The sequence below is a fragment of the Canis aureus genome, chromosome 6 (assembly GCF_053574225.1).
Source record: "Canis aureus isolate CA01 chromosome 6, VMU_Caureus_v.1.0, whole genome shotgun sequence".
Taxonomy (NCBI): Eukaryota; Metazoa; Chordata; class Mammalia; order Carnivora; family Canidae; genus Canis; species Canis aureus.
The window spans coordinates 42,077,609-42,198,283 of NC_135616.1; the positions used below are offsets into that span (position 1 = coordinate 42,077,609).

The 120,675-nt window shown below is 51.6% G+C and overlaps 4 protein-coding genes and 2 long non-coding RNA genes across 9 annotated transcripts; 3 read left to right on the plus strand and 3 right to left on the minus strand.

Moving 5' to 3' along the window:
• The first annotated feature begins 16,943 nt into the window (after positions 1 to 16,943).
• Positions 16,944 to 27,844, plus strand: SRP9 (signal recognition particle 9). The gene is made up of 3 exons (XM_077901298.1): positions 16,944 to 17,139; positions 21,948 to 22,016; positions 25,616 to 27,844. Exons 1-3 carry the CDS (start codon positions 17,068 to 17,070, stop codon positions 25,733 to 25,735), a joined length of 261 nt encoding a protein of 86 aa, XP_077757424.1. The 5' UTR covers positions 16,944 to 17,067; the 3' UTR covers positions 25,736 to 27,844.
• Positions 27,845 to 40,702: 12,858 nt separating this feature from the next.
• EPHX1 (epoxide hydrolase 1) lies at positions 40,703 to 73,329 on the plus strand. Its single transcript, XM_077901302.1, has 9 exons — positions 40,703 to 40,860; positions 54,466 to 54,653; positions 56,906 to 57,086; positions 66,175 to 66,402; positions 66,920 to 67,049; positions 67,495 to 67,700; positions 68,500 to 68,608; positions 72,257 to 72,382; positions 72,882 to 73,329. Exons 2-9 carry the CDS (start codon positions 54,471 to 54,473, stop codon positions 73,081 to 73,083), a joined length of 1,365 nt encoding a protein of 454 aa, XP_077757428.1. The 5' UTR covers positions 40,703 to 40,860; positions 54,466 to 54,470; the 3' UTR covers positions 73,084 to 73,329.
• On the minus strand, positions 73,303 to 100,644 carry TMEM63A (transmembrane protein 63A). Of its 3 annotated transcripts, none has more exons than XM_077901299.1 (23): positions 100,487 to 100,644; positions 96,040 to 96,239; positions 93,717 to 93,796; positions 92,232 to 92,298; positions 91,343 to 91,380; positions 89,202 to 89,344; positions 88,094 to 88,145; positions 87,589 to 87,697; positions 86,854 to 86,924; positions 84,772 to 84,852; positions 84,411 to 84,534; positions 84,186 to 84,319; positions 82,879 to 83,016; positions 81,594 to 81,747; positions 79,197 to 79,303; positions 79,034 to 79,120; positions 78,350 to 78,412; positions 77,809 to 77,971; positions 77,444 to 77,549; positions 76,470 to 76,637; positions 75,770 to 75,885; positions 75,394 to 75,453; positions 73,303 to 74,833 (listed from the first exon to the last, which is right to left on the minus strand). In XM_077901299.1, the coding sequence occupies exons 1-23, from the start codon at positions 100,575 to 100,577 to the stop codon at positions 74,660 to 74,662; spliced, it is 2,526 nt and encodes an 841-aa protein (XP_077757425.1). In that variant the 5' UTR covers positions 100,578 to 100,644; the 3' UTR covers positions 73,303 to 74,659. The 3 variants fall into 3 exon arrangements, with proteins under 3 accessions (XP_077757425.1, XP_077757426.1, XP_077757427.1); XM_077901300.1 differs by lacking the exon at positions 100,487 to 100,644 and adding an exon at positions 97,960 to 98,544; XM_077901301.1 differs by lacking the exon at positions 100,487 to 100,644 and having other exon boundaries at positions 95,973 to 96,112.
• LOC144315952 (uncharacterized) lies at positions 91,582 to 100,342 on the plus strand. 2 transcript variants are annotated; one of them, XR_013381689.1, is made up of 6 exons: positions 91,582 to 94,197; positions 95,876 to 95,954; positions 97,525 to 97,586; positions 97,767 to 97,985; positions 98,356 to 98,877; positions 99,476 to 100,342. It is a non-coding gene; the product is annotated as an uncharacterized LOC144315952 (long non-coding RNA). The 2 variants fall into 2 exon arrangements; XR_013381688.1 differs by having other exon boundaries at positions 98,356 to 100,342.
• Positions 100,645 to 102,640: 1,996 nt separating the features above from the next.
• On the minus strand, positions 102,641 to 104,868 carry LOC144316547 (left-right determination factor 1-like). The gene is made up of 4 exons (XM_077902564.1): positions 104,777 to 104,868; positions 104,483 to 104,674; positions 104,022 to 104,264; positions 102,641 to 103,738 (listed from the first exon to the last, which is right to left on the minus strand). Exons 1-4 carry the CDS (start codon positions 104,866 to 104,868, stop codon positions 103,375 to 103,377), a joined length of 891 nt encoding a protein of 296 aa, XP_077758690.1. The 3' UTR covers positions 102,641 to 103,374.
• Positions 104,869 to 106,285: 1,417 nt separating this feature from the next.
• On the minus strand, positions 106,286 to 108,743 carry LOC144315181 (uncharacterized). The gene is made up of 2 exons (XR_013380942.1): positions 107,846 to 108,743; positions 106,286 to 106,692 (listed from the first exon to the last, which is right to left on the minus strand). It is a non-coding gene; the product is annotated as an uncharacterized LOC144315181 (long non-coding RNA).
• Between the last annotated feature and the right edge of the window lie 11,932 nt (positions 108,744 to 120,675).

Sequence of the window (120,675 nt, forward strand, 5' to 3'; positions counted from 1 at the left end):
ATACACATTTTAAAAAATAAAAACAATGGACATATCTTAATCAAAAAATACTTTATTGCTTCAAAATGCTAACCATTACCTGAGCTTTCAGTGTGTTGCAATCTTTTTGCTGCTGGAGGATCTTGCCTCCATGTTGGTGGTTGCTGAGGATGGTGGGCGCCTGAAGCTTGGGGTGGCTGTGGTAACTTCTTAAAATAAGACAACAATGATGTTTGCCTCATCGATGGACTCTTCCTTTCATGAAGGATTTCTCTGTAGCATGTGATGCTGTGTGATAGCATCGGAAGCATGATAGAATTTCTTCTAGAACTGGAGTCCATCCTGTCAACTCAGTTTCTGGAATATTCTAAATCCTTTACTGTCATTTCAACGATCTCTATGGCATCCTCACCAGGAGTAGATCCCATGTCAAGAAACCACTTTCTTAAAAAAAAGAAAAGAAAAGAGAAAAGAGAAGAAAAGAAAAGAAGAGAAAAGAAAAGAAGAGAAGAGAAAAGAAAAGAAAAGAAAAGAAAAGAAAAGAAAAGAAAAGAAAAGAAAAGAAAAGAAAAGGAAAGAAAAAGAAAGAAAGAAAGAAACCACTTTCTTTGCTCATCTGTTCAGGTTTTATCATGAGATTTCAGCCAGTCAGTACCATCCCTTGGCTCCACTTCCAATTCTAGTTCTCCTGCCCTTTCCACCCCATCTGCTGTGACTTCCTCCCCTAACGTCTTGATCTTGTCAATTTGTAAACAGCACAATATCCGTGAAGCACAAAGAGAGGTATGCCTGATAATAAATACCCAGTACCTACTACTCAGATATTCAAATATTACTCTTTCCATGTATTTACTCAGATTCTTTCTCAAACATTTCTCCCTAAAGAAAAAACAAACATAATAGATAAAACTGAGGTCATTCCCATTCCCTGCTCTCCTTCCCTAGAGATAAGCTCTATCTTCCTATTGCTCTGTGGCCCTTCTAATTATTATTATACTCTTGGGCAGCCCGGGTGGCTCAGAGGTTTAGTGCCGCCTTCGGCCCGGGGCGTGATTCTGGAGACCTGGGATCAAGGCCCACGTCGGGCTCCCTGCATGGAGCCTGCTTCTCCCTCTGCCGGTGTCTCTGCCCCGCTCTCTCTCTGTCTCTCATGAATAAATAAATAAAATCTTCAAAAAAATAATAATTATTATTATTGTACTCTTATGATATAGAGACTCAAAAATATTATGTAGTAATTTTAAATTGTTTATAAACACGGTATAATAACATACATATCCCTTTGCAATTTTCTTTTCATTCAGTATTCATATTGTTTTGGAAATTCACCCATAATTATACATACATATTAATATATATTTAACTTCTACATAGTATGTGCTTATGTGAATAGGTCATTAATTATTTCTCCATCTTTTTTTTTAAGATTTTATTTATTTATTCATGAGAGACACAGAGAGAGAAAGAGAGGCAGAGACACAAGCAGGGCTCCATGTAGGGAGCCCAATGTGGGACTCGATCCCAGGTCTCCAGGATCACATGCTGGGTGGAAGGCAGTGCTAAACTGCTAAGCCACCCAGGCTGCCCCAATTATTTCTTCATCTTAGGGAGTTTCAGCTATTATGAAGAACACAGTAATGAGCATCTAATGAGTGATCCAATTCTGTGCTGTATATCAACCCAAGACTTATTTATTTAATCTCTACACACAACGTGGGGCTCAAACTCACAACTCCAAGATCAAGAGTCACATGCTCTTCCAACTGAGCTGGCCAGGTGCCCCTGCCCCGGACTTTTTTTGGGAAATATAAACTCAGAAGTCAACTCCTGGGTGGTAGGATGTACATGTTTCCAGCAGACATTGCCAAATTGCTTTCTGACTTTATGTCTTAAACTCTACATCTCCCCCAACACTTGATATTGCTAAACTCTCAAACGCTTGCCAATCTTACAGGCATAACTATCCTTATTTTCTACTTTGCATTTTCTTGATCACCTGGGAGGGTAGACATTGGCCATTCAAATTTCTCTTTCTGAGAAAGAAATTGGTTTATTTATTTTTTTCCTGTTTTGGGCGAGGAGGAGGAGCTGTGGGAGAAAGAAAATCTTAACTAGGCTCCATGTTGAGCCCGGAGCCCAGTGTGGGAGCTCGATCTCAGAACCCTGAGATCATAACCTGAGCCAAAATTAAGAGTCAGATACTTAACTAACTGAGCCACCCAGATGCCCCTAAAATTGCTTTTTTTAAATCTATGCCTTTTTTCCTATGTGGTTGGTAGGGTTTTTTTTTTTTTTTTTTTAACTGATTCGTGGGAGTTCTTTATATATTTTGGGTAGAAATTCCTTGTCAGTTACACGTGTTCTAAATATCTCCTGCTCGTCTGTGGCTTGTTTTTTTAACATGATTCAGTGTCTTTAATTTTTCTTTTAATTATGAAAATGTTCAATCAACGACACAAGTTGAGAAAACAGTAAAATGAAATCATATTATCCATTACCCAGCCTCAAATGTTGAAAGGCTTGCATTCTTTCTCTTTTTTCTTCCTATATTTCTGCTAACATATTTTTTTTTATTATTTTTTAAAGATTTTATTTTTAAGTAATCTCTACACCCCACATGGCGCTCAAACTCACAACCCCGAGATTGAAAGCCACATGTTCCTCGAAATGGAGAATGCCTGACCCAGCTGGCCGGGTACCCCACTGTTCCTGTGGGTTTTTTTTTTTTTTTAAGATTTTATTTATTCATTCATGAGAAACACACACACACAGAGGCAGAGACACAGGGAGAGGGAGGAGCAGGTTCCATACAGGGAGCCCGATACAGGACTCGATCCCTGGGCTCCGGGATCATGCCCTGGGCCAAAGGCAGATGCTCAACCTCTGAGCCACCCAGGTGTCCCAACACTTCCTTCTTCATATCACCTACCACATAGTGATTTTGGATGCCTGGAAGTTTGTCATTGGACTTTAATTTTTCTGCTGTCAGAACATATGTCCCATGGCCTGGCCTAGGATGACAACAGTTGTCCTTCTAGGTGAGGATGACCCGGGTGACTCCATCTCTGAGCCATCTGGGGCTCCTTCCTATACCTGGGGGGGCACACAGTGGCCACTTGCATCATTATTTCTCTGACATTTCCATTAGAAACTAGCCATGGACCTCAGAGAGGGGATCTGCCTGCTGTTAGAACATTCCCATGCCTGCCAGGGAGGCTGGTGTGAGCTCACACGAAACTCTTCATACCTCAGGGGAGAGGGAAGCCAGAGAAGCCAGTGAGAGTCCGCTCGCTCTGCGGGGTGGGCTGTGTTTTCAGAATGAAGAAAACAGATGTTTATTGCGGGGGCAGGGGAGAGGGCTTCTCAGATTTGTGTGTTCTGTGATTCCCTTCACTCAGAGGAAGTCCATGGATTTCTCCCTCAACTGCTTAACACAGCAAAAGACCCCAAATCATTCAAGTGCCTTTGGATAAGACACCAGTGAGGTAATGTCTGGTTTTTGTTAAATATCCCAAATAGATTACTCACTCCTACTAGATAAAAGGTAAAGACAATATCGTGTTATAAACACAAATCCTGCGGAAAACAGGGCCCCCACTGGGCCCGGACTGGGGAGCCCCAGGGCTGTCTGAAGCCCACAGGTACAGTGTCTTGGCAGGAAAACTGGTCAGCTCCGTGACCTTTGCAAACTTTTGCCCTAGGATCCCAGGCCATGGAGGAGAGGCGGGATGCTGGTGTCCAACAGGGCCTCATCTCTGAGTGCAGGGGAGGATGTGCTAGTCTCCAGAGCCAGAGTCACTCCCCAGAGGCTGCAGACAGCAACTCTTACCCTCTATGCCTTTGATTCTGGTCCCAGGAACAATTCCATTTAAAAAGCACTTTGCAGTTTACAGAGAATTTCCACATGCATTGTTTCAACTCCCAAGAACTTTGCAGGAAGAGTAGAGAACAGTGAGGCTCAGAAGGTTCAAGGACTAGGCAGGACCTCCAAACAGGGGGAGTGTGGACCCCAAGGCCACGGAGGTTTCTCTGTACCCCTTGAGGGGGGTTAGAGGCCTGGGAGAGGCTGATCACTTTCTGGCCCCAGGGGTGGGAGTGGACCTGCCTTCATGCCCCTGTGCCACCCCCAGACCCCCTCTTCTGTCCATAGCTCCCCAGGGCTGGGCTGGCCAGACCAGCTGTTCTGCAAGGAGACTAAACAAGTGCCAGGGAAATGGACTGACTTCCCCCAGGGTTCTCTCCTACCACCCAGTCAACCCACACACTCTCTGACTCTCTGTGTCAGGGTCCCTGAAATGTCATTTAACAACGTCCTGGCAGCCGTGGGGCAGCGGATGGTAATCCTGTTAGCCTTAGTTGGTCACCCAAATAGGCTCTGCAGCAGACTTCCTCCTCCCCCACGCTGTTGCCAGGACTGCTGGCCTGGAATCTTGGTGGCAAGCTCCAGATCCAGGCAAGAAGCTCCTCTGGGACATGCGAAGGCAGCTGGGGAGGGTGAGCAAACACCAAACTGCCCCTAGGGCCACCACACCCTGCATGAACCCTCCTGCCCCAGCCCCGCATCCACCTGGCTGCTCCGCAGAAGCCCTGCTGGCCACGCAGATGGGATGGCAGGCGCTGGAAGCTGCTCTTGGAGTTTGCCCCACCTATCTGAGCCCCTCGGCCCTGACACTCCACCCCTACGAGCTCCACAGGGCAGACCCTCCTTTGAGGAAATCACCAGCCTCCCATAGGGGCAAAAGGCTTTAGTAATCTGGACCTAAATAGCATGGAAATGTGGTGAATCCCTCGGAGACAGAGCAGCACGCCAGTGGCACCTGCTAGCATGAAGGCCAGACCAGAAGGCCTGCCTCCCATCACCCCTGCTCTGTGGACTGTGGCCAGGGGCGTAGGGCAGAGCAAAGTCACAGTCACCCTGGGGGTTGCACTTCACAAGGGACAATGTGATTTGTTTATTTATTTTTTAAGATTTTATTTATTTATTAATGAGAGACTTAGAGAGAGGCAGAGACACAGGCAGGGGGAGAAGCATGCCCCATGCAGGAAGCCTGATGCAGGACTCGATCCCGGGTCTCCAGGATCACGCCCTGGGCCGAAGGCGGCACCAAACCGCTGAGCCACCCGGGCTGCCCATGTGATTTGTTTAATATAAAATACACATGACATACGTTCTCTGTCTCTATCCTCAGAATAAAATGGCGTCTGGAACACAGTAGACGCAAATGTTGGCTTCTCTTCCTGTCTCCCAATGAGGTTGGAAGGGAAGATATGATCCCCACTTTACAAAGAAACAAGCTGAGGCCACAGCTGTTCAGGAGTAAGTATGCACAGTAGTGGACTGACACTCAGACATGGCTCTGCTGGCTGCACTCGTCCAGCCCCAGGACCCTGGACGCCTCTCAAGCCCTCCGTCCCACCTGTCCTTCCAAACCTCTCAGCCTCTCAAGCCTTCTGACCGACCGTCCTCACTGCTCCTGGCCCGGTTCTGGGCACTTGGGATCTGTTACGTAGCCGGATCCTTGCGAAGCGTGAAGGAAGGTAGCCTATTCTCCTGATCCTACACAGGAGGAGGCGGATTCTGTGGGGGGCCGGTGATTTCTCCGAACAGCACAGGGGCAGGTGCCAGGGCCGTCTGGCTGCCTGGTCCAGCTGGGGGCCTGAGAGCCCACCTGCCTCCGGCACTAGCCAGTGAGTCCCTCAAAGGTGCCACCTGACTTTATGCTTATTTCCCAAGCCCAAAGCACTGTGTCGAGCACTGGGTAGATGCTCAATATCTCTCTACTAAGCGCCCAGACAGCTGGGGAGGAAGGAGGCCATAGGCAGGCTGATCCTGCTGAACCTAGAGTCTCCAGCTCTTCTGGGCAGGAACTATGTTCTCTGCTTTTCCCAAGACCCTGAACAGCCACAAAACAATCCATCCTCTGGGGTCCCGAGATGGCACCAGGGTGGAACCATCAGTTGAGCGTCCAGGTCTTGGTTTCAGCTCAGGTCGTGATCTCAGGGCCATGAGATTGAGCCCCACGTCAGGCTCCAGGCTCAGCACAGAGTCTGCTTGGGATTCTCTCCCCTTCTCCCTCTGTTCCTCCCACTCATGCTCTCAGTCTCCAAAATAACTAAGTAAATCTTAAAAAACAAAAAAACAACAACAGTCCATCATCTGATGGACTCTGAGTAACGAGCTCCTCTGAAGGCAGTGCCAGCTCTGCAGACCCAACAGGGAGCTCCCGGCACCCCAGGCTGAGTCCTGACCTCGGCCCCCGGACAACACCTCTGCGTCTGGCCCCAGGATCAATAGACTCCCCATACAAGCTGGAAATCTGACTCACAGCTTCTGTGCTGATGTGCTGAGGTGGAATCAAATGGTGAGGACTTCCCAGAACGTCCTGGTGAATCAGCTGCTCAGGTTGGGACAAATCCAGAACGTGTGCCCACAGAGACAGCAAGTTGCACACTGAGATCTAACACGAGCCATCTGGTCTGGAGGGACGGGGGCCTGGAAACCACCCTGAGAGCAAGCTTCTCTGGGGAAAACGATGATTCAGCTCTGCCCAGAAACCAAAGCCTTCGCCACAGTCCCCGCACAAGCTCTTCTCAGAGGGGCCAGAGCTGGGGAACTCCAGCTGAGGACCCTCAGCTTCGAAGTTCTAGGTCACCTGGTCCCAGGCTTGGTGAGGACACGGGTGAGCACGGCCCAGGGAGCAGAAACCGCCATGGCTGTGCTGGGGGCAGCGTGGGGCACAGAGAAGCGAACCACAGACAGACAGATGTGCCAGGACGTGGCAGGACGCCTGGCCAGCCAGCCCAGCATGTTCCCCTCAGCCTGGGACAGCTCAGCCTCGGTCCTGGGGAACAACTGCTCCCCTCCGTCCTTTGTTCCCTGTTCCCCTCAAGGCCACAGTCACTGGTGCCTGTAAGAAAGCAAAAAGCAAACCAATTACCAGGTCTAATTATCTCCCTTCAGCCTCCTCCTGGCAGCGGCTGCCAAGGCTCTTGCCAAAACTCTGCTTCACCAACACCCTGATCCAAAAACCCCCAAGTCAGCGGGAGAAGGCTCTGCCGGCCCAGAGCAGCTGCAAGGTTTCCCGACACCAAGGCAGGCCATAGGGGTTCAAGGCCAGCTTCAAGGCAGCTCTCTCCCTGGAGCCCTGGGAGAGGTGGTGGGCCTGGCCCCTGGGACCATGGCAGAAAGTGACACAGTGGCCATCGATTGCCACTTATCCTACCTGCACTCTGTACCCCAGGATGTTAGGAGGCTCTTAAAGGCCTGTTTGTGCTTGCAGCCAGAGCTCCATGGTCAGGGCTTACCTAGGGCTGCCCCTGGGCCTCCAAGATGGGCCAGGGCTCTCAAGGGGACACTGGGAAGCCCTGTGAGCATGGTACCATGGCCCAGCCACCTCCCCTTGCACTTCCACAGCAGCTGTCCCACCTCTGCACGGGTGAGCCTGAGACCCATCAGTCTCTTCTTGCCCAGAACAGATGGGAGCTCACCCCTAGAGGATACCCCACACTGAGGTGCCCTCTGATTGGCAGATGAGTCAACCTCCAAACCCCGTGGCCTCAGGAGTTCTGTGGGTCTTGTGAGAGCAGAGAGCGAGGGAGCAGGGAAGAAGGTGGCCATCCCCTCAGCCCCCAGCCTGGCAGCCCAGGGAACCAGGATCAGGTGCATGTTGCCAGGCAGTTATGACACCAGAGAAGGAGTGAGAGTGATTTGGGGCCACTGCTCAGAGAACAGGGGATGCCCTGTGGTTGTATGCAGAGAGCTCTAGGGTACCTGCCGGTTCCATGCAGGTACCATCCTGGAGGGAGGGAGTGCCTGCCAGCAGCCTGCGTGGTTTCAAACCCCAACGGAAAGAGGGAGGCTGTGCCCAGGAGGTGCTGATCACTTGTCCCCAGAAGAAAGGAGGTCTAAAAGGCAAGATGGACATGTTTCCCAGCCCTGGCCCCATGCATGCAATGGCTCATCCATCTCAACACACATGCCTGAGATGTCTCTGGAGAGGCAGAAATCCCCCCTAGTCAGTGATTAAGAAAGAATGTTTCCTAAAAACTGTGGTGGGGGTTAATCATTCCATATGTCATCCTGCTGGTCATTGGCAAGTATGGACTCTGCAGGACTCTGAGTATTTGGTTACAAAGGTAAGTGCCTGGGCACCTTGGTGGCTCAGTGGTCAGTCAGGGCATGATCCCGGGTTCCTGGGATCAAGTCCCACATCTGGCTCCCCACAGGGAGCCTTCTTCTCCCTCTGCCTGTGTCTCTACCTCTTTCTGTGTGTCTCTCATGAATAAATAAAATCTTTTAAAAAAACAAAACAACAACAACAACAACAAAAAACAAAGGTCAGTGCCTGCCCCTAGCTCCTGCATCCTGAAGACAGACCATAAGGGTCAGCAGAGCTTAACAGGAGCCTGAGTGACCGGACACACCTGCCTTGCAACTCGTCACACATGGGGACACAAAATTCCCCACCTTGGCCCACTTTCCTCCTTGGCAGCAGCTGGAAGGCTGTATGGGGTGGGAAGCAGGAGAGCGTCTAAGGAGGAGCAGGGCTGTGCTGGAGTGAGGAGGTGGGGGACTGTGGGACAACGCTCCAGGGTCTGAGTACAGTCATGACTTCCCCTGGGCCCGGGCTTATCTTCTCCACCCCGTGCTCTGGCCTCAGTGGGTGTCCCTTTCTCTCTCCATTGCTGCAGTGAAGACTGGGTTTACATGTGCTCCACTTCCCGCAGCCCCACACAAAGCTCCTCTAAAAAAAGACAGCCTTCAGGGGCGTCTGGGTGGCTCAGTGGGTGTAGTATCTGCCTTTGGCTCAGGTCATGATCTCAGGGTCCTGGGATCGAGTCCCAGGTCAGGCTCCCTGCTCAGTGGGAGCTTCTCCCTCTCCTCCTGCTTGTGCTCTCTCACTACCTCTGTCTCTCTCAAATAAATAAATAAAATCTTTTAAAAAAATAAAAAAGACACAGTCTTTTTAAGGGTGGGGTGGGAGGAATGAGAGCACATTGCCCATGAGGTCTCCAGGGCCACTGCCCCCTTTTAGCACTCTCTCTCCCAAGTGGCCGTGTGGGGCATCTCTGCTACTAAGCTCATGGAACTCCAGGCATCCCCCCCCCCCCCCGCCAGGGAAGGCTGCACCTGATCCCCAAAATCTTGTCTCTATGCCTTTGTTCACACCCTCTGCATCCAAAAGCCTGGCCATTCTGCTTATCACCATCTGACCTTTGTCCTCAAAACCTAGCACCCCTGTGCAGCTTTTCCTGATTCCCACCCACAGGAAACCTGTGCCTTACCAGCTCAGCAGAATTATGACTTGATTGTAAACGCTGCTTATTATAGCTTAGCCCTGTGCCCAGACGCTGCTGTTCCTGTGCTGGGCCAACCCCCACCACTCCTCTCATGAAACCCAGATGAGTACCAAGTAGGCTCTCAGGACATGTGGATTGAGGGGACTGAATGACAGGACAGACACCGCAGCTGGGATCAATCAGGAGCCTGCAGTCACCACTGCCTGGGCCACCCAGAGGGTTTCCAAAGCACAGCCCGCCGCTGAGTGGAGATGTCATCTGATTTATTAATTAATGCAAACAGTTCATCCAAATGCTCCAGGGCATGGTTAGGGAAAAAATCCAGAACATTTAAAAAATGATAAAAATAGCATTTACCAGCCTAGAAATAAGTGCCCGTCCTTTCTTTCCAGGGCCGTCCCCTCCTGCCCCCCGAGTCCCCCACCAGCTGGTTGTCCTCTTTCCCCACTGGCACTTCTTTGGTGATTAACAGAACTCCTGCCAGTGCTAACTGGGTTAATGCAGTGGCTCTCCTGCAGCCCAGCCCAGCACACGGGCTGTCTTCCCTATACCTGCCTCTCATCTGTTCCAGGCTCACTACTCTGCAACAACCATCCCCATTGTCGCCCACATCTGGGACTTTGGGGTTTCAAGTGAATCTCCCTAAGGCAGAGAACAGAAGATGCTGCTATTTGGGTTTGTCTGGCGGACAATGAAGCCATTCTCTGGGGCCTGTGGGCAGTGCAAGGGAACCTGAGCAGTGATGGGACCCAGGCCAGGGAGGGGAGCACACAGGGGTAAAATCCTGACCTTTCCTTCCCGGCTACTGGGGTTTACATTTCATTTCAATCAATTTCAGATGCAACTGGCAAGCCAGGAGCTTAGGGATCTTGGGGCACCTCCCAGCCTTAAAACAGCCAGCAGCAGGGCTTGGGCAGATCTGACCTGGCCTGCCCCAGCTGCCTCCAGAGAAGGAAACACTGGGGGTGGTCTTTGATCAGAACCTGTTCCTTCTCAACACACGTGGGGTGGGGGGGAAGCTTTTCTCCCTGTTCATGAGATGTTTTCATTCTGCTTAAATCTGCTTCACCCAAAAGAGATCATGACCTGCCCCAGAGCACCTGGCTGGCTCAGTGTAGAGCCTGCTACTATTGATCTCAGGGTAGTAAGTTCAAGCCCCACGTTGGGCGTGGAGCTACTTGAGGAGGCGGGTGGGGGGGAGGCGTCAGGATCATTACCTACCCTACGTACGCGCAACGTCAGCATTCTCAGAGCGGCATGTACCTGGGGCGCCTAGAGACAGCCTCCAGGAGCTCTGAGCTCACCTGGGGAATGCCTTTACCCTCGGGGGAGCTTCTGTGGCTTCTGAGCACCCCTTCAGCCTGGCTCCTAGGAAGGAGCGTTGTCTCTTAGGGTAACTTCTTGCTCTACCTTTGTCCCTCCCAGCCGCAAGGCAATCCTACTGTCCCCGGGGGCAGCTCCAGGGCTTCAGGCCACAGGCTGGGGTGGTTGGGGTGTGCCGGAGGTGGGTCCCTGGGGCAGCCCTGGGCTACCCCCTCGGACACACCAGGGAGACCTGGTGGCCTTTTATACAGTCTCACCTTATAGGGTTTGGTCTTGAGCTCTGGCCGAGCCCGCCCCATGCACCTGGGAGGGAGGGAATGCTTAGATCTGCCCCACTCCCCAGCGTGCCAGGCACCCGTGATCATGGATGCTCCATAAACGCTCATTCAGCTTTGCCTTCAGCTTTGTCATCTTGCCTCACCCCTGTGCCCTCTGCTCTCGGTAGCCTGGAAGCTTCCTGCACCCGGCTTTGCTGTCACGGCAGCCCCGGAATGGTGCTCAATAAGTCATTAATGAATTGAACTGGGTTGGAGGTTCCTGGCAAACAAGCAAGCTCTCAGGCGGTCTCCAGAAAGGAAGCGTTATTTGAACAAAATGTAACCAAAGGTACAGCGGCTTCCCTGGCTAAGCTGGGCAGAAGGCTGGCTCCCCAGGGACCAGATCCTTCGGGGGCAGCGCCCTGGACTTTCTGCACACCACTGCCCCCCGCTGGACGCTGGGCCCACGCTGCTGGGGCCACATCCGTCTGTCGGTCAGTAGCAGGCCGCCCTGGGTCTCCTTCCTTCCCCACTCTGGACACAGCCACCCGACCAACCGGTTTCTCGGTTGGCTCCTCTTACCCTATTTGTTTCGCTTTGACTCCACGTAACCCAGGAAGGTACTGGAGGAACAGCAGCTGCTTTGACTCCTGGCACATAGTGGCTTCCACGAACACCGCCTGAAAACCAACATAACAACCCACAGCCTCTGGCAAGCTGCGGCGTCAAGGACTGTTACTGATTATTAACCTCAGAATCCCTTGTAGGACCTACACCTGCTTGTGAACTAGAACCCCCTAGGGTGCTGACCATGTTTGGAAGTCACCCCAGGAAACAAGAAGGCTTCAAGCAGGACAGTTCAGTTGGTCATTTCTATCTTAAAAACAATAAAACCTTTCTCCTTTGGGGGAAGATCAAGGTAAAGGGAAGTCCACACATGCTCTGCCAGATTCGTGGGTTACACTGCTCTCTCCTCCCCCGTGACACGCTTCCTATCTCCGGTGACAGGGATTCATGGATTTGCCTTATTATTTCTGCCCTGACCTCATTCACTTAAAGGACTTCGCCCAGCACACGACTGGCCCATAGAAGGTCTGTAAGGCACAGGTACTGAATTCCTGGTGGTCAAACCCAGGATAGGAGTGGCTTAATTTGCAAAGAGCAATAGTAAAATAGGCAAAAAAGAAGGCATCACAAGCATCACTCATAAATTGCTATGGTTTGCTGAGAAGTTACGTTCATCTCCCCAAGTGGAACTTGGGTTAGCCAAGGGCCTGACAGGCATTGATACAAGAGTCAGGCTCAGGGAGGAGGGCAGAGCTGAGCAGAAATCCGGGACTGGGTGCGTATGGCCCAGGAAGAACCATAGAGGGTGAGCTCCATCTGGTGCCTCTGGCCCACTGCTGGCGGAGCTGGGGGCGCTGGGGACCAGCAGAGAGCCAGAGCCGTAAGGCCCCAAGGGGAGAAGGCAGGCAAGGGAGAAGGAGGTCAGAAAAGCCAGCGGCTGGGGAGGTTTTAAGACGGCAGGGTGGCTGGCCAGTGCCTTAAGTGCAGCTGAATAATCTAGTCAAGGGATTGAGAGTTGCCTGTGAGAAGGGCAACGTGAAGGTCAGTGGGGACCCAGCTCAGGGGATCAATGGAAGTGCGATGCTGGGAATCCCGAAGACAGGACAGTGATCAAGGAGGCAAAGGCTTTTGGTTTCCACCTTGTGCCCAGGCTCCCTTCCATGGGTCCAGCTCCCCTCTTACTACTGGTTACAATTTCTAAAAATCAAAATTAATCATACCTCTTCCTATTGTGTTTAACACCTGCTGGCTTGCCACTGGCTGCCCAATGAAGAGCAAAGTCCTGTGCCAGTCAGTCTGTGGAGTATAATTTATTCTTAGATTTGGTGTCTTTCTTTCTTTCTTTCTTTCTTTCTTTCTTTCTTTCTTTCTTTCTTTCTTTCTTTCTTTCTTTCTTTTCTTTCTTTTCTTTCTTTCTTTTCTTTCTTTCTTTTCTTTCTTTCTTTTCTTTTCTTCTTTTTCTTTCTTTTTTTAAGATTTTGGGTTTTTGGAGTTTGTTATCTTTATTTTTAAGATTGTATTTATTTATTCATGAAAGACACAGAGAGAGTCAGAGACATAGGCAGAGGGAGAAGCAGGCTCCCTTCAGGGAGGCCTAGATGCGGAACTTGATCCCAGGATCCCGGGATCACGACCTGAGCTGAAGGCAGATGCTCAACCACTGAGCCACTCAGGAGCCCCAAGATTTTGGTTTTTAAGTAATCTCTACTCCCATCCATGAGATCAAGAATCTCATGTGCTACAGGCTAAGCTGGCCAGGCACCCCTCAAACTTGGTTTCTTCATCAGCTAGAGAGGACAGTCGCACAGATCCATAATCCCTTGTCCAGAATCCTTGAAGCCACATGTGTTTGGGAATCCACAGCTTGTTGGATTACACAAAGGGAATATGGCACGCTTGCCATGCACCATGTGATGCCACAAGCAGAGACCGGGCTCCACCCTGTCCTCAAACACACCAGGTAGGACAATTAAAAACTCCAAACAACCTTCTAAGAGGTCAACTTTTTTACCAATGGAGTTACTAAGATACTTTTGTTTGTCGGAGCTTTTCAGATTTTCAGAATTGTGATAAGGGCTGGAGAACTGCCCTCACAGGGTTGTTTTAATGCCCAGATGGGATCCATGGGTGTGAAAATGAAGCCAAGTACAATTAATAAGGGGCACTCTCAGATAGCCTTTCCCAAGCCATGTCTCTACAGCTGGAAAACAACCTGCTTTAGAGAATGCATTGAGTGTAGTGGGGGGGACACTGGAATGTTCCAGGGCAGTTCCCCTCACACCATCCTGGTTTCTCTGTCTTCAGGGGCTGGAGCTGCGCCAAGCTCAGGGATGCAGGAACCCCCAGTGCTGGGCACCCTCACCAATGAAATCCCTGATCCACTGTCCCCTCCTCCCAAAGCTATGGTCTCTAGGAGGCAAGGACTGGATCTGCCTTACACTTGCCCAAGGTAGACATTTGACATACATTATGTCCCTCATTGTGACAGAAGGCAAAGGTGTCATTGTCTCAAGTTCTACCGTCTTCACCTCCAGGCAAAAACCCCTCCTCCCAGAGGGTCATTCTTCCTGACCCTGCCCTCTCTGCCCCTCATTGCTGCTCTCCCACCCCATTCTCAATACCCAAGTCCCTGGCCCCTAGTCATCTTCTTCATCCCATCCTCTTTCTTATTGGTGACATTCATTAAGTATGGATAATTCAGCCTCACCAGGAACTACTGCTCCTCTGAAATCTCATCCATCTGTAACTTCAGCTCCTCTTTCCTAGTATCCAACCTCCAGATGTCCTTGACACCTTGGTCCCTGAACCTCTCTCTTTCTCTCTTTTTTTTTTTTTTTTTTTTTAGAGCAGGCTTCTTGCAAGGAACCTGATGCGGGACTCGATCCTCAGATCCTGGGATCATGCCCTGAGCCAAAGGCAGATGCTCAACCACTGAGCCAACCAGGCATCCCTGAAACTCTCTTTTGAACCAGTTAAATACCCACCAACCTAGCCTAGATCCTGTGATTTATCACTTCAATCATGCTCTTGCCAGTACCTTCAACATTGCTGTCCACTTGTCTTCCTGTCTCATGCACACTGCAAATCCCTACTTTGTGTCATTTCCACTGCAAGAGCCAGACTTCTGGATGGTAATGGAAAGAGATCCCAAAATGTGCAGATTAGGGCTCTTCCAGGAGTATGATCTCCACCTGGGCCTTCAGCTCTTTTGGACATACTGGGTTTCTGGTCTGCTTCCTTACTCATTTCTCATGACGGCTTTTCCAAATCTTCTCAGGGCTCCAAATAAATGCTTGCCCTCCTGTGTAGATACTCACCTACATGTCACTCAGCTTTTCCTCCTCCCCATTGCCCCCAGGACAGTGGGGGGCCTCCACCCGTTCATGCACCTGTATCTCTTGTCCTCCCTTTCGTGTTCTCCCTTAGATCTTGTTCTCCTCTTCCCTTGTATTGATAAGCCCTCACATCTCTTAGGATTCCTTCTTTGAAAGTCACAAACAGGCACAAACTCATTCCATCTTAAAAAATAACACTCGGGATCCCTGGGTGGCGCAGCGGTTTAGCGCCTGCCTTTGGCCCAGGGCACGATCCTGGAGACTTGGGATGGAATCCCACGTCGGGCTCCTGGTGCATGGAGCCTGCTTCTCCCTCTGCCTGTGTCTCTGCCTCTCTCTCTCTCTCTCTCTTTCTCTGTGTGTGTGTGTGTGTGTGACTGTCATAAATAAATAAATAAAAATAAAAATAAAAAATAACACTCTTCCAGGGTACCTGGGTGGCTCAGTTGGTTAAACGTTTGAATTTTGACCTCAGCTCAGGTCCTGAGTTTAAGCCCTTGGCTGGACTCCACGCTGGGCATGGACCTACAAAAAAAATAAATATAAATAAAATAAGAAAAATAATACTCTTTCTTTAGTAATGTCTTCAGGCCACGTTCTGATCTCTTCTGCGTATTGTTGGGGGTCTGTTCAGACGCGTGTAAAGCAGCTGCCTCCACTTCTCCGCCTCTTCCGGTCAATTCCACCCAGACCCCAGTGTGGCTGAGGCTCCTCTGGCCGAGGTTACCAATGAGTGCAATCAATCGACTCCTTTCCGTGTACTTGTGCCCCATCTGCCACCTGAGATCAGGCTGGTTCCTCCCTCCTTAGAACCTGTGCCTGTCGCAGACCCTCCCGGCCTCCTTTTATCTCACAAGTTCTCCTCTGCCTCTTGCAGGCTCTGCTCCCTCTCTCTCACCCTGTGTTCGTGTGGCTGTTCCCTGGAGGAGGGATCCATGACGCCCTATTTCACACCCCTGCTGGAGTTTCAGTTGGAGACATCCAGCTTGGCTACCAGACGGCTCCACCCGCATGGTCTTCCCCAGCCTCCCCCAGCCTCTTGTTTTCTCTTCCCTGTGCCAGCCAGTGGCACCAGCCTCCATTGGTCTGGGCCAATGACTCAGCAGGCCCATCCCCAAGTCTGCATGCACCTGTCCACTCCCCGGCTAGGGCCCGAACTCAGATCCCTGGCACCCCTGCCTCTATTACTGGAGGAGCATCTCAAGAGGCCTCCCTGCCTTTGGGTTCGCACTGTAGTTGGGGGTGGGTGTGCAGCCGGAGCCCCATAAAATGTAGCGGACAGGAACAACTAATCTAGTGTGCAGAAAGCAGACCAGTGACGGCCTGGGGGGAGGGGGGCTGCAGGGGGGAGTGGGGAGCGGTTGAATACAAAGTAGCACGATGGGACTTTCTGGACTTCCCATCCTGACTGTGGTCCTGGGCGTGTTGCCTTGTGACCCGTGTGTATACGTATAGCCTAGGCAGAGTGCATCACACTATATGTTTTTTTTTGTTTTAAGATTTTATTTATTCATTCATGAGAGACACACAGAGGCAGAGACAGGCAGAGGGGAAGCAGGCCCCCTGCGGGGAGCTGCATCGGGACTGGATCGCGCCCGCCCGAGCGAGCGGAGGGCAGACGCTCAGCCGCTGAGCCACCCAGATGCCCCCGGGCTGCAGGTTTAAAGCCGGTGTGTTTCACCGTATGTAAGATACCCCTCCATCCACCTGACGAAGGCCAGGTGCTCCTCCACGTCCCCCGCTGCCTGCAGAGCCAAGCGCAGGTAAGGACGGGACCTCCTCCCGGCTTCCTCTCCCCCTCCCCTAGCGCCCACCCCCGGCGTCCACCCGAGGTCTGGAACACAGCGGCCGCGCCCCGGCCCCGCGCGCCCGCGCCTCCTCGGGGTCCATCGCACACACTTCCCCGCTGCGCGCCTGCGTCCGCGTCTCCCCTTCTCGGCCAGGCCGCGGGCGGACAGGCGCCGCGTGGGGGCCGCGGGAACCCCGGCCTGACCACTCAGTCCCGCCCTCGCTCCTCCGGTGCGGACGGGGGCGCTGTCCGCACCTCCCCCCCACCCCCGGCTCCCTGCTCTCGACTTCTCCCGCGAGCTCCCAGAGCCGCCGGCTTGGGGCTCCGCCCCTCCCGGCAGCATCCCTCCTTTCCATTGGGCGAGGCCGGGCCGGGCTGTCCAATGGGACGAGGCGTTGGTGCGAGGCGGCGCCGCCATCTTGGGCCGCTGGGCCCCCCGCATCGGTCTCTGGCCGCCCGAGGTAGGTGGTAGGTGGGCCGGGCCGCGCCCCCTGCCTGCGTCCGCTGCGGACCCACGATGCCGCAGTACCAGACCTGGGAGGAGTTCAGCCGCGCGGCCGAGAAACTCTACCTCGCCGACCCTATGAAGGTGCGTCCCCGCGGGGCCGCTGGCTCGCCCCGGGTCAGGATGTCTTCCCTGCGGTCCGCGCGGCCGCCAGCCGCTGCAGCCCGCCGGGAGGTGCGGGGGGTGAGCCCAGCCCGACCCCGCCGGGCGTCGTGGTATCCACGGGCTCCTCCCCGAGGCTCGGGAGGGGTCTCGGCGGGTCCCCCGGGGCGCCCCGGGCCGCCTTCCCCGCCCCCAAGCCCCGAGCTTCCGTGGTGCTGCGGGTGGTTTACGTGTCTCTGCCGGCCGGCTCCTCCCCCTGCGGCGGCGGCCTCCAGACCCCCCCTCGCCCCTCGCGCCCCGGACTGCCTTGAAGGCCGCCCCAGCTCGGAGGCGTGCACACCCCTTAGACCCGAGGGCCTTTCTCAGTCGGAGGTCAGTGCTTCGAGTATACGAGCGTGTTTGCACCCTCTTCTCAGGGAAATGCCCCGACACAGAAGCGTAGGGGCCCATTCGCAGCCCCCGCAGAAGTTGCCACGAGTAGATGCCTGAGCTCCTTCCTAAAGGGCCCCCCAGAAGCCCCAGTGACGGGGACTGCAGCGTTCAGACCTCGATTTCTCTTCCTCTCCGGTTTTCACTTATCTTGGTGTCAGATCCACAGACGGTTTAAAATAGCTCCTCGCCAGTCAAGAAAAAAGAAAAAAAAAAAAAAAAAGTCTTGGTATGTTTTTAGACCTAGATGAGTAACAAGAAGCCCTGAAACAGTGTTTATCCGTTCTTTACAATAAAATGATGTAACAGTTGCAGATGATGAAATGAGTTAGGTTATTTTTGAAATGGGGTATTTTGTGTGTGACACGGTTTCTGGCTCTCCGGTTGGGTCGACACCACCACCACCACCACCACCACCCCCCTTGTTTGTAGGGACATGTGTCTATCCACACAAGCAGCGCACCCTGAAAACGATACAGGATTTTTGTCCAGAAGTACGCCCACAGTACACAGAATGTTTGAAACCCTGACATCAAGAGCAGTCCTGCTTTAAGAATGTGGTAGGAAGGTGAACACAAGGTGGGCTATGAACAGAGCCAGTCTGGAAGGGGCAGGATGGGGAGCTTCTCAGTCAGCTCTTCACCCCACCGAGAAGTCCAGGGCTCAGAAACTTTGCTGGGTTTCAGCTCTGATTTTTAGATGGGGAAGGGGAGGAATGAGGAGAGGACCTTGGCAGCAGTGTCCTGGAGTGCCTTGTATGTGACAGGCACTTTGCATGACACATCCTTACGGGTATGATTTATGTGAGCAGTCAAGACAGTGTCTGGAGGTAGACTGATGGACAGTCTTTGATGCCTTAACTGGATTGCCTCATCTAAGAGAGAAAGCTAATACTTGAACCCAGTTCTCTAAACCCCAAGTCTGTGCTGTCTCTGCTAGTCCACACAGCCAGAACAATAGGAGACTCAGAACCTGTTTTACAGGATTCTCTGTCTTCTATGCCGCCCTCCTGGGCTGTCAAGTGTACCTGTCACCCCTTACCATTCTCTCTCACATTGCTTCATTGAAGGTGGCGTTACTGCTGGACCACGTTACAACCTCTCAGTCCATCTGCCTTTTTAATCCCTCCTCCATTCGTGCCACAACTGTCAAAAACAGAAATGGAATTCCTTCCGTTTCCTACTTAAATGCTGGTTTCCCGTTGATTGCCGGGTAAAGCGCAGACTCCCAGTCCACAGTGTGACCCTCTCCAGCCTCTCTGGCTTTGTCCTCCCACCCCATCCAGCATCCTCAGAATTTAGGTCTTCATTCACACTGCTGCTTCACCTCTGTCCTACCCTCTTCCCTGAAGCATGCATGTTGCAACAGCCACCCTTTGTGAAGCCTTTTAACACGTCCCCTTCCCCCAACTTAAATCACTGTTTTCTCTTTGAGCATTTCACCTGTATATCCCCCTATAAAAGGACTTCATTCATGCTGTCTTGTGTTTGGTTACTTTGGTTGGTTGAGTTCAAAGTTCCTAAGAGAGCAAGAATCTTGATTGCTTTCTCTCTGTGGCATCTGATCTGGTAACTTAGATGCCCCTCAGTCACAAAATAGGTGCTCTGATAGTACCGTGGAGGTTTTAACTCTGACTTCTCATGAAGCCAACCAGCGTTTTTCTAACTGAGAGTTAAAACTTTACATAGTTGTTAGGCTTAGTACATTTTAAAGTTTCTTTTTGTTTTTGGAGAACTGAATTTTTTAAAACACATAGAATTGATTTAAATAGCCCAATATATATAATCAGGTATCTACAGATAATCTAATTATTGTAATTTGTGTAAGTGCTTGGTGAGTTCCCTTTTCTCCTTCATCAAAACACATCTCAGAGTGCTGTGCCTTCTCCCACCTCCACCCCTCCAATCCCAGGGGAGCAGAGACATGGGAAAAGCTGAAGTGACAGCTCTTCACAGCCCTGTTCCTTTAGTTTCCAGAATTGTCTTGAGGCTTCTGTTTTTACATCATAACCATTTAAAAATTAGGTTCCTATTTTGGCTTGTAGATACAGGCACTTTTTTAAACAGCCAGTTAAACAAGAGTTATTTATATTGGTCAGCAAAAAAACGGACTCCACCGCAGTACGCTATTTTGAATCTGTCATTTAAAAAAATAAAAATGGGGGATCCCTGGGTGGCGCAGCAGTTTGGCGCCTGCCTTTGGCCCAGGGCGCGATCCTGGAGTCCTGGGATCGAATCCCACGTTGGGCTCCCGGTGCACGGAGCCTGCTTCTCCCTCTGCCTGTGTCTCTGCCTCCCTCTCTCTCTCTCTCTCTCTCTCTCTCTGTGTGTGTGACTATCATAAATAAATAAATAAAAATTTTTTAAATTAGAAAAAAATAAAATAAAAAAATAAAAATGATGTTCCGAGAAGTTGTAAACTATTGGGAGATGTTTTCTTCCAAATCAGTCATTTTCTTGGCCACTGAACTGTAGAATGCCAGATAACAAAAGGTATCATGTCGCATGCTGTTCAATATAGGAATTATTTTGGGAAAGTTATTGGTGGAGACTTCTTTTCAAGACAAAATTCTGCCTTTCTGTTGAAATGCATTGTGTTGTGCCATCACGATAAAGATGTGATTTTGCTGAATGCTTGAGTCCGAATTCACCTCCTGAGGGCCATGGGGAGGGGACGGCATGAACTATAACTGCAGCAGTACTTCCTGCAACATGGACTTGGACCTACAGAGCCTTGTCTGCTGTTTTCCCCCTACTTTTCCTATCATTTCTCTTGTCTGGGTTGTGGGTGTTGTAGGAAGGAAAAACTTTCTTCTTCCCTCTTAGGTATAACAGCTGGGGCCCTGCATATTAAACTGACAACAGATTAACAAGACAGAAAATCCAACATGTATGCAGTAGGCATGGAGTTGACAAAGTCTTTGACTTGAGGAGGCAGCTATAATTGGGGCCTATATACCACGTAAACAGGGGTGATAATGCATGGAAAAGAGGGTGGACTAAGGAAAGAAATAAGTTTAGGGCTTCTGTGGAGGGGAGTAAATTGTAGGAAGGTGATTAGTAAGGATTGTTACGCAGATGAAGAGCCCTCCTTTTCCTCCTAAGGGGAGTAAAGCACCTTTACTGTTAGAAAACAAAGGTTAACGTAGCCCTGCTTTTAGACAGAAAGGGCAGAGAGCTAATTGTTCTCCTCTCAAAATAGTCCTTATGCCAAAATTACATGTTTGAGGAGGCATGTTGTGATCCCCTTCAATATATAGATGGTCCCCAACTTGCATGGACCTTCGTTTTTTTGACTTTTGGTACTAAAAAACCATATAAATTCAGTAGAAATCGTACTGTGAGTTTGAATTTTGATCTTTTCTTGGGCTAGTGATATACGGACAACACTGTCGTCATGGTGGCCACAGCCAGTAGTGGACTACAGCTCTCCATCAGCCAGGCAATCACAAGGGTAAACAACTGATAGACTTACAGCTATTCTGTGCCCACACAGGCATTCTGTTTTTCATTTTCAGTATGGTATTCAACAAATTACATGAGACATTCAACATTTAGTATCAAATAGGCTTGTGTTAGATAATTTTGTTCACCTCTAGGCTAATGTAAGTGTTTGGAGCATGTTTAAGGTAGGCTAGACTATAATGTTTGGTAAAGTATGTGTATTAAATGTATTTTTGGCTTAACGATATTCTTCTTTTAAGATTTTATTTTTAATCTCTATACCCAACATGGGGCTCAAACTTAGAACCTGGAGATCAAGAGTGGCATGCTGTACAGACTGAGCTGGCCACACACCTGTGATAATTTCAATTTATGATACTTTCAACTGACAGTGGTTTTATTGGGGCATAACCCATTGTAAGTTGAGGAAGATCTGTATATTCTTCAGGGGGGCGGGGAGAAAGGGAGAGAGAGAACCCCAAGCAGGCTCCACACCCAGCATGGAGCCTAACACAGCTCCCCGAGATCATGACCGGAGCCAAAATCAAGAGTTAGATACTTAACCAGCTGAGCCACCAGACGCCTCAAGATCTGGGTATTCTTAATGCCAAACCACCCTAAGAGTCTCATGGACATTCCCTGAATATGGATGTGTTTCAGGAATTTTCAGTATATCTCTTCAAACGTTGCAAATAAATATCTAACTTTCTAATAAGTCTTTTTAAGAAATTATAGCAATAGGATGAACCAAAATACTGTTTTGTATCTCATTTCAATAATGGTGATTACAGTAAAGATGCCTTTAGATGTTTTGGCTGTTAATTCTGAAAGGATCCTTTTTAGCATACCCGAAGACTAAATTATTTATGAGAAATGCTTTCTGACGTCATTTTTTCTAAATATGTATTTTTATTTCAGGCACGTGTGGTTCTCAAATATAGGCATTCTGATGGGAGTTTGTGTATTAAAGTAACAGATGATTTAGTTGTAAGTATACATTTTTATTTGTTGCATACTTCCAGATTTGTTTGAGTTAATCGTTTGAGATTATTTACATAGAATTTATGGCGATTACCCATTAGAATGTTTATTTTGCATTTCATTCCAAAGTCAAAAACCTCATTCTAGAAGCCACTTTCATGGACTCGGGGAAATAACTTACTTTGTTGATGCAGTATGTCAAGTGTAACCTAATCACTTTCTTCAGATCTTAAGCAAAGGAGCATAGACTAAAAGTGGACATGGTATAGAGGGCTCCTTGTGAGCATAGGGGGAGGAAATGATGGCTTTGTGTAGTGCCTTCCCTCCTCCCTAGCTGCACAGTCTCATCAATTCCAAGACCCTCTGCCACCTGATGGCTATATGTAGCAGTTGTCCACTGAACTACTCTTGCTGAGAGCCGCTAATTTCCAAACCTGATAGTCTCATCGGTTCACATCTTATTGGACTTCTTGCTGCTTCTGATACAGAAAACCACTCTGGTGGGAATTATTTTGGCATCTGTGGCTCCATTTTGTCTTATTTTTCTGTTTCTGTCTTATTACTCTTTGCTGATAAATACTGGTTTCTTCAGGATTCTGTCCTGGGTTATCTTTTCCTACTGCTTCTGGAGGCACCCATTCAGTCATGGAGCACAGGGCTGCCTGATTCTAGGTCTGTCTCCAGATTTGTACATTTGGCTCACGTTTTTCTTCTGACTTCCTGACTAGCTCTCTGCTAGGCCTCCTTTACCTTGGTGCCGCTCACAAGCAGCCTGTCTGGAATGGGACTCCTTGTCTCTGCTCCAACTGCTGCTTCCTGTTAACTCTCCCGTTCTTGTGTCCCTGGCCCTTGGACAAGCTTGAAGAGCTTGTATTTTGATCCTTGACATGCTCCAGGTGCTCTCCAAGCATGTGGGAACTACTGGCTCGATCACCCTTGTCTCAGTTCCTGTCATGGTCACTCTATCTTTGCTGTGGCTCCCTGAAGTTGAGGGTGTCACTCTCACCTGGCTCCTCTGCTAGACCAGTCTCCCGAATGTGTCCCTGCTGTCCAGTTGTCCAGAGGGATCAACTCTGGGAGAGTTGAGAGAGGGAGAGTTGATCCAGTTGCCCAGAGGGATTTCTGAACATGCACATTTGGTGGTTATAACCCTGCTTGCTTAGTGGCTCCTCATCACTCACGATGTCACTGCAGCCTCCCATCCCCTCCATCGTCTGTCACATGTTGCTGTGGGACTCCTGAGACGAGGTGGGTTGTCCTAGACCTCTGCTGGTCCCTTTCTCTTACTGTGGCACTGAATCCCACTGCTGGCCTAGGTGGCGAGATGGGGACTGACTTTTCAAAACCCATCTAGAAGGATTTCTTCATCTCTTGCTTTTCTTTTGGCTCTTTTTGTGCTGTATCACCATTGTTTTATCAAGTGTGTCTTTTTAGTAGTAGATTGTGAGTTTCGGGACACTAGGGTGCAGAAAGACGTTTCCAGTGACTAGCATGGTGTCCTGACCCGGAGAGCACTTATAAACAGGCTCGTAATAGATTAATTCTCTAAAAATTTCATAGTGATTAAAAATCCCTATCTGTCTCTGGTCGTATGTTAGATTTTATATATTTGTGTTCAAGGTTCCATTGTGAGGTTGCATAAATTCAGACTTTTAATGATTACCATGTCTTCCAGGGACCAATTAAATTTGAAGTAACTGAAAATATGAAGAATGAAGAGAACCTTGAGCTGTAGTGTGCTAGACCTAGAGTGAAGAGACTTGAATCTTAATTTAGCCATTACCAGCGTTTCGGCCTTGGAAAAGTTCAGGCCAAAAGTTTGGCTTTATGGGCCTCAGTCCCTTATGTAAAGTGCCATAGTGGTAGTCTGCTTCCCTGATTGGGGTGTGGGTAGTAAACCACACAGGTGAAAGTACCTGCCTCTTAGTACATCCACACATGTGTGCTTGATCCTGGAGCCTTCACATTGAGGATCGTCCCAGTTGTGAGGGGCACACAGAGCGTAGGTATATCTGCTGAGGAGAAGTTGGCATGTCCTGTTATAAAATAGGAAAAAGTGCAGAACTGATTTTGATACAAAAGGCTTTATCTCAAAATGATGACTTTGCATCTGGTAACGATAAAACATAATTAAGGATACAGGGATGACAGTAGTGCCAAGAACTTTGTCACATTGATGATTCCTGTGACAAAATCGAAATATGAAAAATGCCTTCTGTTTTCTTTCTTTCTTTTTTTTTTGTTTTGTTTTGTTTTGTTTTGTTTTCTTTCTTAAAACTACTGGAATTAAAAAAAAAAAAAAAACTACTGGAATTGGTCCCTATTTGGAGGGGGCTAAAACACAAAACCATCCTCCTAAATAGTAAACATATGAACCAACTCCCAATGGTAAAACACTATTTTCTAATAACTCTTGAAAAGTGTGTACACTTCCCTTGCTAATTTGTTTTAACTATTAAGTCCTTCAGAAACTCAGTCTTAGGCTACATTTATTATAATCACCATGTGGCTTTGACTTTTTTATAATCCTATTTATGCATCATTTCTTCTAATCCCATAACTGATGTATAATATTGTATATGAATCTGAAATTTTTTCTGTCAAACTGCAGTGACAATGTAGATAGATCCTCCCACAGCAGGTGTACTGAAATTGAAATGATAGAAATTATTATGGCCTCTTTACAAGATTGTTACACAAATTTCCGCAATATATGGATAACGATTTTGAGTGATTTTTAAAGGCAAAATGAGTTCAGACCAGTCAGGGATGATAAGATTGAATTATAAATTACTTAAGTTGATGAATATTATTGTAGGATCATTCATTCCCTATAAGACTCATGTGAAGCCTTAAAATGGGCTAAAGAAAAATGGACATTTTATTACAAAATGAGGGAAAGAGTTGCCAGCTTAAATTTGATATTTTTGAAGACTCTAGAAGAACAAATAGTTTTTGAGAAACCATAAGCAGATCTTAAGTATCTATCGGAGAGTTTAACTTATAGCAAGGAAGAATTTGGTCTGGATTAAAAATTGTGTAAGCCTTTGGAAAATCAAGGTTGGACAGATTTATCTGGTTTAATTTAGATCATGACCAGCTGTGAGCAAGGGATGCTGGATTCTTTTTTTTTCTTAAATTACCATTACTACCCCTGCCCCATTTCCCAATTTAACGAGTAGGGAAAGCTATCCTAATATTGGTATGCTTTTCCCAGTTGAATTAACTCAATTTAAAACCCAGTTTAACTCAGATAATCATGACCAGATCCCAGGGAGAAAATAATCTGATTCTAAGCCTTGAATTCTCATCAGATCCACAGCAGGACTTGGCATATTACTTAATTGGTCATTTTTGAGGAGCTTCTATTAGAGTTCATTTAGTTTTTTGCTTACAGCAGTGGAGTTGGAAATACTATAAGATACTAAAGAAACGCGATTGCTGGGGGCTTAGAAACTTGAGTGTTAACTGCCTTAGTATGACCTCTAGAGGGAATAGAGCAAAACACAGTAGGAAGAACTCTATTTGTACCCAATCCTACATTTGCTACGTTGTTGATAATCTAGTTTTACACAGTTAATGTGTACTTTTAAATTTTCTGACAGTGTTTGGTGTATAGAACAGACCAAGCCCAAGATGTAAAGAAGATTGAGAAATTCCACAGTCAACTAATGCGACTCATGGTAGCCAAGGAATCCCGCAGTGTTGCCATGGAAACGGACTGACGGGTTTGAAATGAAGATCCTTCATGTTCTTAGGAAGTAAATATCTTTTGAATCAGAAAAAGTGTTGGGAAAGAAAATATGTAACTAAGTGGGCTCTTCAGAAGTGGGGAGATCATTTTTTGTACTTTGTTTTTTAATGTTTACTTTAGAGAGCTAGGAACGTACATGCTTTCAGGTAGAAAGCCTTTATTTTTGGAAATTCAGTAAAAGGCAGTTCTTAAATTTAGTTAATCTGTCTTTAAAAGAAAATTAAATTTAACCATTTTGCTGGATTGTTGTATTTCTTTTGGAGCATAAAATTTGTGCTATTGATGACCAACAAACATAAAATATGGTAATTGGAATTACCTGTGCACAGCAGTGTACCTATGTATAATATAGTAATGTAGTCTCAGTTCTATCTAAAAGTAATCATGGAAATGAGTATGCTTTACCTAAAACTTTTCCAAACTTAAACTGTATTTTTGAATGTAAGGAATTTGTAGTATTGTTAGCTTGTTGAGCAGGGACTTGCTTTAAATCTAGTTTCCAGTGCTCAAAAACAACTGCATTTACTTGAAGTGCATGAACAGATGATCACTAGTGGACTGAACCACCATATTACGCAAGTATTTGCTGCAGATTTCCCATCTATATTTTCTCAGAAGGGCTAAAGATTATTTGAACTGTTAAATCTTTGCATATGTCTGTGCCACTCCTGCCTGTTTCTCCCTGTACTTAACCAAGGTGTTGAACATGACTGTCACAACTGTTATTTTTTCCATTAAGCCAGAAGGATATCATTTGATATTTATCGTATAATTGTAACCTCAGTTTTACCATCTCAATGTAATGTTCACATGTTGCTTCCTACATTAAAATATTTTTTGTTAGGACTTTGTCGTGTTGAGCAACATTTTAACCTGGACAATTCTATCAGCCATATGAAATTTTGCATGTTTCAGAGAAGTCAGTGAGTAAAATATTATATGAATATACATTGTTTCTCTTGAAGTGTATAACTTCTCGAGAATTAATGATTTTTTTGACTGAGATTTACTGTATTCATTTAATGTAAGATGAGCCTGATGAGCCTGATTTTGTTGTTGGTACTTTTTATTATTACATGACTTTCTCTTAAGATGTCTGTTGATTGCAAGGTGGTTTTCTTGATTAAGAAAAGTAACATCAGGGGCGCCTGGGTGGCTCAGTGGCTGAGTGTCTGCCTTTGGCTCAGGTCATGATCCCAGGGTCCTGAGATCAAGTCCTGCATCAGAATCCCCGCAGGGAGCGTGCTTCTCCCTCTGCCTATGTCTCTGCTTCTCTCTGTCCCACATACATACATACATACATACATACATAAATAAAACTAAATAAAATACGTAAATAAGTAACATCAAATAGTAAAGGAGGTTTGGGGATTGGGGTGAATTAATGGGCTCACCGGAGGATTTTTTGACCTTCTTTGTTCTCATTTACACCTTCTGCTTTTTAACACTACTTTATTTATTAAAATAACCTGAAAGGAAGGGCCTGGGATTTGGGTTCCTTGAGTCCTTGTAGCTTACAGCAGAGAGAGGAGAGCAGAAGTTGCAAGCAGGCAGCCTGGGCTACAGTCTTGACTGGCCTGCTTCCCAACTGTGGTCTTATGCTTCTCTAAGCCTCTGCTTCCTTCTCTGGAAATTGGGCCGACAGCAGGATTCCTAGGACATGAGGAGGATCAAATGGTAGAACCTATTGTAAGCCCTTGGTACAGTACTTGAAACACTGTAATGCTCAGTAGATGGTAGCCGCTAGAAGTAGTCATTTTATTTTTCAGGGCAAAAAGTATGGCTGGCTCTTAAGGTTTATTTCATAATTTCCATTGAAGGATTATTTAGAGGTAGCATTTTCTGCCTTTTCTGCTGAGAGCTGTGTCTATTATTAAATGCCATTTTTGGCAGTTGGGAAGCAAAACAAAACTGCCCCCATAGAGAATGTTCTTACTGGGGAGAAACAGAAATCCTTAAATATAAAACTTGCGTTTATTTGTGTCTGTACATATTAAGAGAATTAATTGGTAAATGTATCAAATTTCTTAAAGACCATATAAATAATAAAACATCAACTCATCATATATTCTGAAAATTACAGTGCTGTATACTCAAATTTTTTTTTTTTTTTGTAATCATGAAGTATTTCTTGACACCATAATCACACTTAGCTGGGTTAATTTTTAGCAAACATGTTAGAAATATATTTGATCAAACACTGCTGACTAAGGTAATCCATATGAAGTCACTGTAGTAATTGGGATTCTGGGTATCGCAGTTAAAATTTCATTTTGTTTTTCTCTTCTAAAGACCCACTCTCCTTGGAGCACAGAGTTCATTAAATAAACATTGCTATTTGGCTACATATACTCTCTACTGTAAAGGATTGGATTCTCCCTCTTGGGGTACCTAGTCTGCCAACTTTCTGTCTTAAAAATATAAAGTCTCAGGGCGCCTTGTGGGGACGCTCAGTTGGTTAAGCATCTGACTCTTGATTTCAGCTGAGCTCATGATCTCAGGGTCATGAAATCAAGCCTGTGGGGGCGTGGAGCCTGCTTAAGATACTCCCACTCTCTCTCTCCCTGTGCTCCTCTCCTTCCTCATTCATACTCATTCTCTCTCTCCCAAAATGTGTGTTTGTGTGAATAATATATTAATAATATATATTAATAATATATTAATAATATATATTATTATTCACACACAAAATCTTTCTCACCCACAGCCCTAAGTCATTGATTAGAGGCAGTGTTGGCAACATTTTATAGTTGATACTTTGTTACCCTTAGAAAAACTAACATTAACAATTGTATGATGGTAATAGTCTTCAGAGTGTTCTAAAACTAATTCAAAATGAGTGAAATGTGAAATTAATTGCCCAAGAATGGTTAAAGGTCCTATCTTTTCTTCTTGCTGAAAATAAAACTGAAAACCAAATCCCTACATTTATTGCACTCCTTCTGCTCATCTTAATAAAAAATGCCTTGTGGTAATTGCAGTATCATCATATTTAGTCTTACTTCTCTTTAAACACAGGGAAGATGTTCTTTTGCTACTGCAGTTGAAATCTATGATGATGCAAGAAGAGAATTAAAATCTTTCATACCATTTCCTTACATTAAAAGCATTAGTTGGGGGAGCACCTGACTGGCTCAGTGGGAGAAGCTCTTGGTCTCAGGGTCATGAGTTTGAGGCCCATGTTGGGTGTAGAGAATAAACTTTAAAAAGCACTAGTTGGACTGGTTCCCGATAAGGTGGAGCAAGCTCATGCCACCATGACTCTTTCACCAAATACAGTTGTGAGCGCATGAAGCAGCTGTGTGAGGACTCTGAAAGAAAACAGCAGGTGGATTAGGAAGAAGATGAGACTTGGAAGTACCATTGAACCAGTGATAATTCACCATTTTCCCCCTCTGGTATCCCCCAGCCCAAATTCAGCACCCTGGAAGGATGATGGATATGAATGCTGGGGTGCAGACAGGCCACAAGCCCTCTCCGTCTGGTTCAAGGAGTACAAGGGGATCTTCTAATATACCCAAGAGAGTGCAGAAGTCCTTTGTATTGCTTCCTTATTCTTTTGTGTTCTCTTACACTGCCCCCCATCCCACCCCAGCAATCCCATGCTGGTGACAGCATCCACTACTGGCAGTGGGAACCTGCGGGAGCCAAAACTTGGGGAGATGACCCTTCCTCTTCCGTACAGCTTTGTCTCCAAGAGGGTATAACCAATTCCCATTGCATTTTTCTCTCTGCCCTCCATCCAGTTGGCCCTGGATGCAGACACTGTGGCAAAAGTGACTAGAGATAGAAGGAATCAAAGTACCAGAGAGATCACAGGGAGGAAAGAACTCAGAAAGTGACTTCATTAAGTTGTTTATGTACCTCTGGGTCCACTGCTAAGCTCTATGTATGTGTGGATCTGATCCTTTTCAGCAGACCAAAGACTAATAGACCACCACCCAAATCCCGGGCCAGTAACTGGGAGGCATTCACATGTGATAGATCCAAAAAGCACTGTATTGATTTTGAAAGTTGAACTGACATCCCAAATGGCACTCTGAAGGCTATGATTCCAGTGTCAGTTTAGCTTTCAAAATCTTTATCTGTGGGGTCCTCCTTTCAGTGAACAAACACAGGTGGAGGGACTCGCCTAGTTGGTAGAATGTATAAAAAATAAAATTGATCTTAAAAAGAAAAAAAAAAAAAACCTTTATCTGATCTCACACACCTGAAACTTATGTAATGTTTTATGTCAGTTTTGCCGGAATTTTTTTTTTTTTAATAATAGACCTTTGCCTATAAGCTAATCAGGTTGACTGCCTGCTGAAGCAGAAACTCAGTATTTTCCATAGGATTTAAACAAGACTTAGAGTTTAATGACAGTGTTCAAAATGTCAGGGATACAATCCAGAATTAGCTGGCATACCAGGAAATGGGGAAAATCTCAATTCATAGAAAAAGACAATCAGGAGATCCCAGCACTGAAATATCAGATGTTGGAATTATCTGACAGAGACTTTAAAGCAACTCTTATAAAAGTGAACCAGCAAGTAACCAAGAACATTTGTAGACCATGAAGAAATAATCTGCAAAGAAAAAAGTTATAGTACAAAATGGAGATTTTAGAACAGAAATACACAGTAATCAAAATTTTAAACTCCCTGAATAGTCTATTATAATGGAGGAAACCGTGAACTTGATGATAAACCAAGAGAATTTAATCAAGATCAGAGGAAAAGTTCAGGAAACAACAAAGCAAAACCATGAGCAGAGCTTCAGAGATCTGCCAGACAATAATAGGTCTAACATTTGTGCCATCAGAATCCCAGAAGAAGAGGAGAAAACATGATGCTGGAAAAGGGTGTTTGAAGAAATACTGGCTAGACACTTCCCAATTTGGTGAAAAACTTAAACCTGTGGATTCAGGAAACTCCAAGATACCCACACCCCACACAATCATAATGAAAACTGGACAATACTCTTGAAAGTAACCAGGCATGGAGCCTGCTTCTCCCCCTGCCTATGTCTCTGTCTATCCATGTGTCTCATGAATAAATAAAATATTTAAAAAAAATAAAAATTGTGCATACATCTGTCCACACAAAGACTTGTACATGAATTTTTTAAAAAAGATATTCTAAAAAAAAAAAAAGATATTCTTAGGGTGCCTGGGTGGCTGAGTCGGTGAAGCGTCTGTCTTCAGCTCAGGTCATGTTCTCAGAGTCCTAGGTTTGAGCCCCATATCAGGCTCCCCACTCAGCACGGAGTCTGCTGCTCCCTCTGACCCACCTCCATTCATGCGCGGTCTCTCTTTCTCTCTCTCTCTCTCAAATAAAATCTTAAAAAACAAATAGTATTTACCCCATAGGGTTGTTATGAAGATTAAGTGAATTAATATTTGGGGAGCACTTAAAACGGTGCCTGGCACAGTAATCTCTGTGTGTTCATTATGTTTAAAAAATAGGAGTTCTCAGAATCTGTGGGTGGCTCAGCCGTGTTGCCTTCGGCCTGGGGCATGGTCCCAGAGTCCTGGGCTTCCTGCATGGAGCCTGCTTCTCTCTCTGCCTATGTCTCTGCCTGTCTCTGTGTCTTTCATGAATAAATAAAATCTTTAAAAAAAAAGGGGGGGTCCTCTATGTGTTCAGAATGTCCTTTGTAATGTGTGTTGCAAGCGTTTTCGCCAACCTTTTTCTGTGGGAGATTTGGTTCCTTGGCAACCAGTTCCTTTCCTGTGGCTGCCATCTCAAGTTACCACAAGTTTGGTGGCTGAGAACAACACGAATCTATCCTCTTACAGCATCAGAAGTCCTGAACAGGTCTTCAAGAGCTGCTGTGAAGGTTCAGTAGGGTAGGGGTTGTTCCTTCTGGAGCCTCCAAGGGAGAATGGGTTTCTCTGCCTTGCCCAGCCCCCGGGGGCTATCCGGCTCATGGCTGGCTCATGGCTCTACGTTTCATCACCTTCCCCACCCCATCACTTCTGCCTCTCTGACCTCCTTGCCTCCCTCTTGTAAAGACCCTTGTGACCATGTTTAGTGCCCCCCACATAGCCCAGGATCCTGTCTCCATGTCAATCCCATCTGCAAAGTCTCTTGCGACATAAGGCAGCAAATTCACAGATGCTGGGGGTTAGGGCGTGGATATCTTCGGGGGAACCATCACTCAGCCTGCTACAGATACCTTTTGTCAGACACAAGTTTCAGATTGGGATGAGAGCCAGTCTCCTACTCCACTCCTTAAGGATCGGGTCTAACATCACTCTTCTTGGCACCCCTGCACCCATGACTCACAAGCCTGTGAGGCCACCCAGGGCCAGTAAGGGATGGGAGCTCTCACTCCGCTTTTCACCCCCTGGGTGGACCAGCTCTGAGACTCATTTTAGAAAGCTTAGAAGGCTCCACAGAAGGCAGCACCAGCTGCCCAGAGCAGTGGTCAAGTTGAAAATACATCCTCATGGGGCTCCTAGGTGGCACAGTCTGTCCAACTCTTGATTTCAGCTCAGGTCGTGATCTCAGGGTTGTGGGATCGAGCCCCACGTCACCTATTCAGTGGAGAGTCTGCTTGAGATTCTTCCTCTGCACCCCACCCCCAGGAAAAAAAAAAAAAACACATCCTCATATCTTCTTTTCCTCCTTTACATTTTTACCTCCTGTCCCTAGAATGACATCCCAAATAAGCTACTTACATGCAAGCCCTTGTTTTACACTCTGCTTTCAGGGAGCCTAGATTAGAACAACAACAATGAAAAGCTCTTGGAAATTAAGAACATGCTAGCTGAAATGAAAACACAAAAATGTGAAGGGAAAAAAATACAGAAATATCTCAGAAATTGGAGCCAAAAAGAAAAAAAAGCGAGAGAGGATAATTTCTTATCAGTTCAAGATTTGGATAACAGGAATTTCAGAAAAAGGAAATTTGAAGAAGCAGAAATCATCAATAAGATGATTTAAGAAATGTTTGCAGAATTAAAGGATATGAGCCCTCCTGGTGCCTAGAGTAGCACGTGAAAGTAAACCAAGCATCAAAGCCAATGATGCTGGAATTTCAGAACCGTGCAGGTAAAGAGAAGATCCTTTAAGCTTTCAAAGGGAAAATGAGGTTCTTTAAAACCTAAGGTTGGAGAATCAGAATGGCTTTGTACTTGAGTGGCCTGGATGGCTCAGTCAGAAGAGTGTGCGACTCTTGGTCTTGGGGTCCTGAGTTCAAGCTCCATGTTGGGCGTAGAGATTACTTAAATAAATAAACATGAAAAGAAGAATAGCTTTGGGCATGTCCGTGGCAGTCCTAGAAACCAGGAGATCATGGCCACAGCCTTCAAACTTCTGAAGGACAATGATTTCCATTCTGGAATTTTGCATTAATAATGGGAAGTGCTTGGGATCCCTGGGTGGCGCAGCGGTTTGGCACCTGCCTTTGGCGCAGGGCGTGATCCTGGAGACCCGGGATCGAATCCCGCGTCGGGCTCCCGGTGCATGGAACCTCCTTCTCCCTCTGCCTGTGTCTCTGCCTCTCTCTTTCTCTCTCTCTGTGTGACTATCATAAATTTATTTATTTTTTTTTGACTATCATAAATTTTTAAAAAAAAGAAAAAATTTTAAAAAAATGGGAAGTGCTGAATGTAGATGTTTGCCAGACACACTTAGATTATGTTTTACTGAGGTAACAATCTCCCCAATCTTAGTACCTTGAAAAAGTTTATATTTTGCTTAAATTAGAGGTAGCTGTGGCCCACCATCCTGCTCCTGCTCCAAAGTCTTGATTCCAGGTAGAGGAGGAAAGAGCAGAATCTCACAACAGCTCTTAAAGCCTCTGCTGAGATGTCACGTCGTGATCTATTGATCAAAGCAAGCACCACATCCCCACCTGATGTCAGTGACCTGGGGAATTCGTATCTGCAGGGAAGTCCTGGGATAACCAAGCAAAGGGCAGGTGATGTGCACCATATCTCAAAACTCTACAAGAAGCTGTCAGGGATGCATTCCTCTAAAACAAAGGAGTGAGCTATGGAAGAGGAGATGTGGGGTACAGGAAGCAGATGCCTAATAGGAGAGCCCTGAAAGGATCCCCAGGGTGGAGGTGGTGCACCAGGTGTGGAGCCACCACATGAGGCAGGTCAGAGTCTCCGCAGACACTAAAAAAAAAAAAGAAAAAAATGGAAGGAAATCCAATGTGAATGAATTTACTATTACTAGGAAGAGCTGTACATAACCATTGGGGGTTGGTGTTGAAGTAGGGGCCTGGTACGCAGGAAATTATGCGAAATTCAAAAATACTAATTAGTTGGATGCCTGGGTGGCTCAGCGGTTTAGCGCCTGCCTTCGGCCCAGGGCGTGATCCTATTAGTCCTGAGATCAAGTCCCACATTGGGCTTCCTGCATGGGGCCTGCTTCTCCCTCTGCCTATGTCTCTGCCTATGTCTCTGCCTCTCTCTCTGTCTCTCTCTCTCTCTTTCATGAATAAATAAAACCTTTTTAAAAAATACTAATTAGGGGAAACATGTTAAACAGGGAAAAAAAAAAGAAAATTAATAGTAGTTATATAGATCAGCACTGAAGTGCTTCCTAACAATGAAAACAGTGAATAATGCCACCACTAAACTTATTTGGGGGATTTGGGGAAGGATGGGAGTCCATGGGGAGAGGTCAGTTGAAGAAAGAGCTAATTTCCGTGTCTGTTGAGGTCTTCTACCTACGGTGCCTGAGATGTGAGTGAAAAAGAAAGAAATAATAAATATACAAATATAAAAAGTCATCCACTAGACGGGTTCAACCTGGTTTTCATTTTCACTCTTTCAGGAGAATGGGCGCCAGGGGTGCAATGGGAAAAAGGGCAGAAACTGCTATTGTCTGAACACCCCACAGACCCAGCTGATGCTTCAAAGAATTGATTAAAACAGAGGTTTAGGGACGCCTGGGTGGCTCAGTGGTTGGGCACCTGCCTTTGGTTCAGGTCTGATCTCAGGATGCGGGATCGAGTCCCACATCAGACTCCCTGCGAGGAGCCTGCTTCTCCCTCTGCCTATGTCTCTGCCTCTCTCTGTCTGTGTCTATCATGAATAAATAAATAAATCTAAAAAAAAAAACAACACAGAGGCTTAATAACAGTCCCTTATTTGTTCCAAATGGGAACAGAATTATGTTCACAGTGAAATAAGGCATGGAAAAGATTCGGTGTCCCATGCAGACATGCAGAGGGCCAGAGAGCCTTTCCTGCCTTTGAACTTTGCGCACTTGTTAACCTTTCCTTCCTTCTGTTGACCTCTGATCTGTGTGCAGTTGTATCGTTGATCCTTGCTCTTGAAGTCCTGAGAACAGGGCACAGTCAGAGAACCCGGGACACCTAGGAGAAAGTGGTGTTGGGGAGTCAGTGTGAAATCATTTGGAAGAACTTTGGGGATAGGTGAGTAATGATCTATCCATCCTCCTTTCTGTGGACTTGAGGAAAATGCTTTGAAGCTCAATGAACTGCATCTTTCTTCTTTGCATTCTTTATAAATGTGAAATCTTTTTTTATAAATGTGAAATCTTTTTTTATAAATGTGAAACCTATAGAAAACCTCAGATTATTTTCTATGAGTAGTAACTCAGTACATTGGATATATTATATGTTATTTTGTCATTCCTGATATCCCCAACAGATATCTTTGCAAATTATCTTGTGTATTGAACAGGAGCGAGTTTCCAGAAACTGGGGATTCTGCTTGCATTTTATTTATTGGTTGGTTCGTTGGTAGCATCATATGCTGCCAGATGACTGGTAAATATACTTGACTATAAAAATGATGAGGGGAATCCCTGGGTGGCTCAGCGATTTAGCGCCGCCTTCAGCCTAGGGCGTGATCCTGGAGACCCGGGATCGAGTCCCACATCGGGCTCCCTGCATGGAGCCTGCTTCTCCCTCTGCCTGTGTCTCTGCCTCTCTCTCTTTCTCTCTGTGTGTCTTTCATGAATAAATAAATAAAATCTTTTAAAAAAATAAAAATAAAAATGATGAGAAAATGCAGATATGAAAGTACTTTATATAATTAATATTCTTACAAAAGTCTCTCTTGAGCGTTTTGGTATCCCCTGTTTTGGTCCCCCTAGAGCCTGTTTGGTATCCCCACCCTCACATCTTCAAAGTCCCATTGGATTTATAATCTGTTCGTCTTGCCGTAATGAGTAGTGGGCACTATGCCCTTTTCAGAATCTAGTTGTCATAAGATGCATGCAGGGTCTTATGCAATCAGTAAGCTCTCGATTGGTGTCTGGTAAAGGAATTTATTGGTAAGTATGGGGAGTGTCCAGATAGCAGATTGGACAGGGCAAGGAGTCCCGTGGTGAATAAGAGCAAAGGAAAAGCTTGAGGTGAGGAGAGAAAGAGGAAGTGATCCGAGCCTGGGATTTGCAAAAGCACAAGACATGCTTTTGAATCTAAAGGAAGAAGCAATGAATGCCGGGGATCCAATGACCTCAGAAAACAGTACTTTCTTATGTTTTATTTTTTTATTTTTTTTAGAAAACAGTATTTTAAAGTTAATTTTTATTTTTATTTATTTTTTAAAAGATTATTAACTTGAGAGAAAAAGAGAGATAATGAGAGAGAGCAGGAGGAGGGGGAGAGGGAGAGGGAGAAGCAGACTCCCCAGCTGAGCAGGGAGCCCAACGTGGGGCCCCATCTCAGGACCCTGAGATCATGACCTGAGCCGAAGGCAGACACTCAACCGACTGAGCTACCCAGGTACCTCATCATCTATCTCTTTGATTTGCATTCTATTTTTCTGGGAGAATTCCTCAAATTCCATGCTCTGACTTTTCCATTAAAAACTTTATTTCAAGGGCATCTGGGTGGCTCAGTCAGTGAGATGGGGAACCAGCATCTTTGTTTTGAGGCCCCCAGATGTCCTTATCTGTGGCTGTTTCCTTGGGGAACTGCTCATTTATTTCAGAGACTGGTCCTCCACTTCCTGCCCTGGGATTGTCACCTGGAGGCAGTGTCCTGTGACCCCACAGCAGGAGGGGGCCTCGGAGGGACTCGAAGTTCCAGGCAAAGACTTTCACTCAATCCTATTGTCTTCCATCAGGTACTTCACCCTGTCCTCCAAGTGCCGAGTGCCAAGGTAGGCAGATCAGAGGGCTTGGAGTGAGAATGAGGAACAGGGGATATAACTTCGTCTACACACTTTAATCCTGAGGTGTTTTTCCCCCAATTTTTTTTATTGCAGTAGAAACACATACAACAAAATTTGCCATCTAAACCATCTTTATTTTTTATTTTATTTTTTAAAAGATTTTATTTGTTTATTTATTTATTTGTTTATTTATTTATTTATTTATTTATTTATTTATTTATTCATTCATGACAGACACACAGAGAGAGGCAGAGACACAGGCCAAGGGAAATACAGGCTCCATGCAGGGAGCCCAAGGTGGGACTCAATCCCAAGACTCCAGGATCATGCCCTGAGCTGAAGACAGACACTCAACTGCTGCCACCCAGGCATCCCTCATCTTTAAAGATTTATTTATTTATCTTAGAGAACAGGAGTGCAGGGGGGAGGGGCAGAGAGAGAGAGAGAAAGGCTCTCAAGCAGACTCCCCGCTGAGCACAGAGCCCCACGCAGGGCTCGATCTCACCACCCCAAGATCATGATCTGAGCCGAAACCAAGAGTCAGTTGCTTAACTGACTGAGCCACCCAGGCTTCCCTAATCATTTTTAAGTGTACAAATAAGTGATTTTAGGTTGATTCATATTGTTGTACAACCATCACCACCATCCACCTGCAGAATGCTTTTCATCTTGCGGAACTGAAGCTCTCTACTCGTTAAGAAATAAAGTGCTGTGATTGAGTCTATGCCTTGCATTCTCACCCAGCAGGGACACTCAGGGTGTACAGAGGATCCCTACTCCCCTCATCCACCCACATCCCTGTCTTCGGAGGCTCTTGATGCCTTTGGCTCCTAAGACTTTGCAGGGCTGTAAGGTAGGGGTTGGCAAACATTTCCTGTAAGGGGCCAAGTAATACATTTTTTAGGCTTTATGGGTAACTGCTCATCTCTGCTATTGTAGCAGGAAAGCAGCCATAGACAATATGCAAACAAGCGCAACCTTGCTTTGGTAAAACTTGATTTACAAAAGTAAGTTGTGGGTCAGATTTGGCTCCTGGGCCATAGTTTGCTGATCCCTGCAGGTCTAGAGCAAGAACACACCCACTTCTAGTGGCAGGAAGGTTTTCAGCTTTATTCACTTTGCTGAATCAATCACCCTACTTTCCACCTTGCAAAACCTAACGTTTCTCCTCTGCTGTTACCTTTTCTCGTGTTCACTTTGTCCCTGTGGAATATATAGTTTTTTAAAAATCCCTCTGTAGTTATTTTCATGTTGTTCTCGGTAACTGAGATGTTTGTTTGATCCACAATTTTTTAAAAGATTGTTTGATTAGAGAGAGTGAGTGTAGGTGGGGGGCACACAGGGAGAGGCAGAGGGAGAGAGTCTTAAGCAGACTCCTTCTGAGTGCAGAGCCTGACATTCTGGTCTTGATCTTATGACCCTGAGATCACAACCTGAGCCCAAACCAAGAGTTGGTAGCTTAACCAACTGAGTCACCCAGGTACCCCTAATTCACAAATTTTTAAGCTTTTTATTTCAAAATAATTCCAAGCTTACAATGAAGTTGTTATAAGCATAATATAAAGAGCTCCCAAATACTCTTTACCCAGTTAGTAATTAGTATTTTGCAACATCCTTTTTGTGTTTTTTTTTAAGATTTTATTTATTTATTCATGACAGACACAGAGAAAGAGAGAGGCAGAGACACAGGCAGAGGGGGAAGCAGGCTCCATGCAAGGAGCCTGACGTGAGACTCGATCCTGGGACTCCAGGATCACACCCCGGGCTGAAGGCCACGCTAAACTTCTGGGCCACCGGGGCTGCCCCACATTTCCTTTTAAATTCCCGATAGATAGATAGATAGATAGATAGATAGATAGATAGAACCATTTCAGACCTTGTATTCTATTACTCCTTAAATACTTCAGTGTATGTTTTCCAAGATCAGGTATATTAACTTAGAAAAAAAATCAATTCTCAAAATCAAGATATTTAATATGTGTAATCTATTCTTTAATCTATAGACCAGATATCCCCAATAAATCCTTTCTAGAACTCTTCCCAGCCCAGATAGAGCATTGCAGTTGTTTTTCACTACTCCTTGGCCTCTTTCAATGAGAAACAGTTTCTAAAAAAAAAAAAAGAAAAAAAAAAAAGAAACAGTTTCTCAGCCTTGTTTTCTGTTTCATGACATTGACATTGTTTTGACACTGACGTCTTCGGAGATAAGGGCCATTGGTTTCTAGAATGTTACTTTATTTGGGTTTTGGCTGATGTTTCCTCATGCCTGTATTTTTTACATAAAGAATGTTATTTCCTTTGTTGTGAATCAGGAACTGATCTACAATTTTTATTTAAAATCATTCCCTCCCCCGAATTATTTTTCATTCTACCTTATGTCCCTGGAAACTCTCCAGAATTTTATACAGGGGAACATCATTTGTTCTGATTTTTAAAAATATATAAAATATTCTAGAGATCACATTATACCCACTCTTTTGCTCCATAAACCTTTGGGTGGCTTTTGACCAAAAGCAGTAGAAATCTGACTATCTAAACTTTGCCCTGCCAAGTTGGACTCTGTAGTGTATTTATTTACCAACGGCATATATACAGATTGTACTTTGAAATATCTTGCACGAACTTAGATTTCATATTCTAATGTTGCATGGATGGTGTAACCAAGGAGCAAGATGTTAGGATACATGGGTGAGCCTTGAGTTTACAATCTCACTGTAGTTATTTTATATAAAAATACCAGCTTTGGGCAGCCCGGGTGGCTCAGCGGTTTGGCGCCGCCTTCAGCCTGGGGCGTGATCCTGGAGACCCGGGATCGAGTCCCACGTCGGGCTCCCTGCATGGAGCCTGCTTCTCCCTCTGCCTGTGTCTCTGCCTCTCTCTCTCTCTCTCTGGGTGTCTTTCATGAATAAATAAATAAAATCTTAAAAAAGAAATACCAGCTTTACCGAAATGTAATTCACATACTATAAAACCCACCCTCCCAAAGTGCACAGATCAATAGTTTTCAGTATATTTCAGACTTGTGGCAATGCGGCCATCACCAGGATCTAATTTTAAAATGTTTTCATCATCACTGCAGTTTTAAGAATAACGGCAAAGTTGAGTCCCTTGGCGAAATGGCCAGAGCTTCTGTCGGAAAGATTCAGGGGAAGGATGGGGAGGAATGTGACAGAGAGTAAGTTGTTTTTTTTTTTTTTAAATTAAAAAAATTTTTTTTCTCAGAGAGCAAGTTTTGAAAGAGTACAGAGATGCCCGGGGAGGCGGGGAGGGGTGGGGGGTGTAGATTCCAGGGGCAGGAGCACAGCACCCGGGAGGAGCGAGGCCTCCGGTCCAGGGCTTGCTCCCCGAGCACAGGCCGGAGCACAGGCCCGGGGGCGGCGATGAGTCGCACCCGCGGCCCGGCAGCAGCCTGTCTCCCCGCAGGGCAGAGTCCCGGGCCGGGTGAGCGCCGGGCTGGAGGCCCAGGGCGCCGGGCGCGGGGCTAGGGGCTGCAGGGGCGCGGAGAGGGAAGGAGGGCCTCGGGCGGGCGGAGTCTGGGATGGGCGCCCCGGGCCGGGTCGGGGGAGCCCCGGCGCAGCCCTTCCGAGTGGGCGCCGCAGACCCCGGGCCTCGCGGGGAAGACCGCGTCCACCGCTGTGTGCGCCCGAAGCTTCCCAGGACGCCCGGCCCCAACGCCTGCAGGGGCAGGGGCGGTGCGTGCAGGGGAGGAAGCGGGAAGGACGCGGCCCAGGGACCGCCCCGGGCCCCTCCGCACGCGCGGCTGGAGGCTGCGCCCGGCCCTCGGCCCCCCTCTGCGCGCCCTCTCCCCAGCAGGGGCCGCTAACGGGGGCGGGGCGGGGCCGCACCGCGCCCTCCCGAGGCCGGGGTTCGACCCCGGACCGCCCCTCGGGGGCCGAGCCTGGGCGGGGTCAGCGCGGGGCGGCCCGAGCCTGCAGAGCGAGAGGCCGAGGCACCGAAGGAGAGCGCGCCCGCCGCCGCCGGAGCCTGGGGGCCTGGGAGCCGACCGCGTAAGGGGGCGCGAGGGCACGGGCTGGGGGCGCGGTGGCGAGGGGCCAACGGGGGCCGGGGGGCTGGGGGCGCGGGCGGCGCTGGACTTGCAGGCAGGCGACTCGCTCACGTCCCCGGGGCCGCAGCTGCGCGGGGACCAAGGTCCAGGAGCGCCCACGCCTGGCACCCCCCCCCCCCCCGGGGCTGCAGGTGCGCGCGGCTCCAGGAAGAGGCCTGGGCAGGCCCTGCGAGCGCGCTCGGGCCGCGGGGTGCAGGTCCCCAGGCCCGCCCTCCCGGAGAGTATCGCTTCCAGGGCGCGTGGAGCCCCGAGCCCCGCAGTGAAATGCGCCTGTGTCACCGAAGTCCTGAAAGCCGTGTCCAGGCTTGCGGTTGGGGCCTGCTTCTCGGCCCTCGTGCCCGCCGCGCGTTCCCGCCGCGGCCCTCGCTGTTGTCCCGGGAGGCAAGGCCTGCCCGCCTCGCAGCTGGGGCGGGGGCGGGGGGAATCTCGGTCTGGGGTCCGAGTTCCCCGCGGAGCTTCTGGCCGCTCCCGGAGCCTTGGCGGTGGGGAGAGGGGACCGCGGCTCCCGCGACTCTGCGGTCCCAAGTTTGGCTTCTCTCTCTAAGCCTGTCCCCCCATCCTCCCCGCGGGGCAAAGCTCAGGCTCCGCACAGCCTGCCCCGATTGGGCGCACAGCCCGCTTCCTGCCTCGGCTGCTCTGCACCCCGAGCTCTGCACCCCCGGCTCTGCACCCCGGGCTCTGCACCCCGGGCTCTACACCTCGAGTGCTGCACCCCCAGCTCTGCACCCCTGGCTCTACACCTCGAGCGCTGCACCCCCAGCTCTGCACCCCGGGCTCTGCACCCCGAGCTCTGCACCCCCAGCTCTGCACCCCGGGCTCTGCACCCCGAGCTCTGCACCGCAGGCTCTACACCCCGAGCGCTGCACCCCCAGCTCTGCACCCCGAGCTCTGCACCCCGGGGCTCCACACCCCGAGCGCTGCACCCCCAACTCTGCACCCCGGGCTCTGCATTCCCCGCTCTGTACACGAGCCCCGCGCCCCGGCTGGAGGCGGAACTGCCGGGGCCTGTGCACTTGAGGTCTGCGAGCAGTTCAGCGCCTCTGCTCAGATTTATGAGCTCCTGTGGGAAGTTGTTGGGGACGTTGGCTAGAGTCTCTGAGGCGCCCTGCAGCCTCTTCTGATGCAGCATCATTGAAAATAAACATTCTCAGGAAGCTGCCTGGCTCCAGAAAGTAAAACTGTCTTCTGGTATGAAGGCAGTTGTGGCTTCCCTCAGGGAGTCAGGGCCTCAGGGCCTGGCCCCTTTGGGTCTGAGGAGCAAAAAATTCTAGGATTGATCAGCAACGTTTCCACACCTGGGAGGGCCATGTGAGGATGGCTTTTTTCCTCCGTCCTTGGTGGGGGTGGTGCGGAGGGCTCAGCGGGGATTATGCCCTCTGCAAGCTTACAGGTTTGTGGGGAGAGAGGTAGACAGTGAAATAAACTGGTAAAACGTAAAATATGTTGGAGGAAGATGTGTGCCATGGTGTAAAGCCCCAGAGAGAGAAAGAGAGTATCTGGTGAAACAGAAGCCTGGTGATGTTTGAATAATCCCAACCAGTTAGGAGTGGCACATTGCCACCGGGGGTGACTATGCACCAAGAGTGGAAAATTGCCATGGGGGGTGACTATGCACTAGGCTGAGGAAAGAGCAAGAGCAAAGGCCCTGTGGCAGGAGCATTCCTGGTGCAGATGAACTTTATGTCTGTTTGCTGAGTGTCAGCCTAGCTGCCACCAGTGCTTTTGGTGTGAGTGACCTCCTGCATAAACTATACTGGCCCAGCATGAGAGCCAGAGGACTCTAAACTTTCTGCCACCTTCCCCCACCCCCCAACCCAGTTCCAGAAAAGAAAAGACCTCCACCATCGCGCAGTCAGTAACTGCTCAGCAGGGCAGCCAGAGGGAACCTCAATAGCATCTGCTCCAGCCCATGTGCCCTCGTATCCCTTGAGCACTCTGGCTGGTACAGGCTTACAGGTGCAGGGTGATCCCTGGAAGTGACTGAATGCCCTGGGGCAGAGAGGCCATTAGAGAAAGGGCACCCACCATTGCAGGAAGCAGAGTGCCTTCCCCAGGACCCCCTTGCCGTGTCCTGGTTCATGTCTGATGCACGCACTGGAGCTCACAGGGAGCCCTGGCCATGGATGGAAGAGCTCAGCATGCCCCAGGCTTAGTAGCCGCTCCCCTGGCACCCTGACTCTTCTCTTCCAGCATCCTGGCTCAGGCCCAGACCCGAGAAGGCACAGGTGGCCCAGACTCCGTTTCTCCGTTCTTGCGTGGAAGTGCCCAGAGATGTGGAGCACAGCCTGGCTCACAGAATAAGAGAGGGCTGGGTGTGAGCCAGATACCCGAGGACACCTTCTCGGGGCTGGAGCATGCACAGTTAGATTGGGCCTGTGTTGGTATGCGGGGCCCCTAGGGCCTCATGCCCAAAGCCCACCTCAAAGGATCCTAGACCCGATCATTAGGGATTCCTTCCTTTGAGGTTACACAGTGATGTGAAAGCACACCTAGCATAGAAGGAAGAGGGGACTCGTGCCCTAGCCATGTCATCGGTATGTCCCCTCCCTGGACCTCGTCCATAAAATGAGGTTGGGCTGTTCAAGCTGCAAGTCTCCTGGTGGCTCTACTGTGTGACAACTGTGTGGTGAAGAAGTCCAAATGGATCCTCAGGAAAGGAAACACATAGGTGGGGAGCAGTCCATATTGGCGGGGCCTGCGTGGGCCCTGCAGCCTGTGCCAGATCCACTGAGACCGCTTCAATGGGAGTGAAGACCACAGCCCAAGGCTGTGGGGCAAAGCCTCGCACAGAAGGCAGGGGCTCAGGATTGGGACAGAGGTGTCCATGCCCAGCCAGCTGGCCTCCTGGGGTCACTGTTGGGGTGCTGGTAGGTGTCCTTGGGCTCGGCTCTGCACTTAAGGAGCAGAGGCTCCAGGTGCTCAGGGGGTGAGACTGGAGGTGCAGTGGGTCTCCCCCAAGCAGTTCCCCAGGAGAGGATGCCGCCCCCTGCCTTCCCTAAGGAGGGAGCAGCACTGTGTCCAGGACCCCCGCTCTGCCAAGGAGAGCACTGCGCTGTCCCATCCTTGCTTACATAACTAAACACACAATGATTGTGCAAACGCAGTTCAAACTGGTGTTTCTACTTTCATCAGTGTGTTTACCTTCCTTAGGGAGGTCAAATTGACCCTTCCTCACCTTCTGGAGTCCAGCCGAGGACTTCCTACTTAGTCTCTCTGAGCTTTATTGTTGATCGTCTTTTTTTTTGTTTTGTTTTGTTTATTCATGAGACACACAGAGAGAGGGACAGAGACACAGGCAGAGAAAGAAGCAGAATCCTTGTGGGGAGCCCGATGCAGAACCCGATCCCAGGACCCCAGGATCACGCCCTGAGCTGAAGGCAGATGCTCAACCACTGAGCCCCCCAGGCGTCCCTGATCATCTCTTTAAAACAGAGAACTACCCCTTACTTCTCCAGGTCACTGTGGTATATGAGATGATGTGTTTAAAGAGTCTTCCCACCCTGTGTCACACCTAAAGCACACTGTGGGGCCCAGACAGACTGACCGACAGGATGGGGGCCACATGTCCTCGCCCTGGGCTCATTGGGGGGCTTCAGGCAGCTCCCTCCTGGCCCAGGAGACTGTGAGGGCATCAGGAAGCTGGTGACCAGGAGCAGGGGGCCTGAAGGCCTCCCCATCAGGGTGTCCCTGGCAAGCACACCTGGGATATGGCTTTCCCTGTGCAGTGTGTGGCCTCTGCTGCACTGAGGGTGACATTCCAGAGTATTCCTCTTCCTGTTAGGGCTAGAGAGACTTGGGCCTTTGGGAAACCAGGAGAAACACTCTGCTTCCAGTGCCAGGCCCCAGGTGAGTCTGCATAGTGACAGGCGCAGCTCCAGGAGGTTTGACTCTCTTACCACGTCTTTGGGGGAAAATGGATGTACTTTCCCGCCTTCCTGGGGTTTTATTTTGCCTATGGCAAGACCTACCGGCTGGACCTCACTGTTGCTGCAAGGAGGCAGGAGCGGGCAGGCCCAGCCACCCTGTGCAGGCAGAGAGACCATGTCCTTGCCTGGCCTGGCGCCTGCCTCCCTCCCTCCTGGCTGCGCTGTCCTCCAGGACCTTCCATTGAACTCCAGAAGTATTTTTAGCCTTTTGCAACTTTTTATTACTTTCTGCTACCCGGACATTGCCACAAGCAAACTAACCCCCACCAAAATAGCAGCAGCCCAGAACTTTCCTCAATACCCTGACCCTCATCCTCAGGGCCACCCTCCACGCCCTCCACGGAGCACAGGGGCCCTATCACCACATTCCAGAGGAGAAGCCGGCTTAGGTTACAGCCGAGGCCCTGCCAACAACTCTATCCCTGACACACCATTGAGGAAGCTTCCAGACCAGGCAGCAGAGCTGGAGGCAAGGGAGGGGCCGAGTGTGGACGTGCTGGGGAGGAGACAGGGTGTGCGCATCACAGCAAGCCGGGCCCACTGCTCTGTCCTCCGGAGCAGGGGTCTTCTCTACTCCCAGGGAGGTGCCAGTGTTGAAACCCCAGGCAGGGTCAGGCTCTGCCCCCCGCAGGCAGTGAACTCTGCCCTGCTGTTTCTCTTGTAATTTAAAACCCATGGAAAACCGTAAGGGTCTCATGTGGCAGATGGGGAACTGAAACAGGGCCTCAAGTGACACCAGGCGGGGCCCATGAGCCCCAGTGTGGGGATGCGCCCCCCCTCCCCTGCATTATTCATTATTCATGCCATTCAGGCCTGAGTGGGGGGGCTGTGTAGATGAGTCTACAGTGGCCTCCGCTCGGGAGGCTAAGTGTGTGCAAGTGCACGGGGGTCAGCCAGCCCCGCCAGGGTTCCTCCCTTCCACTACCAACAGCCCCCCAAAGTCTGCCTTCCCCCTTACTCCCCGGGAACCCCCTGCCGTACCCTCCTCCCAGGACCACCCCTCAGCTTCCTGTCCTGGCCCACGGAGCACTTAGCCTTGGCCTGTGTCCCTCTCTCCCACCCGTCGTGTTCTGAGGACTGAAAACCCCTAAGTGATTGCCCGTATGGGTGCACCCCCCTTCACCTGATGGAATGCTTTGAATCCCCCCAGTTCGGTGAGGCCTGGAGAAGTGAGGTTCTCCTTTCCCTGGGGTCCTGGCTCCAGGTTGTTCTCCCAGGTTTCGCTCTGGGTCTTGCAGAGAGGTGAACACGGCCTGATCCCGGGGCAGGCGCATGGGCATGTTGCTCGGCCCCGTGGGCCCCAGGGGGCCGGGGGCAACATCTGTGGGGCAGAGGCTATGCCGTCAGCCAGTGTCCTCCCCTCCAGGGCTTTCCCACTCCGTGGGGCCAACTGCAGCCCGGATTGGGCAGAGGGTAGGCGGTCTGGGCTGCAGCGAGCAGGGCCTGGGGATTTCGGGAACTTCGGGAAGCCCCTGGGCTTGGGTGGCCGTCAGCCATGTGTCAGCAATGTGTTGGCGGCAGGAACATTCCCATTCCTTGCTGCCTTGGCAGGCTGGCCCTGGCATGGAAGGGAAACCATCTGTTTCGATGTTCCTCTGGCCATCCTCCGGAGTGGAGTGGCGAGACGGGGAGGGCAGCCAAGGGCCCGGGCCTGGGGGAGCATGCGGCCACCGCGCCCACCGTGCTGTCTGGCCAGGCATCAGAAAGGCTCGTGGTGCCACTGTTTTCCCCGCGCTCTGCCCTGGAGTTCCCTGTCCCTGTTCCCGAGGTCCTCCCTCTCCTGTGAGTCTGTCAGGCCACTTGGGAGCACCTCCTGATCGTGAGGTTCTCGCCCACCGGCCTGGGTGTGTCGGGGGGTCTCTGAGGGCAGGCTGACAGATACCCCATTGCATTCTCCAGGGTCTTGAGTCTGATCTTCACCTTTTTAAATCCAGACCCTGGTATGTGCAGTCCACCTGGCATACTGGCGGTCCACTCTTGCTTCTGGGAGAAATCTGCCTTAACACCCCCTGCCACCCCCCGAACCCTCTCCCTGCATCTTACGGCCAGTGTCTACAGAGTAGTCTGAGAAGTAGGTTATATATAACTCCTCTGGGAGAATTCAGACGTATTTTTGTTCAAAAGTTCTAGGGGCGCCTGGGTGGCTCAGTGAGTGAAGCATCTGCCCTTGGCTCGGGTCATGATCTCAGGGTCCTGGGATCAAGCCCCACATGGGGCTCCCTGCTCACTGGGGAGTCTGCCTCTCCCTCTCCCTCTCCCTCTCCCTTTCCTGCTCCCCCTGCTTGTGCTCTCTCTCTGTCAAATAAGTAAATAAAATCTTTTTTAAAAGTTCTAATAATTTTCAACACTGTCATTCGAAGAATACTTAAATTCATTCACTCGACAATACATTCTGAGCATCCAGGACGTGCCAGATGGTGGGGACCAGAGGGCGGCCAAGGCAGACGTGGTCTCTACCCTCAAGGAGCTTCCTTCCAGCGGGGGTGGCGTATACTGTAGAATGTCGAACAGATGAGCTGAGCTAGGGATGAGAGGCACTCCGTGCTGAGATAGGTCAGGGCAGGCTGCTGGGAAATGGACGCTTGGTTTGAAATTGGAAGGATGAGCAGGAGTTAGGAAGCTGAGGAGTGGGAAGAGATCTGCATGCTGAGGGACAGGTTTCAGCAAAGCCCCGAGGAAGGAGGGAGCGTCATAGGCCCAAAGGATGCCAAGAAGGTGGGGCTGGGCTCAGAGAGGACGAGGGGGTGGGGGGCAGCTCAGACCCTATAGACCTTGAAGGGTGAGCTGGTGTCACTCCATTCCAAAGGCAACAGGAAGTTATCCTAGGATTCTTTTTTTTTTTTTTTAAGATTTCATTTATTTATTCATGAGAGAGGCAGAGACATAGGCAGAGGGAGAAGCAGACTCCATGCAGGGAGACCAATGTGGGACTCGATCTCAAGACTCCAGGACCACGCACTAGGCTGAAGGCAGATGTTCAACCACTGAGACACCCAGGCACCCCTATCCTAGGATTCTAACAAGGGACATGAGGTGGTCAGGTGGATTTCCAGAATAGCACTGTGGCTGCAGAGTGTGTGGGAGGGGGGCAAGAGCACGTGTGACAGAAGTGGACAGGGGCCCTGCTTGGCTCCAGGGGAAGCAGTGTTGGAGGTGGATCTGAGATTATCTCGGACGTGGAGCTGCTGGACTTGCCAGTAGGGTGGATCCACATGAGTGGGGTGTAGGAGGGGGTTCAAGGATGTCTCCTGGCTTTTGGTTTGGCATTCGGGAGGTGGGCAGTCTCCACTACTGGGTGAGCTGGAACCCCAGAAAAAGACAAAGGTTTAGGGGGAGAAGATTGCGGAGCAGCTGCAGATGCAGCAGAGGAGGGTTTGAGATATTCGGGAGCAGGTGGGTGGGCAGGTGGGCGTTGGGGTCCCAGTTAGACCCGGGCAGGTGGCAGTGGGAGCCACGTGGACAGAAAGGATGGCCCCATGTGGACACAGTTCTCTGGCCACCTGATCAGCTTTGTTTACCCATTTATTTCACATTCCCACCTGCCACTGGCCCTCAGAGGCCCACGGGCCGTCAGGTTCTTGGCCACGAGGAAATCACACAGTGGGATCCCAGCCGCGTGAGCAGGTCTTGTGTGGCTCTGGTGTCAAGAGGGTGTCTGACTCACTGTTGAAGTTGAGTCACAGGGCAGACTGTCACCTTCATGGTTTGTCATGTAAGAGATGTATGATTATGTTGTTTTTGAGTAGATAGTACATGCATTTGGTAAAAGATGTTTTTTTTTCAAGATATAAAAGCTTATTCAGTGCTAGACTGTTCCCTCGTGGGGCCCCTGGGTGGCTCAGTCGGTTAAGCATCTGGCTCTTGATTTTGGCTCTGGTCATATCAAGGTCATGGGATTGAGCCCTGTGTGGGGCTCTGTGCTGAACACAGTCTGCTGAAGATTCTTTCTCCCTCTCCCTCTGCTCCTCCCTGCTTGCGCGCCCTCTCACTCTCTCTCAAATAAATAAACAAAATCTTAAAAAAGCAAAAAAGATTGTTCCCTTGTGTTGGGCATCCAAGTGAACTGCCACTGTCCACAGCTTGTGTTTTTGGTCCATGCAGGTGCACCGTTTAGTATGCCTGCTGTTCTCACTTAACTATCAGGGAGATCTTGACCAAGGCAGATAGTTTTTATACTTTTAGATAAAGAGACAATAAATTTGTGAGGAATTGAGAGGATAAAGAAGACGGGTGTTTTTGAGCAACGGGGAATCCTAATCAGAATGTAGACCAAGGCTAGAAGATGAGACACACATCATCGGCTTTCTGGGCCCTCAGGTCCACATCTCTGGCGGTGCAGGTATCTTTTTCCTTCTTCTAACAGGAAGGGCATTTTTCACATGGGAGTTTTGTTTCCTGCTTTCGGGTGGGGGGGGGGCAGAGAAGGGTCTGAGACTCGAAGCACCTCCTGTCTCGTAAGTGACTTTTATTTAAAATAGTCACTGTGCCGAAGGGGCGCATCTGGGGTGGCCTGCCCTAGATTGGATCGATAAACCCGTCTCTTATTTCCATCCCCAGCTGGTGGACATTCAGGTTGTTTGCAGTCTTCCTTCTTACCAGGAGGGAATATCTGCAGCAAATCCTCCTGAGCATATGACAGTTTCTGTAAATGCAAGTTCAGTGCTCTGGAGAAAGGAACTCCAGCCCGGAGGAGCTGGGTCAGAGGCCACATGAGTTTTACATTTTTTTTTAAAGATTTTATTTATTCATGAGAGACACAGAGAGAGAGATAGAGAGACAGAGACACAGGCAGAGGGAGAAGCAGGCTCCATGCAGGGAGCCCGACGTGGGACTCAATCTAGGGTCTCCAGGATCACGCCCTGGGCTACAGGCGGCGCTAAACCGCTGAGCCACCCGGGTTGCCCTCAGTTCTCTCTTTTTAAAAATATTTTATTTATTTATTCTTGAGAGACACACACAGAAAGGCAGAGACACAGGCAGAGGGAGAAGCAGGCTCCCTGCAGGGAACTTGATGTGAGACTCCATCCCAGGACCCCAGGATCATGACCTGAACTGAAGGCAGACGCTCAGCCACTGAGTCACCGAGGTGCCCCTTTTATGTTCAGTTCTAAGGTCACCATGTTACTCAGTGAACTGCTTCATGCTAAACTGATCCCTGATTTTTTCCCCCTAGTTTCATGAGTATGTGCCCAGAACTTGACCTCAGTGTAGAATTTAGAGAATTCAACTCTGCACGACCTCATTTCTTATCTGAGTTGTCAGGGTCCCTCTGAGCAGTCTCCTGTAACTAAATGACCATCGTCCTCCAGTGATTATGCTAAAAAGAAAGAAATGATGCTGGTTTACAACAAAAACTACATTCTCCTTACAAGGCAGGCTAATCGTTTTTTAGGAAGGGTAGCCTGATTCCAAGGATGAAATGCTTTCAATCAGAGGCCTTCCCCCCTCTGCCCCCTGCCCCGTGGCTCTCCCAGCAGAGCATTTGGTCTGTGTTCTGGGGAGGTGCATTACAAACTGAACAACACAGAACAACGGAATTGGATGGAATAGGGCATCGGAGCTTTCGGAGCTCACCGCCCTGGCTGTGGTGTCAGAAGCCCACACCACGAAGCAGGCACGCTGGCCCTGGAGAGCATTACTTCTGATGTTTTCACAGTAGCTCCCAAACGTCCACATTTTGAAGGAGGTAGAGTATTTTCTACACCAGCAGGAGCTGACTGCGGGAGCCTCATGACAGACGGAAATAGACAGGCATCTCCTGCCCAGGAACATGTGTTGCAGGATGCTGATAGCCAGGGGTATCCATCACGATACCATCTTCCTCCCAAGTCACGTCCGTGGGGAGCAGATACTCCCAGACCACAGGTGTTCATGCCGTGCATGCACCAAGCAAGTCTCGCAGCCTGTTGTGCACATGGGCTGCAGCATGGCTCTAGGGTCTCTTCCAGCCTGAAGATTCCACACAGTAAGACAGGACTTAGGGGGAAGGGAAGGCACACACTGGCAGAGCACCTGCTTTGAGCCAGCGCTTTTATCCTCATCTTACAGACAAGGCCACAGACGCTCCGAATGGTTTCCTGCTAAGTGGCGGCACTGGGATTCCAACCACTGGAAACAGCAGAGGCTCCCTTTTTGTAAACTCCCAAGATGTTCCAGTTCTTAAAGTCATGGTAGTTAGACTTCAGGGGTCCCCTGGAATGGGGGTTCTCCAGGAAAACCAGGCTGGGCCCTTGAATGGTAACACCATGCTTCCCCAAACCCACAAGGGGTTTGCATGTTACTTGGTGTGCAGTGGGGCTGGAAGATAGTGTGTCACCCACCAGGGGACCCAGTGATCAGTCTGTTCTCCTGCGCGCAACCCCCTTCCCAGAAATCAGTCTACCTGTGACTTCTGAGTCAGGAGGTCTTGCTTAGTAGAGAGAGCCCAGGCGGGTTGCCACAGCTGGGGACAGCGTGCAGGCTCGGGAGGCCCATGACTGTGGACACCCCAGGCTCCTAACAGGGTTCCTGCAGCGACGACTCCATGCACCTGCCCAAGCCATGACCTTCACGTCTCTTCCCCAGGCTGCGTACAGACCTATCCTTTCTGTACATTGTAATCTCTGTGTAGCTTTCAAAAATGTGAGTGCTGCACCCCGGCTTTCACCACCAGAGGAAAACATCTGTGTTTCATTACAGATTATAGTTTTGCTTGACCTCTATATAAAGGGACTCGTGCAACGTGTGCTCTTCTGTGTCTGGCTACTTTGGCTTGGCCCTGTCTGCGGGGTCACACGTCGTGTGTACAGCGTAGACCGTTCGTCCTCTGGCATGGCGTGCCACCGTGATGACACCAGTCTGTGACGGGTGGTGCGTAGGTCGTTTCTCGTCTGAGGGTTCCATGGATAGAGCTGCTGTGAACGTTCTGGTTTATGGCTTTGGGCAAACACGTGGGCATGTTTAGGTTGGGTCTATACCTACGGGTGCATTGCAGAGGCATAGACTTTGTGAATGTCCAGTTCTAGTAGACTCTACTGGTTTTCCAGAGAGATTGTAGGAAATTGTCCTGCTGGATTTTGATTTATCCTGGTTTCTCTCTAGGAATTGCCTCCCTTACGGTTTTGATGGTGTGCTCCACGTACACCTGCCACTGAAGAGGGAATGTCTGACTTGAGTCTCTGGGTAGCAGGATTGAGGCCCTGCCTCCAGGCCTCCCTGCATCAAGGGTGTGGCTGCACTGCTCTGAGTGCCTCTGTGCAGAGCATGCTGCATGTGGCGAAGGGGGCTGGGCACAAGAAATAGATTGCATTCTAGGTAGAGGAGGGAAAAGTAGGGAGAGACACCTGCAGGGCACAGTGCTCCGAGGCACAGAAATGGGGCCCAGCTTCCTGCTGAGTTAGCTCCCAGAACCACCTGCCCAGCACCCCCCACCCCCACCCCCACCCCCGCCACAGGCCCGGCAGCGAACGTTCTGGCAAAGGCCAAGAGCTGCATCAATAAGCCCAGCAACCTGGAGCAGAGTCATGTGGTCTGCCTAAGGCCCAGGTGCTCTATGGCAGGACAGGTGAGGCTCTATCAGTACTCAGCTCTAGGTCTTCCTGGCCACCTTTTTTAATGTTTTTTAAGGTTTAATTTTTGAGTCATCTCTCCACCCAACATGGGGTTTGAACTCACGACCCTGAGATCAAGAGTTGTAAGCTCCAAAGGACTGAGCCAACCAGGTGCTTCCTGGCCACTTTTTTTTTTCTTTTTAACAAACAAGGTACAATAAGGTTTTTTGTTTTTGTTTTTGTTTTTTAAAGATTTTATTTATTTATCTGAGAAAGAGAGAGAGAGCAACACAAGCAGGGGGAGAGGCAGAGGGAGAGGGAGAAGCAGGTTCCCTGCTGAGCAGGGAGTCCGACTTGGGGCTCAATCCCAGGACCTTGAGATCATGACTTGAGCTGAAGGCAGATGCTTCACCAGTGGAGCTACCCAGGTGCCCCCACAGTGAGGATTTAGGGCTGAATTAGTGCCCCTTCCAGGGGCACACAGTTCCATGTACAGATGACTCTTGCCTGAGTAACCAGGCACAGGGAGCCGAGGGGGTCTGGGCAGGCTGTTGTTCGAGCTGGGGCTGCTGGTCAGGCTGTCTGCTTTCCAACCTGCCTCCTCCATTTACGGGCCCTCCCGGCTTGGACATGCTGCTCAGCCCTCACTTCCTCATCTGTAAAATGGGACCGTTAAGATAACTAGATGAGCCAAATGACATGGGGTGCTCAGAGCAGAGCCCTGAGGAAGCTTCCCCACACACTGCCTGTTCCCTTCCCAGGCAGTGAGCCCACACACACACTGCCTGTCACCCTCCCAGACAGCGAGCAGACACCACATCGGGGAGGCGCACACCGCCGCCCCTGCGTCCCTGGGGTGAGGGCAGCAAGGGGCATGCCATCTCTCAGCGCTGCAATAAGGGCAGGGAGCTTGGAGAGTTCTAGGCGCCCTCAGACCAGGACTTCAAGTACCAGCCCACTGGTGACCCCGTTTAGGAGGGCTTCTGGGCAAGAGGGAACCTCAGGGCAAGCAGGATCGGGAAGCTCCTAGGAATGTGCCAGGCAGGTCTACAGATACAGGAAGCGGATTCGTGGTTGCCTTGGGCTGGGCTGCAGTGGGGGCAGTACGGGGCTGAGATCTAAGGAGTCTCTCTTTGTGGTGGAATGTTCTAAAATTGTGCTTACGGCCACACAGAACTGTGAAGGTGCTAGGAACCACCAGATTGTACACTTCAGGCAGGTGAATTGTATGGCACATGAATTCTGTCTCCTAAAGCTATTTTAAAATTACAGCTGCGATGTGTGGCCGTCTTCCGGCCACCTCACACTCCGCCTGCCTCCTGACCGTGGGAGCCTGCTTGTCCCTGGTGTGCGTGGGGACAGGTCCCTGGCAGAGACAGCAGGGGGCAGAGCTCCGGAGTCCAGCGCTGGGTGGTTGGAGGGGGGGCACTCAAGAGGGTGGAGAGAAGCTTCCAGAGCTGGAGGTGCCTTAGAGGAACCCACGGCTGCAGAAGTACAGCCCCTGCGCCCAACACTCATATTTTTCTAGTTGGAAGGATGAATTTCATAGCTCAGTGTGGTTGTAGATGACTCTTGTCTTTTTTCTCTCCTTTTCCAATTCTTCCAGATGCTTACATTCTTTTTCTTAGGCCAGAAATATGTGAAGTTAGGGTGCCTGGGAGGCTCAGTTGGTTAGGGGTCGGACTCTTGGTCTCAGCTCAGGTCCTGATCTCAGGGTCGTGAGTTCGAGCCCCACCTTGGACTCCATGCCCAGCGTGGTGCTTACTTTAAAAAAAAAAAAAAAAAAAAAAAGAATGAGAGACACCTGGGTGGCTCAGTGGCTGAGCATCTGCCTTCAGCTCAGGGCATAATCCTGGGGTCCTAGGATCAAGGCCCTAATCGGGCTCCCCATAGGGAGCCTGCTTCTCCCTCTGCCTATGTCTCTGCCTCTCTCTGTGTCTTTCATGAATAAATAAATAAAATCTTGGGTAAAAAAATAAAGTACCCGAAGTCAGGGACTAGATGGGAGAGCAGGTGGGGACAGGCGTCCAGGCCAGGGTCAGGGCCTGCCTGGGGGTCTCTGCAGCTGATGGACATGCCTCTCTCTTGCAGGAATCATGTGGCTGGAAATTATCCTTGCCTTGCTGCTGGGCTTCGTCATCTACTGGTTCGTCTCCCGGGACAAGGAGGAGACGTTGCCGCTGGGAGATGGCTGGTGGGGACCTGGGGCAAGGCCCACAGCCACGGAGGATGAGAGCGTCCGCCCCTTCAAGGTGGAGACTTCCGAGGAGGAGATAGAGGTAGGGTGCCGTCTGTAGGCGGGACTGAGCAGCGTGGAGGGCAGAGAAGCCCCGCCCGTGGGTCCTGAGGCTGGGGGGACCTGCCCAGGGATGGGTCTCCCTCTGCTCTTCTCCCGCCGGGCAGTACACAGAGGCTGACCCACGCCACCTGCCCATCCCCTCTGCTCCCTCCTCCCCTGCCTCCTCCTTCCCCCCTGCTCATGGGTCGGCAGCGCCCAGGTGAGAGGGGGTGCCAGCTGGCCCCTGGCACGTGCATCAAAGCTCATGGAAAGCAGTTGCTTCCTTCTCCTTTGGGCCCCTCTGAAACCCTCAGAGTAGGCTTGCAGGACAAAGCCAGCAGGTTTTCATCAGGACCCGGGCGGAGGTTCTTCCTGAGTAACAAGCTAGGCCATGGGAACATCAAATGCTCAGGTACAGAGAAGCTACCCCGGACCAGCACTGATTACGCTCCTGCTGTGGTGCCGGTGCTCATGGTCACATCCAATCCCTGTAGTGAGGACTGTTGTTCCTCTTTCCAGATGCAGAAATTGAAGCTCAGAGGGTAAAGCAGTTTAGGCCAGGGACCGAGATGAGAAGCAGGATTTGAACTCGGATCTGTCCAACTCCAGTGCTTATGTCCCTCCACCACACACTGGAGTCTGGGTGGGGGGGTGGTATCCAGTGGGATGGGCTGCAGGGCCAGGAGGGTGAGTGGGACCTAGGACGTCCCCACCCGTTCTTCCTCTCCTTCTGTGCGTATCGGAACACCTGCTGTATACAGGTGCGTGCTGGGTGCCGGGAGAAGAGCAGAGAGCAAATAACTCACAGTCCCATAGCCCAGAGAAGGAATGGGCATGGAGGAAGGGTAACTGAGGGATTCATAGGCATAGATGCCATAAAATGTGCCAACAAAAAGTGAGATTTCTGCAAAAAGCAGAAATCGGGCTGCACCTGAGAGAGAAACCAGGCTGAGGCCCCTTGGGTAGGATAGATGATGCCTTGCTATTCAGGAGGCTGGGCCCTGAGGATGTTGCCATCCTTGGGTTCTCAGACTCAGTCTAAAACATCCCAGTCTGGGTGCCTGGAGTGCTTGGGAGGACACTGGCTACAGGTGACACCCGGGAGGCCCCATGAGCCCATACAGACGTCCCGGTCCTGGCTGGTCTTCTCCCCTGATGCTCGCCCAGGGGGCTTGCGCCTTCTCTCCTGGTCTGTCCTTCTGATTCGAGCTGAGTTATAGGGTTTTCCTCAGTGCAAACCACAACCCGGGACAAATCCGTCCTACCACCTGTTTCTACAGCCCCCAGGCTGAGAATAGTTTTTACATCTTTAAATGGCTGAAAATAATCAAAAAAAAGGACTGTCTCGTGACATGTGAAAATCACACAGCATGCAGATTTCAGTGTCCGTAAATAAAGTTTTATTGGAACCCAGCCGTGTCCATTTGTCCATGTCTGGTCTGTGGCTGCTTCCATGCTACAAGGACAGAGTAGACCAGAGGCAGCTTGAAAAACCTAAAATAGTTACTGTCTGGCCTCTTACAGAAACGGCTTGCTGGTCCCTACCACGCATAAGACTCAATAAATTAAAAATGTGTATTGTTCATATGTTTAAAAACAGAAGGAGAAGTAAAGGTGAAGTCAAAAGGGGCGAACAGGGCAGCCCGGGTGGCTCACCAGTTTAGTGCTGCCTTCAGCTCGTGGCATGATCTTGGAGACCCAGGATCGAGTCCCACATCGGGCTCCCTGCATGGAGCCTGCTTCTCCCTCTGCCTGTGTCTCTGCCTCTCTTTGTCTCTGTGTCTCTCATGAATAAATAAAATCTTTTTTTTTTTTAAAAAGGGAGGAGAACATAAGGGTGCCTGGGTGGCTCAGTTGGTTTAAATAGCCGACTCTTAGTTTCAGCTATGTCATGATCTTAGGGTCGTGGGATCGAGTCCCTCGTGGGGCTCCATGCTCAGCACAGAGTCTGCTCAGGATTATCTCTCCCTCTGCCCTACCCCCCCCCCATTGCACACATGCACACTCTCTCTCAAATAAAGAAATTGTTTTAGAAAGTGAGGAACATAGTCTTTCGGAACAGCCACTGTTGTGGGAAACATGGAGGTTCCTTCTGGGGTAAACCCGACCACCCAGGGTGCACGTCTGCAGACCAGCAGCCTCCTCACCCTCCCGAGGGACATAGCTTTGCCTCTTCTGTCTCACTGTCTTGTGGCTGCAGGGTTTGCTCTGTCTTCTGGAACCAAACCTGCTTTGCCCTGCGTTTTGCTCCAGGACTTGCATCAGAGGATCGACAGGGTCCGTTTGACTCCACCTCTGGAGGATGGGCGCTTCCATTATGGCTTCAACTCCAAGTATCTGAAGAAAATCCTTTCCTACTGGCGGAATGAGTTTGACTGGAGAAAGCAGGTGGAGATTCTCAACAGGTACCCTCACTTCAAGACTAAGATCGAAGGTATGTTCACAGCACCAGCTGCCGGGGGAGGTATGTCACAGGAGTAGCCTTGGCAGGTGCCCATGTGACTCAGACCTAACTTAGAATCCAAATACTGGTCCTCAAGAGGTATTTACAGGGTCACCTCTGGAGCAGAAAGAGACAGAATCCCAACAAATCCAATGGACCTTAGAGCAAGACAGGAAAACGTATAAATAGTTTAAAAGCCAAAGAAATGCAGAATCTGGTCCAGTGATGGGACAGCCTTTGAGGGGAGGGAGCGGAGGCGTGGGCCTGCCGTGGCACGGGTCAGCTCCAGCCCTGGGGGGGGGGGCGCGGTGAGGTCTGCTGAGGGTTGCTCAAGGGATATGTCGGGATCTGAAGAAGTATTGCCCTTTCTGTCGGCAGCTCTGTAGCCCGTGTCCGTCTGTGTGGTAGGTTGTTCCGCACCTGGGAGGGCTTCACCTGGGAGGGCAGGGACCTCCCAGATTGTCTTGGCAAGGCAACCTCAAGATCATTTGGGGTGAGGTCACAGTTCCCTCAGTGGAAAAGCATTTCCCCCCTTTTGAGAAATAATTGACATCCCTCACGGTGTAAGTCTGAGGCGTAGAGCGCGGTGGGTTGATTTATAGTCGTTGTGAAACCATCACCGCGGCGGGTCCTGCTCACACCCAGCTTCTCGTGCAGACACAGGACAAAGAGAGAAAAAACTTTCATCCTTGCGGTGAGAACTCAGGATCGACTCTTAACTTTCGTGTGCGCCCCACAGCAGTGTCCGCTACGTGACCCCCCAGTGCCTGCGACCCTCGCACCTGGGGTTTGCACCTCCTGACCCCCTCCCTCCGGCTCCCCCCCCACCCCCGCCTCTGGTAACCGCATGTCTCATCTCTTATCCTGAGTTCACTTTTAGTTTTTGTTTTAGATTCCAGGTACCCGTGAGATCCTGTAGTATTTGTCTCTCTCTGTCGGGCTTACTTCACTTAGTGCAATGAAGGCTTTATGTTTGCACGGTGGTAGGATTTCCTCGTTTTTTAATGGCTGAATAATATTCCATTGTACACATTCGTACCACAATGTCCTTCTCCGTTCATCCATCCGTAGACACTGGTTGCTTCCGTGTCTTGGCTGCTGTGAGTAATGCTGCAGTGAACATGGGGTGCAGATACCTTTTTGAATTAGTGTGTTCGTTTTTATATATATATTCCCTAAATTGGAATGCTGGACCATATGGCCATTCTATTTTTCATTTTTGAGGAACCTCCATACTGTTTTCCACAGTGGCTGCGCCCATTTACAATCCCACCAACAGTGCAAGAGGGTTCCCCTTTCTCTGCATCCTCATCCACACCTGTTGTTTCCTGTGTCATTAATTTTAGCCATTCTGACAGGTGTGAGGTGGGATCTCACTGTGGCTTGGAATTGCATTTCCCTGATGCTAAGTGATGATGAGCATCTTTCCATGTCTGTTGGCCATCTGGATGGCCATCATGTGTGTTGGAGAAGCATCTATTCTGGTCCTTTGCCCATTTTAATTGGGTGGTTTTTCTGCTACAGAGTTGTATAAGTTCTTTCTGTATTTTGGAGATGAACCCCTTATCAAACGTAAGGATTGCACATATTTTCTCCCATCCCACAGGCTGTCTTTTCACTTTGTGGATGGTCTCCTTTGCTGTGCAGAGGCTTTTTTAGTTTGATGTTGGTCCACTTATTTATTTTTTTACTTTGATGCTTGAGCTTTAGGTGTCAAGTGTTTGAGTGTTCTTGGCTCCCTTGTCAAAGTTTAGTTGACCATATATGCCTGGATTGGTTTCCAGGCTCTCAGTTCTGCTCCATTGATCTGTTTGTCTCTTGGGAAAGCATATGTTAACCCCAGAAATATTTAGAATAAAACAGAAATGCTGGGGTGCCTGGCTGGCTCAGTCGGTGGAGCATGCAACTTGATCTCAGGGTTGTGGGTTCAAGCCCCACATTGGGTGTAGAGATTACTTAAAAATAAAATCTTTAAAAGTAATAATAAAGTAAAATAATAAAATCTTTATAAACACATAGAAATGTTTAGGAAAATCAAGTTCATAGTGTTACTGAGCCTGGGTGGCTCAATCAATGTAGCAGCTGTCTTTGGCCCAGGTCATGACCTCAGGGTCCTGGGATCGAGTCCCAGTTGCAGGGGTGGGGGAGGTCCCTGCTTTTCCCTCTGCCTCTGCCCCTGCAAATAAATAAATAAAATCTTTTTTTATGTATTTATTTTCTATTATAGTAAAATATACATAACAGAATGTTGACCATTTGACTGTTGTCATATGCAATACCCCAGAAAAGTGACAGTAAGCACATTTATATCATTATGCAGCCATCACCACCATCCATCTTCAGAACTTTCTTATTTTGCAAAACTGAAACTGCATCCCTGTTAAACAATAAGCCCTCATTTCTCCCCTCTCCCTCACCTCTGAAAATCATTCTACTTTTGCACTCTGTGAATTTAAGTATGAATTTTGTACCTAAGTACTTCCTATGAGTGGAATCATTCAATATTTGTCCTCTGCCTGGCTTATTGCACTCAGCATAATGTCCTCAAATTTCATTTGTTTTGTAGCAAGTGTCAGATTTCCCTTTCTTTTTAAGGCTTTCATAGTATTCCATTACATGGATAGACCACAGTTTGTTCATGCATTCACCCGTCCATGAATGGGCTGCCTCTACATTTGGCTATTGTGAATAATGCTGCCAGGCATGTGGGTGCACAAGTATCTGCTCATGTGTCTGCTTTCTGTGCTTTGGAGGAATGCCCAGAAGTGGAATTGCTGGGTCAAATAGTAATTTTGTGTTTAGCTCTTTGAGGAACTGCCATACTATTTTCCATATTTTACTATTTTTGCACGATTTTAAATCTCCACCAGTAATGTACAAGACTGCTAGGTTTTATTAAAGTTTGTTTTAGTTATTTTAGAGAGGGAGAGAGAGTACAAATGAGAGGGGCAGAGGGAGAGGAAATCTCAAGCAGACTCCATGCTGAGTGCAGAGCCTGATGTGGGGGCTCGATCCCACAACTCTGAGATCACGACCTGAGATGAAACCGAGAATCAGACGCTCAACTGATTGGGCCACCCCGACACCCCCAGACTGTCAATTTTTCCATGTCCTTACCAACACTTGTTATATCCTTTTTTTTTTTTTTTTTTTACTTTTATTTGTGTTTAATTTATGCAGAATTTACTCCCAGGCCATAAGCTTTTGTTTCTTCAGCTTCTTCTGGGATGTCTTTGTCTTCTGTGCAGCCTCCTCTGCTGGTTTAGGAACAATTTTGTCTTTCCTGTCAGGACCGTCTCCATGACGCGGGGAGAGCTTATGCAATGGGTTAGTCTGACCATGAGTCCTAAGAGTTCTGCACCACATCTTGGGGATTTTGCTCACCTGGATGTTCTCTGGCCAGATAATCTACATCTAAACCCTTCAGATCAGCATTACTCTCTCTGTTTTTAAGTACATGAGGTAAAATTCTAGCACTCTTCTTGGGGCCCCGAGCCTGTGTCCAATATGGGCACACCTGCCAAGTCCAACGTCACAGCGATAGCGTGGCACATGCTGCTTCTGCAAAGCGACACCCCTCATGTACCTGGTGGCTTTTCAGGTATGCCTGTCCTTGCTAGTCTGCGCAGTCTCACCTGTGTTTAAGTGAACACTAAGATCTGAAACTCTTGATTTGCATGACTTTTCTGGGTCAAGTGGATAGCAAACCATCTTCAGAGATCACATCCGGCTGTTTCCGGGAAGAGCAACACTTGTGACATTAGCCATCCTGATGGGTGCACTGCAGCGTCTCATTGTGGTTCTGATGCACGATTGTCTGATGATTTATGAGACTGAGCATCTTTTCTTGCACTGCCAGCCATTTGTATATCTTCTTTAGCAAAATGTTCAAGTCCTTTGCCCATTTTTGAAGAGATAGTTGGGTTTTTGTTGTTGCTGGATTTGGGGCTTTCTCTTGTTCTGCCTATCAGTCCCATATGAGCTGTGGGATTTGCAAATATTTGCTCATGTCCTGTGGGTTGTCATACTATTTAGTGGTTCATGTTAAGGAAACTGCATTTTTGGAATTTTAAATATTCGTAATGTTCAAGACAATTTGGCCTTTTCAAGTAATGGACTTTTTTAAGATTTTATTTATTCATGAGAGACACACAGAGAGAGAAGCAGAGACACAGGTAGAGGGAGAAGCAGACTCCCTGCGGGGAGCCCGATACGGGACTCGATCCTGGAACCCCAGGATCACACCCTGGGCTGAAAGCAGATGATCAACCACTGAGCCACCCAGGAGTCCCCCAAGTAATGGACTTTTGAGTTATAACTGAGAGTGTGTAACTGAGTAATGGATTCAGATTTTACGTGAAAATCTTCTTGAGTTTACATGAAGTGTTGGAAGATTTAGGCTTTACCACAGTCATAAATTTATTAAAATTCTTAAATTCAAAGTATGTGGAAGATGTATCAGTCAGATCAACTAAAGTTCTTAAAAAGGAAATTGAAATTATACCATGTTTAAAGGAGTGTCATTAAGCAAGTTTAGAAATGCAAACATTCATTAATCAAAGGCCTCTGGAGAATAACTCTCAACACTGCTTAGATTAATAAATATACAGGGGACGCCTGGGTGCCTCAGTGGTTGAGCGTCTGCCTTTGACTCAGGGCCTGGTCCCGGATTCCCGGGATTGAGTCCTGCATCCGCTTCCTTGTATGGAACCTGCTTCTTCTCCCTCCGCCTGTGTCTCTCTTTCTGTATCTCTTATGAGTAAATAAATAAAATCTTTAAAAATAATAATAATAAATATACATGAGCACCTGGCTGGCTCAGTTGGTGGAGCATGTGATTCTTGATCTCAGGGTGGTGAGTCCGAGCCCCACATTGGATGTAGCAAGTACTTAAAAATAAAATCTTAAAAAAAGAAAATAAAAATAAAAATAAAAATAAAAAAATAAAATAAAATAAAATAAAATAAAAATAAAATCTTTTAAAAAGAATAATAACATTTTAGCAATATAGAGAGGATAATATTTGTAAGTTGAACTCAGAGGCCTAATATAGAGCTAGGTTTCTAAATTTGTAACTAATGAGATGAGGACTAATTTTAAACATAAAGCAGTTGTTGCTGTGCCCTTCAGGGACTTTGATATCTTCGTCATGAGCCTCACAAGAGAATCTGAGCCACTTCATCCAAGCCAAAGTACATATAGATCTTTGTATGAAATTTCCAAAGGTTGCCTTTCGCATCCCTGGTGCCACATTGCCTGGTTTCCTCATCTTGATTCAGATCACTCTGTTGCTGCATCTCTTCACTGGTCGTCTATTAGAGGCTGACAGACAGGGTACCTCCTGCATCCAGGCGTTTTGGGTGCAGAGAACAGGGTCCCTGCCTTCTTTCAGGGGTGATGCTTACCTTTACAGTACAGGGTGAGGGGTTCTGGAAGGGAGGCGGCTCTGGGAGCTTCATGAGCCCCACTGCCACCTGGAAATGTAATGGAAGGCTTCCTGGAGGAGGTGGCATCTAAGCTAAGACTTAAAGGATAAATAGGAGTTTGCCACTAATGTGAGGAAGGTAGTCCAAGAGGAGGAACCAGCACCTCCAAACATCCAGCGGCAAGAAACCCTAGGGGGCTATTCCCTTCCTGGAGGCTGCAGGCTCAAGAGGCCTTACCCCCTGGACCATCTTGGGTTCCCCAGGGCATCACAGTGAAGAACAGTGCAGATGCTCCAAAGGGGGCGACTTGGGGCATTGAGTCGTGCCAGAGGGCTGCGACCGACCCCATGTGCAGTTCAGCTCCCTCCCCAGGGTGGCGGTCCCAATTCAGAGCTGGGCGTGCAACACCCTGCAGCATGCTGCAGACCATAGATCTGCCTGGAAACAGGGGCGGGTGAGGTTGAGGGGACTTGCTTCCTCCTCCAAGGGAAACCCCCATATTTAGGAAGTATGGGCTTTTAACATTTTTTTTTTCATTTCTAAAATTCAAATATTTAAAACTCAAAACGTCTATAAGGAAGCAGTGAAAAGGCAATCTCTATCTCAACCCTTCCCCCAGCCAGCATTTCCCACCCCAGGACAGCTTCTGGTTCCCTCGCACGCACGCTTCCAGGCATCGCTGTGCACACTAGCACCTGTGCATCTGTGTGGAATTCCCTCAGATGACAGTGTGACCATTTGGATTGGAAATCATATCACATTGTGCAGTGTGTCCCAAAGGAGGTAAGGATATCTTCTGAAATGAACTTCAAACCAGGAGTAAATATAGCAACATAGAAGGACATGTTCCAAAATAGAATGTATGTAGAGTTCTGGTTTTGTTCGAAGAAGGTTATAATCTGTGACTGTTTTTTAAGAAGTCTGAGCTGCGGGGCACCTGAGTGGCTCAGGCCATTAAACATCTGACTCTTGGTTTCAGCACAGGTCAGGATCTCAGGGTCGTGGGATCGAGCCCCATGTCAGGTTCCATGCTCAGCTCAGAGTCTGGTTGGGATTCTCTCTCCCTCTCCCCCTCGACACCCCCTGTCTCTAAAATAAATAAATAAACCTTAAAAAAAAAAAAAAGTCTGAACTGTCCCAATCCAGAGGAGTCTAAGGAGACATGAAGGCAACATGAGGTCCTGGAACACAAACAGGATGTTAGGTAAAATTTAAGGACATCTGAGCTGTATTCACCGTCTGTGGACAGTGGTGTTATTCAGCCGTTGCAGAGAAGGAAACCCTGCCCGAGGGGACATCATGGATGAACCTGGAGGACATTCTGCAGAGTGAAATAAGCCAGTCACAGGAAGACAAATTCTGCATGATCCCGCCTGTGGAGGGATCCCAAATTGCCAAGCTCATAGAAGCAGAGGGGGCTGAGTGGGGGCCAGGACGGGGGAGATGAAGAGACGGGGAGATGCTCGGTAAGGGGTATAGAGTCTCAGTTTTGCCAGATGCCTAAGTTCTAGAAACATCCTGGGCCGCCGCGTGCCCGCTGTTGATAGCACACTTAACAGTTTGTGAGGACGGAGATCTCCTATTAAATATTCTTACTACCATAAAAATAAAAATGTTTTTAAAACTAAGGAAATCTGAAGAAATTACGGACTTTAATGGAGTCATTAACGCATCAGTACTGGTTCATTCCTTGTAACAAATGTACCGGAATAACGTAAGCCGTTAATGACAGGGAAGCTGGGTGTGGGTTCGTGGGAACTTCCTGTACTGTCCTCACTCTTTTTCTATAAATCTGAAATTGTTCCAGAATAAAGGCGCCTGGCTGGCTCCATCAGTGGAGCACAGGCCTTTTTTTTTTTTTTTAAGTAGCTCCACCCTGAGATCACGACCTGAGCAAAACCGGGAGTCAATCACTTAACCCGCTGAGCCACCCAGGTGCCCTGAACATTCTAGTCTTGACCTTGGGGTCATGAGTTCAAACCCCACGTTGGGCATCAGGATTATTTTTTTTTAATTATTCCAAAATAACAGATTTATTTTTAAAATTCTGGAAAGAGAACACAATGTTCTCTTCATGTGCTTTTTCCCCCTTTTGATTTATCTGTTTTCCATTTCTTATGGTAAACATATGTTATTTATGTAATGAATTCACAACTGACCAGAACATTAGCTAGTCAAGGTGCAGGGCTCCAGGCGCTCTCTGGGCCACCTACCTGCCTGGGAACAGACTGCCCTCAGAGGGGCTCTGGAGTGCCTGGAACCCACTTGCCCACCCTTGGCTTGGATGTGTTCCAAGGGTCCAGCACTCGACTCAACCTTGAAAACGTTTCTCCACTTTAAAAAATTATGCATTGAATTTACATCCCTTATAGAAAAATTAGGAGATCCAGAAGTGCCTGGGTGGTTCAGTGGGTTAAGCATCTGCCTTTAGCTTGGGTCATGATCTTGGGTCCTGGGATCGAGTCCTGCATTTGGGCTCTCTGTTCCACAGGGAGTCTGCTTCTCCCTCTCCCTCTGCCCCTCCTCCCTGCTGGTATGTGTACTCTCTCTCTCAAATAAATTAATAAAATCTTTTTTCAAAAAATTAGGAGGGGACACCTGGGTGGCTTAGCAGTTGAGTGCCTGCCTTCGGCTCAGGGTGTGATCCTGGAGACCCAGGATGGAGTCCCACATCGGGCTCCCTGCATGGAGCCTGCTTCTCTCTCTGCCTGTGTCTCTGCCTCTCTCTCTGTGTCTCTCATGAATAAATAAATAAAATCTTTAAAAACTTAAAAATTAAAAAAATTAGGAGGGACAGAAAGAGTAAAAAAATAAATTAACACTTGAAATTGTCTTGCTCAGAGACAACTTTATATATATTTGTAGTTTATCCTTCCAAATTTAAAATTTTATATACATATGAGTTCATATACTTACCTATCCATACATATACATACACATACAGTTCATGTACACACGGTGTATAAATATGCACACATAGGACTGCTTTCAAAAATTAGATATTTGTCTTGGTAATTTGCTTTGACCACTTTGAACTGTTTTATATGTTAAATGAATACATATTTGCACTGTCATATTAAACAGGTGTATTGTATTACAGTGTAAACTATAATCTGTTTCAGCCTCTAATGCTACAATATACAGGTTTTTTTCCCCTACTCCTTTTTTTTAAAGGTTTTTTTTTTTTTTAGTTTTAAGTGACCTTGACACCCAGCGTGGGGACCCCGAGATCAGGAGTCGCATGCTCTACGGGCTGAGCCAGCCAGGCACCCCACCCCCCTGTCTTTATTAAGCAGCATTTGCCAAGTGCCACCATGAGCCACGAAGTGTTCTGGGCTCTGGGAACTTGGCAGTGCGTGAACAGCCCGGCCCTGGCCTCACAGGGCTCATGATCTGCTGGGTAGGGGGCATGGCAGCAGTCTGTCCCCTGCAGGGCACCTGTGAAGGTCAGGAGGGGCACCTGTGCAGCTGGAGCATGGGGTGGGTGCACAGCCAGCCTGGGTGGCCGCTGCCATGGGGCCCCGGGGGCGTGGCACCTGCTGGCCGAGCTCTGGAGGGAGCACAGCCTGGGTGGACACGCTGAGGGCCGGGGCTGCAGCCTCCTCGGCTCTGGGGTCCTCTCCACCCTGGGCTGCCTGTGCTCTGTCCCCCAGGGCTGGACATCCACTTCATCCACGTGAAGCCCCCCCAGCTGCCGTCCAGCAGCACCCCAAAGCCCTTGCTGATGGTACACGGCTGGCCCGGCTCCTTCTACGAGTTCTATAAGATCATCCCGCTCCTGACTGACCCCAAGAACCATGGGCTGAGCGACGAGCATGTTTTTGAAGTTATCTGCCCTTCCATTCCTGGCTACAGCTTCTCGGAGGCATCCTCCAAAAAAGGTAGGGAGGCGGGGGGGGGGGGGCTGGTGGGGGCCAGGTCTTCACGCAGGCGGGCATGGGGCTGGGACGGCTCCCTTCGGATGGCCCGTGCACCTGCCCAGGCCCTGCCGTGTGCAGTGGGTGAGGGGCGGGCAGGGCCGCGGCCCTGAGCAGCCAATGCTAGCCCGGGCGCCTGGACTCTCGCGCCCTCAGGAGCTCCCCGCACGGCAGCAGGTCCACGTCTGGGCCAGCAAGGCCCACCAAGCCCCGCAGGGAGTACAAGCCCACAGAACCTCACCGGTGCTGGCCGAAGCCCGTGCACCCTCACTGCTTGGCCGTCCACGCACTGCCCCTCTCTCCACACCGCCTGCTGGGCCCTGGGTCGCGCTCCCAGGGGCCCTAAGATGCCTCCTCCCCCACTGTGAGCTGCTGTCACCCCAGCATGGGGCAAGGGGGCCAGTGAGGAATTCCATAGGAGCCCGAGAGGGCCCCAGGAGTGACATCTCTGTGACTCTCTTCTCTTTCCCCTTCAAACCAGGCTTGAATTCAGTGGCCACTGCCAGGATCTTTTATAAACTGATGCTGCGGCTCGGCTTCCAGGAGTTCTACATTCAGGGTGGGGACTGGGGGTCCCTGATCTGTACCAACATGGCCCAGATGGTACCCAGGTGAGGGTCACTCTTGGGCATGTGAGACGGCCATCTGTGCAGGGCCACAGGGTCTGCCCGGACGTGCCATCTGAGCTACAGCGCATCCTGTGGGCCTAGAGGAGAGGAGGAAAGGTCCCCCATCCCCCGCTGTGCTTGGGGCACCTTGACGTGCATTCCCTCTCTATTTGCTATCACATGGAGCTGGGGACTCTGGGCCAGGTGCACAGGCAGAGAGGCCCAGCCAGACGAGGAAAAAGTCAGACAGTAGACCTTTTTGGTGGCCCATGTCCTGGAAGAGACCAGAACTTTCTGGAAGCTGTATTATCCTTCCCAACCCCCTCCTCCATGTCCAGTGGCCACTCCAGAGGGACAGATTCCCAAAGGGGCCAGGGCAGGCGTCTCAGCCCCATGGCCTCCCCCAGCCCTGATGCCAGCCTCACCTGGACCCTCTGTCTGCCCTCAGCCACGTGAAAGGTCTGCACTTGAACATGGCTCTGATGTTAGGTCCCTACATCCTGACTCTGTTATTGGGACGGCGTATCTTGAGTCTTCTCGGCTACACCCAGAGGGATCTGGAGCTGCTGTACCCCTTCAAGGAGAAGGTTTTCTACAGCCTGATGAGGGAGAGCGGCTACATGCACATCCAGTGCACCAAGCCTGACACTGTGGGTGAGCACGCACTCAGGACACTGCAGCCTCCTCCCGGGAGGTGCCCACACCCTTCCATGTACCCAGCCAGGCGCCAGCCAGGGGCCCTCACTTGCCTCAGCAATGCTGCTCACAGGGTGAAAACCTCCCGGGAGGGACCGAACTCTGTTTCTCGCGGCATTTCTGGGCATAGGTCAGCCAGTGCATGGCCGGAACATTCCAGACGCCTGCGTGAGCTGATTCAGTGGGCACCATGCCCTGGTCCCCTGACCCCTGCGCCCTGAGCTTGAGTCGGGGAGGGAACTTGGGGGCCCAGCAGCTCCAGGACTGGGGGGCTGGAGGGCATCAATATTCATTTGTAACTGTTCCCCTAATTTGGACTTTCAGGTTCTTTCTTACCTTTCACTAATCTGAGTGTATAAACTTAAAACCCCACCTCTTAAAAAAAGTTTATTTATTTATGTAAGTAACCTCTACACTCATTGTGGGGCTTAAACTCAACAATTCCAAGATCAAGAGTCGTATGCTCTTGATCTCAAGCCAGCCAGGTGCCCCCAAACACCACTTTTTTAAAAACAGCATTCATACATATTTCTTATCGGGGTCCCCCGAAGCTCCCCATGCAATGGATGGATCCCCCAGAAGCAGTGGGGGCAGTACCCCCACTTTTTCCCAGATGGGAGTTCCAAGGCCGAGGGTTATGTAGATGGGGGGTGCACGAGCATCCCAGGAGTTAGGGCAGAGCTGCATCACCCCATGACCTGGCGGCCTGCTCACTGGTCCCAGGCCTGAGTTCCTCCCTTACTTCTCCCCACACCAGGCTGTGCTCTGAATGACTCTCCTGTGGGCCTGGCTGCCTATATCCTGGAGAAGTTTTCCACCTGGACCAACCCAGAGTTCCGAGACCTGGAGAATGGAGGCCTGGACAGGTGAGACCCTACCTGCCAACCACCTGCTCAGGTCCCAGCAGCCATGGCCAGCACGTCCACCTCCTTCCCAATGCCCCTCAAGCCCTCACCTGGTGAACACAGCCCCAGCTCCTCCAGATGAGGCCGCGGAGGCACGGGGAAGTCTAGCCATTCGCTCCAAGCCTCACAGTGCAGTGGTCAAGAATAGGAAGCAGGGCTTCAGAATGTCTATGCTCCATTTGCTAAACAGCCCCCTTCTGGGATCAGTGGGTCCAAGGGGAGCAGCCGGGGCTTCCTCCTCCCGTACCCGGGAGAGCCAGGCTTGTGGCCACCTGGATGTGTGCCCTGGGGAAGCCAGCCGTGGAGGCAGCTGAGGGGAGCCTTGGAGGCCGTGGCCTCTTTAGCATGTGATTCCCAGGCCTCTGGCCCAACTCAGGCTCCAGGAGGTCGGCCCTGACCCAGCTTCTCCAGCATCCATCCCCTTCTTCATTGCTCTGGGGACACCCAGGGCACCAGACGCAGTGCTGGGGTAGGAGGAGGGAGAGATGGGGCTGGCTCCCACCTCGGAGATAGGGACCGTGTGTAGGTTGTGCTCTAGGCCCCACTCCTAGAATGGGGCCCGGTATGCAGCAGGCACTCGACAGATACATACTAGAGGTGAGCTCGGAAAGGCTGTGGGAGTCCCGAGAAAGGAGGATTTGCTCTGTCTAAGGGGCAGGGAGGGGAAATGACTGGGAGAATCAATTAGGCCTGGGCCTTGAAGGATGGGTAGGAGTTTGCCGGTGGAAAGGGTAGAAGAGAATGCAGGCAGAGAGGAAAGCAGAAGTGAAGGCTGGAGTGGTAGACAAGTGAGGTGCCCTTGGAAAGGCTGACTTTGCCGAGGCGTGGAGCAGGTGCACGGGGCCAAACTGTGAGCCCACTCACAAGCCCTCACCCTGGGATCTGTTCCTGCCCCACACTGGGCAGGACCCAGGGGCAACAGGGATCCATCAGCAGCTCCTTGGCAAGGGGTGGCCCTGCTCCTTGCCCACAGTCCCTGCAGCCAAGGCTCGAGGCCCCCACTGATCCCCCCAGCCCTGGGCCTGGGGTTCCTGCACTGCTGCCTGGCCCCCTGCCCACACACACCAAAGCTTTGAGCAGGGCACAGCCGTGCTCAGCTCTGTAGTCTAGAAAGATCACTGAATGCTTGGGCAGAAATGGGTGCTGTGGTCCTTTTCAAGCTTTGACCAGAGCCAAGGGGGAGATGGGAGCCCTTGGCCACCTCGCTGAAAGTCAGTTCCCAGTTCCCAAGTTAAATGTTGATTCTGACCATTCACTTCTCATTGACTGGATTCCATCCTGTCACCACAGTAACATTTAAAAGGAAGTTCATCTTTCTCTCCTCCTGCTCCATGCTGCTGTTGCTAGAGAGGAAGGAGTGTATTTTTTTTTAAGATTTTTATTTATTTATTCATGAGAATACACAGAGAGGAGAAAGAGAGGGCGGCAGAGACACAGGCAGAGAGAGAAGCAGGCTCCATGCAGGGAGCCTGACATGGGACTTGATTCCGGGTCTCCAGGATCTCGACCTGGTGCTAAACCGCTGAGCCACCAGGAGTGTATTTCTGAAGGGGAAGATGCCTTGTGAACGTATTCATCATTTCAGAGAAGTTTTCACATTTAATGCTAACATCCCACCCTGCGCCCCTCACCCGCTCCAATGGGAGCAGGGCAGGGGTGAATCGAAGGTTCCTTAAAATGTGGTGCTCCAGAGAAAAATGTGATTGGCCAGCTACAGCTAAACAGCTGACACAAACAAGCAAGTTCAGCAAATTGGCCGTTTTGGGCAAATCAGCATCTGATTAATCAACCAAACTTCCTGGCCAAGAGCTGGGGAGCCAAGTGGAGCTGCTGCAAGTTCCTCAATTCAGGCAGCAGTGACGTCAGCAGAGCCTGGGGTGGGGAGGAGCGGGGATTCTTGGGGGGCTGGGGCAGGGAGAGAGGAGAGGGGCGCAGGGACGACCAGGGCTCAGAGGGGACAGTGAAGGGGGAGGGAGGAGCAGGGGCAGAAGGTTCTACCTCCCTCCTCCCTGCTCAGGCCGGAAATAGGGCTTAAGGAGGAGGAGCCCTTGCAGTGTGTGGCATTTAGAAACAGAAGCGCTTCTGGATTGTGAAGGATATATGTGGATTTGTATACAGACGTGTGAGCACACGTGTGAGGGTTGTGTCAGTGAGGAGGGGCTGGGCAGAGATGTGGCCCCACTTCTGGTGGACATGCTGGGGGGGAGCTGAGATCTGGAGCCCATGGAGGGGTCAGGAGGAGATGACCTTCTCTGCTCTGGGGGATGGTTAGCAGGCAGTGCCAAGGAGCGGCCTCCGGGTACAGGGAGGAGCTCTGGCCTCCTGGCTGCAGGGGGAGGATGGAGCCTAGTGAGAAGCCCCTAGCTGAGTGGGGGGCAAGGGTGAGCTGACAGTTGCAAAGGGGTGCTGAGGCATGGGGAGGCAGGAGAGAGGGGACGGGGCACAGAGGGGAGGCGGGAAGGCTGGCCTGGGGGGCCTTGGGCAGCAGACCATGGGCTGGGAAGGGAGAGATAGAGGCTGCAGGCTGGGTGCAGGGAGGCAAGAGCTCTTGGAAGCCCCCAGATCTGGAATTGAACAGGGAAGGCCTGAGCAGAGCTGCTCCTGGAATAGGATTTCCCCAGAGGGGAAGGCAGGCAGGTAGGGGGCTGTCAGACACCCGATGGTGGGGACTCGTCCGGTCCACAGAGCCCGAGTCCCCCAGGGTCTAGACCATCAGGTGGGTCTGGGCTGCAGAAGGTACAGGGCTGAGGGCATCAAGGGTGTATCATAGAAGTGAGGGGGTTGGGGAGGGAAGCCAGTGGGTCCGGGTGCAAGGGGTGCTATCCTGGGAGGGAAGTGCAGAGGCTGGTGGGGCAAAGATGAGTGGGGGGCACAGGGGCAGAGGTGGATACCCAGAGGGCACGTGCAGTGGGCCCCATGGCGGGCTCCCGGGCTTCTGGACACAGGGTAGAGTGAGCCCAAGGGCAGATGGGGCCAGGGGAATGTGGAGTCTCAGGGTCCACAGACCACATGTGCCCCAACAGTAAGAACCAAATGGCTCTTTCCTCGCCAAGCATGGAGGCCTGCTGCCTGGGTGGGGTCCCCCCACTCAGCAGTCCCGGGGTGAGGAAGAAAGGGGTGTCCTGTGCTGAGTGGGAAGGTGTCTGCAGGGCCCCATGGCTCCCACATGGGATGACACAAGTTTGGCAGGAGGCTTACAGGCAATGCCAGGTGGATCTAGGGGCTCTAAGGGCCTGGAAGCTGGGATCCACCCAGGGCCTGGTTGTGGTGAGCCCACCTGGGGCTGGCCTGAGGGTGGCCTGTACAGAGGGCCCAGGGGTGGTGACCAGCCCAAAGCCGCTGGGTCCCGCTGACCTCGCCTGCTCGTCCCCTGGGCTGAGCCTCTGGGGATGGGCAAGGAGGGGGTGCGCTGACACTGCCCAGGATGACAGTGGCAGCCAGTGTAGCCTGGTCCTGTTGTTGTGGCAGCTGGCGACCCTGGGCCAAGCCTGCCTGTGCCCAACCTGGGGTGCACTCTGACGAGGAAGCCAGACAGGCAGCGGGGGTCCTGGCCTGTGCCTGCAGCCTGAAAGCCTGCCCCTGAGCCGCCTTCCTGTTCTGCTCTCATAGGAAGTTCTCCCTGGACGACCTGCTGACCAATGTCATGCTCTACTGGACCACAGGCACCATTGCCTCCTCCCAGCGCTTCTACAAGGAGAACCTGGGGCAGGGCTTCATGGCCAACGCGCATGACCGGTGAGTCTGGCTGAGCCCACACTGGGCCCCTGCCCACGGGCTTCTGGGCTGGGAGCAGCAGGACCACCGGCTGTCGACCCCAAGGAGGCATATTTGACAGTGGGACAGTACAGCTTTGCCTGCCAGGTGCCCAGGTGCCTGGGATGAGGACATGATGTAATGAGCTCACAGAGGGAAAGCAAGCTGGCCGCAGACCACCAGGATACTGGCCTGGCTAGCAGTGACGGTTCTGAGGCTTCCAGACTCTTCGGGGGCAGCAAAGAGGAGCTGGCTGGGGGTGTGAGAAGCTGCCCCGTCCCACTCAGCCATGTTCTCCAGAGAAGAAGGCCCCCAGTGGTTGGATTGGAGGGAGTGGTTAGAGCCCTGGGTCTGTCCTCCTCCTTACGGCTTCCTGTGGCTGGTGAACAGACCCCCACCCCATCCTGGAACCCCTGCTACGGGGCAAAGACGGGGACCAGGAGGCCACCTCACCCCTCACTGGGACCTCTGCCCCTTCTAGGATGAAGGTCTACGTGCCCACAGGCTTTGCTGCCTTCCCTTGTGAGTTAATACACGTGCCAGAAAAGTGGGTGAAGGCCAAGTATCCAAAACTCATCTCCTACTCCTACATGGCCCGTGGGGGCCACTTTGCCGCATTCGAGGAGCCAGAGCTGCTGGCACAGGACATCCGCAAGTTCGTGGGGCTTCTGGAGCTACGCTGATGCCCATGGGGACTGGCTGTCACCCTGGGGCTCCCTGGCCAACAACGTCTGCCCCTTTACCTGGAAGCCCCCACACCCCGCCTCCCGGCGCCGGCTCCCAAGGAGCAGGGAGGCTCCCAGTGTTCTCTTGGCAAAGATGTACACCCCCATGCCTGTCCCCTGCCCATGCCTGGACCCCATGCTCACTGCCAGCACCAGTGCTCCCACACACACAATCAATAATGATAAATGATTTTATTCCTAAAAGTGGCTGGGATCAGGTGACATATGCATGCCACAAGCCCACGTGGGGTTCCCCTCCCAGTGGAGCTGACAGGTCTGCAGTCTGGGTTGAGGAGGGGGCCGCCCTGCCCAACCCTTTCCTAGAAGGGCAAGACAGGCCCACAGAGCACCAAGATGCCACTGTACCCCCTCCCGGTGTCCTGGGCACCTCAGAGCATGGAGCAGGGCCTGAGGCTGGGCGACACTGGGGCGGGATCGCAGGGCCCTGAACCACACACCACTGGGTCCCTACAGGGTGGGCCCCCCACACGCACTGCTCCCTGTGCCTCTGGCATTCCCTGGAGGCAGCAGGAGGCTGCTTTTCCTGCAAATGCCCAGAACTGCATCCCAGTCTCCATCCTTGCAGGAAAAGAAAGGAAGGGGCCACCTGCCCTTCCAGCTGGGGTCACAGCCTAAGGGTGGTGCATGGCCCAGCTAGGCACAGATACCCCCTCCTTCTCCCCCTTTCCTGACCTGTTCCCCTGGCTCTGCTCTAGGAGGCCACCCCAACCTTGGAGGAAGCAGGCATATGCAGCCCTGCAGAGGCAAGAGAGGGTGGATCTCACCAGTCTGGCTGGTTAGGCACTTCATTAGTGGTCCTCATTGTCCCTACCTGCCACAGGGTGACCCTGATCCAGCCAGTGTCACTGGCAACATGAAACAAAAGGAGCCACCAGGTAGGCATGGAGGGTCGCGTGCAGCCAGGAGGGGTGTGGGGCCCCCCAGACGGGCCCATCACCTTCCTGTTCCCACAGTGGGTGCCCGGGATCGGCAGAGGAGGGCTGGAATGGACCCTGACCATCATCTGGACCCCATCTCCGGCCTGGCTCCACCGCAGGCTCTTTGGTTATCAGCTAGTTGAGTGTGTGCCTGGAGCTGGGTGGGCAGCGTCTGGGGCCTCCGAGGGGGGCCCCTCCACTGCTCCATTCTCCCTCGTACCTGATCTGGTCACCACACCAGCTGGGGCTACGGGTGTAATTCCAACACGTGATTTTGCTAAAAATCCCCAGGGAAGTTGTCCCAGCCACAGAACTGGACGTTTGTGCAGGAGGGAGACATAGAAGGGAGCAGGCCTCTGGCAAGCAGGTCGGAGGACAGGGCTGCATGACCCCCTCCTTGCTGCTGTGGCCGGGAAGGCCGCTGCTCACCACCCCATGGGAGTCCCAGCCTATCTTCCTCAGCCAAGGGCAGGAGCACCTTTCCAGTTCCATCCTTGGGGAGCAGTTGTGCTTAAAACAGGTGGAACGTAATCCTGGGCTTGGCTGCTTTCCCACCTGGGTCTCCTCTCCCGGCTCGGAGCCTGGCCTGGCCGCCCTCAGGCCTCCTGGTAGACAGGCGGCTCGCTGTCACTGTCCCCAGGGCCCTGGGCCGGGCACTGCCCTGGGACAGTCCCGCTGATGCTGTGGATGGCGCCGTAGGTCTGCTGCTGCTGTGGGGACAGGGCTGTTCTCTCCGAGGACAAGCCATTCAGAATCCGGGGCACATAGGGCTGCCAGAAAATGGGGGTCTGAGTGCTTGGAGCAGGGCCAGGCATGAGATTTCAGACCCAGTCCTCCACCCCACTCCCGCTACTCCTCCCCAGAGCCAGGCTAAGAAGGGGATTTGGGCCATCCACCTGCCATGCCTCCTCCCTTGTCTGCAGGGGCAGGTGTGCCTCCAGGGAATGAATCTTCTTTAAAACCTTCTCTGGGGCTGGACCAAGGACAGACACCCCTAAGAATGCCTGACCTGGGGGGGGGCGGGGGCTGGACAGAAGGGTGCTGTGACCTGGGTCTCTGGCCCAGGCCTGGCCCTGTCAGGTACCGTGGGGGCCTCACCCCGCAGGCATTCAACCTGCAGAGAACAAACAAGGGCCCAGAACTGAAACCAGGGGATGGGGCGGCATCTTGGCCAAAGGAACGCGGCTTCACCTCTGCAGGTGAAGCATCCCGAGGGCCTAGGGATTCCTTCTCGAAAGGACCACGGCTGCCACGTGATCAAGGGACTTCGGTCTCACCAGGAGCCTGGGAACCACTGAGGCTTGTTGCTCAGGGAAGAAGCAGAACGTACCGTGAAGGGTGCTGGCCTGGGGGCTTCTGCCTCACTTCCTTTGTCCCCTGAGTCTTCTGTCTGCAGACAACAGCACACATTTGTGATGAGAAACAAAACCGATTTTCCTGCACTAGCACCCTCCAAACAAACAGACTATTAACATTCAGGATGGCAGTACCAGCTGGCGCCAAGCTCCCGGCAGCAGAGGGTTGGGGGGTGGGCCTCCCGGGGAGCAGGGAAGGGGTGGGGAGGTGACACATGGCACAACTGCTGCGCCTGCCCCATGGGGAAACAAAATCTGGAGAGGGCGTGTGACGAGGTGGGCAGCGGACCTGCCACCTTCTCCCCTGGGCCACATGGGTGAATGGCTATGGGGGGACCCAGCTCCCTTCACCTTGTAGTTGTGAGGGCTCAGGTGCTTGAAGCATCCAAAGCAGGTGTAGGCCAGGCAGACCAGGATGGTGAGCAGCACGACCAGGAAGGTGAACACAGTGAGGGGGGCCTTCAGACCTGGGGACAGAGACAGGCCAGCCTTGCCAGTGGGGAAGAGGGGCTGCATGTGGCGCAGGATCTGTTTGTGACCTCTCCCACTGCAGGGAGGGTGTCTGTACCAGCCAGGAGTATCCAGGGGATCCCGTGGACCAGCTGCCTCCATCCCCAGTCAGATTCCAGGGCCTGGGACACCACATCCACCTGTCCACTTCCTTGCTGGGTTGGTGCCCTGGGCGAGGTAGGAGTGGGGCTCCCCCACCTGACGGGGCATGGTCACACCCCTTCTGATTTTTCCTTTGCACAAGAATGTAAGCTATGAGGACCCGGGCCTACCCACACCCCAAAGGGCAGCCTGGACCAGTGTGCCCATCTCTGGCTCAGCGCTGATAAGGGGGCTGCCTTCTCTGGAAGCTTCTCCACTAACGTGCCACCAGGGTCACCAGGGGCAGCTCTGGAGCCGAGCTGTCAGCCGGCCCTCCCCCAGCCACCACCCTCTGACTGGCCATCCAGGGGCGGGATCTGACCAGCTGCTGTGAAGGCCTCCTCCAGAGCTGCCTCCTGCCCCCAGCCCACACCCCACCGTGGCCGGGAGGTCCCCTCACCCAGACGCAAGAAGGAGAAGAAATAGAGCCAGAAGAGACACAAGATGGGGGCGGCCAAGGCCTGGTTCACAGCCGCCAAGTGGATCCTCTTCTCCAGCTTGGCCGGGAGGTAGGCAAAGTAGAGGTTGTGTCGGTCCACCATGTGTTTGAGCAGGATGTAGATGAGGCCTGCAGGGATGGGGCTGTGAGCGGCAAACCCGGAGGGCCCTTCACCTCCTTCCTCCTGGGACTGGCTCTGCTGCCCCACCGCAGGAAACCCAAAGAGGGCTAAACACACATCCCAGCTGCGGGTGTCCTCTCCCTGTCCCTGTCCCTGTAGCACACAGAAATTCTAGGATCATTCTGCAGAAAGAAGCTACTTTACACCCAGATGCTCAGACTCAACTATTTCTGGGACCTCCCCCACGAGCCCCCCACCATCCCACAAGGCTCCGGCTCTCCCTCCCTCCCCCACCCAAGCTGACCCATTACACCCAGTAGTCGGCAGATGCCCCACAGTCCTACCCCAGGGGCAGCATAGAAGGTGGGGTGCAGCCTCCTCTATGAAGTCATGTTCTTTAAAAAATTATTTTGTTTTTAAAGATTATTACCATACACTTTTTTAAATAGTTGAAGAACATACAGGGACAAGTGAAACCTCCTCCCACCCCTAAACCTCAGCAGGCACTGCCAACAGTCTCTTGGGTGTTCTGTTTCCTTCCAGAATCTTCCATCTCTCTGGAGTTCCTGATGCTTATTTTAGTGGCAGGACTTTGGTCTCTAAAGTCAAACAGTTCAAATCCTGCATCTACTCCTCACTAGTGTCACACTGAGGGCTTCCACACTGGAAGGGTGTGGGCAGGAGACTGCTTCATAGGCCAGCATTGCGTGTTAGGACTGAGAATCCAGGTGGTTCCGGAGGGTTGGCTGCAGGGACCACGGATGGAGGGAGAATCAGCCCCCTATCCCCCCAGGGCTGCTCTGGAGCCACTCACCGAACGGCGCAATGATGGGGCAGGTGATGCTGTAGGCCACGATGACGGTGAAGACACACAGCATCCACGCGTACATGGCTCCAAACTCAAACTGGAAGGCCTGGTTCTGGGCAGAGGGGAAAGGAGCTCACTCCAGGCAGCCAGGGCACAGACGAGGACGCTGGAAATGGGAGGCACACAGCTCCCCCCACCTCTTGGGAACCTTTCTGCCTCAGGCTCAACCAGGCTGAGGGTGCTGAGGACCAATGGCACAGTGACCCCCCCACCCTAAGCTTCGGGGTCAGCCTCTGGGCAACCCCACAGTGCAGAGGCTGGGGTCCCGGGAGGGAGTCTACACTCCAGCCATACCCGCCGCGCCGCCGTACCTGCTTGATGTTCCTGCGGTCGGCCGCGGTCTTGGCCATGATCATGCGGAAGGTGTAGAGGATCAGGCCCGGCAGCCGCAGCAGCTCCATGCCATTGCCGATGAAGGCCGAGGCGATGACGTAGTTCACAAAGAAGGCTCCCTGGTCAGGCAGGAAGACACACCTGGGGGGCCACCGGGGCGGGGGTGGTGGTGAGCTGAGGCCTAGGAGCCTCTCCCCCACCACCCTCTCCCTCAGGGAGCCTAATGATTCCTCTCCTCCCCGAGTGGCTCTGTTCTCAGGAATAAGTCTCAAAAAATGAACAAGACTCCACTACTGGAGTTTCAGCCTCAAAGATGAACCACATTTCTGCACACGCAGTGCAAAGCAGGTCAGCTCCACGGTGCCCACTGATGGTTCTGCTCGGCCTGGGAGGGACGCTGTGGGAATGCCAGGTCCAGGGGCCCCAGGAGGAGAGTACTGTCCCCTGCAGCCCCAGCCCAGCCCCGGGGGGACGTGCCCCTGGAATGCAGCTCTGAAACACAAGGTGGCTGATACTCACTCCAGCCTGATGGAGGCTTCTGAGGAAGTTTTGTCAAAGAGCCACCGGAAGAAAAAATCCAGACTGGAAGAAAGAAAGAAATGAACGCCATGAGAATTTATGTCCAGTGCTCTGCGTGATGCCTGCATGTTTTCATTCCTCTCTGCTCTGAACATCAGGCGGAAACTCCAGGTCCGAATTTCTTGTCTAAGATGCCACTTGCTCCATTTAACGAGCAGGGCAGCTTTGACAGCGACTCCTTCCCTTTTTTTTTTTTTTTTTTAATTTTTATTTATTTATGATAGTCACAGAGAGAGAGAGAGAGAGGCAGAGACACAGGCAGAGGGAGAAGCAGGCTCCATGCACCGGGAGCCTGATGTGGGATTTGATCCCGGGTCTCCAGGATCGCGCCCTGGGCCAAAGGCAGGCGCCAAACCGCTGCGCCACCCAGGGATCCCGACTCCTTCCCTTAAAAGATGGTCCTTGTCCTGAGCGGAAGGTCCATGCTAAGTTTTGTTTTCAAGCTTCTTTTAAAGGAAAAAAGACCCTATATCCAGAAAAATCAAGGAGCCCACACAAGAGCTCCCCAGGTGGGGTGATGGGGATTTGCACACACCCCCAAACTATCTCCCCTCTCCTGGGGACAGAGCTCTTCAGATCTAGCCCCCATGCTAATCTGGAGCACAAGGTGGAGGTGATGCGTACCTGGTGAGGCCCAGGGAGGGCAGGATTAGCACCATGAAGATTAAGAATATGTAGACCTTTGACATCATGATGCGGTTTTCTCCGGACCTGCAGGAAGCCACAGGTGAGTCCCCCGGGCCTCCAAGTATCCCAGGTGGCCCCAGGGATACCCCTGATCACTCACTTGGTCCAGTGAGACTCCAGCAGTGTAGAGTAGTACACGATGGTGGGGAGCAGAGCAGAGAAGGACCACAGCAAGAGGGTGGGGAAGAACTGGCTGATTACTGGGTCCTGGAAAACAAAGGCCACAGAGGAGAGACATGGGCATGGCCACATGGGGACCTCTTGGTCCTGCCTGCCCCCCCCGCCCAGAGCTGATGCTGGGCCTGGTACAGGGTAGGTATTCCAGAGCAGTGGTTGAAAAGGCTGTAACGGCACTTGGCAGGAAGACAGCTCTTTGGAGCAAAGGAAGGAACTTCACATATGGCTCATTTGCACGTGTCCTACTGACCACATCGATCACCCCCGGCCGCCTGATACAAACCTAATAGCAGATGCCGGAGGAGGTGGACACACCAAAGCCAGGCCTCCCTGGGGCAGCCGCCCGCTCAGCAACCGCTGGCCCAATAGGGGCCCAATCCCTTGTGCGCCTGCTGCACTCAGGACTGTCATCACACAAGCTGACCCACTACTACTTTCCCTGATAAAGTGAGTATAACAAGAGAGGAAATTTCTTTATTTAAGATTTTTCTTATTTATCTAAGAGATGCAGAGAGAGAGCAGGAGGAGAGGCAGAAGGAGCAGCAGGCTCCCCACTAAGCAGGGAGCCCAACGTGAGGCTCGATCCCAGGACCCTGAGATCATGACCTGAGCTGAAGGCAGAAAGACAGATGGATGCTTCACCAACTGAGCCACCCAGGTGCCCAAGGGAGAAAATTTCTTGAAAACTAAGTTGCATACTTCAGAAAGACTATAAAGGCCAATTTCTTAAAAATGCTACTGAATTAGAGGCACTGGGTGGCTCAGTCAGTTGGGCGTCTGACTCTTGATTTTGGCTCAGGTCACAATGTCGGGGTCATGACATCGAGCCCTGCATCACGCTCCATGCTCAGCAGGAAGTCTACTTGGGATTCTCTCTTTCTCTCCCTCTGCCCTTCCTCCCTGTGCTCCCCCTTTCTCTCAAGTAAATAAATCTTTTTAAAGAAATGTTACTAAGGGATGCCTGGGTGGCTCAGTGGTTGAGCATCTGCTGTCAGCTCAGATTGTGATCCCAGGGTCCTGGGATCGAGTCCCACATCAGGCTCCCCACGCAGGGAGCCTGCCTCCCCTTCTGTCTATGTCTCTACCTCTCTCTGTGTGTCTCTCATGAATAAATAAATAAAATCTTTTTAAAAAATAAAATAAATTTTAAAAATAAAATTAAATAAAAATGTCACTGAATTATATGACAGTAAATTAACTATAGAAGACCAAGGGGGGATCCCTGGGTGGTGCAGCAGTTTGGCGCCTGCCTTTGGCCCAGGGCATGATCCTGGAGACCCCGGATCGAATCCCACGTCGGGCTCCCGGGGCATGGAGCCTGCTTCTCCCTCTACCTATGTCTCTGCCTCTCTCTCTCTCTCTGTGACTATCATAAATAAATTTTTAAAAAATTAAAAAAAAAAAAAGAGGAAGAAGACCAAGTGACTGGAGATTCAGGAGAGATCTGTACTTAGAATGGCTCTGCAAGTTATCTGTAGATTCTCGCTTTATTTAAGAAACAAAAACTAGGGCATCTAGGTGGCCCAGTCAATGAAGCATCTGCCTTTGGCTCAGGTCATGATCTCAGGGTCCTGAGATCAAGCCCCACGTGGGACTCCCTGCTCAGCAGGGGATCTGCTTCTCCCTCTGCCTGCCCCTCCCCTTGCTCGTGTTTGTGCTCTCTCTCTCTCTCTCAAATAAATAAAAAATAAAATCTTAAAAAACAAAACAAAACTGGCTTATGGAGAACAGAAAAGGAGGGGTCCACTTAGCTGATCCACCCTCCAAAGAACAGGCCTTGACCATACACCCAAAGATTGGCAAAGGCATGAACAACATTTACAGGCTTTAAGTCTAAATAAAACTGCTTAATGTACACTATAGATTTTTTAATGATGTTTATTAACCTCTTAATAAACCTGTTTATTAAATCTGTTTACCAAATCATGTAAGAGAGCTTTGACCACATATTAGCTCATGAGCAGCCCTGTGAGGATGCTATGGCAGGTGTTCCAGTCCAGCTATCGGATGGAAATCGAGGCTCAGAATTCATCAGCAGGGAACAAACAGCAGAGCAAGGGCCAGGACCTCAGGCCCTCCAGCCCCATGTGCCTTCCCAGAGTGTGATTAACTGAACGCTTATTTATTGGAATAAATAAGAAAGATTTAGGATGATATTTCAGCAGAGCTAATTATGAGAAAACAATACCTTTTTAAGCAAATGCCAATTTAGGGAGTATTTAGCTATTCTGGATTTACCTAAGATTAAAAAAAAAATCATTTGGGGGCACCTAGGTGGCTCAGGTCATGATCTCAGAGTTCTGGGATCAAGCTCACTCACGTTCAGCTCATGGATGGGTTTGGTGACATTGAACTTGTCTATGGTGGACAGGATGATGGAGGGCGTGGTCAGGAAAAACAGTCCCACGAAGAGAGTGAAGTTGATGCCCAGCCACTGGAACCACCAGCGGAAGCCCTGGATGGAGAGGTTCTTCCTGCAGAGGGGAGGTCATGGCCAGCAGGCTTATCTCCCAAGCACCCGCCCCCAGAGTTGGTGGGTCCACAAGTCAAACTTAGGGCAGGAGACCAGCCCAAGGGCTCTGGCTGGGGTCTCATTTCGACCTCAGGAGTACAGGCAAGTGCTCTGTCTTGACCTTCAGGTCCAGTAATGTCAAGTTTGGGTCTCTCCAAAGGAAAAGAGACTGTTCACTGCTAACATGGCTCCCCAGTTACAGCCTGGGGACCAGAACCCACCAAAGAGATGCCATGAATACCTAGGCAGACAAAACAAGGCTATGAGCGGTACTCCCCAGCTATATCTGAAACTTTTGGTGACTGGTGACACATTCTTCCCAGCAGGGGCAAGGGCTGGATGCAGGGAGGGCAGGCAGGGGACGTAAGGGCCAGGGACAGACAGAGACAGCCTGTCCTGGCCTCTCATCCCACTGAGAACAGACAACAAACCACCAGAGTTTGATGAACACTGTGAAGTGAGGTGCAGAACCCTCAGAGGCCAAGCTAGAGCCAGTGGAGACAAGCACCCAAGGCTTGCTCCAGGAGGAGAGCGGAGGAGGGGTAAGGAAGAAACTGAGGCCAGCCTCTCTGGGGCCTCTGCTGGGGCTGCCCTCACCCCCCACATCATGCTCAAGTCTGGCCAATGGCCCCCTTGGACACAGCTCAGCTCGCCAGCCTGTCCCCCAGGCTAGACGGGGGAGGGGGAGGCCAACACCTGCCCTAAGGCTGCATGTGGGGAGACAAGGGCCAGGAGCCACGCCTGGCTGCTGGGCATTGCCACGGGGCTGGTCCTAATCCAAGTAACATACCCACTGGATTTCAAAGATGCTGAGTATGAAAAAGAGAAATATCACAACTAAAAAATAACTGATCACACATTGAAATGCTAATATTTTGGATGTTTTGGATTCACTGGAGCAAAGCATGGGGCATGGACACCCCCCTACACACACATCATGCCCCGCCCCACCCCACCAGCCCAGGCTCGGAGAGGAGCAGGGGCCGCCTACGGACCTCCCTGACTGCCAGATCCTGCTCGTGCTTCCAGGTGACAGGGCAGCCCCACCAGCCCTGGGGCCTCTCTCCCACCCCCGCCTGTCCTGGGGGCTCACCAGCAGATGTCCTCAGGGTAGGTGGCAAAAGTCACTGTCCATTTGGAAGTGCAGAGCTCTTTGCTGCAGGAAGACGGCTGGGGCTCCCCTTTGCACCGCAAGCTCTGACACTTGCAGGCATTGAAGTCTTTCAGGATGCTGCCAGGAAAAGCAGAGGTGGCCAGGGCCCGGACACAGAGGGGACCGCGTACAAACATGGGAGACAATACCCAGTGAGAGCAGGGCCCCAGGGCACAGGACCTTGGCTTTCTTATTAGTTTGTTACAGGTGATGCTAAGAAACATCGTGCCTGGCACACTGCAGGGAGGACTCCGTCTGAGCCCTAGAACAACCCGGCAAGCCAGGGAGGACTTCTGCTTTATGGAAAAAGAAACCAAGGCTCTCCCACTTGGGTTTGTGCTCCATCCGTCTGATGCTGCCTCCTACGCTGTTGCACAGCCTCACCCAACGCTCCTCCCTGGGCCATCCCCTCTGCCCGCCTAGCACGCTGGAGCTGTGGGCACACCCTGCAGCCGGCCAGGGCCTCACCGCCCTTTCCCTCACTCCTTTGCACTCTGACACCCTGCATCCCTCCCTAGGACGGCCACCCCAACCCCCACCCTCTCCATGTCCCCCACTCCTGACTCAGAACACCCTCTATCTATACGGACATCTCCCCCTTCTGGCTCCCACCTCACTGCAGGGTCTGCAGGGCACACCAGGGGGCTGTTCCTGGGTCCGCGCTGCCCACAGAGAAGGCAGGAGAAGGGGTGTCCATGTGGCTACCTGCTTTCCACAGCCCTCTCCCAACCCCAGGCCATGCTGTTCCCAAGGCAAGATGACACCGAGTACCCATGTGAGACTGCTATGGGAGCCCGAATGCACTCTGGAACCCTCCCCAGGCCTCAGCTTTGCAGCAGGGAGTGCCCTGAGTGCCCAGGGGTCTGTGTGTTTGTATGAAGATGGGAAGCCCAGGCACAGAAGAAGATCTGTGGTCCAGAGAGGATATCTGAAGGAGGGCGGCATCTATCCCGCTGGACAGAACACTGGACACAAAGCAACGGGATCCCCAGGGTGGCTAGTGAGAGCCCAATGGTAGGGTGAGGCCACATCAACCCAAGAGGGGCTCAGAAGAATCAGCCCTGGCCAGCTGTCACACAAACTCGGGCTGCGATGACAGAGGGAGTGTGGCCTCCCCAGCCACATCTGGGGAAAGAGGCGGAAATGCCCCCTGGCAAATCCTAGAGACGGATTCAGCAGTACCATGCATCCCCAGCAGGGATAGCAAGTCATCTGGAGGGGGGCCCCCCGCGCCCTGTCATACTCACTAGATGGCCATGGACTTCTCCTGGAAGGTGACGAAGGCCATCCCCAGGGGCTGCTCCTGGACACGGCATTCCTCCTCCGCGATCCTCTCCATCAGCCTGTCCTTCAAGCGCGTGTAGTAGGAGATGGCGTCCTCCTGCCAGGGGACAAACACGCCCTGGTGACAACACGGCCCTGGGTGCAGGTCGGGGACCCTGCGGTGTGCTCCTGCAGCGCTGGGCCCTCACCCACTCACAGCCCGGCACTTCACAGCAACAGAACTGGCCGCAGGTCTTGGGGTTGATAAGGGTCCACTGGCCTGTCTTCGCCTGCAGGTTGGTGTAATAGGTCAGGCTCTTCTCAGCCTTCTTCCTGTAGGGTGGAGGGGCAGGTGCAAATGTCAGCTAATCCTGTAGCACACACCCCACACTCACCCTCCCACCATCGGTGCCCACCAGACCCAGGAGTTCAGCTTTCTAAACAAGAAAGGGCAGAGCCACCCTCCTGCCTTCCCCACTGAGGGCTCCAGCCGCAGCCAGCAGGAAGGGGGGTCTCAGTGCAGGAAAAAATTGCTACCCAGCGGGCTACTCCCTGCCAGCCCCCACTTACCTCTCCTTGCACAGGTACATCAGCCTGGCCACGTTGTAGCACAGCTGGACATCCACCACCTCACACGTGGGATATGCGTCCCTGTGCCCAAAGACAGCCATTGGAAAAGAGAACGTCCCAGACAGGAGAGATGCCCAAGTCTCCAAGGCTACCTTGTGTGCCACCAGAGACCTCTTTTCTCTATGTCTTTTATCAGGGATTGCAGATCAGAAATTTTTTTTAAAAGACTTTATTTATTTGTTTATGAGAGACACACAGAGAGAGGCAGAGACACAGGCAGAGGGGGAAGGAGGTTCCCTGTGGGGAACCTGATGCGGGACTTGATCCCAGGACCCCGGGATCATGACCTGAGCCAAAGGCAGATGCTCAACTGCTGAGCCATCCAGGCATTTAAAAAATTTTTGAAATTTCATACAAAGAGACCTTTTTTAATAGCATGAAAGTAATTTTTTAAAGACTTTATTTATTTATTCATGAGAGAGAGGCAGAGACACAGGCAGAGGGAGAAGCAGGCTCCCTGCAGGGAGCCCGATGTGGGACTCGATCCCGGAACCCCAGGATCACGCCCTGAACCGAAGGCAGGCGCTAAACCGATAAGCCACCCAGGCGTCCAATAGCATGAAAGTAATTGCCTGAAAGTGACAAGTTTATACTCTCTGGGCTTTAAATCAACAGGCGCTTCTGACAAGGGATGAACCATTGGCACCATCCTCCACCCACCCAAAGGAAGAGAGTTATCTGAGATGAGAGTTATCTTTTCCAGATGAGGAAAATAAAGGTCAGAGAGGCTATATGACTTGTGCCCCAGGCCACACAGCTAGTGGCTGTCTGAGCCCTGATATGAATCCAGGCAGCCCAGTGCCAGGACCCATGCCCGGAGCCACCACATGATGTTCCCTCCCAAGACACACAAAATCCCCACTGACTACATGACAGGAACCACTCTGGGTACATCTTAGTGAGAGAGACAAAACCTACAGATAAGTCAGTCACTCATTTAAACAGCACCCCAGCGTAAGCATCCCAGCCACAAGACAAATGCCCATGTCGGTCCCCAGGGATTGCAGTCGTGTGCATCAAAATTGCCCCCTCAAATGGGATGGCTCTGATCCAGTGTCTGTATGGGAAGGAGGGGGCTTTTTTCTTTAAGGTATACATTAAATAAAACAACTGTTTCCAAACATCGCCTGCCAGGTACCTTGGGGAGCCATTTCAAGGAACCGAGAAAAAGCATGCCAGTATCTGGCATTTATGTAAAAGGATATTTCTAAAATACTTGGAGTTTCTGAGGATTTAGTCAATAAACTGTAAACATTCATATTATAACTGTGTATATGCATCATCTGCTTAGCAAGCATTCTTCACAGATAGCTCCAAGTTACACCATCCTCAACCCCAAGTCCGCACTACAGGGTAGCGACTGCTGCGCCGGTGGGGAGTGAAGACAGAAGCCTCGGCGCCCTTGCCTGCAGCCCACAGGGTCCAGGGGCACCTGCTCTGCCCCACCCACCCCACTGCTGATGCTCCATCCTGCATACCCTTCCTCCCTCCTCCATCTGAAAGCCCTCCTCCCACCCCCACCTCCACCTTCAGGAGTCCTGGGTGCAAGTGCTCAGCAGGGACTGTCCCGGGAAGGAGGTCCCACCAGGAGAGCTTGGACTCGCTGAATGGTGAGCTCTATGAGGACAGGGCTCCGGACCCAGGTGCTTACTCAAGAGACACCTGTGAGTAGATAGATGAGCAGCCCCAGGCCTTCCCCTTCAGGGACCAGCTCTGTCTGGGGCATCAGGCTCAGCACAGCTGATGCTGAGAAGCCCAGGCCAGATCATCTTCCATGTGCTCTCAAGACATTTATTTGCACCTACACCCTGGCCTGTACTCCAGCTACTGTGGTCACACGGCGTAGTGTGGTGGCTTAGAGAGGACAGGCCACCTGGCCAGAACCCTTCTATAACACCAGCACCGATTCGATGCTTGTGTGGCAGGGCCAAGCCCCTCTTGAGGTCTCTGGGTGCCCAAGCAGAAGACAGAGTGCTGCCCTAAGGCACTTGTCCCACCCAGAGGGGCCACAGCCCTGCTCACCGGAAGTGGCTCTCCACAGCCTCCTTTTTGGTGTCCTTGGGAAAGCCCGTGATGAACAGGGTCCGCCGCACCTGCCAGAGAAACGCACCAGGAAGAGAAGTCACCAGGGCAAGCCAGTCTGCAGGTGGGCCCAGCCTTCCCACCCTGTTCAAGTCTCCCCAGAGAAAACAGTGAAAACTCGGAAGGCTCAGGTGTTCTCCTCCTGCAGCCTGGCAGAGAGAGAGCCCTGATGGATGTCATTCACGTAGCATCATCTTCCAGACTATACAAAGAATACACTTCCAAAGCAATTCTGTGAGCCTCCCTTGCATGACAAGAAAGGGAGAAGGAACCCAGAGAGGGTGAGTGACTCAAATGGTGTCACACAGCAGATCAGAGGAAGACTCAGGCCTGGAACCAACTCACAGAATCTCCTCCTCTCCCATCAAGCTGTGGGTTGCAAAGACAGAGAGCTGCTGGCTCTCCATCCGAACTTCTGAAAAGGTACTCAGAATCAGTGACTATAAGCCCAAACCCCACAAATTTAAGGGCTAGTGGACAAAACAGAGGGGAAAAAATCCACAGTCTAAAATAATCAGAAATTTTTAAAAAAAACATAACATCATCTTTGAGTACAAACATGCCAACTGGATTCCACAGAGACCTCTCTGGAAGATCACTGCTCCTGGATCCCAGCCCGTAGGCCTGGGGCACCACTCGGCTCTTGCTCCCACCTGCACCCCCAGCCTCGCTTACCAGGCTCTCCTCCTTGTACAGGATGGACTGGGTGTGATGCCGCATGAAGCCCACGGTGAGGATGAGGTAAAGGACAGCGAAGATGGTGTGCAGCCAGAGGAGGTCATTGCTGGGGGGGGAAACTAGCTGCCATCAGGGCTGGGCTCCTGAGCTGGGGTGGGGGTGCAAGGCTGGGTACCCCTCCCAGTGCTGAGCTGGGGGCCAATGGCTCCATCCCAGCAGATGCCTCCAACAGAGGTCTCATGGCCCGGCTCCTGTAGAGCGGGCATCATCTTGACAGATGGACCCTGCCCCACGGGACCCTCTGGATCTCCTAGGACCCCCAGCAAAAGAGTCGCTGCCTGGGCCATGTCTGTGCCCACAGCCGGGCCACAGGTGCTGGCTGCGGAGGGACCCTCGGACATCAGCCTGCTCGAGTGGGCTATCTGGCCAAGCCCAGGCTCTGGAACCCACTTTCCCCTTGCTCCCACCATCAGCACCCTCACAGCCCCCTCCCCACACTCACTCTGTCTGCAGGTTTGCTATTGTGGTCCTCCCAAAACTGTAAGGGTCTTTATCTGCAGAGAAGCAAGATAACGTAGTACCAGGGTCAGGTTAGGGAAGGGGGGTGCGGTATGGCAAGCCAAGGGGTGTGATCCCAGACCAGTCAGAGGACCTGACCATCCATCCGGTCATCTCAGAGCTCCACCAACCAAGGCCTCTGCTCTACCCAGCAACTTCCCAACCCACCACGTGGGTAAGTCAACACTTGAATTCCTCCTGCTTTGAAATCCTTGTGACATTCCTTGAGAAATCTAAAATCATAATAAGCTGGTCCCAAAAGCAAGTTGGGAATCTCAGGGCATAGAAGTGGGTTCCTGAGGCACCTGGCTGGCTCAGTCAGCAGAGCATGGGACTCTTGATCTTGGGGTCGTGAGTGTGAGCCCCACAGTGGGTGGATAGATTACTTTAAAAAATTTTTTTCTTTTAAATTAAGGGACACCTGGGTGGCTCAGTGGTTAAGCATCTGCCTTTGGCTCAGGTCGTGATCCCAGGGTCCCAGGATTGAGTCCGGCAACGGTTTCCCTTCAGTGAGCTTGCTTCTCCCTCTGCCTATGTCTCTGCCTCACTCTGTGTGTCTCTCATGAATAAATAAATAATATCTTTTAAAAAAGATTAGTTTAAAAAATAAGAAGAAAAAAACCCAGCGGATTCATGGCATTTTGGAAGCTGGCTTCCAACAGTTGCTTAGAAACATTGTTCTCCACTCTGATTTTGACTTTGAGCATCATAGACATCTTCCAGATCCACTAATTATGGCCTCCTGATTGGGTGGGGGCTGGACAGTGTAAAATACTCTCCGAAAGCCCTTGATTCTACATATCTTGGGGCTTTATTCCTCTTACTTAGATAGAATCAGAAATGGACATTGGGGGCCCTGGCTCTCGGCCCCGGTGAGGATGGGTTCTTCTCCAGACCTTCAGACAGAGGGGACGTTCTGAGAGTCACCCCAAGGACTCCTCATGTCTGACTCTGAGCGGGAGTCCTGGGGTTCTGCTCTACCTCACTGAGCCCCGTTCCCTGGGGCTGCAGCTTTGCCCGGGCCCAAGTCAGACAGGACAAGGGGTCATTACCCAGCAAGTCACCCGAGAGGTTGACAGGCAGGATGACGCACAGGGACAAGCAGCTGACCACCACCAGCAGGAAGATGATGTGTCTCTGGAAGGACAGGTAGTGGATGGCGTCCTCCCCACACCACTCCAGGATCTGGTCATCGCTGGCCAAGACACGCACATGGAATGTCAGTGAGCAGCCAGTAAAAGGCCAGGCCTCAGGTGACCTCGCTTAGTCCTCAGGACCGTGCAGGGAGGCAGGTGCTAATCCCACCCCCACCACTTTAGAGGTGAGGACACAGAGGCAGAGCCCGAGTTTCCAGTCACACAACTTGTGAGGCCAGAGCTAGGATGGGGACCCCTGAGCCTGGCCCCACTGAGGACCCCCACACCAGGCTCCCTGGGAGCTGCCGTTTCTGGAGACATCTGTGCGGGGGCAGGACGTGGATGCTCAGTTACCCCGAAGCCCCTACCTGCTGCTGGGAATAAACAAAGCCACTGACAACAGGGCTGCTGGGGCTCTTCTGCCAGGCTCACAGCCCCCACTCTTTCTCCGGGCTCCCCACCCCCGGGGCAAGCTTTGAGGCAGAGTGGGAGCCAGCACTTCCAGCATTCCGGGGCTAGGGCCATCCTGCTGCCCCCCTTCTCCCTGTGTCCTGCAGGGTGGGGGGGCCCCACAGAGGCTCCACCCTTTCCTGGGGGCCATATTTGGAAGCTTCAGCTAGCTTGGGGACCGGAAAATTCTAGAGGCTGACAGCCAGACTTCCATGCCACAAAGGCAGAAGAGGGATGTCCTTCTTTCCCTCTCCTGACAGGGAGGTGCGCTGGGCGTCCGGCTTCCAGAAGGTGGGAACAAGCAGTGATGAAGACTCAAACCAATGAATGAGCAATTGTCATCCACGGTGTTTCTGGGGACACACCTCTGACTTCCCAATCTGGCTGGGAATGGCAATCCTAAGGAACCTGTGGGGACCCTTTGAATGGTGGTTGGAATGTTGGCCGGGAGCAGCTGTTAGAATTTAATCATAGCCTCAAAAAAGTCCAAGTGCTGTCCTTTCTGCAACAGGAACAGAAGACGAGAAAAACATGGGGAGTGGAGATGGGAAAATACGGCTGACACAGCATTGCAGTGACAAAGCAGGATCCGCAGCGGTCCCTGCTATAGCCCCCCTTATGAAAATTCATGTCCATGGGGTGGGGGGGTCTGGAGGGGACACAGGACAGTGAAAACAGGGTGCAGGGAGAGACCAGCCACAGAGCAGATCTGCTACCCGCCTTTGTGGGTTACCATGGAAATGATGAGTCAGTGTCTGGCACTGCCCCACCCGGTTCTGGGGGGTGCGGTCCCGAGCCCAGGGGCAGGGGTGTGGCCTGAGCCCCACCCAGTGTGGCCACAGAGTAGCCAAACAACAGGCCCTGGGCATCTCTTGGGGGCAGGGTTCCAGGTGACCTCAAGAACCTTACTGGTTCTTTCCCCTACGTGATGGACTTTTTGCGCAGAGTATATGTGACTTCCAGCATCAGGAGGAAATGCCTCCTGGTGGCACAATTTTGCAGTGGCAGAGAAGGGTGGGGTGGCAAATCCACCTCTCCCACCATGTCATTCCGGGCCCCCTTTTATAGTGGAAACTGAGACCCAGAGTGAGGGACCCAGCATCCCATAACTGCCGGACATCACTAATCCTAAGAGGTCCTTCTCGTATCTTGGCACCTCTGAAAGGTGCTCCCTATGATCACAGCTGATCCTAGCTTGATCGGATTTCTCTCTGCAGGCCTCCCATTTTAAAAACAAGGCAACCTTTAACCCAATGAGGTGAATGCACTAAAGCACCATCTTTTCTCCTCTATGCACTAAATCAGATACAGAAGCCTTCCCGGAAGAGCCTCCTTTGAGGGGGTGCCCATCATCCTTGCCTAGAGCACCAAAAAAAAAAAAAAAAATCAGCTTTAGTTAGCTTGTGCAGGTGCTGTCTGGGCCCCCCTAATGTCAGCCCCCCCCACTGCTTTGGGCCCGATCTGAGAAGCAGCTAAGAGACCTCATCTTGCAGTCAGGCGTTTTGGCTCTTTCTTCCTCGCTGACCAAACACGCAGAAAACCCACCCAGACAAAGACAGACACACAGACACGCCCCCACTCACACGGGCTCCCCGAGCTGTACTCACTGCAGGCGGAAGATGGCAGTCAGCCAGGGGCAGCATCCCTGGAAATGCAGAGATGGGGGATGAGCCTTGAACATCTTTGTCTTTGGGAGGCAGATGGGATCGCGATATTAAACAACCATCTGACCTCCCGTGGTGTAAAAGCACTACTTCTGTCCTAAGTTCAGCAAGCTACCGCATGTCCCCGAAGTGACAGTCTCCACGCTCCCATTTATGACACGCACCCTGTGCCTGGAATTCTGGTAAAAACCTCTCAAGCTCTGACAATCTGTGGAAACATACAGGCTCCGGAGGCAAATCCTGAACTTGAATAAAGAGCTCAGGGCAGCTGTGGAGAAGCTGCTGTGGGTTGCTATCTGGACATCCCAAATCACTGGCTGAGACATGGGGCAGACGCAGGGAAACGGGTGAGACAGTCCCCCCAGGGTGTGTATATGGAGGAAGAGTGTGCCTGTAGCGTCTACTGTCCGTCGTGTCTCTTACACATAATACTCCCTAAAGCCAGGCTGTCCCTCCACCCCTGGCTGGAGACACACTACTTTTGGTCATCACGTGTTCAGGGTGATGGGCTCCTGCCTACATCTAGCTCAAGCCAGCAGGCAAGCCAACAAAGAACTGTCCCACTTGGCCCTGAGTGTGATCATAGCAACAGGCGCCGGGACCACAGGGATTCAGGAGCCCTCTGCCTGAGAGTTGATCCTGTCGCACACCCTGGACACCCCCAGCTGCATCTTCCCTGCAGGACATCCCAAGTCCAGGTGGCACAGGGAAGAGCTCTCATCAACGCTCACCACTCAGGACACAGCGTACGGAAGCAGCCGCTCAACAGGTGCACAGCTGCCCTCCCCCACCCCCACCCAGCCAGAGCCACACCTGCCCCTTAGATACCAACCAGCTCGCTTTCAAAATCTTGTTGCCCGAAAGAGGAAGACGATGACAATCTCTGGAATCTGGACTCACTAGAAACACAAAAGGGAAGAGTGACAGGAAATTATTTTTAAAAGTCCAAAACCCGATGTCCAATGTCAGGTATCTTGCCACCTCTTAGAGCTCCAGACCAAAGCTACTGGCACTCCTCCAAGTCTGGCACAAAATGTAACAGTTCGTGAAACATGCAGACAAGGGCAATGACCACTACATGTAGGGATGTAACACTACATCACAAGGGACAAGTGGCAAGGGGTCGGCATCAGCAGATCGTCTCTGTGCCCTGCACCCTGGGGCCTCAGCACCCCAATGCATCTATCTAAAGTGACTTCAGAGTTCAATGTCTGCAATACATTTCTCAATGTGTTAAACAAAACTTAGAACAAAGGCTGTATTTTATCCAATCTACAATTCCACTGGTTGTAAGGGACATAACTATTTTGTTTTAAAGATTTCATTTATTTCTTTGAGAGAGAGAGCACAAACAGGGGGAGGGGGAGGGGCAGAAGGAGAAGGAGACTCCCCACTGAGCAGGGAGTCCAACGTGGGACTCGATCTCAGGACCCCAAGATCATGACCTGAGCTGAAGGCAGATGCTTCACCGACTGAGCCACCCAGGCACCCCAAGGGACAGAAGTATTTTATTTATTTGCTTCTGCAAATGCCAGAACTGAGGCTTTGAGGAAGGAAGGTGCTTTTACAGGCCCAGTCCCTCCCACACAGTATGCATTTCAACACGGCAGCAGCCCCTAGAGCAAAAGTGGCAGGTGTCGCAGGGTGAGCACCAGAGGAGGCCCAGGTGGAGCAACCTGGCACACGTGGCTTTCCCTGATGGCTTCCTATTCTGCATCTTACACAAGATCCGGGCTGTGTGACAACAGCTGGGGTTGGAAACACCAGTATGCAGACCTAGAATACACCCCCTTCCGGGGTCATGAGCCGAGAGCCAGCAGAGCCAGGAGAGGTACGGCCAAGGGGGTCTCCATTCTGCCACAGACTCACCTGATGCTGGCTTAGGGAGGGCCATCAGCCTACACCAACCGGGAGCAAGGACAAGGGCCTCTCCCTATGGCCCTACCACCCTTCCTAACCCTTCTTGCCTCCTCCCCAACCCCAAAGTAGCACATTTCAAAGAAGAGACACTTGAAAATATTCAAGGTGAGAAAGAAAACTGGCATCATTTGCAGGCAATACTGACAGCTCCACATACGGAAAGCAATCAGGTCTCCTCCAGAGCCTGAAACCAACAAGGTTCCAGCCACGGCCAGGCCAAGGCCACGGCCCAAGGGCAGCACTTCTGGCACTGGCTTGGCTCACTCAGTGAGCGCAATCTAGTGTCAGCATCACGTGTGGGCCGCCAGCCTGTCCCAGTCTCTCTCTCTCTCTCTCTCTCTCATACACACACACACACACACACACACACACACTCGAGGTGATGTGTCTTTGTTACCTGTCTGCTTCTGACACCAGGGCAATACGGCCATAATCCCAGAATTTCCTTCTTATGATGGAAAACACGAATATTAAACACTAAAAGGAGAAAAGAAACCAAGGACAAGCATCTCAGGTGACTTCTAATTAGAGAGTCAGCGATCTTAGAGACTTGCCTAAACTCAATGGGGCTAGAAGGGCCCAGAGAGGGTGCTGAGCTGCCCATGGCCACACAGCTGCATGGTTGGATGCTCTGCTCACCTCATTCGCTAGCGCCTGTCGCAGGCCACCCATGCTGCGCTAAGCTTGCCCTGGCGCTCTTCTTGTCAAGCACATTGCCCTGTTCTTCGCTCTCAGGGCGGCATCAACAGACGCGACCTTCCGCAGCCCTGATCAGCCTTCTGCTGCTCCCAAGCAGGAAGGCAAGATCTGGCCTCATAGCTGCCCTGGGGACCAGCCTCCTTCTTCACTTTACACAAACTTGCATTTTTAATTACAAGGTAGCAGAGCAGCGCCCCCCCCCCCCCGCCCCCCAGGCAGAGCCAGAGGTGGTGAGACCCTTACTTGGTGTTTGGTTGTCCTGGAGGCAAACCCTGTGGATGCCAGTGTGGAGCGAAGCCCACCAAGGACCACCAGGTCCAGCGGGCTCGGCCTCCACAAGCTGGGACCTTTAGCCTATCTAACCCTCCCTTAGCTCTAAACTCTGTAAATTCTAGATCTCTCCTCCCTCCCCATACCTCTGCCCTGGCCTGGCCGGTCCTCAGCCCTGGTCCCACCTCTCCTCACTCCCCAGACAGGCTCCCTCCCTTCCAGATTCAGGGACCTAAGAGAGGCCATTTCTCATTAGCACATCCCCACCACGTCCCCAGGCAGGAACTGAGCTTTTCAGTGTGGTTTTTGTGTCCCTCAAGGGAATCCAGAAGGCCAGAACCCCAGAGGGACTGCGTTCCTGTTCCCTGAGGAATGCCCTCAAGATGGGTGGGGAAGTTAGTGATGTTTCCAGAAGCAGGTGACTCATGTCTTGGGGTAAACCTGCCTGCCCTCCTGCCCTGCTGCTCCTTCTCGGGGTGTGGACACCTCCCACGCACTCATGTTTGCCAGTTCCCAAGTGTACCCCAGAATATCCAGTGATGAATACCCACCGCCGCCAGCATAGTGCCCTGGAGAGTGACTCTCTCTTCAGCCAACCCCGCTGCAGCCTCGACCACCTCCTCCTCCAGACCACCCACCTAGGCCCACGCCCACGCTGTCCTGGGCCCCTCCTCCAGTAATCCCAGCAACCCTCTAGACCACCACCCCGCTCCTCTGCTGCCCCTACCCACTGAGGCTGCTGTAGGTGCCCGTGTCCTCAACCTACAAGTGGGTTTCTGCTCCAAGACAAGAATCCTTTCTCACAGACACAAGATGAGTGGTATGCGGGTTCCCACAGCAGCCCACAAAGCGCCACAGTGTAGCCACCATGGACATCTGAATCCTGGATAGAACTCCCTCTTCCTTCCCAGGAATAATTTTCCACTAGCTACTTATATTTATACCCGCCTCTTTCTCTCAATCTGGGCCTAGGGCCCTCCTGCCATGCCAGTCCCATTTCTCAGGCCTGCCCAAGCCCAGCCTCTGGCCCAAAGCAGGGCATCTATACCCTCCACCCCCATCCCACCCCATTTACTCAGCTGATGTGTGTTACCCATGGGGAGAAGGCATCAGGACATGGGCCAGCCACAGGCAGGCAAAGGAAGGTGGCCTTACCCCACTACCTCCCACCTGGCCAAAGGCGAGTCAGCACAGGGGAGAAAAATAGTGTACTTCCAACTAGGGGGGGTGTTCGGGAACAAGGAGGTCTACACTAAAGAGAGGCCACTGAGTGGATCAGCTCTGAGTAAGGTGGGCCTCTTCCGAGGTCTGTCCTATTCTCTATGTCTGATCCCTCCAAATGCCCAGGACCCAGTGGGGACAGAAGGTTACATTTCTAAGCCGGGAGGTGTGGGATGCTCTAATTCAAGCCCACACCTTCCATTCATACCTCCTGTCCCTGTGGACTGCACCCTTCCCACTAGCCCATGACATGACAGGCCAACTCCGCGGTCATGCTCATCATCAAAGAGACAGCTAAGTGGGCCCTTTAGCACAGTTTGATCTCTGAAAATCCCAGGGGTAGGAATTATGAGCTCCATTTTACAGAGCAGAAGCCTGAAGCCCATATGAGCAGTGACACACACAGTGACAGCAGGAAAGCAGCAGAGTTGGCATTTACACTCAGGTATGCCTGGCTCCTCACCTGACTTCCCCAGAAGGCCCGGGGATGGTGGGGTGAGGGGGAGGACATGATTCAGGAGGGGTCTCACCAGGAAGCAGCTGACGTCGATGAGCAGGACGGTGGGGATGCCCCCGAAGGTGATGCCCTGGAGCACGGTGCTGTTTTTGGCCGAGTTGTAGCAGTAGGAGTCGTTGGGCTGATCCCCGATGCCCAGCCGCTCACGCATGGACACGGCCTTGGACTGCCACAGCTCCAGCGACGGGCGGTGGGTCATCGTGCCTGTCCTCCCTGGAGAGCAAACCCGGCAGACGCTCAAGGCTTGGACCCCCCTGCAGCTCCCCCAGCCTGCACTGGCAGCGCCTAAGGTGGGAGCGGCAGCGAGAATCAGGGAGGGACAGACGCCAGGCCCCAAGCGCCTGGCAGAGCCTACGAGAATAGGTCCATTGTGGGGACAGTCCCAAGGGTCAGCTGGGTGGGTGGAGGGCTCGTCCCGGACATGGCTGGCAGCCTCCCCAGCGCGAGGGAGCAGGAAGGAGAGCCAGGGTGCCAGAGCTCCTCCTGCCTTGGGGACAGCTGCTGAGAGGGTCATCTGTGGGAGCCCCTGGGGGCTCTGAGGGCAGGCAGGGACAGACCAGGGGAGACAAAGGGGAGGAAAAAAACCCGGGAAGGAGCAAAAAAGAAAGGACATCCAAGTTGACAAGGATGGCTGATCCCCTGGAGCCACAGAGGAGCCCCCGCCCCCACTGCTCCTGGCATGTCCAGCTGGGACAACAGACACGGGCCTTCCACCCACTTGGAGCCGAGGCCCAGGGGTGTAACAGCCTGCCCAAGACTGCAGGCTCGTCAGGGCAGCATCGGCTCTCAGCCCCAGCCCCTTCCCTGTCCTGCACGGTGACACACACACATGAGTTCTGGGCAGCCAGAGAAGGCAAAGGGGGTGGGAGGGCAGTGGAAGAGGATGGAAAGGAGGGAGGGGGCTCCTCAGGGCCCCCCGAAGCACACTCCCAGCTCTGTCCTCTCACCCCCACCCTCCTGGGTATCCTCGGTCTACTGGAAGATCCAGCATTTCCAAAGCAAATATCACTCCCAGCTGGTTGTTGACCTTTCCTTTCGGAGGCGCCTGGCACCCCCGAGAAGCTGATGGAAATCTCCAGTGTTTGTCTCCTGGCACCAAAGGCCCCAGAGTTAATGGCCAGGCTCTGGCCCCCTCCTCATGCCACCTGAGGCTGGAGAGCCAGCAGACACACTGGGCAACCCGACCTCAAGCTCCCCACTCCCCGCATCTGGCTAAACTTTTTGTCAGGGGAGTCGCTACATCTGATATTTCTGTTTCCTTTTTCTTTCTAAGATTGTATTTATTCATTTATTTCTTTGAGAGAGAGAGAGAGCACACGTGCATGCACATGAGGGGGGAGCAGAAGGAGAGACTCTCAAGCAGACTCCTCCCTAATTGCAGAGTGGGGCGCAGGGCTCAGTCTCACGATCCTGAGATCACAACCTGAGCCAAAATCAAAGTCAGACACTTTGAGCCACCCAGGTGCCCCTAGCTCTGAATATTTCTAACCTGTTATAGGAACAAGAGTCTTGAGGGCAAGAAAAGGCACAGACAACCCAACCTGGTGTTTGGACTACCTGGTAATGCCGCTGGGGTGTGTATGGGGGGCGGGGTTGCCACTTCTGAGCCCTGGGGCTGGCTGGCTGGGGACAGTCTCACACACATACGCCAAGACATGAAGGAAAGGGGTGGGGGTGGCAGGTCCAAGGGCATGGGAGGATTCCCCAGAAGGCTGAGTCACTTTTTCACCCCTCTAAGAGACTTGGCAATGGCTGGAGTAAGTGATGCCAGAGCCATGGAGTCGGTGGTTCTGAACAGAGCAGACGACCTCTGAGAGACAGTTCTTGTTGGTTTCCCTGCTTTAAATGTCACCCAGCGGCACCATCCCAACAGAAGGGCCCGGCCTGACTCTCTGCGGCCAGCTCCCGCCCCTCCTCCCCGCTCCACACTCACCAGATGCCAGGAAGGAAAAACTGTGGGTGAGTCCCCTGGAGAGGTCCTCAGTTGGAGCCGGTTCCGGCTCCGGCTCCGGCAAAGACAGGGGCAGCCCTAGCCACCTCCCAAGACGCCTCGGGCCTGCTACTCATTTCCTGCAGGGCTTTCCTGACCCCGGGAACACAGAGCACCAGCCTTTACAGGCTTCTCTAGGGAAGACAGACGGTCAGAGTCCCCGGGAGCTGCCTTTCTCAGTTGGGCACACTGCCCTGTGCTCACACCTGCCCTAAGTCTCTGAACTCAGACACCCACGTGGAGTCTCTGGTTCTTCCCAGGGCGATCCCCCACCCTCCTCTCTCCCTCAGCTCCCCGAACTGGTTCTGGGCGCTCCTAACTCCTCTTCTCTGACTCCAGGCACTGCTGGAGCCGGGGAGTGTCCACTCCCAAGAGTGAGCTGGCTGTGGGCTCCAGAAAAGCCTCTGAGTTCAGGATCTCCTCTGGGTCCCAAGGGCAGCTGCCATCCGAGGACTAGATTCAGGAAAAGGGACACAGCAGAACAAGCAAGGGAGGCTTGAAAAGTGACGTGGGAAGAAAAAAGTCATCCTCATAAAATGCCCACAGAGGGAGCACTGTCCCTGGAAGGGAGAGGCTGAGCTCTAGAAGAGCAGAGCCCCCCCACCCACCAGGAAGTACCTGTGACCCCTCCCTCTACACCCTCCAGCTCCAGACACGCCTCTACAGGACTCTCCTCCGGCCAAACAGGCTCCTCCCAGTGGCTTTACGAAGTTGGAAAGAACTCCCGAGGTCACCCAGCAAATACTGCCGGCCTGGGAGGGAGCCTCGGGGTGCCTGCAGGGTCAGCCCCTTCCAGGGGAGGCACCCATGTGAGGGCAGAGCTTTAGAGGCCTGCCCCGCCTCTCCAGACTTCCAGCTCAGGTGTGAACTGTCCCTGGCCATACACACATGGTGTCCAAAATCTGCTGAAGCCTCGCGGTCCCCCCAGGCCCAGCACCCCCAACCCCCCATCCCCAGCATGTTCCAGAACAGACAAGCTCTGATGCGGCAGCTGGGAGCACAGCCACCCCAGGGCAGCTGGCTCAGTGGCAGAAACCAGCAAGCAGGCCCTGTGGCCCTGGGGGAGCCCTGGCTTCAACCACCCGCAGTCCTCCCTTATTTGTAGTTACGCTTATGCAAATGCCTTATTTGTGCCTTCTGGAGAACGCTCTAGTAGCTTAAAGGTAGGAGCCACAGAAGCACTGTGGGGCCCTGCAGCCAGTGGAGCAGGCACCCCGGAATCTGGTCCCGGCCTCTGGGAGGGAAGGCCGAGGCCCCTGCAAGCTCTAACCCGCCGGCCTGAGTTGGCAGGAAGGACTAGCCCCTGACCAGCAGCGCACACCTGACCGTCGTCACCTTCCTTCCAGAAAGGCTAGCCGACTGTTGCAGGGGGGAGCGTGAGCACCGTCGGTTCTTGTAGGAAGGCCCCCTACAAATTCAGGGTATCTTTACCACAGATCTTCCGATTTTCTTACAACAGCAAGACCACAAGCAGTTCCGGCCCTGCTGCCACAGGAGCTAAATGGGATCTTCCAGATGCAGGAGGTGGTTGCGAAGTGAACACGACGTTCTCAAAGCACCGCCAGACTTTTCAAAAGCTCCTGGCTTTTATTTTAAGTCACTCCTCCAGCTAACGGAGGACTCCATCCGACGCTCCCACTGTCAGAGCCCGTTCAAGAGAGACCTTTGCCCCAACACCAGGCAAACAAGACGCCATGTGAGCAGGAAAGGGAGCCCTGCTTCTGTTGGCATCCTCTGGGGGCACCCAGGGCTCCAACAGGTGCGGGGGGCGGGGGAGAGGGGGACAAACTCGGTGGGACAGGACACCTGGAGGGAAAGGGGGAAACCCTGGTTGCGCAGTAAAGCTGACAGGGAGTCTGTCCCCATCCCCCGTGAGTGTCTTCAGCCCTGCAGGAGCCAGCGCCCCAAGGAGCCCGCAGCGCCCTCCACAGCCCCCTGCGACGCAGGCAGGGATGGGTGAGCACGGACCCTGGGCCCTGGCACCCAGTCACACAACTTGGCAGTCACTTGGTCCACTGCACCGGGCATTCCTGCCCTTGAGGACACTACCTGCAGCCGAAGGGGAAGGCCACCCCACCCCCCAGTCTCAGGTAGCCAGTCTTCTCAGGTCCCCAACCCCAGTGGCTCTGGTTTCTGGGCAGAGCTGTCCTCACCCTTCCGGAAGCCCTGGGCTCCCCAGGCCCGGGCAGGGGTCACCGCCGGGCAGTCCCAGCGGCTTCCACCTTCCACCTGTCCCCCAGCGCAAGGCACCCAAGCGCCAGCCCCTTCCCAGTCCTGCGGGGCCCAGGGTCCGCGAAGGAAGTGCCCCCCCTTCCCAGGGCTGGGAGGTCGGGCTCCGGGGACAGGTCCCGAGGGGAAGGAAGGGCCCAGAAGGGGAGAAGAGGGGGAGGGGGGGCAGGGAGGCTCGGAGGGGGAGTCCGGGAAGGCTGCGGGGCCGCACGGACCCCTGCTCCCACCCCTTCCCCTCTACCTGCAGTCTGGCATCCGGCTCCACCTGGCCGCCCGGGAGGCGCCCCACCACTTAAAACTTGCAAAGTGAAACTCCAGCGCCTCCCGCACATGCGCAGAGCCACGCGCCGCCGGCCCAATTCTCCGCTGTGACCAGCGCCCCACGGCCCTCACCTCGCGCAGTGCGCAGCCTGCCCGACCGGGCCTGCAGCCGCCCCCCAAACAACACGCAGCTAGCTCGGCTCCTGGCGGCGGTCTCCAGGCGGCCTGAGGCTCCCAGGGTCCGGACCCAGCTGCCCTGCCCCACGGGGAGCGGGTGGTGTGTGATGTGGGCAAGAAGGACAGAAAAAATTATTAGATTTCCTTACTGCCCACAGCCCACTGACAAGTCCTTGAAACAGGCAGAGTGACATTCTTCTAGGAGCTCAGCTGCCTTGATGTTGATACTTTGCAAAGAGCAAAAGGCAACCTTATCCCCACCCCTGGGAATCCGTAAATCTACTTTAACATATAAAAATTCCTTTAGATATTTCCTTTTTAAAAATATTTTAATTACGTATTTATTTTTAAAGATTTATTTATTTATTCAGGAGAGACACACAGAGAGAGGCAGAGACATAGGCAGAGGGAGAAGCAGGGTCCCCATGGGGAGCAGGATACAGGATTCCATCCCAGGATGCAGGGATCATGACCTGAGCCAAAGGCAGATGCTCACCCACTGAGCTACCCAGGTGCCCCTATAAATTTCCTTTATCTCTAAACCCCCCAAGATACATGTTGGTGATCATCCCCCAAGGATATGGCCCACCGACATATATCAGAAGGGTCTCATGACTCGACATATATCAGAAGGGTCTCATGACTCGGGCTTTATTACACAATGACCATCCCCAAACAACAGCTAGCCCCCTAGACGTCCTGTGAACCTTCCTTCCAAATTCCTTAGAGACTCACACTCTCCCTAACCCCATCCTGACTTGGAAGTATATAAGGGGCCACTCAAGGGGGCCACCCCAATGCAGTTCTTGCTGCCATGTCCCCTAACATTCTTTTTCTACACCAGTGTGCACAGTCAGCTGCAAGCTCCCTGGGGCACAGCCCTGATGCTCCTCCTGCAGGCCTCCGTTTAGCATCTGCAGCCCTGGGGGCGTGGGAGCAGGGGAACCTCAGGGCCTTTCTGGCACTGCAGCACTTGACCTTCACAAGAGCTTCTCAGGCCTCTCCCAACTCTTGGCTCTCACAGACATTCTCCGTATGTCCCTGGCCCTGATTGGAGCCTGGCTGTGGCTCTCTGCAGTGGGGTGGCTGGGGTGAGTGCCTAGCATCTCTTCCTGCTTTTCAGATAGTTCTTTCCTTTCCCCATCTGGCCTTCTCCTTGTCCCTCCCACCCTCACCCCACCCCAAACCCAGCCACTAATTCCTGCAGTTTACTCAGGGCCCCTGCACTCAACCCTCGTCCACCTAATAAATGCCTGGACAGCTGTCCTCTACTGCAGTTACCTTTTGCTCCCAAGGGCCTCATACTTGACCTCCCCCAGGTTCCTGGTCTGGTTGGTTGCCTGGATGTCTGTCCTCCCCCCTACTGCCTCCCACCCCTTCTCAGACTGATTGTCTTTGCCTTTATCATCCTTCACACCTGTCCTTCATGTCCTCATTCCTTCCCTGCCTGAATTAATGGCACCACCACCCCTGGTCTGAGCTGAGGGGTCCAGGGACATGCCAGGCTCCATTCCCAGTTATTAGAATGGTAAAGCCACTGACAAAAAAACAAAGCAAAAAATGAAAAGGAGAACCATCAGAATCTTTGATTTCAAAATTTCAGAGAGGGAAGGGATTTCTAAACTTGATTTTCAGTAGATTAAGTTTATTTAGAAATCAAGAGAATGCCTGATGGGTCAGAATGTGAGCTGAGATAGTCATAACCCCAGTTATTTATCATTAGTGTGTGGGGTGCTTGTAAAAACACCATTTCCTTAAGTCTCCAGTAAATACATGGGAGTCAGGGATTGTTCTTGTACATGGGGAAGAAACAGTTTGAAGGGTATGGAATTCAGAGCTCATAAAGGCTGTGCACACTGGCTAGGAATTCAAGGCATCCAGACTGGGAACGAACTCACAGCTTATCTGCCCCTGTCATCTCTCATATCCAACATTTTCAACATCTGCTCCCTTCATCTGCCCCCAAAACTAAAGGCAGTTCTACAGTCTTGTAGTACTGATGAGTTTTCCACCAAAGACTTTTTTTTTTTATTTTATAGCAAGTGGAAGTGAAACACAGCCAGGAAAGTAAAAACATCAATAGTGACAAGTATGTCTGCTTTGGTTCTAACAGGACAGGTACACTGGACTCTGAATGGCTTCAGGCTCAAATTCCTATATTAGTAGCTGAGACTGTGACTGAATCCCTCCTAGATCCTTCCTTGGCTTTCTAAGTAGGCTGATCTAATCCCCGAGAACTTTCTGTTCCCTCAGCATTCTGCATCAAATGGAGAAATACAGATTATAATGTGTTTTGTTTGCTTGTTAGAAAATGCCCTCACTATCTGGGCTGGGAATACACAACCTTAGGGCCATTCCACAGGACACAGCCCACATCCAGTGACCGTACAAGGAAACGGTGACAATTTGGCTTTCTGCTCTTAGGTTATAGAGTTGACAGAGAAGTGCTTGGGACATCCTGCAGTGAATAACATGAACAGAGAAGACAGGCAGGGACTACCCAGTTGCCAGGGAGTCTTGGGAAACAAAAATCAGCAGGTGAGCTGAATGGACAGAGGAAGCAAATTCAAAGCTCAGATGATGGCCAAAAGTGTTTGCCCAGCAGCAGATCTGTAATCCCCAGCTCTTCCCATGCCCTTGAGCACGCCTGATGCACATGGAAGCCAAACCCCTCAGCACTGCACCCCACACCTAAGGCTCCAGCTTCCTTGGCACAGGCATCCCGTCCCAGGAGCAGCTACACTTCTGCACCCTCATGTTGGGCAGGCTGACCACCCGGGGCCTGGGCCTGCCTCCCTCTTTGACAGTGACGATCATGGGCAGCGATGTCGTCTCCGAGGGGACGCACTGCCGTGGCCCCAGAAGCGGCCACTCGAAGGGCAGAGGCCGCGGGGGCTGCTGACAGGTGCCCACACACTCGTAGGCCAGGAACCCGGGGGGCTCCAGGACCCAGTTCTCGGCCCACTTCATCCCCCGCAGGTCAATGTACACCTCCTGGCGACAGCAGCGGGCAGCCTGCGTCACCGGCACCTCGGGGTCACAGTCGCCCTGAGCTCTGCGGGGACAAGGAGAGGCAGGGGTCAGCTGAGGGTGCCCGGGGCAGGGGGAGGGCCCTGGCGGAGGGGGCGTCTAGGAGGGAAGTGTTCCATCCTGGCTGTGTTCAAAAGGCTGCTTGTGATCCGGCTGGATGACTACCAGTGGCCAAACAGCACAGAACAAGTGCCATCAGCCCCGAGAGTGGCCGGAGAAATTTCCCGCACCCGCACCCGCACCCCAAAAGAGCCCCTTCAACGGAGGTGGCAGTCCCTAGGTGCCCCATCCGCAGGCCCGGCGCCTACCCGTAGGTCCCCAGGTCCAGGGTGTGCAGCTCCAGCCGGGGCTCCCCCTGCCCGGCGCCCGTGGGCCCCTGGGAGGCAAAGCGCACCAGCCTGTGGGCCCCGGAGGCGGGCGGGCCCAGGTGCTCCCTCTGCACCGACACCTGCAGGAGCAGGGGCTGCCGAGGCCGGCTCAGCTGCTGCCAGAAGGTCACGGCCTCCGTCACGTCAAAGGCCTTCCAGCCGCTCTCGTGGAGGGACACCAGCCTGCGTGCCACAGGGGGGCCAAGGGGGACAGGGGCCTGAGCTGGGGAGGAGGGGGTGGCTCCCGGGGGTGGGGGTGGCTCCCCACCGCGCCACCCCGCTGGGGACGCCCCCAGCCCCCTCCCCCCCTCCCCTTCCCGCCGTCTCCCCCAGCTGGGACCCGCCCCCGGCCCTCTCCTCCCTCCCCTCCCTCCCCGCCCCGCCCCGCTCGCAGCCCCCACCTGGAGTCCACCAGGGAGGTGCGGTTGGGGCCGTCGTCTCGGACTTGCAGCCACTCGATGGTGACGCGGGCGCGGGCGCTGTACCGGCTCCTGGAAGAGGCGCAGCACCGCCGCAGCAGCCACCACCAGGGCTCCTGTGTGAAGGACCGATCCTGTCTGCCGGGATGAGCATCTGGCCCGGTGCTCAGGAGGCTGGGGGGAGGGGGAGGCTGCTAGATCCTGGGCCGTGCGCAGTGGGAAACCACTATTCCGGAGGCACCGTCCTGGGCAAGGGAACCTGTGATAATTTAGCACCGATGCAGCTTTATCCATTTAGGCCCCATCTGTCCCTCTTTCTGGCTGTTGATGGATTCAGAGATTAGAAGTGGAAGAACCAGCCAATCCATTGCCCCCTCCGACTTCTGAGCCAAGGCAAGTGATGCTCAGACATGACCGCTTCCTAAAGCTCCCACAGTCACTGATGGCTACAGCGTATGTACTATCCGGGCTCCCAGTGGCCATCCTGAATTCCCTCTACACCCTCCAGCTCTTCCCAACCAGAGCCCTGCCTGACCCCGGAAGCTGTCCTGGGGGTACTCAGTCCAGGTGATGGGGCTGGGCAGCAGTGGGCCAATCATCCAGCTTCCGGAGGCTTCCTGCTTGTGATGGACGGTACCACTGCCCGAGGGCCACTTTGGACCTGGCCCTGGGCCTAGAGCTGAGGATACCATGGAGGGCAGGGGGCTGGCATGGGTGTGGGCAGCAAACCTGGTACCCCCTGGAGAGATGAGTGATGGGGGCTGAGGCAGGAAGGCAGGAGGGCAGGTGAGGAGTAGGGCCCTGTGCTTACCACCACCCTCCTGCCCCTCCAGATTTGAACCCCCCTAGAATCCAGGCTGCCAGGTGAGGGGTCAGAGGTCATGCTCAGCCTCCAAGGGTCAGGGACCTGCTGGACCTGGCCTGGGCTCAGAACCAGAGGGGATTCTGAGGTCAGTCAGGCTGGAGCCCAAAAGCAGCTTCACTCCTGCATTAGAGCCTCACATCTGGGGGCTCCAGGGGGCTCCTGTCCCCTTCCTGTTCAGGGCAGGCCCTGCTGGGGGTGTTCCAGAGATGCCCTGTGGCCTGGCCCCACATGCCCTGGGTCATCCCAACCCTGCACCCATCAGTCTCCTTGATCCCAGGCCCAGGGGCCCATGTGGCCCTTTGGGGTCTTCAGACAAGCTCCCAAGTAGGCCCCACCTGTCCTCCCAGGATGGCCGGGATCAGCAGGGTGGCCCCTCCCCAGGGGCTCCCTAAGCAGGAATAGGGACCCTCATTTCTGTTCATCCAGCCCCTTCCTGGCAGGAACAAGTCCTGGATTGTCCTTGCCGTGCCACCCACTAGCTGTATGTAATTGGGCGAGTATTCTATCCTCTTCCATAGAAGTCTCCTCGTATAACATGGGAATAATGTACTGTTTTTTTTGTTTGTTTGTTTGTTTTTTGCAAGGAACTTGTCGGCATTGATCAAGATGTCAGCAGACTGCCTAGTACAGCCCCCTGGTGTACAGTAGGTGCTTAATAAATACAGGAGTCTTTTCACAGTGCTACTGATTTTTCTAGTGTTTTATTTTATTTTTTTTAAAGATTTTATTTATTTATTCATGAGAGACACATAGAGAGGCAGAGACACAGGCAGAGAGAGAAGCAGACTCCATGCAGGGAGCCTGATGCAGAACTTGATCCCAGGACCCAGGAATCATGCGCTGAGCCAAAGGCAGACGCTTAACTGCTGAGCCACCCAGGCGTCCCTCCAGTGTTTTATTTTAAGAAAATTAAGTTAACACTGTTTTTTAAATCCTTTTTTTAATAATGAACACACATAGTACAAGAGTGAAAGGTACCAAGGGGGTGCATGAGAGACAGCCGGGCTCCTTCTCTTGTTCCTCATCCATCCTTTTCCCCAAGATGATCTGTGCTCTTCAGCGAGACATGTCACTATTTCTCCGGGTGGGCCCCGCCTGTCTTCCCAGGACAGCCAGGGTCAGCAGAGCGGCCCCTCCCCTGGTGCTCCCTAAGCAGGAATAGGGACCCCGGTTTCAGTTCATCCAGCACCTTCCTGGCAGGAGTGAGTCCCGGGCCATCCTTGCCGTGCCACCCACTAGCTGCATGGCCTCCCGTGAGTCCAGAGGACTGAGCCAGCCTCCTGACAGCTGTCTGCTTCAATTGGATAAGGCCAGGAGAGCCAGGATTCTGAAAAGAGCAGGAAGGTAACAAGAGCGGATGTGGCTTAGGCACCCATTGTCCCTCCCCTTGAGTTCCCGGGATACACATTATTAACACTCCCATCTGACCAATAAGGTGATGTACTTGCCCAAGGTCACAGGCCAGCCTTGGCCCCCCTCGGAGCTCTCACTAACAATCTATGACCTTGGACAAGGGTCTTAACTGCTCTGAGCCTCCTTTGTGAAATGTCAGCACTGTTTCCCTCCCAGGGCACGGGGGAGGGTGAAGGAGCCCTGGGAGGTCTGTAAGGCAAAGTGGGAGACCAGGCTGCACCAAGGGGGGTGCACACTGTGAAATCACCCGAAGCAGGGCACTGGGACTCCCTTGGGCTCTGGAACACAGCCTCACCTGGTGCCTCCCTCTCCCGGGGGAGCCACTCTTCCCCTGCCCCACCCCTCCCTCCTCCTTCCCCCCTGCACTTGAGCTTCCTATCAGCTGCCTCTTGGTCTCCCCAACACAGAGAAGAGGCAAAATCCTTAAATATCTGCTTCATTAATTGAAGAGAAAGGGAGGGAGGAATAGAAGCTTATGGAGAGAAGGGCTTCTAGAAGATCCTTCTTCAGAACAATATTTGAGCAAACAGACTAGTTTATAGGAGCATTTTTCTTTCTGTGCATTTTTTACCTGGTCAAAAAAGAGATTAATATTACTAACAACTCTCCCCAAGAAAGGAAAGAGAGAGAGAGGAGGAGGAAAGAGAAAGAAAGAAAGAAAGAAAGAAAGAAAGAAAGAAAGAAAGAAAAAGAAAGAAAGAAAGAAAGAAAGAAAAAGAAAAAGAAAAAGAAAAAGAAAAAGAAAGAAAGAAATCTGTGTACAATCCTACCACCTAACAGTGATTTGTTTGCTTTTGAGTGTCTGAACCCTGGGAAGTCTGGTGTTTAGGTGGGAAGGAAGACGGTGTCTGGACTCAGGGCTGGGAAGTCCCCACTCCCTGGAGGTGAGGAGGAGGAGGAGGGGAGGCCAGCGGGGCTGTGGACGTGGACCGAGGCCAGCAGGCCAGGGAGGACAGCCCCACCATCAGGGATGACCCTGTTCTTCCAAGGACAGAGGCTGTGTCGGCTCCGCGGCTGCCTACACGCTGGCGATGGGCCCGAATCCGGTGCTGGGCCTCCGTACTTACCTCCTGGGTGTCTGCTCCAGCCGGAAATGTCCCTTGACAGGTGCAGGTATGATCGAGGCCATGAAGGGAACAGACAAACCAGCCAAACAGCCAGAGCCGGGCCTGTTTGGGCCCCTGCCTGCCTTGTGGATCCCAGGGCTGGTAGACCTTGCGGTCCTGCTGCCATCGCTGCTTCCTAATAGGCCTACGGACTCTTGTTCTCTGCGGTGAGGCCCACAGCAGAGAAAGGAAAAGACAAGCTTTTCAATTAGTGGGGAGAGGCACGGGCACACCTAGGCCACGGCGTCCTGCCCCCAGCCCTAGCGGAGGACACAGGGCGAGGAGGGAGGTACTGGAGAACAGGCGGCGGGGTCCCTGTGCAACCACACCTGTCCACCCATGCAGCCCATTGTGCTGAGGCTGACGTGGGTGCCCCTGCCCGCTCCCCAGGGGCATACACAGCAAGCCCTGGGAACTGGTGGCCTTTGCAGCTCTGGGCAGCATCCCCCAGGCTGGCAGGCCTGAGTCCAGGGGTCAAGGAGCCCCATCTCGTCTGCAGGGGTCAGTCCGCTCCTGCTGCCAGCAGCCCAGGGTGGTGTGGGAGCCCGAGCCTCCTCCATCACCCAGTCACCCAGGCGGGAGCAGCCCATCCCCAGAGCCAGGAGGGCCAGCCTCGGTGGGATGGCTCTGGGACTCCACTGAGCCCTGAATATGGGGTCCTGATAACCCGACCTCCTGGCCCTCCTGCTTCCCTTCCTCATCCTGTTAGGGACTTAGGTGCTCAGAGATGGAAGCAAAAATGTCACAGGAGAGAAAGGAAAGAAAGAAAAGGTGGGCTGTGCCACTGTGGGAGGCTCCCTACTCTGGAGCACGTCCAAGGCTACCTACCCCTCCTCCCCCAAATGTGCCCTCAAGATCAAAGGGCCACTTAGATCCGAGGGGAGGCCTCAGATGGTTGTTGGGGTGTGTGCCTCACCTAGCCGCCTCTGCGGAGCTGCCTCTTCTGCTAGGATGCTTTTCGTCCTCACACAACACCATTAAAGCACTATGTACAGTATTTTCCTGATTTGTCCTTTTTTTTTATTATTTTTTTTTATTTGTCCGTTTGAATGGTCAGTGGCCCCCATACTCCCGCCCCAGAGACACTTCTGGGGGCTGCATGTCTCTCTGGGATCCTGGCTGGTGGCTCCTGGACACCCTGCTCCCCCACCCCCACCCCCACTCCCCGCCCTCTGCACTGAGTTTAAAAAGGCTTGGATTCTCCAAGCAGGGGGCAAAACTTGCTTGCTGCTCTGGGACTGGAGATAAGGCTGAAAATGTAAACATCCCCTGGAAAGAAAGCGCGTGGACCTGAATCTCTAGAGGGATTCCACAGAGATCTCTATATAAACACACGATAAAACTAAAATGTCATCACAGTACACGTATTGTTTTGAAATTTGGTTTTTATTTTCATTTCCCTTTATTTTTATCATGGGCCTGTTTCCAGGTAAGTATTTATTATTTTTTTAATGGCTCTTTAGAAAATTAAACAAGTAATGCTTGAAAATGTTCTTGATGAAAAAAAAAATGTTCTCGATGTCACGAACCCCAGGAGGGCAGGGGTCCCTGGCTGGCTCTGTCGGGGGCACATATGATGTTTGATTTCGGGGTCGTAAGTTCGAGCCCCACATTGGGTGTTGAGATTCCTTAAAACTAGTAATTAAAAAAAAAAAAAAAAACAGCAGGGGGCACCTGGATGGCTCAGTGGTTGAGCATTTGCCTTTGGCTCAGGTCATGATCCATATTCCTGGGATCAAGTTCTGCTTCAGGTTCCCCACAAGGAGCCTGTTTCTCCCTCTGTCTGTGTCTCTGCCTCTCTCTGTGTGTCTCTCATGAATAAATAAATAAAATCTTTAAAAAAATAAAAACAGCAGGGCAGAAGTCTATAGAGGAGAAAGCAGAAGTCTCCCTTCCCACCTCACAAATTGTCTGCTCAAAACAATACTTTCCCAAAACAGTCAGTGCTGTAGGGCAGAGGTCTGAACAGGCTCAGCAGGAGTCTGTGCCCAGGGAGCACGGGGCTGTGGTTACAGTGTCTGCTGGAAAGGACACTGCTCCTAAGCTCCGCCAAGTTGCTGACAGAGTCCAGCTCCTTGGGCTGGACTGGCTGCAGGCTGGGAGCCCCTCTTGACTCCGTAAGGGCATCACTTAGCAGATGCCACTGTACCAGAGCACCACACACAGGGCAGTTTCAATGACCAGCACTCATTCCTCACAGTCCTGGAGGCTGCAAGTCCAAGGTCAGAGCATCAGGGTGCTGGGGTTCTGGTGAGAGCCCTCCTCCAGCTTTCAGACAGCTGCCTCTTGCTGTGCTGTCAGGTCACATGAGGGCAAGGATCCCATCATGAAGGCTCCCCCTTCCTGACCTAACCACCCTGCAGAGGCCCCACCTCCATACACCATCACACTGGCAATTAAGGCTTAAATGTGTGAACTTGGCAGGAGGGGGACACGTTCCCCCGACCATGTGGCCCCTCCATTTTCGTGCCAATTACTATGTGTCAAATGTCCCTTAATGGGGGCACCTGAGTGGCACAGTTGGTTAAGCGTCTGCCTTTGGCTCAGATCATGATCCCAGGGTTCTGGGATCAAGCCCCATGTCAGGCGCCCAGCTCACCAGGGAGCCTGCTTCTCCCTCTCGCCCCGTTTGTGCTGGTGTGCTCTCCATGCTCTCTCCCAATCTCTCTCTCAAATAAATAAATAAAATCTTTTTTTAAAAAATGTCCCTTAATGCTTTGCATCCCTCTGACTTCCTTTTTTTTTTTTTTAATATATTTTATTTATTTATTAGAGACACACACAGAAAGAGAGGCCAAGACACAGGCAGAGGGAGAAGCAGGCCCCATGCAGGGAGCCTGACGTGGGACTCGATCCTGGGTCTCCAGGATCAGGCCCTGGGCTGAAGGCGGCGCTAAACCGCTGAGCCACCAGGGCTGCCCCCTTTTTTTTAATATTTTATTTTTTTATTTGAGAGAAGAGACCAAGCAAGAGAGAGAGCACAAGCAGCAGAAGCAGAGAGAGAAGCAGACTCCCCGCTGAGCACACAGCCCGACATGGGGCTCGATTCCAGGACTGACTCCAGGATCATAACCTGAGCAGAAACCAAGAGTTAGATGCTTAACCAACTGAGCCACCCAGGGGCTCCAGAAAGCTCTCTGCTCTCTCTGCTACTTAGGGCTGATATAGTTAACTGGGCTCACCCTGAATATTCCAACATAATCTAACTGTGCCATATAATAAAATCATGTAATCGAGGATGTGATATCTCTGCATATAGTCCAATTCTGTGATATCTCTGCATATAGTCCATATAGTCCATATAGTCCAATAGATGAGAGCAGGGCATCACTGGGGGACCTTCTAGAAATGTGTCTCCCATGGTTGACCACTGGTAGGGGCTTGATACACATCTTTTCAGACCTTTTTCCATGCTTTTGTGTACACTTAAGCATATCACTTTATTTTGTGTTATATAAATGGTACTCATGGGTATTTTTCTGTAGTTTTTTTTTTCAGTTAAAATGTTTTAGGATATTTTCTATGCCAACAGATCTTTACTGATATTTTCCAACACCTAATCTTTTAAATTTTTTTTTCTGAAGATTTTTTTGAGGGAGGAGGGCGAGGAAGAGAAAGAATCTCAAGCAGACTCCCCTCCAAGTCATGACCTAGCTGAAACCAAGAGTCACACACTTAACTAACTGAGCCACCCAGGCTTCCACCAACAATTTTTTTAAAGATTTTATTTGTTTATTCTTGAGAGATACAGCGAGAGAGGCAGAGACACAGGCAGAGGGAGAAGCAGGCTCCCTGTGGGGAGCCCAACGCGGGACTCGATCCCAAGACCCTGGAATCACACCCTGAGCTGAAGACAGACACTCAACCACTAAGCCACCAGGTGCCGTCCACCAACAACAATTTTAAAAAGACTTAATGAATAAAGAAAAAACCAACTAGGTCCTTGCATGAGAAAAATTCCAGTGCTTCTTAAATTAATCTACAAATGTAACAGAATTCAATAAAAATATTAGAGTGTGGTAAAACCCAGCATACACAAAGTCAAAAACCAATAACAAGCCAGGGGGAGATATAACATTTGCAATAAGGGAGCACTGTGTCCACAATGTATAGTGTCCACAAGTCAAAAACCAAAATGGCAACTTGGTAGAAAAATAGACACAATGTACTGAATGAATAGTTCTCAGAAATGGAAATACAAATGGCCTTAAACATTTGAAAAACTGTTCACCGTTATTCATAATAATAAATGCAAATTAAGAGTACAGTGAGATGCCACTTTTTCTGTATTTGATTTTTTTTTAAGTTTGGTTTTTAATGACACTGTGCTGGTGAGGCTGTCCTCTCATCTGTTGCTGGAGGAAATGGAGCTCAGTTTGGCAATATCTACCAAAATGAGAACTATAAGGGGGAACTTGGGTGACTCACAATGCTGAGCGTCTGACTCTTGATCTCAGCTCAGGTCATGATCTCAGGGTCGTGAGTTCAAGCCCCCGCACTGGAGTCCACACTGGGCACCCAGCCTGCTTAAAAAAGAGAGAGAGAGAGAGAGAGAGAGAGAGAGAGAGATCTATATATACTCTGTAGCCAGTGTATCCACTTGTAGACTTTTATTCAAAAGACACATTCATACAGGTATGAAGTGGCACTTATACTAGACTATTTATTGCAGTATTATTTGTAACAGTAAACACTTGGGAACAGTATGAACTTCATTCAAAGAGATCTGATTACATAAATCTTGCCACATCTGTACAGAGGAATTTTATATAGCAGAAAATAAAATAAATAAAATAAAATAAAATATGAGGCAGCACTACATAGAAGACTGCATTGTGTCCCCCACACATTCATATACTGACGTCCTAACCCCCAGCACCTCAGAATGTGACTGGGTTTAGAGATGGGACTTTAAAGAGATAATTAAGGGAAAATGAGGTCATGGGGGAGGTGATCTCATCCAATCTGATGTCTTCTAACAACAGAAAATTGGGACCCACAGACCAGGGGTGCACGTGCATAAAGGACCTACCATGTGGGGACAGAGAGATGGTGGCCACCTACAAGCCAGGCAGAGAGGCCTCAGAAGAAACCATGTTTGCTGGCACTTTGATTTTGTGGCTGACGATAAATTCCTATTTCAAGGAGGTTACAGTGTTGGAGAAAATAAGAAGCTCCTTTAAATCAATTAAACTAATTGCACTGGCTTTGGGGGGTGGGGGTGCGGGCCTGGGACAAGGGGCGGTACTGGAGGGGCCACAGGGAGACCGAGGCCAGAACGGGCAGAGACTGTTCGGTGAACCTTTACAAAAATAACATTATAATAACAAATTGCAATTACAATTTTGAAAAGAGGAATAGACCACGCTGACGGATTAGTAAGATTGGCACAGTGCGGAGAAATAGTGACAAGTCCCTCTGCAGAGCGCAGACCATCTCGGGGAAAAGGATGGATGAGGAACAAGAGAAGGAGCCCGGCTGTCTCTTGTGCACACCTTTGGAAACTTTCACTCTCCTACTGTGTGTTCATTATTAAAAAAGATTTTAAAAATACTGTTAACATTTTCTTAAAACACTGGAAATTTCAGTAGCACTGTGAAAAGACTCCTGTATTTATTAAGCACCTACTGTACACCAGGGGGCTGTACTAGGCACTCTGCTGACATCTCGATCAATACCGACAAGTTCCTTGCAACAACAACAACAACAAAAAGTACATTATTCCCATCTTATACAAGGAGACTCCTATTGAAGAGGGTAGAAAACTCGCCCAATTACACGCAGCTAGTGGGTGGCACGGCAAGGACAATCCAGGACTCACTCCTGCCAGGAAGGGGCTGGATGAACAGAAATGAGGGTCCCTATTCCTGCTTAGGGAGCCCCTGGGGAGGGGCCACCCTGCTGATCCCAGCCATCCTGGGAGGACAGGTGGGGCCCACCTGGGAGCTTGTCTGAAGACCCCAAAGAGCCACGTGGGCCCCCGGGCCTGCGATCAAGGAGACTGATGGGTGCAGGGTTGGGATGGCCCAGGGCATGTGGGGCCAGGCCTCAGGGCATCTCTGGAACACCCCCAGCAGGGCCTGCCCTGAACAGGAAGGGGACAGGAGGCCCCTGGAGCCCCCAGATGTGGGGCTCTAATACAGGAGTGAAGCTGCTTTTGGGCTCCAGCCTGACTGACCTCAGAATCCCCTCTGGTTCTGAGCCCAAGCCAGGTCCAGAAGGTCCCTGACCCTTGGAGGCTGAGGATGACCTCTGACCCCTCACCTGGCAGCCTGTACTCTGGCAAATCCTGGCTCCTCCCCACCTGCTTATCCCAGGCCCCATCACTCTTGTCTCCAGATGTCAGGACCACTGAGAGTCTCCTCAACCCTCCCTTTCCTCCACTCCCCTCTTCCCCTGCAGGACAGCAGATCTGACTTTGGGATGACTTGCAGGCCCAGTCCACTGCAACAGAAGGCCAGGCTCCCCGCCCCCCCCTCAGATCCACAGCCTGCAGAGCAGGGCCCCTTCCTGTGCATGACAAAAGTCTGTCCTCCCACTGCCAGGCCATCAGCCCCTTGGTCTCCCAATCCACACAGGCTTTCTTCTGGCTGATTGCCCAATTGTTTTATTTCCCCAGCAAAACTCTTGAACCCAAGTGTAATCCACATTCAGAAAAGGGCCTGTGTTTGCAGAGGGATAAAGGGTCTGGGAGATTGGCCCTGTGTCTGCCTCTACCAATCCTCTTTCTGAGTCCACACTCAATGAACCCACTGTATTAAAGGTGGCTCACCATCTCTGTGACCTCAGGCCAGAAGGGTCCCTTCCTGATGCATGTGGCAAGAGGCCAGGGGAAGAACCCACTTCTCTTTCCTCTGAGTGGTTCATTTGTCTCTTGGATGTGAGTGCCTCCAGCCCCCACACCTGCCCCTTCTCTGTCCCACACCCTCCAGACTCAGCTCCCAGAAAGTTCTAGCATCCTCACTGGCAAAATAAAGCTGTGACCATCTGGGATTGACCCTCCATTAGTCACCGGCAGGGCTGCAATGGCCACCTTCCCCTCCCACTGCCTGCCCTGCCCCCACTGTCAACAGGTGTCTCAGACAGACTTGACTCAAAGGCACTCTATTAATTAAAACCCTCTCCAAATTAGCTTGAAATAGATCAGAGAACTAAATAGAAAATGCAAAGCCATAGGGGCGCCTGGCTGGCTCAGTCAGTAGAGTTAGAGATTCTTGATCTTGGAGTCATGATTTGAGCCCCACATTGGGGCAGAGTTCACTTAAAATAAAATAGTTTTTAGGGGCCCTTGGGTGGCTCAATGGGTTGAGCTTTTGGTTCAGATCATGATCTCAGCGTCCTGGGATCAAGACCTGCATCAGGCTCCCTGCTCAGGGGAGAGCCTGCTTTTCCCTCTGCCCCTCACCCCTACTCGTGCTTTCTCTCTAAATAAATAAAAATAAGAACAAACAAAATAATTTCTAAAAATGCAAAACCATAAAACTCCTAGAAGATTAACAGGAGAAAATCTAGATGAACTTGAGTTTGGAGATGACTTTTATTTTTTATTTTTATTTTTTTTAAGATTTTATTTTTTTACTCATGAGAGACACAGAGAAAGAGACAGAGACACAGACAGAGGGAGAAGCAAGCTCCTCGTGGGGAGCCCAACGTGGAACTTGATCCCAGCATCCTGCCATCATGACCTGAGCCAAAGGCAGATGGTCAACCACTGAGCCACCCAGGCGTCCCTGGAGATGACTTTTAGACATATCACCAGAGGCACGATTGGTGAAAGAAATCATTAATAAGCTAGACTTCATTACAATTAAAAACTTCTGTTGTGCAAAAGATACTGTCAAGGGAATGAGAACACAAGCCACACACTGGGAGGACACGTTTGCAAAGGACACATCTGCTAAAGAACTGTTACCCAAAATATCAAAGAACCCTCGAAACTTAACAATAAGAAAACAAACAACTCAAATCAAAAAACAGTCAAGGGGCACCTGGGTGGCTCAGTGGTTGAGTGTCTGTCTTTGGCTCAGGGTGTGATCTTGGGGTCGTGGGATTGAGTCCCTCATCAGGCTCCCCATAGGGAGCTCACTTCTCCCTCTGCCTATGTCTTTGCCTCTCTCTGTGTCTCTCATGAAAAATAAAGTCTTAAAAGAAGAGATACAGGGATCCCTGGGTGGCGCAGCGGTTTGGCGCCTGCCTTTGGCCCAGGGCGCGATCCTGGAGACCCGGGATCGAGTCCCACGTCGGGCTCCCGGTGCATGGAGCCTGCTTCTCCCTCTGCCTGTGTCTCTGCCTCTCTCTCTCTCACTGTGTGCCTATCATAAATAAATAAAAAAAAAAATTAAAAAAAAAAAAAGAGAGATACAGATGGACGAATAAGCATACAGGGGGAGGCTCAACAGCACATGTCATCAGGAAATGCAAATTTTTTAAAAATATTTTATTTATTTATTCATGAGACACACACACAGAGAGAGAGAGAGAGAGGCAGAGGGAGAAGCAGACTTGGGACTCGATCCCGGGTCTCCAGGATCACACCCTGGGCCAAAGGCAGGCGCCAAACTGCTGAGCCACCCAGTGATCGCCAGGGAAATGCAAATTAACCCAATGATGGCTCCATCTCATGTCTACTAAAACGACCAAAATCAAGAACACTGACCCCACCAGGATGCCTGGGTAGCTCAGTGGTTGAGCATCTGCCTTCAGCTCAGGTCGCGATCCCAGAGTCCTAGGATCGAGTCCTACATCAGGCTCCCTGCATGGAGCCTGCTCCGCCTTCTGCCTGTGTCTCTGCCTCTCTCTCTCTAGTGCCTGAATAAATAAATAAAATATTTGTTAAAAAAGAAAGAAAATACTCTGCATGATATTACAATGGTGGATACCTGTCATTTCACATTTGTCCAAACCCAGTGAGTAGAAACGATGGACTTTAGGTGACAATGATATGTTGGTGCAGGCTCAGGCACTGTAACAAATATGCACCAGGGTGGGGTTGCTTATGGTCAGGGAGGTTGTGCATGTGTAAGGGCCAGGGGTATGCGGGAACTCCGTATATTTTGCGCAATTTTTCTGCGAACCAAAACTGCTCTAAATAAAATAAAGTCTTTTTTTTAAATAAAGTCTATTAAAAAAAACAAACAAACAAACAAAAAATCTCCAATGACTTCTTACTACACTTTGGGTGATAAAACTCAGATGTCGGGATCCCTGGGTGGTGCAGCGGTTTGGCGCCTGCCTTTGGCCCAGGGCGCAATCCTGGAGACCCGGGATCGAATCCCACATCAGACTCCCGGTGCATGGAGCCTGCTTCTCCCTCTGCCTATGTCTCTGCCTCTCTCTCTCTCTCTCTCTCTGTGACTATCATAAATAAATAAAAATTTAAAACAAAAACAAAAACAAAAACAACTCAGATGTCTTCTCTTAAAGCCCAGGCTGATCTTGGCCAGGCTCACCCTCCTACCTCTTGTCCTGCTGCTCCTCACTGGCTCCCTCACAGCCTGTCACACGGCCCTTCTTGCTGTCCCCAAACCTGGAATGGCGGTTCCACCCCAGGGCCTTTGCACCAGCTGTACCCTCTGCCTTCAAGGCTCTGCATGCTGACCTTTGCAGAGTTAGCTGATTTTTGTCATTCAGAACTCGGATCACACATCACGTCCTCAGAAAGCCCTCTCTTGCCCATTCATAAAATCCTCAGGTCCCTTCCTGTTCCCGCCAATCAAGATGTCTCTTATCATCCAGCTTTATACTCCTCCTGCTACTTAGTCTTATCTACAATGATCTTATCTGTTTGTTTCACTGTTTGTTGACTACCTCCCCATTAGGATGTAGATCCCATGGGCTCAGTGACTTTGTCCAGCCCGTTTTCCTGCTGTGTCCCTGCACAGAGAACAAAGACCAGCACTCATGGTGGATACTTCATCGATACTTGTTGAATGAATAAATGGATTAATGAATTGAAAGATGGGAATCTGAGCTCTGTATGGACTTTGTGAGCACCCCAGGATCTCAATTTCTTTGTAAAATGAGGGAGATAAACTAGATTTTCCTTCCAGCTCCAAAGTACGGGAAGGGAGAAGCAGGGTGGGTTGGGCTTCTCCCTGGACAAGCCCTGTCCACATGAGATGCTGTGGGTTCCCACCAAGGACTTCCCAGTCCCAGGAAAGGTTCTGGCCACTCAGGAACTCTCAGGGGCCCTTGCTCCCTGCCCCATGCCCCAGGGTATCTCCATGGGACAGGGGAGAACCGTCAGAGAAGCCGAAGGAAACCCCAGCACCCACCCTGGCCCACCCCACTGCAGAGAGCCACAGGCCTAGGGCAGGGGCAGGGACATATAGAGAATGCCTCATCGTTGCAGTGAAAAAGGAGAGCCCAGAGATGGGAGAGGCTGGAGAGGCTGCAAGGGTGCCCACATGGGGGTGAAGACCTGCCCAGGCTTTCCCAATTGGTGGTGCCAGAAAGACCCCTGGGGAAGCTTGCTCCCATGCCTCATTCCCATGGGGAAACTGAGGTCTGCTGAGGTCACCTTATTTGCTGAATGGAGGGATCAGTTTGGAATCAAACTTCTCAGTCACAGGATCCCCCCACATGGCCAATTCTGGACCCCAGGGAGCCCTGTGTCCTTGAATGCTCTCCCCAAATGCCCACCCTGAATGCTCCCCTGCATGCTCTCCCTGCATACTCCCCCTGGATGTTCCCCTCTGCATATTCCCCCTGTATGTTCTCCCGTGCATGCTCCTGCTGCATACTCCCCTGCAGGCTCCCCTGCTCGCTCCCCCTCCATGCTCCCCTTGCATTCTCCAAGCAGTGGGCCCACAGGGCTTTCCTTTGGGAGAACAAAAATCCAATTAAAAAGCTAACTATTTCTGGCTCAGCCTGGGAGGCTCTGCTGTCTCAGCTCTGCAATTAAAAACGGAGTAACATTTAAGTGAGGGAGGGATGGGTCCCTAGGGCTCTGTGTGACCAGCCTCTCATTTCCCACATAGGGCTTCAGCCTCCTGCCCCTGGGGCCCTTGAAAGGGGATGGTCTGAAAGCCTCACCTCAAATCAAAGCACCAGGCTGCCCCGCCCGAGAGGGAGCACCCCAAGAGCCTGCAGGTCAGTGTGACAACGGTCAGCTCAGGGTTGGCCTGAGCACCAGCTAAGGGAGCCTGCATGGGCCGGGGCACACCAGACCCAGCGAGCTATGTGGTCTTGGGCAGACCAGGACCCTCTCTGGACAATGAGGGGTTTGACCTGCACAGTCTTCCCGTCCCTCCAGTGACTCTGGTTCTGGACCACAGCTGTGTCCTCTGGTCAGGAATCATCCAAGATGTGTCTCTGTTTAATTTGGAGTCCATTTTTACAGTTGGAGATTTCCAGGAGATGTGTTAGCTCGGTGTTAGCAACTGAGCAAAACAGAAGCATCCTCTGGGAGGTGTGCGTGGGTGTGTGTGCGCTTGTGCAAGTGTACATCTGTGAGGGTGCAATCCCTTCTCTGCCTGCAAGCCCTCCGAGGCCAGTCCTGAGGACTGGAGACACAAGCAGGCTCATGGTGGTCCCAGGAAGTATTTTTATCTGGGCTCTAGTGGGAAGAGTGGGCGGGCACCCCTGAGGCCTGCAGAAGAACAGGGCCTGTTCCCATCTCACAGGCCAGGGGCCCTGGGTGTCGGGAGGGGAGCAGCTCTAGGTAGATTCCAGACACAGACAGCCTCGGGTAAAGACAAGGAACAGAGCTGGAGACAGCACAGCCCCACCAGTAATGACCAGAGGGCCCTCCACAACTGCAGTGGCTGTCATCTAGAGTAGGCGGCAGGTGACTCTGCAGGTAGAGGTGGAGGTGGCCACTCCAGCCACGGCCTTCACCTCTGAGCACCTTCCCATTCCTCCAAGCTCCCCCCCAAGCACCCAGGTCCTCTGGGGCCTGTGTCACTTGCCGAGTTCCCCAAGCCACCACCACGACTGCCCCTTCTGTGTCTCTCTGGTCCTTCTCTGCCTCTTCTCCCTGATATCTCCACATTCCCCAGACTCTGCTGTTAAGGGCTGAACCGTGTCCCCCCAAATTCCTATGCTGTAGCCTAACCCTCACACCTCGGAATGTGACTGTGCTTGGACATATGTCCTGTAAAGAGGGAAGTAAGGTAAAATGAGGTGGTGTCGGTGGCCCTAACCCAATATGACCTGTGTCCTTACAAAGAGAGGACGTTAGAACACAGGGAACTATGTGAGGAAAGCGGGAGGGCAGCGTCTGCAAGCCAGGCAGGGAGAGAGGCCTCGGAACACACCAGCCCTGTCGATCCCTGGATCTTAGGTGTTTAGCCTCCAGATCTGTGAGACACTAGATTTTCGTTGCTGAAACCACTCCATTCGTGGTACTTTTGTGTACAGTCCGAGGAAACCAGTATTCCGATCTCAGGCCAATGCACACGAAGCCCTAACTCTACCCAGCTCTAAGTTATGGTTCGAGGTTGCACATCTACACTCGGGCCTCTGTCCCCGCCTACTCCTCAGAGGTGGGGCTCCCCGGCAGAGTGGGGCGCACGGGGCTCTAGCTCCGCTGCAGCTGGTCACAGCCCCAGGCACACCATGAGCCTTGTTCTCCTTGTTTGTAAAAGTGGGGATCGGGACACCCATTTGACGGGGTGCTGGGTGGGGATCGTTGGGCTGGAGAAGCAGACGCAGATCTGCAGATCCGTGGATGGGGGCAGGCCAGGAGGAAAGCAGGTGTGGCGGCCTGGCCGAGGCTTCCAGCTCGGTCACTCCCTTACCTGATCTGCCAGGTACTGCCAGGAGGTCAGGCCCGTGAGCCACAATAGAAC

Coding starts and splice junctions, on each gene's coding strand:
- SRP9 (XM_077901298.1), top strand. CDS start 17,068: ATGCCGCAGTACCAGACCTGGGAGGAGTTCAGCCGCGCGGCCGAGAAA. Junction 17,140..21,947: donor ACCTCGCCGACCCTATGAAG/GTGCGTCCCCGC, acceptor TTTTTATTTCAG/GCACGTGTGGTTCTCAAATA. Junction 22,017..25,615: donor AAGTAACAGATGATTTAGTT/GTAAGTATACAT, acceptor ATTTTCTGACAG/TGTTTGGTGTATAGAACAGA.
- EPHX1 (XM_077901302.1), top strand. CDS start 54,471: ATGTGGCTGGAAATTATCCTTGCCTTGCTGCTGGGCTTCGTCATCTAC. Junction 68,609..72,256: donor GAGAATGGAGGCCTGGACAG/GTGAGACCCTAC, acceptor CTGCTCTCATAG/GAAGTTCTCCCTGGACGACC. Junction 72,383..72,881: donor ATGGCCAACGCGCATGACCG/GTGAGTCTGGCT, acceptor TGCCCCTTCTAG/GATGAAGGTCTACGTGCCCA.
- TMEM63A (XM_077901299.1), bottom strand. CDS start 100,577: ATGTGCGGGAGGCGCTGGAGTTTCACTTTGCAAGTTTTAAGTGGTGGG. Junction 93,797..96,039: donor TCGACGTCAGCTGCTTCCTG/GTGAGACCCCTC, acceptor TTCTCCTTTTAG/TGTTTAATATTCGTGTTTTC. Junction 84,535..84,771: donor ATGTACCTGTGCAAGGAGAG/GTAAGTGGGGGC, acceptor TCCACCCTACAG/GAAGAAGGCTGAGAAGAGCC.
- LOC144316547 (XM_077902564.1), bottom strand. CDS start 104,868: ATGGATTGGCTGGTTCTTCCACTTCTAATCTCTGAATCCATCAACAGC. Junction 104,675..104,776: donor AAATGGATAAAGCTGCATCG/GTGCTAAATTAT, acceptor CCCTCCCCCCAG/CCTCCTGAGCACCGGGCCAG. Junction 104,265..104,482: donor ACCTCCCTGGTGGACTCCAG/GTGGGGGCTGCG, acceptor TGTGGCACGCAG/GCTGGTGTCCCTCCACGAGA.